The sequence below is a fragment of the Pseudorasbora parva genome, chromosome 6, assembly GCF_024679245.1.
Source record: "Pseudorasbora parva isolate DD20220531a chromosome 6, ASM2467924v1, whole genome shotgun sequence".
Taxonomy (NCBI): domain Eukaryota; kingdom Metazoa; phylum Chordata; class Actinopteri; order Cypriniformes; family Gobionidae; genus Pseudorasbora; species Pseudorasbora parva.
Window position 1 is genome coordinate 9,736,925 of NC_090177.1, and position 144,179 is coordinate 9,881,103.

General features: G+C 40.5%; 4 protein-coding genes across 6 annotated transcripts in view; 1 reads left to right on the forward strand and 3 right to left on the reverse strand.

The window, feature by feature from the left end:
• Positions 1-50,800: 50,800 nt before the first annotated feature.
• si:ch73-217n20.1 (complement receptor type 2) lies at positions 50,801-69,824 on the reverse strand. Of its 2 annotated transcripts, XM_067445548.1 has the most exons (14): positions 69,754-69,824; positions 68,378-68,469; positions 66,626-66,826; positions 66,439-66,535; positions 66,045-66,118; positions 65,366-65,554; positions 64,954-65,142; positions 64,542-64,730; positions 63,811-64,005; positions 62,377-62,562; positions 57,214-57,310; positions 55,904-55,977; positions 53,006-53,185; positions 50,801-51,313 (listed from the first exon to the last, which is right to left on the reverse strand). In XM_067445548.1, the coding sequence occupies exons 1-14, from the start codon at positions 69,777-69,779 to the stop codon at positions 51,123-51,125; spliced, it is 1,980 nt and encodes a 659-aa protein (XP_067301649.1). In that variant the 5' UTR covers positions 69,780-69,824; the 3' UTR covers positions 50,801-51,122. The 2 variants fall into 2 exon arrangements, with proteins under 2 accessions (XP_067301649.1, XP_067301650.1); XM_067445549.1 differs by lacking the exon at positions 65,366-65,554 and having other exon boundaries at positions 50,802-51,313; positions 69,754-69,819.
• An 8,559-nt stretch (positions 69,825-78,383) lies between these two features.
• Positions 78,384-111,857, reverse strand: pfkfb2a (6-phosphofructo-2-kinase/fructose-2,6-biphosphatase 2a). Its single transcript, XM_067445550.1, has 16 exons — positions 111,676-111,857; positions 111,437-111,566; positions 107,252-107,377; positions 105,329-105,425; positions 103,011-103,077; positions 101,898-101,972; positions 101,383-101,439; positions 99,352-99,476; positions 95,107-95,314; positions 85,087-85,233; positions 83,739-83,843; positions 83,269-83,398; positions 82,953-83,015; positions 81,854-81,918; positions 80,287-80,478; positions 78,384-79,783 (listed from the first exon to the last, which is right to left on the reverse strand). The coding sequence occupies exons 2-16, from the start codon at positions 111,492-111,494 to the stop codon at positions 79,739-79,741; spliced, it is 1,560 nt and encodes a 519-aa protein (XP_067301651.1). The 5' UTR covers positions 111,495-111,566; positions 111,676-111,857; the 3' UTR covers positions 78,384-79,738.
• Positions 111,858-114,526: 2,669 nt separating this feature from the next.
• On the forward strand, positions 114,527-123,125 carry myl9a (myosin, light chain 9a, regulatory). Its single transcript, XM_067445551.1, has 5 exons — positions 114,527-114,701; positions 115,289-115,495; positions 118,357-118,518; positions 119,931-120,102; positions 123,002-123,125. The coding sequence occupies exons 1-5, from the start codon at positions 114,542-114,544 to the stop codon at positions 123,003-123,005; spliced, it is 705 nt and encodes a 234-aa protein (XP_067301652.1). The 5' UTR covers positions 114,527-114,541; the 3' UTR covers positions 123,006-123,125.
• Positions 123,126-130,942: 7,817 nt separating this feature from the next.
• dlgap4a (discs, large (Drosophila) homolog-associated protein 4a) overlaps positions 130,943-144,179 on the reverse strand; it is a 250,759-nt gene continuing 237,522 nt past the window's right edge. For both annotated transcript variants that reach the window (XM_067445553.1, XM_067445554.1), the window contains 3 exons: positions 136,708-136,799; positions 133,706-133,858; positions 130,943-132,177 (listed from right to left, as the gene is read on the reverse strand). In XM_067445553.1, the coding sequence (XP_067301654.1) occupies positions 131,953-132,177; positions 133,706-133,858; positions 136,708-136,799 (470 nt within the window). In that variant the 3' untranslated portion in view covers positions 130,943-131,952. The remainder of the gene's footprint in view (positions 132,178-133,705; positions 133,859-136,707; positions 136,800-144,179) is intronic.

Consider the following 144,179-nt stretch of genomic DNA (forward strand, 5'->3'; position numbering starts at 1 on the left):
TAAACGCGCTAAATAAATAAAGTTTACTTGACATGACTGGGTGTGGCTCTGGCCTCTCAGAGTGGCAGTGATTTTCAGAAGTCAATATGGGCAGAGGATCACCAATTCCCCCAATGCTGCGGCGAAAAATAGTGGAGCAATATCAGAAAGAAGTTTCTCAGAGAAAAATTGCTAAGAGTTTGAAGTTATCTTCGTGCATAAAATCATCCAAAGATTTAGAGAATCTGGAACAATCTCTGTGTGTAAGGGTCAAGGCCGGAAAACCATACTGGATGCCCGTGATCTTCGGGCCCTTAGACGGCACTGAAGCACATACAGGAATGATACTGTAATGGAAATCACAAAATGGGCTCAGGAATAGTTCCAGAAAACATTGTCGGTGAACACAATCCACCGTGCCATTCGTCGTTGCCGGCTAAAGCTCTATAGGTCAAAAAAGAAGCCATATCTAAACATGATCCAGAAGCGCAGCCGTTTTCTCCGGGCCAAGGCTCATTTAGAATGGGCTGTGGCGAAGTGGAAAACTGCTCTGTGGTCAGACTAATCAAAATTTGAAGTTCTTTTGGAAAACTGGGATGCCATCTAATCCGGGGACTAAAGGGGACAAGGACAACCCAAGTTGTTATCAACGCTCCATTCAGAAGCCTGCATCTCTAATGGGGTTGCATGAGTGTGTGTGGCATCTGCAGCTTACACATCTGGAAAGGCACCTTTAATGCTGAAAGGTATATCCAAGTTCTAGAACAACATATGTTCTATATCCAATATGTTCTGTTTTTATTCACAATTTGTACAGTGTCCCAACATTTTTGTAATTGGGTTTGTATATTTATACATAGGAGATTTGTACAAAAAATATAGAAGTGTATTATATACCCCCACATTCATCTATACAGTTAAAGAGATTAATTCGGCATTATTTCTTCAAACATTAACTTTTTATATCATAATTCCCTGTGTGAAAGGACTAACCATTGAATAACAGGACTGATGTTATGGATTTTGTTCATGCAGAAAAAGCTATGTTTTGTGTTCTTTATTTAAGTTTTGAAAAGCATTCCTATATTAAATGATTATATTTTATATGTTAATATAATATATAAGATTTATATTTTAATGTTTATGCAACATTAGACATGATAAAGTTCAGCCAAGGACCGATAAGAAGGACCTAATTCATTAGAACATGAATTTAATAAACTCATTTAATTTTATTTCAATATAGGAACTTTTAATTTAACAATTGATTTAACAAATGTATTACATACAGTGGAGATCAAAATTAGAGAACAATTTAGACCGATTTTTTTTTCAGATATATTGTTGATATTCATTGCTTGAAGTCTGAAGGAAGATCAGCTGTGGGTATACCATTGTTCTGCTAACATGTTTTACAAAATACCAAGGTACTTCAACAAAACCCTATATGTTGTCAAAAACACTGTGATCAAAATTAGAGAACAATAACCAATGCAGCACAAAAAAAACAAAAAAACATTACAACTAAAATGTGATGCTTACAACAGTCAAAAATTAATAGGAAGTATAGAGACACTTGCTTTGAATGAGCTCAGCACATCTGTGGCCACAGGACATGACTAGATACTCACACTGCTCTGGTGGGATCGGTCCACTCTTCTTCCAGTCTCTTCAACAGTTCGGTAACTGTAGTGGGTTTCTTAGCCATAACTTTGTCGCCGATGATTTTACATAGATTTTCAACAGGGTTTAGATCAGACTCAGGGCTGGCCATTTCATTATTTCAATCTTCTCACTTTCAAGGAACTGCTTTACCCATTTTGCAGTGTGATAGGGCATTGTTTTGCATAAAAATTGCGGGCTGATTGGGAGATGCTCGCAGTGAAGGAACCACATTCTGCCGAAGGAAGTTCTGATAAACAGGTTCTGAGGTTCTGTCATGTAGCTGTATAATAGGCCCAACTCCTGCTGCAGAAACATCCCCAAAACCATGCCACTTCCTCCTTCATCTTTCACTGACTTCTTTGGGCACTTTGGGTTCAATCTTTCCGCAGTTTGATGCCGAACATAATGTTTTCAATCAGACACAAATAAATTAAACTTGCATTCGTCTCTTAAATGAACTTTGGACCAGTTCTCCTCTGTTCATACAACATGCTTCTCAGCAAAAGCTAATTTAGCCTTTTGATTATTTCTGCTGATGAGAGGCTTGGTCTTTGCAGAGTGAGCTTTCACTCTGAATTCTCTTAAATGACAAGACATAAATAGCGTTAATAGCGTTTGCCAGATTATTACGGAAATTAGCACCAAGTGCCAGATTAACACCCATTAACAAGTGCTGTTGTTCAGAAAAGTAACCATATTCGTTTTAGCCAATTGTAATGTATTTAGTTCATTAAAACACGTGTACTGTAAGCGGTGATGGTGTTACGTCGGACGTACCGACAAATTGGGATCACTTCTATGAGCCCTATCAGCTTCGAGATATAGAAAACGGGCCAATGAACATTGGCGTGCGTGCTTTGCGGCGCAGATATAAAGCAGAAGCGATCACCACGCACTAGAGGGCTGCATTGGGATTGAGTCCCGGTGGGTCCCAACCATAGACCGTAAAAAAATATGGACGACTCGACATCTTCCGTTTCCGCTTGCCATATTTGAAGCTTTCAGGCGGGGGTGCACGGCGCTGACATCTTGGGACCGAGTCTGCGCAGTAGCGATTTCGAGACCGGAGTTGCGCAGTAGAGCGCAGGAAGTACAGCTGCGATATCAAAATCCCACCCACACTCTCCCAGATGCAGAACAATTAATTATGTTGGTGTGAAATAAACAGTTATGGAAATGTAGAAATTAAACCTAAAGCACCAATCTGCTCCCAAAAATTCAGAAAAAAGTCCGTTAGTGCCTCAGTGACAACTTCACTCAGAGAAGACGTCAGTCTCAGCTGTCAATCATGACGTCACACCCCCTGTTTTTAAAGCGTCAGATAACTAACTTAAACTAAACTTATTTTAAAAACGAACACTTGAAATGAAATCATCGTGATGATAACTGCCTTCAATGACAAAAACTAACTTTGGTGAAAAAATATTTGAAGTGTAATTTTATTGTTTAGTTTGTCTCGCGTCCATTAGAAAACACAGAGGGGCGGCTATACTGGGACCGGTCACCGGGGGGCGATCGAGGCGCGAAAGCTTCAGTAAATGAGAGGGAGACTGCAGGCTTGGTTCCAACGGGTCCCAACAAAAATTTTGCGGGAGCGGGCGGTTTGAATTTTGCTGCGGGCGGGAATGGGCGGCTAAAAAAAAAACACAGCGGGATAGGGAGGTTGCCTAGCGCCATGATGGAGAAGATGTCAATAGATGATGTAGAAAAGAACCTCAAACGAGGTATTTACAGCACAAAAGCTAAGCAAGGAATGTCTGACATTTGGAGAAGTTTCTCAATTGTTTGTGCTAAAGATGGAAAGGAGCTGGACTTTGTTCATTGTGACAAATGTGCAAAAATACTCATCTACAATGGGCACTGTGGCAGGGGGGGCATGGTTTTGCGGGATCTCTGGAAGGAGAGAGAGGGCGGAGTCGAGCGGGGCATAAGTGGGTCGTGTGCAAATTAATAACACCTGTGTCTGATTACAGTAATTGGCATGGAAAGATTGCATAAGCCCACGGACGGCAGAGAGAGGGAAGAGAGAGTTGGACTGGGATCTCGTAGCCATTACCAGAACGAAAGAGACTGAGTGAGAACCTGAGAGGAGCAACAGAGAACTGGAGCGATCTATATCGAGTGTTTTGAGAACGCGCCCACATGCACCTGTTTTGTTACTAAGTGAAACAAATAAAAAAAGGTTACGAGACCCAGTCAAGCCGACCCCGCCTTCTTCCTTCCCCACACACACACTCTGTCGAACCAAACTACACTTGTGCCGAAACCCGGGAAGGAATAAGTGTTCACGCCGCCATGGAGACTCTGTCACGCACTCCACTTGCGGACATTGTACAATTGCTCACGGGCCTCCACTAGGAAACACACCAAGATCTGTGGGCCATCAGGGAGGAGCAGCAAAAGAGATTTGAGGCGCTCCTCCAGGCCCAGCATGAGGACCGCGAGGGAGTCATCGATCGTGTGGTGCTGGAACATTTCGTTGCGTGGCTTCCGAGGAAGACCACGCAGTGGGTCCAGTGCCACCGCCCGACGTCGCTGGACCAGGCCATCCAGTTTGCGGAGGACCAGATGGTGGCGTGTCACAGGGTCGGCTAGCCCCTGCCAGCGGCTTCTCTCTCTCTCTCTCTTTCCTCCTTCCCCTGCCCCTGTTCTCTCTAAGCCTATTCCCCCTCCCAGGTTCCGAGCCGGGGTGCCGCCCCAACCAGCGCTCAGGTGGAGAACGGGGGGCTCAACCGAGGCACCCTGCGCCCAGGGGAGGGGGAGGAGGAAAGAGAGAGAGAGAGAGAAGCCGCTGGCAGGGGCTAGCCGACCCTGTGACACGCCACCATCTGGTCCTCCGCAAACTGGATGGCCTGGTCCAGCGACGTCTCTCTCTCTCCACGCCAATTACAGGACCCACTTCCAGCCACTAGGGCGGCGGGGAGGCCTGGGCCGACTTGTTGGCGCTGTGGGGACCCGGGACACTTCATTGATCGGTGTCCTATGATGGACGTGGGGACGCTGGTCCAGGTCCCCGACGCGCCACAAACAGATCGAGCTGGCCTGTACCAGATACCTGTGAGTATCAAGGGGGGTACATATCAGGCTTTGGTGGATTCGGGGTGTAACCAAACCTCCATCCATCAAAGTCTGATTCCGCCATTGGGTAACAGCTGCATGGTTAAGGTGAAGTGTGTGCACGGGGAAGTGGTGAACTATCCGCTGGTGCCTGTGGATATTCAATTTAGGGGACAAACGCATAGTGGTGAGGTTGCAGTTAACCCGCGCCTCCGGCATCCAATAATTCTGGGGACAAATTGGCCAGCGTTTAACAAATTATTAGGGCACTTATGTGTGGATGCCTCTTGGGGGAAGAAAGGAAATAGGAGGGTAGCAGTCGCTCAGGCGGGCGAGGTGGATTCGGGACCGAGATCAAAAGTTCGTTCACAAAGACGCCAAGAATCGGGATAGATGGCTTGAACCTCTGTTGTTCGCTGTTCGCGAGGTCCCCGAAGCCTCCACGGGGTTTTCCCCTTCGAGCTGCTCTATGGGCGCCAGCCGAGGGGGGTGCTGGATGTCCTTAGGGAAGCTTAAGAGGATGGACCTTCAGCGAGTAAGAACGAAATTCAGTATGTCATGGACCTGAGAGCAAAACTCCACACTTTGGGGTGGCTATCAATGGAGAATTTGCTCCAGGCCCAAGACAGACAAAAACAGCTTTACAACAGAGGTGCAAAGCTGCGACAATTTGCACGGGGAGAGAAAGTGCTTGTATTGCTCCCCACGTCCAGCTCGAAATTACTCGCAAGTCGGAGAGCTCAACTATGAGGTGATTCGTTCAGATAGGGACGGAGCACGTCAAATATACCACCTCAACCTCTTAAAAAAATGGTCAGAGGCGGAGTCAGTGATGCTAGCGACGGTAGTGGGCGGGGAGGAGGATCTCGGGCCGGAGGCGGTCCAAAAGCCTCATTTTCTTGCTCTGGCCTCGGTGGGAGATCACCTTTCACCCTCGCAGCTCACTGACGTAAAACATCTACAGGCAAAGTTTGCTGACGTGTTCTCGCCCCTACCGGGTCGGACCGATCTGATCCAACACCATGTTGAGACGGAGCCGGGCGTGGTTGTTCGCGGTCAGCCTTATCGACTACGCGAGCATAAGAAAAAGGTAGTACAGGATGAATTAGAGGCGATGCTGGACATGGGGGTAATAGAAGAGTCAAGCAGTGATTGGGTGAGCCCGATAGTTTTGATGGCCAAAACGGACGGCTCAGTTCGATTCTGTGTGGACTATCGAAAAGTCAACGTCGTGTCAAAATTCGATGCGTATCCAATGCCAAGGGTAGACGAGTTGCTTGATCGGCTAGAGAACGCTCGTTTTTATTTGACACTGGACTTAATGAAGGGATATTGGCAGATCCCTTTGTCTCCAATGTCCAAAGAAAAAAACGCTTTAGCCACGCCGTTCGGATTGCACCAATTTGTCACGCTTCCGTTCGGGTTGTTCGGGGCCCCGGCGACTGATGGACAGGATTCTCCGGCCGCACGCTGCATATATTATCATCTACAGTACAGACTGGCAGCGTCATATGCAGCATCTGTCCTAAGGTCACTGAGGAGGGCGGGGCTGACTGCCAACCCCAAGAAGTGTGTGATTGGGTGGGTAGAAGTAAGGCTTCCACTTGGGTCATGGGCAGGTGTGTCCCCAAATTGATAAGACTGCGGCAGTTGCGACTTCTCCGAGGCCCAAGACCAAAAAGGAGGTTAGACAGTTCCTGGGGCTTGCGGGATATTATAGATGGTTTGTGCCTAATTATTCTGACCTCGCTAGCCCGCTGACTGATTTAACTAAAAAGGAAGTACCAGATACGGTTCAGTGGACGGAGCGGTGCCAGCAGGCTTTTACTCAAATAAAGGCTGCTCTGTATGGTGGTCCGCTCTTACAGGCTCCTAATTTTTCTCTCCCTTTTATTTTACAGACAGACGCATCGGACAGGGGGTTGGGTGCCGTCCTGTCCCAGGAGGTGGAGGGTGAAGAACGGCCGGTGCTGTACATCAGTCGTAAGCTCTCTAAGAGAGAGACTGTGTACAGCACCATAGAAAAAGAATGCTTGGCCATCCTCACCCTTCACTACTACCTCCTGGGGTGGGAGTTCACCCTCTTGGACCATGCCCCTCTGCAATGGCTCCACCGCATGAAAGATGCCAATGCGCGGATCACCCGTTGGTATCTCGCTTTACAACCGTTTAAATTCAAGGTGATCCACAGGCCGGGAGCTCAGATGGCTGTGGCTGACTTTCTGACTTTGTCTGATTGCAGTAATTGGCGTAGAGAGACTGCATTAGCCCACGGACAGCAGAGAGAGGGAAGATCTCGTAGCCATTACCAGAACGAAAGAGAGAGAACCTGAGAGGAGCAACAGAGAGCTGGAGCGATCCATATCGAGTGTTTTGAGTACGCGCCCACGTGCGCCTGTTTTGTTACTGAGTAAAATAAATAAAGAACACACACTTCCCCACACACACTCTGTCAAACCGAACTACAGGCACAAATCCGGCACGTCTGGGTTGAGGCGACACACCTGCTCTGTTCTAGGGTTGGGCATCAAGAACCGGTTCCAACTTGGAACCGTTTAAAAAATAACGATTCCATTGGAAAATTTGTTTCCAAAAATTTTGTTTTCGGTTCCGATCATCGGTTCCAAATGCGCAAGTTTTGGTTTCCATGGCCACCTGATTTCCGGTGCTTGCGCGCCCGCTTGTTCTTTTAGCCATGGAAGCCCGTTATACGGCGCTCTGAAGTATGGATTTATTTCACTTTTAAAAAGCCTGGGTCAGCACAGTGCAACTAGTGTTGTCAAAAATGTCGATACTGAAATATCTGAAAAGATACGATAGCCTGCTCAGTTTCTACAGTATCGATGCCAGCCCCGCTCTCCTCTCCTCTCCTCTCCTCTCCTCTCCTCTCCTCTCCTCTCCTCTCCTCTCCTCTCTGACCGACAGCGAGTTGACGTGCAGCGCATATTCTCATTCAGCCCGGTTAACCCTCTGAACACGACGGACGCTCGTTCTACTGGACTTTTCCTTACGACAGCGTGTTAGTGTTAGTGTGTGTGATCGGTCTGAATTTCGCGCAGGATTGCACATAATTCTACGAATCCCTGCAGATTTCAAGCTCACATCTGAAGCACACACACACATACCGTAATAAAGCCCCCTCTGAAATACAAGTGCAAATATTTGCTTCTTTTTCCAGCTTATTATTGGTCAAATACACTCAACCAAATTCTCAGTGCACATTTTAAAGAGTATTAATGTAAACACAGTCGTAAACAATTCAGGAAAGAAATGAATAATGAGTAACAGGAAAAGTGTTCAGGATCCATGAGTGCGGCAGTTCTTAAAGGGACAGCAGTCATTTGTTATTCAAAGTCAAACTACAAAAAGACTAATGATCACACTGCTCTTGATGGATCAACTTGTCTAACTTTAATGGTTTTATATGAAACTATTTAATTTTTTGCAAAAAACATTATCCAATGTTATTTTAAATTTAATTAGCCACTTTGCATTTTTTAATTCAGTTTCTTACCTGAATGTTAGACCTACCTGAAAAAATAAAGCAGTCTATTTCATTTATATATTTTATTCTATTTTATTTATTTCTGCTATTTTTTGTAATGTTTATTTGTTCTTATTTTATTACTGTTTAGTCATCTTTTTAAATTCAATTTACCATTTGAAATCAAGCTTACTTGTGCTGTGTGTAAGCTATTGCAACACAATTACCCCGTTGTAAAAAATACATTGAGTTACCAAATATTTGTGAGATAATTTTAATAGCAATTGATCAATGTTTATATAGGAGAAAAAGCTTAAAAACTTTATCATATAAAGTGATCTTTTCAGAAGAAATTTTTGATTGCCTAGACTTTCAAAAGACAGACAAAAAATAACTATATAAAAAATATCTAATTGTCAGTATAGGCAGCCCCTCTCTTTAATAATATCAATACAAATAGGCCTACGTGTTTTTTTTCCCCCTGCAGGACGGGAGAAGACACAAAATCAATGCATCTCTATTATTGTGCAGGAATAAATTCTCACAGTTTTGCGGGTGTGGGCGGGAGTGGACATACATATTGCGGGAGCGGCCGGGAGTGTAACACATACGTTGCGGGAGCGGGCGGTAATGGTCAGATATTCGGCGGGTGCGGGCAGGAGTGGGATGAAGAAAACAGTCCCGCGCAGGGCTCTACCACGCACTATTGTTTTTCACTGAGGAGCCGTACTAGTGACTCGGCATGCAGTGATAGTACAGCAACTGTGGTAACGGGATGTACATCTCCGTTCTCTCCTTCAGGGAACAAGGGTTACCATACGTAATACGTTCCCTTTCAGTCAATCACGTTTGCTGCGGAAGCCTCATCATGCCCATGGGGAGTTACCATGTGGAGAATAAACGTATGGACTGGCCGAGGGCATTACAACATACGGAATCCCCAGGGGTGGCCCCAGCCCTTCTAGGTGGGGGAGCAACACCGGACTGAGATTGAGAGGGAAAGACAGCACGCCGTAGGGAGCATTACCTTGGAGAATACACATATGGGACCGCTGTGGGGTTCACAACTTGTGAACCCTAACACAAGTTCCACCAATGTATACGAGTGTTAGACCTGGCGTTGGAGGCTCTGCCACGTCCGACTGCCGTGGGTTGCGGAGGACTCGACAGGGTTCGCCATTCTGGGGAACTCGACTGGAGCATATAAGCGCACGTATCCATTCCATGGGGAAGGGAATGGCGCAGCAAGCAGACACTAGAGTCTTAGAACGGTCACTAAGTCTTAGAACGGGCACTTCAGCATTACTGACTATGGGAAGTGAGTAAGCAGGTAGATGCTACATGCAGGCTATAAAATCTAGCGAACCTGTGGGGTATCGCCCAGCCCGGAGCTCTACAAATATCCGTCAGCGCGGTGCCACAAGCCAGCACCCAGGAAGAGGCCACACCCCTGGTGGAGTGGGCTCTAACCCCGAGCTGGCAGGGCACGTCTTCGGATTCATATGCCAAGACGATGGCATCCACTATCCAGTGGGCCATCCTCTGCTTGGAGACAGCCTTTACCTTCTGCTGGCCTCCATAACAGACGAAGAGCTGCTCTGAGGTCCTAAAGCTTTGCGTATGGTCCATGTAAGTCCGTAGGGCACGGACGGGACAGAGAAAAGCCAGGGCTGGGTCTGCTTCCTCCGAAGGCAGCGCTTGCTGGCTCACCACCTGGTCCTGGAAGGGAGTGGTGGGAACCTTGGGCACATATCCAGGCTGGGGTCTCAGGATCATGTGAGAGTTGTCCGGCCCGAATTCCAGGCTCGATTCGTTGACCAAAAATGCCTAAAGGTCCCCTACCCTCTTGATAGAGGCCAATGCAGTCAGGAGTAATGTCTTTAGAGACATAACTTTTAACTCTTATGACTGCAAAGGTTAAAAGGGAGGTCCCTGCAGTGCAGTCAGCACCAGAGACAGGTCCCAAGAGGGTATAGAGGGAGGGTGAGGCGAATTTAGTCTCCTTGCGCCCCTCAGGAACCTGACAACAAGGTTGTGCTTCCCCCTAAGGACTTTCCACCAACCAACTCATGATTCACAGCGATAGCAGCAACATAAACTTTGAGGGTGGAGGGTGACAGCCTTCTCTCCAACCCGTCTTGTAGGAAGGAAAGCACGACCCCCAACATCTTCTGGGGTCTTCTTGGTGAGAAGAGCACCAGTCGACGAACAGGTTCCACTTCAACTCCTAGAGGTGCCTCGTAGAGGGTGCTCTAGCGGAAGTGATGGTGTCTACCACCGCCTGTGGTAGGTCACCTAGAACCTCCACGTCCCATCCAGGGACCAAACATGGAATTTCCAAAGGGTCCGGACATGGGTGCCAGAGGGTGCCCCGTCTCAGTCAGGAGGTCCTTCCTCAGAGCAATGGGCCAAGGGGGTGCTGTTGCAAGGATCACTAGATCCAGCAACCAAGTCCTGTTGGGCCAATACGGAGCTACCAACAGAAACTAATCTTTGTGAACTTGAACTTCTGTGAACTTGCACAGTGTCTGTGTGAGAAAGCTCACTGGGGGAAAAGCATACTTGCTGTACTTAGGCCCCGGGGCCAGCTGTGTGCCAGGGAATCTGTGCCAAGGGTCCCCTCGGTCAGGGAATAAAACAACTGGCAACGGGCCGTGTCCGGGGCAGCAAACAGGTCTACCTGTGCGGCCCCGAAGCAGATGCAAATCAGCTGGACTACCTGGGGATGGAGTCTTCACTCTACCGGGAGCACTGGCTGTCCAAGATTTTTGTTGCCCTGAGGGCGAAGTCCGCCATCGTTCGGAGCTCCCGGAGGAGCTCTGGGACAGGACTACCCTCGTGCATGTCCATGAGTGCCTGGGCCTGGTGCACCTGAAGCAATGCCACGGCATGCAGGGCGGACGCAGCCAGGCCACAAGACCTGTAGGCCTTCACAGTCAGACTGGAAGAGAACCTACAGGCCTTGGATGGGAGCCGGGGGTCCCCGTGCCAGTTGGAAGTGGTTGCCGGACACAGTTGCATTGCAACAGCCCGCTCCACTGGTGGGAGGCCCTGGTACCCCCTGGCTTGTCCCCGGTTAAGGGTAGTGAGGAGGGAGGAGCCACCAGGTCTGCCTCGAGTGCTAAACGGTGCCTTCCACGACCTAGTGAGCTTCTCATGCACCTCCGGGAAGAAAGGCACCGGGGCAGGACACTGAGAACCAGCATGGCCCACCCCGAGAAACCAATCGTCCAACCTAGAAGGTTCGGGATGTGGTGGAAGATTCCACTAAAGCTGGACCTTTTCAGTTGCCTGGGAAAGCATAGTCGTCAACTAGGGGTCCGACTCGACCATTGTCAGTCTCCCAGAGAGGAGGCAGTACAGCCGAATCATCGTCCTCCGAGGACTGGAAATCCCCCTCCGATGCAGCGATCGACATCTGTTCATCTGCGGGTGCCCCGAAGGTCACCGTCAGACACCCATGGGAGGGGGCCGATGGATTCCTCCAGAAGCACCACCGTCTACGGCGCTTGTGCGGGATTAGGGGCCCGCAGAGGTACGCTTGGCGGGTTTCTCTAAACGTGATACTCAGGTCACCCCGGCCATCCGTCGAATTTGGTCTATTCTGCTGGCCAGGAATAGCACTAAATCGAGCTATGGTTAAGGGGACTCTGCCTTCCCAAAGGTAGGAGAGTCTCGACCTAAGCGCCGAGATAGTCATGTTCCCGCAGTGGGAACATGAACTATCCACAAACGCTGCCTCAGCGTGCTCTAAGCCCAGACACGTGATGCAGTAATTGTGACCTACAGCGGGCGACAGGGAATGACTGCATCCAGAAGCGCACGGTTGGAATGTCATCTTGAAAAAGACACAGCGTCACCCGTGTTGCTCTATTTGTGTGGAAAACTGCTCTATTAGTGCTGAAGCACCCAGGGATCGACCGCGGCAGGATACAGGAGTCTAGTGCAGCCTGTATCTGCTCTCACCAGGGGAAACGCCCACCGAACCAACTGTGTGTGTGTGTGTGTGTGTGTGTGTGTGTGTGTGTGTGTGTGTGTGTGTGTGTGTGTGTGTGTGTGTGAGTGAGTAATGCTCAGTTTCTGTAAGAACAGCAGTCTTTTTTTTCTCTGCAGCAGTGAGTTCATGGTCGCGCTGTTTTCGTGCCGTCTGGCCAGCACAACAGCACAAAGAACACACGCCAATGTTCATTGGCCCATTTCCTATATCTCGAAGCTAATAGTGCTCATAGAAGTGATCTCAATTTGTCGGTACCAACTGAAAAGGAACTGCTCCTGATGAACAGATCACACCTGCATGCCTTGCCAGCTAACACACATCAAACCAGTTACGGGATTTATTGGTACTTCACTTTTATTTCATTACTTACAAATAGACATCATAACTTTGCATGTTCCTTATTTATCCTGCTCTTTATATATGGTATGACCGTATATGGCATGCACGTGTAACTAAAGAGTATGCGTTACGAGAACAGTATAAGAGCTGACAGGACAGGAAAGTGATTTTCTGAGGTGGGAAAGTTTTTCCATTTTGTAACAAGCTTTAAAAATGACTACGGTATGTTGCTTAGACTCCAAGGTAGCATTTTGCCTACCTGCCTAAATGGGAAAAACTGGCTCTCTTTGTCCTTCCACCATGCACTTGAGCAATGAAGTCACGTGATATACACTTGGATGACAAAACTTATCAAATAATATTATAATAATGTGATAATGTTCGTGGTTGGGAAGGAAGAGGACAAGGGGTCGGCTTGACTGCTGACGCTTTTATTCAACAAAAACTCAAATATCACAGCACACTCACAGCGAGTGTATATCTTTCTCAGTCACTTCCGGGTTCCGGTTTATTCGTCCGCCTCCGGGTCAAACGTACTCAGGGTCAGGGTGGAGCGTCAGCAGTCCCTCTCTCTCTTCCATGCTTCCAACTCCACAGGCGTTTTATCCTCTCCCCACGCCCATTACTGGAACAAGATATACAGGTGTTATCAATCTGCGTCCAACCCACTCACTTACCGCTCGTCCCGCGGCTCTCTCTCCCGCTGCTCCAGATACCTTACTTCCACCCGCCCAATTGCACACTTCTTCGGATTGGCCGTGAGCCCCGCTCCCCTCAGCGACCTCAGGACCACCCTGACATGCCGCATGTGCCGCTGCCAATCGTGACTGTAAATCACGATATCATCCAGGTAGGCAGCAGCATATGTGGCATGTGGACGCAAAATCCTGTCCATGAGACGCTGAAAGGTAGCGGGAGCCCCGAACAAACCGAATGGAAGCGTGACAAATTGGTGCAATCCAAACGGCGTGGTGAAAGCTGTCTTTTCTTTGGACAATGGAGACAAGGGGATCTGCGAATAGCCCTTTGTTAAGTCCAATGTCGAATAAAATCGAGCCGTGCACAGCCGATCAAGCAACTCGTCAACCCGCGGCATTGGATAGGCGTCGCATTTTGACACAGCATTCACCTTGCGATAGTCCACGCAGAACCGGACCGAGCCGTCGGTTTTAGGAACCAAAACTATCGGGCTCGCCCAGTCACTGTGTGACTCCTCTATTACTCCCATGTCCAGCACCGCACCTAATTCTTCCTGAACCACCTTTTTCTTGTGTTCAGGTAATCGATACGGCCGGCTGCGAACTACCACGCCTGGCTCGATCTCAATATGGTGCTGAATCAAGTCGTTACGTCCCGGTAGGGGTGAGAACACGTCGGCAAACTCAGCCTGTAACTTAGATAAATCAGTGAGTTGGGATGGTGAGAGATGATCTCCACCAGGGGCCAGCATGAATGATTGTGCCTTGATGCTCGCCTCTGGCCCTAGATTATCCTCCCCCCGATCACCGTTGCCAACAACACTGATTCGACCTCATTCCATTTTTTTAGGAGATTGAGGTGATAAATTTGATGAGCCCCGTTCCTATCGGACCGTATCACTTCATAATCGAGATCCCCGACTTGTCGTGCGACCTCAAACGGCCCCTGCCACTTTGACATTAATTTTGAGCTCGACGTGGGGAGTAATACGAGCACTTTCTCTCCCGGTGTGAATTTGCGTAGTTTAGTTCCCATGTTATACGACCGGCTCTGGCGGTCCTGGGCTTGCAACAAATTCTCCCTGGATAACCGCCCAAGTGTGTGGAGTTTTGTTCGCAAGTCCAGCATATATTGAATTTCGTTTTTCGCCAAAGAAGGTCCCTCCTCCCAAGTTTCTCGCAGGACATCCAGCACCCCCCGAGGCTGGCTTCCGTAGAGAAGCTCAAAGGGGGAAAACCCCGTGGAGGCTTGCGGGACCTCCTGCACGGCGAATAAGAGGGGTTCTAACCACTTGTCCCAAATTTTGGCGTCTTCCTGTACGAACTTACGGATCTTGGTTTTAAGCATGCGATTAAACCTTTCGACCAAGCCATCCATTTGTGGGTGATAGACGCTTGTTCGAATGGATTTAATGCCCAGTAATCCGTACAGTTCGCGTAATGTACGTGAGATAAACGCCGTGCCTTGGTCAGTGAGGATTTCTTTCGGAACCCCCACCCGGGAGATGAGTCGAAACAGTGCCTCCGCAGCACTCTTCGCAGAAATGTTGCGGAGAGCCACTGCTTCTGGATATCGTGTTGCGTAGTCCGCGATAACTAACGCAAAACGATGTCCGCGTGCGGATCGCTCTAATGGCCCGATGAGGTCCATCCCAATTCTTTCGAAGGGGACCTGCATTAATGGGAGGGGGCGCAATGGCGCTTTTGGAGCGGCCAGTGGGTTTACCAACTGACATTCCGGACAAGATGCGCACCACCTGCACACGTTGTCATGAATGCCTGGCCAAAAAAATCAGGTCATGAGGCAATTCAGTGTGGCCACCTGTCCCAAGTGGCCCACCATCGGATTGGAGTGAGCCGCCCGGAAAAGCATTTCCCGGCGGCTCTTAGGAACTAATAATTGGGTTGTATCTACCTTTGTCTGAGTGTCTTGGGTCACTCAATACAACCGGTCTTTTAGTATGGCGAAATAGGGATAGGTGACGGGCAAGGCGGGTTGGAGAGACTGGCCGTCGATAGAGGGGACCTGTTGGAAGGTGTTTTTGAGGGTCTCATCCTGTGACTGCTCCAGAGGGAAGTCATCGCGGTCCGAGAGAATCAGTCTCTGGATCCCGCTCTGTTCCTCTGGAGCCGTCTCCAGGGGTCCCGTCTCAGTCTCTCCAAGCTGCACTCGCGCTGTCCCTCTCCTAGCCTTTTTCCCCCAAGCAGCATCCGCACATAACAACCCCAATAAAACCGCAAATGCGGGCCTATTAGTCCCTAGAATTAGCGGATGCCGGAGGTGAGGACTAACCGCCACCTCTACACTATGTTTTTCTCCCCTGAACTGAATCGTGATTGGGACAACCGGGTACTCCACCACATCCCCGTGCACACACCGCACCTTAACCACGCGGCTTGTATCCAATGCCCCCGGCTGCATCAGGCTTTGATGGATTGAGGTTTGGTTACATCCTGAATCCACCAAGGCCTTATATGTACCCCCCTTGATACTCACAGGAATTTGGTACTCTCCTGCTTGATCGGGGGTGGCCTGCGGGACGTCCGGAACCCGGATCATTGTTCCGATATCCATCATTTTGGAGAATGGACGTGGAGAGGGAGTAGAACTGGAAGCATTATCCCCTCCCACCCCCATCAGCCCTGCCCCCCTGGGCGGAGCCCTCGAACTCCCGAACTGCCCAGGGCCCATTCCGCCCCGGCCTCTGGGGGGAATGCGAGGAGGGCCCGGTGGGCGGGACCTAGGGAGAGGGACAGGGCGAGAGAGAGAGACAGAGGGGGGAGAGAGAGAGGAAGAGGTTAGTAGGGGGTCGCCGACCCCAGGGCACGCCACCATGTGGTCCTCCGCCAGGTTGATGGTCGTCTCCAGCGACGTGGGCCGGTGGCACTGGACCCACTCGGCTGTTTTCTTGGGAAGCCAAGCGATGAATTGCTCCAGCACCACCAGATCGACAATATGGTCCACGTCGCTTCCGCCGGCCAATAGCCATTTGCGACAGGAGTCCCGGAGCTGCTGGGCCATCGCGAAGGGTCGGCCGGACTCGCTCCAGTCCAGGGAGCGGAAGCGCTGGCGATGTTGTTTCGGTGATCGGCCGACCCGCTGGATGATGGCCCTCTTTAGGTCGTCATACTCCAGGAGGTTTGCCACCGGCAGTTGTTGGGCAGCCGCCTGAGCTTCTCCCGATAGCAGTGGTATTAGGCGCACCGGCCACTGTGCCCGGGGCCACCCACAGGCCTCCGCTGACTTCTGGAACAGTTCTATGAAGGCCTCGGGATCATCCTGTGGCCCCACCTTGTGCATGGGCACGTGGACCAGTGCGCCGGTCTGCCCGCCGGCCTCGGCGCGAGCCTCCCGGTCGAGCTAGCTCCGGAACCTCTCGCGGTCCTCCTGCTGGCCTTGGACGATCACCGCGACCCGGCGTTCTTGATCCGTCCGAAGGTCCAGCAGAGCTTGATGTTGTTCGCGGTGAAGGACCGCGAGGGATGTAATGATGTCCTCAAATGGCGTGGCGGATGACGTCTGCATGGCGGCGGCGCTGTCCTGCTTCCTCCCGGGTTTCAGCACCAGTGTGATAATGTTCGTGGTTGGGAAGGAAGAGGACAAGGGGTCGGCTTGACTGCTGACGCTTTTATTCAACAAAAACTCAAATATCACAGCACACTCTCAGCGAGTGTATATCTTTCTCAGTCACTTCCGGGTTCCGGTTTATTCGTCCGCTTCCAGGTCAAACGTACTCAGGGTCAGGGTGGAGCGTCAGCAGTCCCTCTCTCTCTTCCATGCTTCCGATTCCACAGGCGTTTTATCCTCTCCCCACGCCCATTACTGGAACAAGATATACAGGTGTTATTAATCTGCGTCCAACCCACTCACTTACCGCTTGTCCCGCGGCTCTCTCTCCCGCTGCAGACCTCGCTGAACCACGCCCCCCTTGCCACAAATAACATTTCATACAAATACATCTCTTATTAGCTGTTACATATCTCATGGATGCACTGGGACACATCCTCATTGATGTATCCTGCGATCATTGGGTGTTTCGGGTTTCGCAATGTCATACACCCTCACCCAGGCGACCCAACCAGGGTTGATCAAGCCCAGACTTGCAACCCAGTAGCAGTCCATGGATCAGCCCTCTTAATCCAAAGCCACCTTGTTGGCCAACTCTGATGAAGGGGACTGCTTTCTTTGGAGCATGATGGTGTTTATCGGTGTTAATGGCTAAGGCTAAGCTCTCAGCATGGCATATCCATGCCATCAATGATAGTGACCATCAGCCAGAGCCCTTGGGTAGCTGCTGAAGAGATGTTCTAAAGAGCCTCTTTCAGAGCAAAGATGGCAGGAAGGTGTCTCGCTCTTCCCCCAGACATGGAGGTTTGGTGGGCTTGGCAGGGCATTGTAGAATGTTTGTACCAGAAAACAGACCCTATGGAAGTCTGCCTGTAAGGTGTTCACCCAGGTAATCCTGCACTGCAGGTGCGTACCACCATGTATTTTTCAGTGAGACCACTGAAGGACAACTGCAAGATGTTACTCGTCCCATACAGTGCAGCTGATTTTCCTTTCTAGAGACACAAATGTTGTCATTGGGACTGCATGGACCAGCAGTGGCCACAGGATTCGAGCAGGATGGAATGCTGGTAGATCCAAGCTTTAAATCTACCAGACAGACCAGACTTATCAACCTTGGTGAGCCAAGCTCCAAGGTTCTTCATTGGACTACTGGATGGCGGCAGAGTCTTTCAGGCTGGAATCAAAGAGCTTCCCAAGCTCTTGACAGGTTGCGCCGTGATGGTTCGGATAACAATTCCTGAGATGGAAAAACTGAACTTGTGAACCACTTTCTCTTCAGCACCATGGACCTTGACTTGGAAGGCTTAAACCTCATCCTGATCTACCATGTGTCTCAGCACATTATTGACTAGTGCTTGGAAGACGGCAGGGGAGTTAGACAGCCCGAAAGGCATGACCAAGTGTTTAAAATGGCCCCTGGGGGTATTAAATGGAGTCTTCATTTCATCCATTCATTCAATTCTTAAATATGAATTGAATTTGAATTTGTCAAAAACAGGATCTAGAATTACAATTCAAATTTGAAATAAAAGGTGTCATGAACTGTTTTTTCCCCTTTTTTTAAACTCTTGTCTGAGGTCAACTAATGACGTTTGTGTGGTTTTTACATTCATACATTCAAAAACAACATAAGTAATATGTAATAAGCTATGTAATACAATTGTATTACATGGACCACACCCGCACGATTGGTCGATATAAGCCTCTTCTCTACTGCCAGGCTTGATCTTTTATTTGGCAGAGATTGAGGAAATGCCCCACCGTGCCGCAGTAAAGACAAAGACCTCCAGCTCTTCGACGCTCTCTCTCCTCCCAGGAAAGCCGAGCTCTACCCACCTGCATGGGCTCGGGATCGCTAGGTGGGCTGACCGTGTCTCCCGTGAAGAACTCAAGTGGCTCGGGTTGCCAGGGCTTGTGTTGGCTGGTAGCATTGATAGGGTTGAGGGGGACTGTCGATCTCAGCTGTTAGATCTGGGTAGCGAGCTTGGACACCTACGTCACCAACGTCTGAACAGCCTGAGCAGTGGCGGAAGCTTGTTCCTCTTGATGATTCATCCACTGATTACTAACAGTAAGATAGTCCAGAAGCTCTGCCATTCTTGTTGGATCCATGATGGTCAGACACAAAGAGCAAGGGAGACAGTGCATTCATACACCGTGACATTACTTAGCTAAGTGCTTTCATATATAAATAACATCCAGAAGCATTAAGTATATGAAACAACATTAATAAGGATCAATAAATATATACTGAAACAAAACAAGAAATTACATTAATTGATTATGACTGATTTTATTTTAAATCATGGCATGCAAGACATGGGGCGATGTGACAGATGAATGCAGCGGCACAATAAAAATGTTCTCTGTGTATGCCATAGTAAAGAGATGTGTATTTAGTCTAGATTTAAATTGACAGAGTATGTTTGCTTGCCGAACAATGCTAGGAAGTCTGTTCCAGAGTTTAGGTGCTAAATAGAAAAAGGATCGACCACATGCAGTTGATTTTGATATTCTAGGTATTATCAAATGACCAGAATTTTGAGACCGCAACAGATGTGATGGAGTATAATGTGTTAAGAGCTTGCTTAAGTACTGGGGAGCTAAACCATTTAGTGCTTTAAGTAATAAGTAAGATTTTAAAATGTATGTGAGGTTTAATAGGGAACCAGTGGAGTGTTGACCGAACTTTGCTAATATGATCATAATTGTTGATTCTAGTAAGAACTCGAGCTGCTGCGTTTTGGACCAGCTGGAGTTTGTTTATTAATTTAGCAGGGCAACCACCCAGTAGAGCATTGCAATAATCTAGCCTTGAGCTCATGAACGCATGTACTTACTGTTCAGCATTTTGCATTGAAAGCATGTGCCGTAATTTAGATATACTGTATTTTTAAGATGGTAGAATGCAGTTTTACAGATGCTAGAAATGTGGCTTTTTTAAATGAGAGATTGGTATCAAAGTGCACACCCAGGTTCCTCACTGACGACGAGGGCTTGACAGAGCACTCATTAAGTGTTAGAGAGTTTTCTAGGTAGAGTGCGGATCAGGCCGCATTTCTCGGTCCGAGCCCAGTCCACGTCTGACAGAGCAGTAATCGAACCTGACCCAAGCCCGACAGACATTAAGGTATTTATGTCCGAGCCCGACAGTTAAAAATGTTTTCCCTCATATACAAATGACACACTTACATTTGTTTGTTCCACTCATTCAACACATGAATACTTTCCCTGCTTTCATTTTTCTGTCTCCATCTCTCCCTTTCTTTCTGAAGACGTTTCTCCTTTCTCTCAGGGTCTGAATTTAGTCATGCCCGACATTTGTCATGTCATGTCTTTGTTTCTCAGCTGCACTAACTGGAGCCATCTAACTGCAATCTGTATGAATTGGAATAATTTGTCATCATTACGCTATGATAATATAAATGACAATTATATTACAATGCGCCTGAACACACCTGGATTTTAGACCAGCAAACTCATTGGCAAAAAAATGAGCATGAGTGCATTTTCTATTTAAACAACAGAGGAAGGTCTGTCAAACTTCAGAGCGAGGGAAAGATTTCAAAGCATTGGGGATATGGATTGTGCAAATCTGTTACCCGGTACCCTAAAAGTTTGAACAGGGGGTGGCATGTTTTTAATTCCCCAAAACTAAAACCAAAGAGAACAAATGCCGGGCATGGATCAAGCAGTGTGGGAGGCGTAGATTCACGGGTGTCGGAACCATTGTGGGTGGGACAATGATATTAGACCCACTCACTTTTATTGTCTCTAATTCAGCATGTCTGCTTACCTACCTAACCGATAAACACTTACTATTTAACACCTTAGATGCTTTATTTAGACTTCACAAATGTTTTTTTTAAAGTTTTTTTTATGCCTTTCCGATCTGATATGTGAAAAAAAGAGTAGACCAAAAGACGGATTCGAACCTCTGGTCAAGTTGCATCCAAACTTTCAAACTTTTCCAAACTTGTCTTATGTCTTACCCCTACACTTTTACATTTTTGTAATTTTGTCTGGCCCAACCAAACATTTAGTAAACAAGGCAATATATTTTTACTTAATGTAAATGAGTCTACTCTACTCCAGTAATTTTTTTCTGAGAGAACTCACCCACATTTTTTTGCTTCCGACACCCATGCATTTATTAGACCCACGATGTGTGAGAAGTAACCTGGCGTGCTAAAAATATAAATGGGATAATGTTATAATTGCAAAGTGGTCAGGCTAATGTCTTGTGTTTATTGCACAAGATTTATGGATAAGCTGTTTGATTTATAATTATTAGATTATTTTCTAATTTTACTTACCCGGCTGTGCATGAACATTGCTGTTTCACAGTTTGTGTAATTCCCATTTGAATGGTCAGCATATGAGGCGGTTGCTGCTTGCAACAGGACCTATAGGCTTTAGCTTCAATTTTCATTAAATTGTTCTCTTACCAGTTACATATGTTGTGTATATATCCCTCAAATGCATACTGCAGTCCTTTATGTCTTGCTCTCGCTTGTCAAAAAATCCTGAAGGATTCCAATAAGAAACCTGTACATGATTCCATTTAGAATTTATCATATTTTGGAACTGTTATTATAAGATTCCATTAGAAATATAGGATAAATCTAGGATATTTATGTTTTGTGACTTGAATAGGAATTATGATTCCTATTGGATTCTGTAGGAATTGTCATATAGGAAAATACATAAATACTGTAGGATAATTCTACAGGATTATAGGCCTAGTCCACACTTACACAGGTATTTTATCTATCTTTTTATCTATTTTTAATCTCTAATCTCTCTCCACATGAAAACCCAAAAACACGCTATGATTGATTGCCTGATTTCCACATGGGTCCCATCCATGGCACCGATGCACTGAGGGATGCCATGGGCTTGATGAAACCCTTCTAGAAGTCTACAAGTTTCTGTACTTTGGACCAAGTGGACTGTAATAGCTTCACACATTTAATATTATTGCATTCTGGCGCCTCTGTTCTGCAATACAATGAGATAACTGTGCATGTATCTGTATACATGCGATAAGTGCTGTTAGCAGGGTTATTAAAAGCTACGTCTGCCATTGCATAGACTCGACTCATGAAAACAAAAGAGATAACGGCACACAATCTAACGTCAAACAAAGGAGACTGGCGCACACTTCGACATCACAAGCCGAAATCTCGGGCTTCATCATCTACACGACAACGCTACAACCGGAGTTTTTCTAAAAATCTTCAGCCTGGCCAGAGTTTTCAAAAAAGTCTCAAACCACATAGAAAGAGCTGCAGTTTTTTGAAAATACCCATGTTCGTGTGGACAGGGCCTATAAGGATCCAATTGGGTCTCTCTCTCTCAGCTCTGAAAAAATTAAGAGACCACTTAACCCAAGAAATCAATATTAAGTGGTCTCTTTTTTTCAGAATTATTGCGTTACTATTCTATTGTGCTCCTTCTGTTTGGCGCTCATTTACAGAAGCCTGCGTTTTAGCAGAGATTCACTTACAGAAGGCTTGTCCTCTCCTCACATCAAAATGGACATATTTGCATGACTTTCTAACATTTACAGATGGAGAATTTAAATTATTCAATAAAAAAAATTACAGATAGAATACCTGTGAAATGTAAGTTAGTCTATATGCACTGAGGAAAGCACCATATTTCAAATGTATTAAACAGTGCAAGTTTTATCTGTCAGTCAGCACAAGCAGCCTACCTCAGAGCATCTAACAGGGCAAGCTGCTTTAAACTATACTTGTTAACACTATCTAGTCATTTTGAAGCCCTTGATATAAAGCGTGTGTCATGTTTAGGACAAATCGTATCATATTTCACTTTTTTTCAGATTCCTTCACATCAATACAATAGGCTATATCAATAAATGATATTGCCTCATTCCATATCGTTTCTAAAAAGTATATTGATTAAACTCGATTTACTGCCAAGCCCTATAACACACACACACACACACACACACACACACACACACACACACACACGTTGTGTTTTTGTGAATTGTGGGGACCTTCCATAGGCGTAATGGATTTTATACTATACAAACTGTACATTCTATCCCCATACACTACCCCTAAACCTACCCATCACAGGAAACATTCTGCATTCAGGAAACATTCAAAAAAACATCATTTAGTATGTTTATTAATCCATTTACATTGTGGGGGCCACTGGCTGGTCCTCGCAATGCAGGTGATCTCAAGTTTATATTACATTTGGTCCCTACAATGTTATACAAGTACACACTCTCTCTCACGCTCTCACTCACACACACACACACACACACACACACACACACACACACACACACACCAATACCAATGCTGTTCCAATGCTCTATGTCCTTCTATCATTTTTGAAATTTTGAAAAACGTCATACATGCCAACCCTCTGGATTTTTCCGGGAGAATCCCGAATTTCAAGGCCCCTCCCGAAAATCTCCCGAGCCGACCTTTCTCCCGAATTTCTCCCGATTTCCACCCGGACAACAATATTGCTACACCATCCGTCACTGGGCACCGTTTCAGACCGGACAATAATAAAGGTTACACCTCGAAGTCAAGCGCGGCAAATTCAGAACGGAAAAAGAAGCAGAAGAAGAAGGGGAAAGGGAAAGGGAAGAAAGAAGAGACATAGCGCATAAAAAGAGAAAATATGCCTGCAAATTTCCTAAATGAATGGGACTAAAATTAAAACCAACTAAAAATTCCTAACTGAATGGAAAAAAGAATTCACGTTCATCCAGGACAGCTCAAAGGGGAAGGGATATGCTGCCTGCAAATTTTGTAGATCAGACTTCTCCATTAAACACGGTGGCCGAACGGATTTAATTACAAACATGGGGTCAGATTTAGTATTTTTTCTTAAGACGAAAGTTGCGTTTGTTTTTATTTGTTCTGATTTTTCAAAATGGTGTGTGCTTATCCTGGGTGCCATGACAACAGTGCAAGTTATAGTAATATGCTGGCACGCACCATACACACTCACAAGAAAGAGCACAGCGTAGCGGCTAAGCTCGGTATTTTGACTGAATAATATGGTTTCTTTCTCAGGAAACCTTATGCTGTGTTAAAGTCTGGAGCGAGTGATTTCCCTCTTGAACACTTTCCATATATGGCTTGAGTTTTTCTATATCTTTGCATGATAATTTTGTATTGTTTTTCTAAGGATTTAGCCTGAATTTCACTGCCATGGAGAAGCGTGTGCAGGAATTGTTTTTATTTTATTTTATTTTATATCATTTCTGCTTATGCTGTCCGAAAAAGATAGAAGGACATATGGCGAACAGCAGGGTGACTTTATTTTCATTCCAGGGTGACTCTGAAAAGTAATTAATTAATTAGTAATTTAAGTAATATTAAAACTATCACAAGACAAAGATAAATTCCATTAAATAAAAACACAATGTCCAATAAGTTTCTAAGAATCCAATAAGATCCTACTACAGGACAAGGTGAAATTTCATTCAAATGAATCAGAATGTCCAATAGGATTCTAAGAATTCAATAAGATCCAACAGGATAAACAGAAATTCCGATAGAATTTTTTGACAATGTGATTGCTGGACAGAAACATTGAAACAAAGCCCCTTTTGGAGATGACAACATTGTATATATTTCAGTGGTTCATCTGACATTTATATAGTGGAGATCAAAATTAGAGAACAATTTAGAAACATTATATTTTTTTCAGAAATATTGTTGATATTCATTGCTTGGAGTCTGAAGGACAATTAGCTGTGGGTATACCATTGTTCTGCTAACATGTTTTACAAAATACCAAGGTACTTCAACAAAAACCTTTATTTTGTCAAAAACATTGTGATCAAAATTAGAGCACAATAACCAATGCAGCACAAAAAAAAACATTACAACTCAAATGTGATGCTTACAGCAGTAAAAAAATTTGTAGAGGCCCTTGCTTTGAATGAGCTCAGCACATCTGTGGCCACAGGACATCACTAGATACTCACACTGCTCTGGTGTGATCGGTCCACTCTTCTTCCAGTTTCTTCAACAGTTCGGTAACTGTAGTGGGTTTCTTAGCCATAACTTTGTCGCCAATGATTTTACATAGATTTTCAACAGGGTTTAGATCAGACTCTGGGCTGGCCATTTCATTATTTCAATCTTCTCACTTTCAAGGAACTGCTTTACACGTTTTGCAGTGTGATAGGGGGCATTGTCTTGCATAAAAATTGCGGGCTGATTGGGAGATGCTGCCGCATGCTGCCGAAAGAGGTTCTGATAAACAGGTTCTGAGGTCCTGCCATGTAGCTGTATAATAGGCCCAACTCCTGCTGCAGAAACATCCCCAAAACCATGCAACTTCCTCCTCCATCTTTCACTGACATCTTTGGGCACTTTGGGTTCAATCTTTCCCCAGTTTGATGCCGAACATAATGTTTCCCATCAGTCGCAAATAAATTAAACTTGCAATCATCACTAAAATTAACTTTGGACCAGTTCCCCTCTGTTCACACAACAAGCTCCTCAGCAAAGGTTAGTCTAGTCTTTTGATTATTTCTGCTGATGAGAGTCTTGGACACTGCAGAGTGAGCTTACAGTCTGAATTCTCTTAAATGACAAGACACTGTATGGCAAAACAGACCCTTACTGTGTTCAGCTCTGAACTGGCAAGTGTCTTTGTAAAGCTTCAATATTCCAGAAATTACAGATTTGGAATGACCAACTTCTTTTGCAATAGTTGAAAGGGTCATCTCTTTGGCCTTCATCTGGACACCTGGTGTCGTAGGGTTTCAGTAACCTTAGAGTGGTTTGCCATCTTGCAAAGTCAGTGAAAATTGGAAAGTTTGCTTCAAGTTAAATAGGGTTTGCCAGATTATTACGGAAATTAGCACCAATTGCCAGATTAACACGAAAAGCTTGAAGGTATCTTGAAAGTGTTCTCTTATTTTGACCAGCGTTATTTTTCAAATTGTCTTATTTAGGTTGTATATACTGTACATCAGAATATATTTAACTTGTGAAATATGCTTAAACTGCCCTTCTGCTCCTGTTAGGATAATTTCGAAAAGGACTATGCAGTGACCTTGAAATTTAGGCAATTGTATGTTGTTCTCTAATTTCGATCTCTACTGTATATATGTCAGATGAACCACTGAAAATATATATTTCACCTGTTCACCAAAAATTACTAATTATATCATTTGGAATATCTGACAATGTCTGTAATAAACATACATAATGGCGGACGGGATGGTCCGAAAATAGGACTAATGAGTGTTTTTCTGTGGGGCTGGATTATACAAAATTTGATGATTGCTAAGCAAACTGAGAGGAGAATTAACGTGAATACGCTCGCCAGCTGTATTCCCAAAATCCCATAGTATTCAGGTGTAAGACATAAGATATGAATGAATGAATGAATGAATGAATGAATGAATGAATGAATGAATGAATGAATGAATGAATGAATGAGGCATTTATATAGCGCTTTCATATGTACTACTGTACACCCAAAGCGTTTCACACTCATGTCAGGGATCTCTCCTCAACCACCACATGAGACGTTAGACATCATGGTCACATGTTAATAAGCCTTTAAAGATGTTGTAGGCTATTCTAAGTCTTTCTGAGTGATGAACTGAAAAAGCTACCACCTGTATTTAGAATATATGTATCTGTATTTCATGACAGATGGAGCTAATGTTTTAAACTTTCACCAGACTTACACATTTTAACTGTACATACATAGAGTAGTAGACAGTAAAGTAGGTAATGAATGTATTTGTATTTTTTGTAGGCTATATTTTTTATGTGATCTTTTTTATTGTATTTGTCAAACAGATTCATTTTATATTGTCTGTTATTGTTTTACAATTACGAGTTAAATTTAGAAGATAGAGTTTTAATTTCTAAGTCTAAAATGTCATGTTGTCATTAATTGTCCATTGACCTTTATGGTAGTTACACATTGAGTAAGATTACAATGTTTGTTTGTTTTGTTTATGGTTTATTTTTTCCATGATTTCGTCTCCTTCCTTCTGATATTCCCTCTACTGTCTCTTGGGCTGAGGACAGTGAGTTAACATAAGCTGTTGATAATTTTAGATATCAGAATGAACTCTGATCTGAATAACTTCTGCAGAGAGAGAGGTCATGTCAACTCAACACTGGATCTAACATGCATTTTCACTGTCTCTCATCTCATAATCATTATCATTGAATATTATGCTAGAAGGGCATAAAGTGGTTTGCATCATATGTTTAGAATGCCTTATACTCATCTCAAATGACTTTATCCTAGTCTGTAGGATTGTATATTTTAATATTAGAAACAGTGCTAATAATAGTATAGGATAGATGCCAGATATATTATAAATTATTTTAAACACCAACACCAAACAAACTTTCAGACACCAGACTTAACTATTTTAAATCTACAGTAGTAGACTAGTTAACTTTCAAGTTAAGTCAAGTAAACTTAAATTACGGTATACAGCACTTTTCAATGCTGATTGGTTCAAAGCAGCTTTACAGTGTAACAGTAAAAATAATGCAATGGAATTTGATTCGGCCGCTCTGAAGAAAACAGTGATGTCTTCTAGATCATTTCAAATGATCATATAGCGATAATGTGGGCAGATCAGTAATTTAGTTGATATAGTTAATTTAGTTTAGTAATTACATTTATTTGCATATTTAGTTGAAATGTTAGTGTCCCCAACTGAGCAAGCCAAGCCAAAGGTGACAGTGGCAAGGAACCAAAACTCCATCAGGTGGCATGATGGAGAAAAATAAACCTTGGGAGTCGGGGAACCTAAGCTCAGTCGGGGTGTCAGTTCTCCTCTGGCCAATTAACAAACAGTGTATGATTATTATTCTGGCAACCTTTCAGGTCAGAAGTCACATTAGATCTGAATATTTGAAAGATCAGAGGCATTCCGCCAGAGACATGTTTATTGAGGATTTATTTTAATAATATGAATTGATAATGTTTTAATGAGTAATAACAAGATTTAATCTAGATTCAAGATTTTTGCTTTCTGCTTTCCGAACAATGCTAGGAAGACTGTTCCAGAGTTTAGGTGCTAAATAGGAAAAGGATCGACAGCCTGCAGTTGATTTTGATATTCTAAGAAAGGCTCTGAAAGACCTGACCGAGGAGGCAGAGCAGGGAAGCTTTTGGCTTTGGTTAAGAAGGAAGGACCAGGCGTGGGGAAAGCAAGGTTCCTAGGGTTAGCTGCAGGGGGCGGCAGGGAGACGTCCCTATCGTTGCTCTACCACCGTGAGATTTTCCGGGATTAATGGAGCGAAACATCAATGAAGGGTGGCTCCTGGCTGATGACCCTGCAGCTACCCGCAATGGCACCGTCGGAGGTGCAATAAGCAGAAATGCTTAGCAGGCAGTTACTTGCCTGTGCTACTATCGATATTCTAGGTATTATCAACTGGCCAGAAATTTTGAAACCGCAATAGACATGATGCAGTATAATGTTAAGAGCTCGTTCAAGTTCTGGGTAGCTAAACCTTTTAGTGTAAGTAATTAGCAAGATTTTAAAATGTATTCAATGTTTTAATATGAGATAATGCAGTGTTGACAGAACCGGGCTAATATGGTCATACTTCCTCAACTCAAGCTACTGCTTTTTGGACCAGCTGCATTTTATTTATTAAGCAAGCAGGGCAACCACCCAGTAGAGCATCACAATAACCTAGCGTTGAGCCCATGAACGCATGATCAAAAGGTTCAACATTAGTCATTGAAAGCATGTGTCGTAATTTAGATATATTTTTAAGATTGTAGAATGCAGTTTTACAGTTGCTAGAAACGTGGCTTTTAAATGAATGATCGTTATCAAAGAGCACACTCAGGTTCCTAACTGATGATGAGGGCTTGACAGAGCAAATACTGAGTGTTAGACAGTATTGCAGCTTACTATTTGTGCAGTTTATTTGTCCAATAATTTTTTTTTATTATTATTAATTTGGAGAAAATTACTAGTCATACAATTTTTTTTCTTTTTTTTTTCTCCTAACAACATACTTTTTAAGAGTATATTGTATCAAATGATTGTGCTTCCCCACCTCATATCCCCCTAAGACAAGAGATTTATGCATTTTATATAACTCATCTTCCCAGTGCTGAAGTACAGTGTGAAAAGCAACGGTCCAAGCACTGAGCCATACATAACTTGTGATAGGTGTGACATCTCTTTGTTTACTGCTACAAACTGATAATGGTCAGATAATTATGATTTAAACCATGACAATGAAATTCCACTAATGTCAACATAATTATCGAGTCTATTCAAAACAATGTTGTGGTCGATAGTATCGAATGCAGTGCTAAGATCAAGTAACACTAATAGAGAGATACAGCCATGATCAGATGAAAGAGTAAATCATTTGTAACTCTGAACACCTCACAGACCATGGAACTGTGCCATAGACCTCAATACCGGGTGAGCCAGCACCCCGTGGCAATATATAGCCTCTCTCCATCCCTAAACAATAGGCCATGGAGGAATATATTTAGGAGGCACTTCAACAGGGTTACATCCATCCTTCCACCTCCCTTGCTGCTTCAAGTTTCTTCTTTGTGGCCAAGAAGGATGGAGGCTCGAGGCCCTGTATTGACTACCAGGCACATAACCAGATAACTGTGAAGTTCCGGTATCCACTTCCCCTTGTCCCAGCAGCCCTGGAACATCTACGAGAAACAAGCTAGACCGCTGAAGTACTTACAACCTTATCCGAATACGTGAGGGGAATGAATGAAAGACCGCCTTTGTGACCCCTTCAGGCCACTATGAATATTGTGTCATGCCGTACGGCCTAGTCAGTGCCCCCTCTATATTCCAGGATTTCATGCACGATGTGCTCCGGAAGTTTCTCCACCGTTCTGCTCTGGTATATATCGATTACATCCTAATTTACTCACAGAACTTGGCCGAACATCGCCAGCACGTTTTGGAGGTCCTCCAATGCCTAAAGGAATTCAGTCTGTTTCTCAAGGCAGAGAAGTGTCTGTCACACCAGAGATTAGTACATTTCCTCAGTTATCACATCAGCAAGAAGATGTCACCTATGAACTTAAGTTACCTTTACAATACAAGATTTACCCCACATTTCATGTGTCACTATTGAAACCACATTACTCACCTTTATCCTTCTTCCTCAGAACCCGCTGTGGTGGAGAACCTCCCCTTCCAATGATCATCGAGGAAGGCCCAATATACTGGACTCCCGAAGTTGTGCCGGTTGATTGGAGTAACCTGGTGGATTGGGAAAACTATGGGCCAGAGGAACGGTACTGAGTACTCACAAAGGACATTTTAGATCCCACTCTACTAACCGCTTTCCATGCATCACATCCAGATCGTCTAGCTCCCAGTGGAAGAGGCCAGCCACCGCATCGTTGGGGTCCTAGGTCCTAAGGAGTGGTCTGTGTGTGTGTGTGTGTGGGGGGGGGGGGGGGTCCACCATCACTTCCTCACAATGATCACTGTCACCCGAATACTAATCGCATGCACTAATAACAGCACCTGTTCAGCCAAGGACTACTTAAGCACACACCTCAGTCACACTCATTGTCTGTTCTCCCAAGTGAATACATGACTGTCTCTCACTATGTAATTTACCTGTTACTCGCATTCCTACGAAGATTCCTACTTCTCCTACTTCTCCAGCGATCTCGGTTGACCTCTGCTCATCTGCAACTGAGTCCACATATTCTTACACCTGGTAGCCTGCATACAGTAGCCAACACAAATGTCTAATGGGATTAATCAATTACACTACATGACATTACACAAAGCACTAGAACTTCAAAGGAATTATATTTGAAACTAGACTTCTGAGTAATAAAGATATTATTACAAATTACAGCAACACTTCCCCCCTTACCTTTTAGACACGGCTTGTGTTTAAAACAATCTTGTGGGGGGATCAGGTTTTAGCCAGGTTTCTGTCCATCACAGCACATCTAGATTATTATCAGTAATCATATCATTAACGATAAGCATTTGGGGGATTTAATATTCAGCAGCCCCGAGCTTTATCATTTGTTCATCTGTATTATATCTATTGTTTATTTGTTCGACATCAATTAAATTTTTACAGTTGAATTTTTATTTTGTATTTATTCGTTTGTTGAATATGACACAGTATCTATGCGATTTACAAGTAAGTTATATTTACTTGTAAATATTTACAAGTAAAAATAAAAAGTTAGAAGATAAAGAGCTTTATTTTCTTCATGTTGTCATTAATTGTCTATTGACTTTTTATGGTGGTTACAGATTGAGTAAGATTAAGATTATTCAATAAACACATTGTTTATTTTTACCATGATTCTGTCTCCTTCCTTATGATATTAAATCTGCTGGCTCTTGGACTGAGGACAGCGAGTTAACTTAAGATGTTGATAATTTTAGATATCAAAATGAACTCTGATTTGAGTATCTTCTGCAGAGAGAGAGGTCATGTCAACTCAACACTGGATATAACATACATTTTCACTGTCTCTCATCTTGTAAACACTATCATTGAATACTGTGCTAGAGGGGCATAAAGTGGTTTGCATCATGTGGTTAGATTGCATTATAATTGTCCCAAATCCTTGTTAATGTACATAAAGACTTCATCCTAGTCTGTAAGATTGAACATTGTAATATTAGAAACAGTGCTAATAATATTATAAGCTAGATGCCAGATATATTATAAACAATTTTAAACACCGACACCAAACAAACTTTCAGACACCAAACTCACCTTTAAATCTACAGTAGTAGTCGACTTTCAAGTCAAGTAAACTTTATTTATATAGCGCTTTTTACAATGCTGATTGGTTCAAAGCAGCTTTACAATGCTAGCAGAAAAATAATGCAACAGAATTTGATTCGGCTGCTCTATAGAAAACAGTGATGTCATCTAGCTCATTTCAAATGATCATATAGCGACAATCTGGGTAATCAGTAATTTGGTTGATATAATTAATTTAGTTTAGTAATTACATTTATTTGGATATTTATTAGAAATTTTAGTGTCCCCAACTGAGCAAGCCAAGCCAAAGGTGACAGTGGCAAGGAACCAAAACTCCATCAGGTGGCATGATGGAGAAAAATAAACCTTGGGAGTCGGGGAACCTAGGCTCAGTTGGGGTGTCAGTTCTCCTCTGGCCAATTAACAAACAGTGTATGATTATTATTCTGGCAACCTTACAGGTCAGAAGTCATATTAGATCTGAATATTCAAAAGATCGGAGACAGGTTGTTTTGGATGACATGTCGATTTAACAATTATTAAATAGGAATATTCAAAGGATCGGAGTCATCACTCCGGAGATTGGTTTATTGAGGATGCAGTGTCGATTAAACAATTTCAGAGGGGAGACTTATTGACACGGTCTCTGCAGACACTTCAGGGATACATTGGTCACATCCAGGCACAGGTCCACTATCTGATCTGGATACTGCCCTGATCCGGCTGACTGCAGTAAACCTCGGGTTAAACAGAGAGACTAACATTAATGTAGATCCCACTCTTTTTGATGAGGTAACGAGTACATCAGGTGTTATGGGAAGTGTTTCTGGTTCCGGCTGACCTAGTTAATGCAGCCTAACAATCAATTAATTGCATTGAATAATATACATTTATAATGTTTTATGAGTAATAAAGAGATGTGTTTTTAGTCTAGATTTAAACTGACAGAGTGTGTTTTCTTCCCAAACAAAGCTAGGATCAACCGCCTGCAGTTGATTTTGATATCCTAGGTATTATCAACTATTTTAAGCAGGTTTGCCCACCCCTCTTTGAACGGTCACCTTATCGTGGTGGAGGGGTTTGAGTACCTGAATGATCTAAGGAGCTATGTTGTCCGGGGCTTTATGCCCCTGGTAGGGCCTCCCAAGGCAAACAGGTACTTGGTGACGGGTCAGACTAAGAGCAGTTCACAAGCCCATTATGATGATGTTAAAAACAAGGACAGAGACGTCGCCCGGCATGGCGCAGCCGGGGCACCACCCTGCAGCCAGGCCCGAGGTTGGGGCTCGTATGCGAGCGCCTGGTGGCCGGGCCTTCCCCCATGGGGCCCGGCCGGGCTCAGCCTGAAAGAGTGACGTGGGGCCGCCCTCCTGTGGGTTCACCACCTGCAGGAGGGATCATAAGGAGCCGGTGCATAGTGGATCGGGCAACAGTCGAAGGCGAGGCCCCCGACGACCCGATCTCTGGACGCGGAAACTGGCTCTAGGGACGTGGAATGTCACCTCGTTGGCAGGGAAGGAGCCTGAGCTTGTGCGGGAGGTAGAGAGATACCGACTAGAAATAGTCGGGCTCACCTCCGCGCACAGCTTGGGCTCTGGAACCACACAGGCTGGACTCTCTACCACTCTGGAGTTGCCCATGGTGAGAGGCGGCGGGCTGGAGTGGGTTTGCTTATAGCCCCCCAGCTCAGTTGCCATGTTTTGGAGTTCACCCCGGTGAGCGAGAGGGTCGCTTCCCTGCGCCTTCGAGTCGGGGATAGGTCTTTCACTGTCATTTGTGCCTACGGGCCGAATGGCAGTGCATAGTACCCGGCCCTCTTGGGGTCTCTGGTAGGGGTGCTAGAAAGTGCTCAGTCCCCCTGATCTGAACCCGAGCGGTGTTCTGTTATTGGACTTCTGTACTAACCACGGCTTGTCCATAACTAACACCATGTTCAAGCATAAGGGTGTCCATCAGTGCACATGGCACCAGGACACCCTAGGCTGAAGGTCGATGATCGACTTTGTGGTCGTCTCATCTGACCTCCGGCCGTATGTCTTGGACACTCGGGTGAAGAGAGGAGCGGAGCTGTCAACTGATCACTACCTGGTGGTGAGTTGGATCCGATGGTGGGGGAGGAAGCTGGACAGACCCGGCAGACCCAAACGTACTGTGAGGGTCTGTTGGGAACGTTTGGCTGAACCCCCGTCAGAGAGATGTTCTCCCTGAACCCCCGTCAGAGAGATGAACTCCCACCTCCGGCAGAGCTGCGACCAGATCCCAAGGGAGTCTGGAGATATTGAGTCCGAATGGACCATGTTCTCCACCTCCATTGTTGACGTGGCCGCTCGGAGCTGTGGCCGTAAGGTCTCCAGTGCCTGTCGAGGCGGTAATCCCGAACCCGGTGGTGGACACCGGAAGTAAGGAATGCCGTCAAGCTGAAGAAGGAGTCCTATCAGGCCTGGCTGGCTTGTGGGGCTCCTGAGGCAGCGGACAGGTACCGGCAGGCCAAGCGGACAGCAGCCCGGGTAATTGTGGAGGCAAAAACTCGGGCCTGGGAGGAGTTCGGTGAGGCCATGGAGCAAGACTATTGGTTGGCCTCGATGAGATTCTGGCAAACCGTTCGACGCCTCAGGAGGGCGAAGCAGTGCCCTACCAACACTGTCTACAGTGGAGATGGGCAGCTGCTGACCTCAACTGGGGATATTGTTGGACGGTGGAAGGAATACTTCGAGGATCTCCTCAATCCCACCGACACATCTTCCTTTGAGGAAGCAGAGGCTGAGGGCTCGGAGGGGGACTCGTCGATCACCCGGGCTGAAGTCATCGAGGTAGTTAATAAGCTCCTCAGTGGCAAGGCGCCGGGGGTGGATGAGATTCGCCCTGAGTACCTTAAGTCTCTGGATGTTGTGGGGCTGTCTTGGCTGACGCGCCTCTGCAGCATCGCGTGGCGGTTGGGGACAGTGCCTATGGACTGGCAGACCGGGGTGGTGGTCCCTCTTTTCAAGAAGGGGGACCGGAGAGTGTGTTCCAACTACAGGGGGATCACACTTCTCAGCCTCCCTGGGAAAGTCTATGCCAGGGTACTGGAGAGGAGAATTCGGCCGATAGTGGAACCTCGGATTCAGGAGGAGCAGTGTGGTTTTCGTCCCGGTCGTGGAACGCAGGACCAGCTCTATATCCTTTACAGGGTGCTGGAGGGTTCATGGGAGTTTGCCCAACCAATCCACATGTGCTTTGTGGATTTAGAGAAGACTGTGTTCCTCGTGGCACCCTGTGGGGGGTGCTCTGGGAGTATGGGGTCCGGGGCCCCTTGCTTAGGGCTGTACGATCCCTTTACGACCAGAGCAGGAGCTTGGTTCGCATTGCCGGCAGTAGGTCAAATTTGCTCCCAGTGCATGTTGGTCTCCGGCAGGGTTGCCCTTTGTCACCGGTTCTGTTCATAATTTTTATGGACAGAATTTCTAGACACAGCCAAGGGCCGGAGAGTGTCCGGTTTGGGGACCACGCGATTTCATCACTGCTCTTTGCAGATGATGTTGTCGTGTTGGCAACCTCAGACCGGGACCTACAACATGCACTGGGACGGTTTGCAGCCGAGTGTGAAGCGGCTGGGATGAGAATCAGTACCTCCAAGTCCGAGGCCATGGTTCTCAGTCGGAAAAGGGTAGCTATCTCACTTCAGATTGGTGGAGAGTTCTTGCCTCAAGTGGAGGAGTTTAAGTATCTTGGGGTCTTGTTCAAGAGTGAGGGAAGGATGGAACGGGAGATTGACAGACGGATCGGTGCAGCATCTGCAGTAATGCGGGAGATGTACCGGTCAGTCGTGGTGAAGAAGGAGCTGAGCCGTAAGGCGAAGCTCTCGATTTACCGGTCAATCTACGTTCCTACTCTCACCTATGGTTATGAGCTGTGGGTCATGACCGAAAGGACAAGATTCTGGTTACAGGTGGCTGAAATGAGCTTTCTCCGCAGGGTGGCAGGGCGCTCCCTTAGAGATAGGGTGAGAAGCTCGGTCACTTGGGAGGAGCTCAGAGTAGAGCCGTTGCTCCTTCACATCGAGAGGAGCCAGCTGAGGTGGCTCAGGCATCTATTTCGGATGCCTCCTGGAAGCCTTCCCGGGGAGGTGTTCCGGGCACGTCCCACCGGGAGGAGGCCCCAGGGAGGACCCAGGACACGCTGGAGGGATTATGTCTCCAGACTGGCCTGGGAACGCCTCGGGGTACCCCCGGAGGAGCTGGAGGAAGTGGCCAGAGAGAAGGAAGTCTGGGCGTCTCTGCTTAGACTGTTGCCCCCGCGACCAGGCCCCGGATAAGCGGAAGTTGATGGATGGATGGATGGAGGTATTATCAACTAGTCAGAATGTTGAGACCGCAATAGACGTGGTGGAGTATAATGTGTTAAGAGCTCACTCAAGTACTGGGGAGCTAATTAGCAAGATTTTAAATGTATGCAATTTTTAATAGGAGCCAGTACAGTGTTGACAGAACTGGACTAATATGGTCATACTTCTTGGTTCTAGTAAGAACCCGAGCTGCTGCACTTTGGACCAACTGCAGTTTATTTATTAAGCGAACATGGCAACCACCCAGTAGAACATTACAATAATCTATCATTGAGGTCATGAACAAATTAACTAACTATTCAGCATGTCATTGGAAGCATGTGCCGTAGTTTAGATATATTTTTAAGATGGTAGAATGCAGTTTTACAGGTGCTAGAAAAGTGGTTTTCAAATGAAAGATCGGTATCAAAGAGCACACCCAGGTTTCTAACTGATGACATGGGCTTAACAGAGCAGCCATCGAGTGTGAGGCAGTATTGTAGGTTACTATTTGTGTAGTTTTTTTTTTTTTTTGTCCAGTAAAAAAACAAAACAAAAAACAAAATCTGAATTACGTTTCTGTAAATTACTAGTCATCATTTTTTTAGATCAGCTATGCATTCCCGTAATCTTGTGATTTGGTAAGTTTCATCAGGGCATGAAGAAATATAGAGCTGCACCTCATTAGCATAACAATGAAAACTAATGCCATGCTTAATAATGATATCTCCCAGTGGTAGCATGTACAGGGTGAAAAGCAACAGTCCTAGCACTAAGCCTTGCGGTACTCTACTCTGAACTTGTGATTGGTGTGACATCTCTTTGTTTATTGTAAAAAGTAAAATAATAAACCATGCCAATGCAATTATACTAATGCCAACATAACTTTCAAGTCTGTTTAAATGAATGTTGTGGCTGATAGCATTAAATGCAACGCTAAGATCAAGTGGCACTAATAGAGATACAGCCACGATCAGATGATGTGTAAATCATTTGTAATTTAGCGTTCACACCAGCCGCAAATAACTCAAATAATTTGCGCTAATCTTGCAAAGTTGGCCTCTTAAATATTTTGAATCCATTTGCTTCACTCGAGTCTGACATTCACTACAAAAGAGATTCGAATTTGCGTCATGGGAGGGCCTTCTGTCAGGCAGCGGCAGTCGTCAGAAGGACTAGCCGAGTTAAGGCTGCTCATGCCACGGTTAATGAACACTAAGTGCCACTGATCGCCTGGATCTCAGAACTCCAAAAATGCCAGATCAAATGTTCAAATAGGCGCTCTTTTAAAAAATAAACCACAGATTTAAGCATTAAACAACTACATTCTCACATGAAAAACTCTTAAAACTACATTTTGTGACACAATAACAGTAGTATTTTTAAATTACTCTGGGTTTCCCATCTGTCACTTCCCCACATGACATCAGTAAACAGGCTCCTGATTGGTTAACATTGCGCGAATATCCACGAAAGTTCAGATTTTTCAACTTGGGCGATTTGAGCAAATCACACGTCCAAACCGTGTCATTTGTTACGTCTCATTCGCGTGATTTGCTGGTGAGTGCTGGAAAAGAGAGAGTCAATAGTTTCTGATGCAACCAAGTTCCTCTAGGTTATCTGGGATGCTGAGGCGATGGAACTCATGAGGAAGATTATGTCCTGCGGTGATTGTCCTGCCATATTTGAAGCGAGGGGATGGCTTTGCAGCCTTAGCTAAATTAAATATACATGATACTAGGTAATGATCTGAGATGTCATCGCTCTGCTGCAGAATTGCACATGTATCAACATTTATTCCATGTGACAGTATTAGGTCTAGAGATGTGTTGCCTTACTCCAATAGAGTTTATGATGTCTCTAAATGAAAATACCATTAACACAGCACATCAAGATTATTATCAGTAATCGTATCATAAAACGATAAGAATTTTTGGGGAAGGGATTAAATATTCAGCAGCCCGAGCGTTATCATTTGTTCATCTGTATTATTTCTGTTGTTTATTTGTTGAATATTAATTACATTTTTACAGTTGAATGATTTTGATGATTTTTTTTTTTGTATTTACTAATTTGTGGAACATGACAGTCTCTATGTGATAATATCTAGGTGAAAGAGTTTCAATGTGTTGGGATTTATCTGACTTATGTGACTACTGTTAGCCTGGTTTAAACCATACCATTCTCAGTAGTAACTGAGTTATGGTCTGGCAAAGCTTCATAGACAAATAATTTCCAAAGGGGCATCACCAACGGACGATGACGTATGCAGAGCAACCTATGAGAGCAAGAAATTCTGTTTGTGATTTCGAGGAAGATGCTGCAATGGCTTCTGATGACTTTTGCCATTGTTGTAAAATAAATATGATAATAGCTGGTGTCCACTGCAACTCTGTCAACATTTTTGCAAAATTTGGAACACCTAATAACATTTCAGACCGACTGAAACATCCCAGATTGATGGTCGAAAAGAAAACATCAAGCTCTGATTGCATTTGCCCCGATGTAAGGCATTTGATTGCGATAAGAACGCAATTTGCAATATTTTGAAAATAAAATAATATTGAGGAGTTTTTGGACTCAATCTATTCAAATTCAGTCATTTCAGATGTGTTAGAACATGTTTAGACTTGAGCATAGTTACGCTAGTTATTTATTTACAATTTTTACATGACTACCAGATCTAATGTGAGGAAATAAGCACAGAAAGCCCAGATCCAGAGCTGCTGTGTGCTGTTAGCACATGATCACACACCCCATCCTCATCATCAATGTAGCCGGTGTAATCCACATCTGGTAGCGGAGTGTTGTTCTTTGCTCTGGTTTAAAAAAAAAAAAAAAGTTTAAATCCCCTTTTTTTAAAACGTACAAGATAGCTTCCAATGAGTGAAGGCCCATCCTGCTTCACCCTTCACCGTCGCTGTGCTGTCGTCATCGTGTAAAGCCCGCCCCAACGTTGCTAATTGGTGCCGCGATTTCGACATATTAGAAATGGGTTTGAATGGGCTCTATACCAGACTACTTGCAGAACCAATCAAAATTTACCGGAAGTTGTCTGGGTTTACCCAGGCTAGACTACTGTTATTTTTAATGCATTTCTTTGTATTTTTCTATTATTTTATTTATTTGTAGGCTTTATCATTTTTTATTTTTGTTACCATGTTGTCTGTTATTGTTTTACAAGTAAGAATTAATAGGTTAGAAGATAAAGAGTTTTAGTTTCTAAATCTTTAATGTCATGTCATTAATTGTTTATTAGTTATTTGGTAAGATTAAGATTATTCAGTAAACACATTGTTTATTTTATTTTTTTTACCATGATTTCGTCTCCTTCCTTCTGATATTCCCTCTGCTGGCTCTAGGGCTAAGGACAGTGAGTTACCTTAAGCTGTTGATAATTTTAGATAACAGAATAAACTCTGATATGATTAACTTCTACAGAGAGAGAGGTCATGTCATCTCAACACTGGATCTAACATGCATTTTCACCGTCTCTCATCTTGTAATCACTATTACTGAATAATATGCTAGAGGGGCATAAAGTGGTTTGTATTATAAGTTTAGAATATGATTATAATTGATTATATGTATGATTATATGATTATAAGAATATGATTATAATCGTCCCAAATCCTTTTTAATGTACATAAAGGCTTCAACATAGTCTGTCCTGTCTTGGGCCACAGGGGAAGTCCTGAAGCGGGGTGAGAAATGCTTCCCTTCATGTTTTTCTAACCTGCCTTTCTCTGCATACCAGTCGGTCCAACACTTACCTGTCCTGACCACTTCAATCGAGAGTCCCCTAGAGTAGCAATCGGTGGAGATTCCTGTGGACTATGCCCCCTTTAGTGACGTATTTTGCCTAAGACGTGCTGCCCAACTACCACCTCACAGACCATGGGACTGTGCTATAGACTTCAATACCGGGTGAGCCAGCACCCTGTGTCAAGATATAGTCTCTCTCCATCCCTAAACAATAGGCCATGGAGGAATATATTTAGGAGGCACTTCAACAGGGTTACATCCATCCTTCCACCTCCCTTGCTGCTTCAAGTTTCTTCTTTGTGGCCAAGAAGGATGGAGGCTTGAGGCCCTGTACTGACTACCAGGCACATAACTAGATAACTGTGAAGTTCTGGTATCCACTTCCTCTTATCCCAGCAGCCCTGGAACATCTGCAAGGACCAAGCTGGACCGCTAAAGTGCTTACAACCTCATCCGAATATGTGAGGGGAATGAATGAAAGACCGCCTTTGTGACCCCTTCAGGCCACTATGAATATTGCATCATGCCATATGGCCTAGTCAATGCCCCCTCTGTATTCCAGGATTTCATGCATGATGTGCTCCGGAAGTTTCTCCACCGCTCTGTCCTGGTATATCGATTATATCCTAATTTACTCACAGAGCTTGGCCGAACATCGGCAGCACGTTTCGGAGGTCCTCTAATGCCGAAAGGAATTCAGTCTTTTTCTCAAGGCAGAGAAGTGTCTGTCACACCAGAGTTCAATACAATTCCTCAGTTATGACATCAGCAAGGAGATGATTCTGATGGACGAGGGGAAAGTCTCCGCAATCCAAAACTGGCCTACACCTAAGACAGTGAAGGAGTTACAACGTTTCCTTTTTTACTGCTGCTTCATTTATAACTTCAGTTCCATTACCAACCCACTCACCAATCTCCTAGAAGGTAAATGGTAAATGGACTACATTTATATTGCGCTTTCAACAGACCCTATGGCAATCCAAAGCACTTTAAATTTTGCCTCACGTTCACCCATTCATACACAGACAGCGATGTCATGTAAGGCACCATCCAGCTTGTTGGGAGCAGCTTGGGTTAGGTGTCATGCTCATGGACACCTCGACACTTGATCAGGTGGAATTGGGTATTGAACCACCAACCTTCCGGTTTGTAGACAACCTACATGAACGCCCCAATAAAAGGCAGGCACAAGTCTCTGTCTTTGACCCCAGCGGCCACCGACGGCATGCTATCGCTGAAGAAGGCTTTCACCAGCACACTGCTCATCGACCATCTCGACCTAGAGAAGCCATTCATGGTGGAGGTCAACGCATCTACCACAGGAGTAGGAGAGGTGCTTTCTCAGCAGCAGGGATTGCCTGCGAAACTATCCATGTGTCTTGTTCTCCAAAAAACTCACTCCGGCGAAGAGAAACTACGATACTGGCAACCGAGAACTGCTGGTGATCAAGATGTCACTAGAGGCGTCACTGGCAAGAGGGAGCCCGTTACCCTTTCACTGTGTATACCGACCATAAAAATCTGCAATATCTTCGAGAGGCAAAATGTCTGAACCTGTGCCTAGCCTGATCACCACTTTTTTTTTTTTACCAGATTCAGCTTTACCATCTCATACAGACCTGGCTTCAAGGCAGAAGCTTTGTCCCGTCAGTTCACTCCCAACGACTCCAACAAATCACCTGAGCCCATAGTTCCCTTTAGCCTGATCGTCAGCCCTATCCAATTGTGTCGGGATGCTCAGATTATAGAGTCTAATGTCAATCCTCCACCAGGGTGTCCCCCAAACTGCACCTACATTCCCAAAAATCACCATACTCCATTGATCCTTTCAATTCACTCCTCCATGGGTACTGGCCACCCAGGGACTTGATCGCTTCTGGTGGCCAGGAATGGCAGGTGATGTTAGGAAGTTCCATCAAGTCTCCAAGTCAACACACCCTCTGCCAGCAGGTAAACTCCTCCCACTGCCCGTACCAAGGCGCTCATGGTCACACCTAGGAGTGGATTTCATAGCAGATCGACCTCCCTCTGACGAAAACACCTGTATCATATTCATTGTTGATCGTTTCTCTAAGGGATGCCAGTTAATACCAATAAAGAAACTTCCTACGGACATGGAAACTGCTGAACGGCAGAGTACACTCAGAATTCCCTAATACAACCAGTCACTGGCTTTACACCTTTTCGATGCATACTTGGTTTCCAGCCCTGCTTTTCCTGCGGTCCGGGGAACCCTTGGTTGTACCTGCAGTCGATTACTGGTTCCGGGAGAGGGAGATAGTCTGGGACTCAGCTCATCATCACTTCCGACGGGCAGTTTGACGCCAGAAGAGCCATGCGGATGCCCGATGGACTGAAGCTCCTGCTTACCAGCTCTGGCAGAAGTTATGGCTTTCCACTAGAGACATCAGGATACGACTGCCAAGTAGGAAGTGGAGTCCCAGATAAATCTGCTCCTTCACCATTGTCCATGAGGTCAATTCGGTCACCTATGAACTTAAGTTACCTTTACAATACAAGATTCACCCCACATTTCATGTGTCACTATTGAAACCACATTACTCACTTGTATCTCCTTCTTCCACAGAACCCACTCTGGTGGAGAACCCCCGCTTCCAATGATCATCGAGGAAGGCCCAATATACTGGACTCCCGAGGTTGTGGCAGTTGATTGGAGTACGTCATAGATTGGGAAAACTATGGGCCAGAGGAACGGTCCTGAGTACTCACAGAGGACATTTTAGATCCCACTCTACTAACCACCTTCCATTCATCACATCCAGATCTTCTAGCTCCCAGTGGAAGAGGCCAGCCGCCGCATCGTTGGGGTCCTTGGCCCTAAGGAGAGGGGTGTAATGTCACAGACACGCCAGGTTCCACCATCACTTCCTCACAATGATCACTGTTATTTACCTGTTACTCGCATTCCTACAAAGATTCCTGCTACTTCTCCAGCAATCTCCAGTCTGCCACTTCTCCCTTGCCTCACTCCATCTCTGTCCTCCTCCGTCATCGTGGTTCTCCTCTGCTCATCAGCAACTGAGTCCAAATATTGTTACACCTGGTAGCCTGTATACAGTAGCCAACAAAAAATGTCTAATGGGATTTATCAATTACACTACATAACATTACACAAAGCAATACAACTTCAAAAAGGAATTATATTTGAAACTAGACTTCTGAGTAATACTTAAGATATTATTATAAATTACAGCCACACCTCCCCCCTTACCTTTCACAACAATCTTAGGGGATTGACTCGTATAAAGTAAGGTAGTCGTCAGGTTTTAGCCAGGTTTCTGTCCATCACAGCACATCTAGATTATTATCAGTAATCATATCATTAACGATAAGCATTTTTTTTTGGAAAAAGGGATTTAATATTCAGCAGCCTAAGCTTTATCATTTGTTCATTTGTATTATATCAATTGTTTATTTGTTTGACATAAATTACATTTTTACAGTTAAATGATTTAGATTTTTTTGTGTATTTATTCATTTGTGGAATATGACAGTCTCTATGCGATAATATCTAGGTGAAAAATCTCTGTGTTGGGTTTTATCTGACTTCTGTGACTACTGTTACTGTTAATGAATGTCTTTGTATTTTTCCATATTTTATTTATTTGTAGGCTATATAATTTTTATATTATTTGCTAGTTTTTTATTTTATTTTTTATTTGTCAAACAGATTAATTTTATATTGTCTTTTATTATTTATAAATAAGAGTTAATAGATATAGACCTTTTATTTCTCAGTCTTTAATGTTATGGGACAATTGTTGTCATTAATTGTCCATTGACTTTTTATGGTAGTTACACATTGAGTAAGATTAAGATTATTCAATAAACACATTGTTTATTTTTACCATGATTCTGTCTCCTTCCTTATGATATTAAATCTGCTGGCTCTTGGACTGAGGACAGCGAGTTAACTTAAGCTGTTGATAATTTTAGATATCAAAATGAACTCTGATTTGAGTATCTTCTGCAGAGAGAGAGGTCATGTCAACTCAACACTGGATATAACATACATTTTCACTGTCTCTCATATTGTAATCACTATCAATGAATACTGTGCTAGAGGGGCATAAAGTGGTTTGCATCATGTGGTTAGATTGCATTATAATCGTCCCAAATCCTTGTTAATTTATTAATTAATTTACATAAAGACTTCATCCTAGTCTGTAAGATTGAACATTGTAATATAGAAACAGTTCTAATAATAATATAGGCTAGATGCAAGATATATTATTCATTATTTTTAACACTGAAGACAAAAACTTTCAAACACCAAACTCACCTTTAAATCTACAGTAGTAGTCAACTTTCAAGTAAACGTTATTTATATAGCGCTTTTTACAATGCTGATTGGTTCAAAGCAGCTTTACAGAATTTGATTCGGCCGCTATGAAGAAAACAGTGATGTCATCTAGCTCATTTCAAATTATCATATAGCGACAATCTGGGCAGATCAGTAATTTGGTTGATAAAGTTAATTTAGTTTAGTAATTACATTTATTTTAATATTTATTTGAAATTGTAGTATCCCCAACTGAGCAAGCCAAGGCAAAGGTGACAGTGGCAAGGAACCAAAACTCCATCAGGTGGCATGATGGAGAAAAATAAACCTTGGGAGAAACCGGGCTCAGTCAGGGTGTCAGTTCTCCTCTGGACAATTAAAGGGTTAGTTCACTCAAAAATGAAAATGATTTCATTGATTACTCACCCTCATGTCACTGAATGAAGATATTTTTGTTGAAAGCTGATGGCTGAGAAAGCCTTCAGAAAGGCCTCCATTGGCATTCAGTAAATTTCCACTGACCCACTCACAAGACCCATAAAAGGCACTAAAGACTTCGTTACAAAGTCCATCTCACTACAGTGGCTGTACAATAATTTTACAAAATGACGAGGATAGTTTTTGTGCGCCAAAAAAATCTAAATAATGCTATCCGCTAACGAAAGTGTTACAGGTGTCCAACGACATGAGGGTGAGTAATTAATGAAATAATATTCATTTTTGGGTGAACTAACCCTTTAACAAACAGTGTATGATTATTATTCTGGCAACCTTACAGGTGAGAAGTCATATTAGATCTGAATATTCGAAAGATCGGAGGCATCATGGCAGAGACAAGTTTATTGAGGATGACATGTCGAATAAACAATTATTAAATAGGAATATTCAAAGGATCGGAGTCATCACTCCGGAGATGGGTTTATTGAGGATGCAGTGTCGATATGATTATAACTGATTATATGCATGATTATATGATTATAAGAATATGATTATAATCATCCCAAATCCTTATTAATGTACATAAAGACTTCAACATAGTCTGAATTGTAGATTTTAATATAAGTGCTAATAATATTATAGGCTAGATGCCAGATATATTATAAATTCTTTTAAGATAAATTGTTTTACTTTCTGTATAGTATGGATTTTTTCATGGTTTTTTCATTGTCATATTTGTACCAGACCTCAAAATTACACCATATGTAAACCAGCCCCAGCTTAAGGTGGAGAAATTGGTCTTGCAATATTCCTATTTCGTGTGCATGTCTTTTACCTATAATATAGCCTATTAAATAAATTTACAAGTTAGGAATATTGCAAGACCAGTTTATTCACCTTAAAAAGAAGCTCGAGCTGGTTTACTTATGGGTTAATTTTGAGGTTTGGTACAAATAGGACAATATACAAAAATATGTTTTTTAAGGCTTGTTTGAACAAGATTCATTTTGATTGTTGATTTGATTCATTAAAGAAGGCTATTTCTGTTTTGCAAACATCAAACAATAACAAAATAATTGGAATGAAAGTTTAAAAAAATAAACACTAATGTTACAGCAGCCATGATCAAAATGAGTAAATGACCTTTGAAAGTGATGATGTGCTTTAAATAAAGATTCTATTACAATGTTATTCCACAAGGTGTCAACCAGTGACTGATAAAACGTATTTTGATGCATCATTATATCATGCAGTCAAGAGATCCGTTCAACTTAGGGTTTAAATAATATATAAATCATTCATTTAAATGAATACATATTATAATAGACACATTTATAGTGGATCCTCAAGTATAGTAGGCCTATGTGTTATTTTGTTTAGTTGTCTAATGTTTTGTTTTTAGAATCATGGGAGAACCGTGAAAAAAAAAAATCCATTTTATCCAGAAACAACTTTTTTTAAATAAATAACGCTGGTCAAAATTAGAGAACACTTTCAGATACCTTCAAGCTTTGGGTGTTAATCTGGCACTTGGTGCTAATTTCCGTAATAATCTGGCAAACCCTATTTAACTTGAAGCAAACTTTCCCATTTTCACTGATTTTGCAAGATGGCAAACCACTCTAAGGTTACTGAAACCCTATGAGTATATACTTGATTTATATATATATATATATATATATATATATATATATATATATATATATATATATATATATATATATATATATATGGACTGCAAATGGACTGCATTTATATACACAAATCCGCCGCGAACTTTATGGGCGCCGCCATCTTGCCTGCCGCCATTACTGCGTGCCTGCGAAGTGCGTGACGGTGTGACACTTGCCGGTGTCCTCTAATGACATTTCAATGAAAGCGGATCCTGCACATTAAATAAAATGTCTGGTGAAAGGGAACATTGGGTAGATGATGTCAGGCATTGGCCAAAACTTACAGAAAGGTAATTTATTGACAACAGGATGTATTAATGTATAAATGCGTCTGCCAAATGTAATGTATAAGACAGCAATAAAACTGAACAATGTCATTGTGAGCTGTGTTGCTAATATTAGGGCCCTGCTTTCCGTGATCATGGAATTGTTTTACACAAACACGTTTTGAGAACATGAAATAACGAACAGTTATGAGGACTTATGCTGCACTTAGAGCAGCGCGCGGCAGTAATGCACGACGCGCTGTAAATGATAACAGAAAATAAATACATAGCCTACGTGCCTGTTACAAAGGGACTTTAAGTCACAATTACACAAATGTAACTTCGTAGTTTTCTCTATTGTTACTGACATATTATGGTACGAGTCCACTGCCTGAAAACCTCACGACACTGTGATTCATACGCAGCGGCTGATCTGTGATGTAGGATGCAGTATTTGGCCAATCCATCCCGAACTCATGCCCTGTAGTTTAGGTTCTGACGCTCATCGCATGCCAGATGATTAATAAAATAATCTTATACCTGTAGGAAGATGTATTCTATTGCTACAACTGGTCGTGGCTATTTATTGCAGCTTGTGAACATATGCATGAGCACATCGGTAGGTCACGCAAGTTTACGTGCTGATTTAATAAGGCCATATTTTTTGTAACTGATCATTTCATATATGTCTAACGTTAATTGTGACTAGGTCCGTTTGTAATGGACACGTATGCTTTAATTATTCTCTGTCTTTAAGTGGTTTTCTTTACGTTCATCACAGCGCGCCGTGCATAACGTTACTGCCGCGCGCTGCTATTTATTTATATATTAATCAATTAATTGTATTATTATTGAAAGTATCAAGATTTACAAACAAATATCGCTGCATAAAATCAACTTCTTCGAATTCGAAATAGGATACAGAAAAGATATAGCCTGAGGGAGCAGCTCTTAATATCCTGAATACAAACAGGGGGGGAAATAATAATAGTATGCATTCGTAACAAAAATAAAAATAATTTATAAGGGCAAAAAAGGTAGGCTATTATAACATGACATGAGGGGAGAATCAGTCATTGTTAAGCTATTAACCTCATTTGAGAAGTGTTTTCGTGTACGCACTGCTCTAAGTCCTTAGCAGCGAGGCACGCAGTAATGGCGGCGATGCTTTACTTCCGTGTTTCGCCGGATTTGTGTATAGCGCTTTTATCCAAAGCGCTGTACATTTTTGCCTCACATTCACCCATTCATACACCGACGGCGGTGTCTGCCATGTAAGGCGCCATCCAGCTCATCGGGAGCAGCTGGGGTTAGGTGTCTTGCTCATGGACACTTCGACACTTGGTCAGGTGGAACCAGGGATCGAACCACCAACCTTCTGGTTTGTAGACAACCTACATGAACCACTGAGCCACTGCCGCCATTCTAATTAATAATTCTAAGAAATAATTCTATTACATAATTATATAGCCTAAATATAAACAAAATAATATGGAAAAATTCAGAGACATTCATTAACAATAACAGTAGGCTACTACTGTATATATGTACAATTAAAATTAAAACATTAGCTCGATCTGTCATGAAATACAGAGAAAGTCATGATATACAGGAGGTAGCTTTTTCAATTCATCACTCAGAAAGACTTAGAATAGCCTATGACATCTTTAAAGATGTTTACTCTGGGAATTAAAGTATTTTATTCAGGGAAGTACAGTAGGATGCAGGAAATGGTATAGGTATATCTCTGTATTTAGTGCCTGCAATGTCAATTAAGAATCTTTGCGCATCAGCTTGGATACTTACATAGTAAAAAAAAAAAAAAAAAACTATTTTAAGACGCTGATGTCACGCCAGGTCGGAGGGGTTACCCGCTCAGTAAGATGTTAAAGTACAAGACGTTCGGATAGACGGTTGATTGGACAGTCGTTTGGATGCTTAATTCTAGCAAGCAGCATGCGCCATATGGGATGCTTTATTTTAGCACGGAACGCGTGCCATACCATAAAAGTCTTAAAAATGTCACTATCCACTCATTATACACTGCTACATGAGAACGACGCTTAACGTCTGAAGCCCAATTTATACTTCTGCGTCGAGTGTACGCCGTAGGTTGTGTATTGCACGTCTACGTATAGTATTTTTATTATTATTATTAATTAATATGTTCATTGAGATGAGTGCACGTAGAAAAGTCATGTTTTTGAACCATTTGGAATGCCATACTCACTCTCCTCAGACGGCGACTCACTCTCATAGAACCATTACTTTCCCATTTATCACAGTAAAGCCGCTTTGAAACGATCTGTATTGTATAAATAAAGATGGCTTCACTGGACAAACCATGTAAACTAAATACTGCATGTATGATTACTGCAATATTGCTCATTTTGAGCAAACATGTTTTTTAAAAAGTTCACCAAAAATGATATAACGCGAATTGTGTTAAATAGCTAAAACATGTATGATTACTGCAGTATTGCATTTTGATTGCTAGTGTAGGCCTATTTAAAGGACAAAAAAAAATACTTTTCATAGGTTTATTCAATCACAACAGTTTTATCAACAGATTAGCATGACATGACAGTTGTAATGCTAACACCATGATGATGTCACAAGAAAACAAAAGTTATTTTATATTACATTATTAAAATAAAGGACTCCGCTGTGAGGTTAATGCATCTTTTTGGGTCTAAGAATCAGCAGATCTGTTGTGTGTTTAGACTTTGATTGTTAACACGGCTGTGAAGCAAAGGCACTTGCAAATCTCTGATAATATCCAATCATGAATAATGAAGAAGCTGCAAGAAGCATGGTGGATAGGAGCATGATCTTAACAGGACATCATAATATCCAACACGCACTAACTGACGCAAAATACATTGATCAGCTTCATCAGCTTACATCAGGTCATCTGTAATGTATCCTCTTGTTTTACACTCTTTGACCACCAGGTGGTAGCCTACTGTAAGCAAATGAAGCCTTGAGAAATTTACACTTTCGTAAATCGTTTGGCTGAAAAGCTACATGAGACTTCATCTCGCCACCACTAATTACTCATGTAAACGTAAAAAAATAAATAATAATAATTAAAAAAAAAACTCAAATCTGTTCTCCATCTGTTCCCGCTTCTTTCAAAGCAAGAAACTAAATTGCGCACGCGCGTCATTTTTTGTGTAACTGAGTAGCGTGCCTAAACAATGCTAACTTTCTATTTCTGTATACATTCCTTACAGCATTTAATTAATAATAATTTGTTACATTTATATAGCGCTTTTCTAGGCACTCAAAGCACTTTACATAGAAGGGGGGACTCTCCTCAACCACCACCAATGTGCAGCACCCACCTGGATGATGACGGCAGCCATATTGCGCCAGAACGCTCACCACACACCGGCTTATGGTGGAGAGGAGACCGAGTGATGAAGCCAATCACAGGATAGGGGGAAGATTAGGAGGCCATGATGGACAGGGGACCAATGGGCAAATTTGGCCAGGAATTGGCCATTTATTCATCGTTAGTTAATAAAAGTACATGCATGTATTTTAGCTCAGGTCCATTAAATAATGTTAGATAGTAGTAAATGTTGAATTATAACCACCTAAGATTAATACATGCTTTCGAAATACTTTTAATTATGATTTGTTTATCTTAACTAATATAACAAGTGGAACCTTGTTGTAGTGTTGTTGCTTTACGCTCTGAAAGGGCGATTCTGAATATACCTGTATAGCCTAATTTAATTCATAATCAAAACCTTAATCAATATTTATCTTCCTATATTATTATATTGATTCTTTCCAGTTATGATTTTGCTTTATGTTTCTTGTTTTCTAAAGTGTCTTTCATTTAATTTATTATATTTTATTCCTTTTATATTTCCTTTTCCTGAAACACTAAAGAGTTGGAGATGAATATTGCCTGTACTATTGTCTGTACCTCTCACTGAGAGAAAGCACATGTTATCAGTATGTTTTGGGTTAGAACTTGGAGAGACTGTGTATCTGTGTATGTGCGCAATATTCTATGTTACAGATCAGCGTTGAGAATGGTGTACAATGGATACCCTCGGAAATTGGTGGACTTGTTCTGGCCAAGCTGGCGCCTGCTCCAGATCTGGAAGGTCACTACGGGCCTAATTCCAGGGTAAACGCGCCAACATGTGACACGTCTATGGAGACGAGCATCAGATTAAACGACGTGTGGAAATTTACCATGACTGTGCATTGTCTCTGAGCCAGTCAGAACCATCCACATTGCAGTAATGACGTGGATAGAAAACAGAACATACAAATTGTATGTACGATAGGGCGAGGCAACGAGACGGTGAGAGAGGGAGCGCGGCCTACGAACTCCTTATGGGACTTGAAGCTGGCTTCTGCTTTTGAAACTGCAAACTATTCTTAAGTAAATTTTATATTAATTAATTACACTCCTGACTCTTCGTCTTCATTTCTTCACGACTGGACCTGGGTCATAAGCTGTTAACAGCTCATTTTGTGCTGATTAAATAACCAAGCGTTTCTTTTTTTAAGAAATTAAGTGCTCTCTAAATTTTATTTATACTGAATAAAAAAACAACAGAAGATGAAAGCAATATATAAACAGTTTCCACAATGCTAGATTAACAAAATACATAAATAAAATTAATGAATTGCAACAAAAATTAAAATAATAATTCACAGTGCTTCATCTTCACTTGAGAATTATTATTTTATGAGAATAAATAGTCTTGAGTAAATACTAAATAGTGTTTTGCTCATTTTAATATAATGTAGTGATGAGAAAAGAGCTTCATTATGACTTTGAGACAGCGTGCTCTATGTTACGCGTCTTTCAGTATCTTTGCACACATTCTGGAAGTTTCGGTTCCCATTTCCCATCTGGTCCACAGGTGACGAAACTCTCTCCAATAAGTCTTAAACCAGGTCGGCAGGTGATCGTCACTGTGTTTCTGAATTTATAGACAGCCCTAAATCCCCTCATGCCTGATCCACCTGACACATGTGGGTGAGGACAGGTAATGTCTGAAAGACACAGGAAATAGTCTGTTAATGCAGGTATTTAAATTAACATTGTGTGGTGTCAAAGTACCAAAACAATGAAGAAACAAAGGAGGCATAGAATTATTATTAGTATTATTTTGTGTTATTGTCTAAATTTAGATATGGTCATGTAGGTTTAGTTTCTGGCCAATCACAACAGACTGGGCCATCTGACCAATCAGATCCCGAGTCAGACGTAACAACCCAGTGTTTGTGTAGTTGTTGCGTAACCCAGATCCTGGGTCAAAAATAACAGCCCAAGGGTTGAGTTATTTATTGGAGGCTTTTTGTGACCTCTTCAGGAGAGAGCAGTGCAGCTCCATCAGATTGATGCATGTCTTTGGTAAAATACATAAAATATTTTTTTTATAAATTAATTATTTTGCTGTAAATTGTTTAATTTTATATAAAGCAACATACAGGGGCACGGTGTCTTTTCCCAAGTGTTGCGCATGTCTTTTCATGTGATGGAAACGCCTGATACCTTGCATGCATTTTATGATTTAAATCAAAAAGATACAATAGGATGTTAAAATATGTTCTCAGAGCTGTACACTGATGGACAGGTTATGGAGTCAGTCACTGCATATTTCGGCTACGAGTAAGACACAAGGTGGCGGTCTGAAGTTAAAAGTTCCTCCGCTGAACATGACACGAGCTCCGGCACAAGTTCCAGTGCGTTGCGGTAACGGGACAACAGAGGCCGGTCGATTACACATCAATTACTTCCAAATGTTTCATTTTTACTTCTAATAGTTGTTAAACGAGTTTAATCGTTGGTAGTATGTATGAAAAACTAAATAAAATATGCTATACTGTAAAATATTATCAAAAATTAAGGAATTATCATGCAAGCCAGTGTTCGTTTAGAGCATTTAAGTTAGTCATCAAACACTGATTCAAGTAAAAAAAGAAGCTAGTGTTATAGTAAAAATTAATCAACCCATTATGCTGTGTTAAAAATTTCACAGCCAGTGGAAAATAGGACTCGGGGCAGAAATCATGTTCATAAATGTGATTATTAACGTTACTGTAGTGTGAAGTAGAGTGTTGTGGAGCTGAGCAAGGCCGCTGGAGCACAAACACACCTCGCGAGCAGCGGGACTTTTATTATGATGGGACAGTCGCCGGCGCCATTTCCACTTTTCCGGTCATGAGTATGAGGTAACGCAGCTCTGCTTATCATATTAGATACATTTAAGTGTGTTTAGAATGATGTTATGATGTTACTCATGAGTACGAGCTAAGTTAACAGCTCTTTTTATCATATTAGATACATTTAAGTGTGTTTAAAATGATGTTATGACGTTACTCTGTGTGTTCGCTCAGCGGCTGCTTTGACATTTGTTCACACTGCTCAGAGTAAAGCGCTTCTGCAGAATAAAACCGCAAACCGAGGGTAACGCAGATATGACGCCATTGACAGGCGACTCCCTCAGACGTCCCGGCTCCTTAGTTAAAATAGCAATTTTCTCACAATTTATAAATAGTTGAAAACATTTGGGATATTGTAAGAACTCAACTGAACAAAATATATAACACTGGCCTAGTGGTTTTTGGACATTTTACAGCAAAAATACTAGATAGTGCACCTTTAATCAACATGGGTAAAATGCAATTGAAGATTTTCTCAAATTGAATCAAGGAATCTTGACAGCCTTAGTTTATATGTACCTTTACACTCGGGAGGCGGGGCGCTCCAGGTGCCCTTCTTTGTGCAGTATATGTCTCTCGAACCAATCAGAGCGCCAGTATGGCAATGATAGGACACCGCACGACCGTAGGGAACAAAGTCATATGTGGGTTCAGACATCTCAGCACCCTTGACCTCTGGGGGTGGAGGACAGTGCACAGCTGCAAAACACACAAACACACACTGCCATCCATGATGGGGGTCGACTCCAAAAGAATCGAATCCTAAACTATAGCCCTTGATTCTGGGTCGACTCTAGTGTTGTTGATTGTATCTGAAATCGCTCAAAACATCAGCAAGAAGTGTACGAAATGAAGCGAGGAAGCCACTGCTGTATTACGCTCTGCATCCGAGAGCTGGAGCTTTCACAACAAATGTGTTACATACATACTTAAGTAGCTTAATTTAAAAAAACAGTCATACCTTCATATTGTAATTATACATTCCTCAGTGCCAGCATTGTAATTTCAGTGACGTTTTATTAATGCAACATTAATTTGGTCTTCCATGGTCAGGGCCGGCGTTTGCTATAGGCGAGCTAGGCGGTTGCCTAGGGCGACATTTGTGTTAGGGGCGCGAGCGCGCTCTAGTGCCGCCCATTACTTCCCATTAAGAATCGGAACAAGCGAAATACAACATAATGTTCATTAAACATGATCATCACGGGGCGCCCCCTCAGCCACACCTTTAATTACTTATCAACCTGATTATTAGATTGAATTGATGGTGATTATTGATTATTAGGTCAGGCAAGTGCTCATCTTGCGCGTTCATCAAAAATGAGGCGTCTAAACCCGCGGGTGCACAGGGACGGAAAAAGAGAAAAAAAAGAAAGGAAGAAAATCGAAAGAAAGCCCAATATAGAGGTTAGTCTTCTTATCTCAGCCAATAAGTTGTCAAACAAAATAAAATTACTTAGTATCAATCTTATCAACTAATATTTATTTTGTTTATTAATATTTATTAGATATTTATTAAAATAAATATTTATTAATATTTATTTTATCTGGCAGGTCACAACCAGACTAAGAGAGCTTGGTTTGGCGGTGCATGTTGTGGTGCCCCAGCATACTTGGTGGAGGAAAACACAGCAATATATGAGAGGGTTAACTGCTGGGTTTGGGAGTCACTGACGAGGAGGAAAGGGGCTGGGGGATGAGGAATGGAGAGAAGGGACCATGTCTATCTTAGGGATGTCTGTTGGTTGTGCTCACTGGCAATTGTGGAGTCGTTCCCAGATCTATAAAATTAAATTAAATAGTGTAAAAAAAATAAAAAAAATAAAAAAAAACTAATATTTATTTTATAAATATTATTAATATTGTCACTAAGCTATTGTCACTTGCTAGTTTTCTTCATAATTACTATACGTATTGCAAACATAACTTCACTGACAATAATCTACAATAACCTACATGGATGTCATTTAAATATCAAAAGTCCAGTTCGTTATAAATATGGATAACGTATGCATGTTATTTATGAAAAGTACAAACGCTCTCTACGTGGGCGTCAGAAGGAAATAAATACGGCCTCGTTTTTTTTTTTTTTTTTTTTTACTGGAGCAGCCTAACGAAAGATGCCATATTATCTACATCAAACACAAATATGCTGTGTTCACCAAATTCTTCACAGTGGCAGTAGTGTAGTGGTAAGACGCATGGCATCAAGATTAGATGCAGATCGATCAGAGGTTCGATCCTATCTTTTGCCACACTCGCTATATTCCCTTTTCCCATCACATATCAGATCGGAAAGGCATTTATTTTCAATAAAAAGTGAGAAAATGTTTGAAAAGTGGAAATAAAGCGTCGAACATGTTTAATAATAAGTGCTTCTCGGTTAGGGGTAGACCTAGGAAAACAGACATGTGCTGAATTAGAGACGATAAAAGTGAGTGGGGTGGGGGGTGGGGGGGGGGGCGCAAAACTCCATCTCGCCTAGGGCAACCAAAGAGCTAGAGCCGGCCCTGTCCATGGTTACCCTAATACGAGTTCATCATTTAAAAAAGCTCACATCAACAATAAACACATCAATAAATATGTGCTGCTTTCATTGGCAACAACTAGGTAACAGCATTGATAGGCTACTCATTTCAAGATAATGTCATCTGTGAATTGGACTATTTTGGACAAAAGTGTGTTTTTTCTTCAATACAGGGAATTTTATAGCCTAGAAATCTAGACGCACCCTAGCGGCAGCAAATCTAATCTGTCTGCGAGTGTCGTCTAGCACCTCTCAATACTCTTCTGAGCTGTATTCGCCTAACTCTTGCCGGGCCAATCACATCGTGTATAGAGTCGGTGGGCGGGGCCATAATGACGACGGCAGAGTTGCGTTTGTGTGCTTCTAGAAAACACAAAAACTGGCGAAAGGCGGTCTTTCGAATCAACTTTGACCGCGACTCTGGAAGACTTGGAGTTAAGCTTTTCTCTGAGAAAAGAACAAAGAGCGGCACTGAAGTCATTCTTAAAAAGGGAAGATGTGTTCGGAGTTTAGCCGACCGGATACGGCGAATGTTTAATCTATTAACAAGCTCCGCTTCACCTTCGTTGCTCTGGTTGGTTGTAGCGCTATCCAATCGCGTGCAGAGGAGGTTTGAAAGACAACCGTTTATCCGCCCCTCAGATTGAGCCCTGTCTATGGTGAGTTTCCAGACCAAACATCTTAATGTGGGTCTGGCTTATCAGGCTAGGGAATTTAAGCTTTGTATCAGATAAAGGGAATACATTTATTGTGTAATAACGACTGTAATATTGTGCTCTATTCCAGACCGTGTTTTGAAGTAAATTGAACAGAGTCATTTGGTTTGCAATTTTGTTATTTAAAGCACTGAGATTCAGATATTTAAAAAATAAAGGTATACAAAAACATCATACGTTCACACACAGGGATCCTTCCGTCCCAGCCTCCATCGCGGCAGAACAGCATTTGTTTGCCAATCAGTTCATACCTGATGAAAGCAATCAGAAGAAAAGGAAGAAAAAGAAAAAAAAGCAGTGAAAGATAACTTAACGCTGTGAACGTGCTGACTGACACATAGCTAGAGCACAGCTTTAAGCATGTGAACGCCAATTCAGTTCTCTTTTACGTCTTATTGCAATTGAATGGTGGAATACACACGCAATTTATATTAGAATGCCGTGTGGAGCATTTACATAAACAGCCAGTGAAACTAAACAATTGGGTGTAAACCGGATGTGAATCAGTATAATGGATCCGTGCATTTGGTCTTAAAGTGACAGTAATTCTCACTACATGTTAAATAAAACTGTTGTACCTCATTTGTTTAATTCATATCTTTGTTATATTGTATTTGTTCTGTTGTTTGTAATATGCTTCTTTTTTCTTATTATTGACAACAGAAATGAGACAAAATAACACAAAACAACTATATCCCGATATGTATTGTTATCGCGAAATAAAATTGATCATATCATGAAATAACAATTTGGTCATATCGCCCACCCCTATAGATATTCGACTCAATTGTTTTTAAGAGGACGTTCACATGTGTGGAAAACGCCGGATGTCGGACTTTCCAAAGCGCTTGGGAAGTTTCAACAAAGGTTAAAAGGATTTCCAGGACCAAAAATCACTTGCAGTAGCTCTGCTACTAAATTTATTCAAGTAGACGAGACGAAAAAACAAAACAATTCTTACGGAAAGGATGAAGCTTTTGGTTCCTGTCACATCATGGCATTCTGAAAAGTTGTATGTGATCTAGTGTATGTGCCTGAAAAAACTATTGTAAGCGTGCTTGTCATGCATCTACCTTTAAAATAATGAAGTTGGGCATGCAAAAGACGTGACATGAACCGCCCCTAATTGAGTTCATTTTTAGCGATGCTTACAATAATGTATATAGATTTTTTACTTTTTGGTATTAAATAAATTGTAAATATAAATCAACAATTATTCTGTGTTGCTCTACAAGTTTACAACTCTACAAGTCATTGCCATGCATAGGATTGTCTTCTCCACAACACATACATGCAATGCTTTCTTAAAATGTGTCCTAAAAACAACATCGTAGACACCTACCTCTTTACATACCTTAAGATGTTGCCATTTTTGGCTTTTCTCTACATTTTGGAGCAGAGCCCTTGTTTTAGGTCAGGCATTGTGTCTTATTTTAATTTCACCAAACACAAAGAGAAGCATTATAATATCTACTGCTGTATCTCACCCCTCTTGACAGATGGCTTTAGCTGAATGTCCGAATAACACGCCCGTATACTCGAAGCGGCCATATGAAATCTCTCCAGCAGATCCGCATCTCTTCCCTTTTGATACAAACATATTGTTAGATATGATAACACATCAGGAAAGTCAAGAATGTGCATCATGTGTGGTATCCAAAACTTTCATCAACTGCCTTTGGATATGAAGGCAGAAAGCAGATAAAGCGATGCACTGCAAAAATTGTCTTGTTTTCCGGAACTAATATCTCAAAATTCTTAAATCAAAATACATTTACTTAAGAGGCAGAATTAATTAATAGTCTTGTTTTCAGAAAAATATATCAAAATTAAGTGAATCTACGCAAAACAAGTGGCAAAACAACACTTTGCTGAAAGCCCTTATATATTATGCATTATAAGGTATTCATATACATACATGATAATATTTGCAGATTCTGAAATAAGTTGCTTGTCATGTGTTTTGATACATACATTATAGTATACATTTAGGAAGTATACATTATACTTCCTAAAGGTGTGTTCAATTAATAAATATGGATTATAAAGTATTATATTATGTATTATATGTGGTTACAATTATTCATGACACCATACAATGCATTATAATGTGCATTACAAGACATAATTAAAGTGTCCCTGTTACGCACTGACTGGTCAGATGGGCCATTCTGTTGTGATTGGTCTAGCACATACAGCGCATATTTCATAAAAAACAGCCATTACCATAACTGAACTCAGAGCTCAGCGATTTTACACACTCTAAAAACACTAACGATGACGTCGATTTCACACCAATACCAGCGTGAGTCCAAATCTATGATGAAACATTACAGATTGATCTTCTGAAAAATATTGTGTGATATTATATTTATACAATGTGTTGTTGTTTTTCTATTCCAATTCCAATGTTTCTTTCATTTGAACCTATGCTAATTGTCTAATTAACATATTATAGGCCTACCTTGCTAACATTACAAAACCTGTTTTTGATATCTGGAATGCAAAGCAAAACTCAACCAATAGATAAAACACCAATAATAAACAAGTCTCTACTTTAACTATCACCTAAACATCATCTTGCTGTAAACAGGACAAAGCAAAGAAAAAAGGAAGAACGAATTGAGTTAGTGACTTTACTTTCCATCTTCAAGGTAAAATAATAACAGTACTTTCTGGTAGGCGACTGTTGCTTCTTTGTTTTCTTTTTTTGGCAATCACTCAAATAAAAGATGAATGCCATGGTCAAAAATAATGTGTAATAATAATTTAAATATTTTTGCAAATGCAAACATACCTAGGGGGATAAGTATGCCTACATCTCACACAGGCATGTCCCTATAAATAAATTAATTAATTAAAGGAACTGTATTTAAGAAATGTATTTCAATGAATCATAAACTGGCCCTTATATGTCACTAGACATTAAGAAATCATGTTAATTTCAAATACTTCCATCACTGACAACAGTAGTCCGGCCAGGATATTGTCATCTAAAAGCTGTTGTTGCAGCCCTCAACTGATGTTGATGTTGTCATGTTGTGTTTTGGCCTGAAGCTCCACCCTCCACCTATCGACCAATCACAAAGTCATTAGTGTTTCGTCATCCGGGTTGCCAGATCTGCTCTAGTTACCACAGCTGCAGATCTACAAACGTTCCTGCTGACCCTGCAGCTTATCTGGCAACCTCGAGTCAGGGGGGAGGGGGAGAGGGGATAGTGATTGCAGTACCAGTTTTGGCCACAATTTTACATACACTTCCTTTAACAAAATATTGCATATATGACAATGGGCCCTATTTTAACGATCTGAAACGCGTCAAAGCGGAAAGCGCAAGTAACTTTGTGGGCGGGTCTCGGCGCTGTTGCTATTTTCCCGGCGGGATAAATGGCTCTTGCGCCCGGCGCAAATCTAAAATGGGTTGGTCTGAAGTAGCTTCATTATTCATAGGTGTGGTTTGGGTGTAACGTGAATAAACCAATCAGAGAGGCATCCAACATTCCCTTTAAAAGCAGGTGCGCAAGTTCCATTATGGATTGCTATTAATATGGCGTATTTACCAGGCGCACGTTCTTGTAAGCGCAGCCCTTACGAAACAAAAATATATTGCAGTATATTGGAAAATTTCATGCAATACATTACGCAATATATTCACATATATGGGAATTAATATTTATATCTTTCAATATATTGCATTATATTGAAAGCGGCAATCATTTGTAAAGTTTGCAATATATTACATGAATATATATAGCCTAATATATTTTATAATACCATCCATATATTATTCCATATATTTGCAATATAAATATATGCAATATATGCAATTAAAATATATTTCAAGTAATATATTGGTAAATATATTTTCCTTTCGTAAGGGAGTGAAAGACAGAGAAGTTGTGTTGTAGCCTATGGGGATGGGAGAAACCCACCCAAAATAGCGTCGGTTAAACAGTTTTTTAGTTTTTCAGTCGATTTTTTTTCCTGGTTCTTGACGGACAAACCAATTTGTCAGATGTCCTTATATACATATATGTCTTGCCACTATTGGGCAAACAGGTCTGATCCTTAATTACTACAATTAGCCTGAATAATTTGTAAGCTAGATTTATGCCTATTTTTTTCACATCTTCGTGGCACACCACAATGTGTTAATATTTTTTTAGTGTAACAATTTATGATTTGCAAAAATAACTGTTGCATCTGTGTAGATTACATGAGCAAAGTGTCTGCGCGTTGTACACGCTATACATTATGGTCAAGCATGAGCCCTTAAAATAGCATAATGAACAACACGCAACGCACCACTGACTTTAGACCAGGTTTTTTCTGGTCAGTGGCGCAATTGTTTAATGGAACAGGAAAATAGCACCAGGGATTGTTTGCGCCGGAACACGCCTCCTTTTTTGCGCTGAACCGCCCAGGGAGCACAAGTTCATTCACTAGTTTAGCGACGTGCTTCTGTGGAGGGAAAAGCGCGCTTTGCGCGGGTGCAAAATAGGAATGACACATGCGTCGGTGTACAAAGTCAATTGCACTGGGTGCAAGATAGGGCCCAATAACAGAAACAATCCAATGTTTGGGCCTACCTCAGGAAAAAAGAAAACTACTAATGAACTCCACTTCATCTGTGAAGTTCAGTTGAGTTTTTGACTTATCCAGCAGAGCTTTGAGGTATTCAAAAAGAATGGCTTATTATTTATAGTACAGTTATTATTTTACCTTATGCAATTGAAGATGAAAAGTAAGTTAGCCGGTTAGCCAGATACTTACACAATAAGCATATATTGTAGAGCACAGCATCTTCTCGGCGTGATGCTATCCAGTACCCGCTGCAATGTTTGAAGGGGTTCAAGTTTTTTACCTGGTGTCTGTGTGAGCAATAAGTGGAGGGCCAAAATGCTAATGTTTCGTCATGAAGTCATAATGAAACAGCTTACGACTTGTTTGAAAAACGATTTGTTTAATTGACTCAGAGACGACTCTTACATTTGAGACAATAACTATATACTGTGCACTTTCAGATTTTAAACTTTGCAGGATGGTCTCATTCAGTTTTTTCATTCATTACACACTACATGAAATGTTATTCTCAAAAATCCATAATCGGATCACTTTAAAGCTACACTGTGTAACTTTTTTAGTTTATTCTTAGCTAAAATCACTTAGTTCTTTCAAAAATATATGTGCTCATAAATGTATATTTACTTCTTTCAAGTAATAATGCATTCTCGTAATTACCATTGAAAATACATAAGTGTTGAGGGTTCGGATGGCGGTCGCCATGTTGCTCCTCCATCTTGAAAGTACATTTGCCAAAGAGGGACATACCCGTAAATTCAAGCTTCGCTTTTCGCGTTTTTACACTCGATGCACCGTGTCGAATGTGAAGAGGGGGATTGCTTGAGGCTGCTATAAGATGATGGAGGATCACTCTTAAGCCCCTTTCACACTGCACGTCGGACCCGCAATATTCCCGGAACATTGCCGGGTCGCCTTCTGTGTGAAAGCAATCAAGTCCCGGAATTGATTACCGAATTCGACCCGGGTCGGGGACCTAGTAACATTGCGGGATATGTATCAGAGTCGCCAAGAAAGCGGAAAAGAGAATTAAGACGGCAACGCAACGGGCAAATCAACAAGACAAAAGGAAATATTGGAGTGGCCTTTCCAAGATGGAAAGAGCTCATGAGGAGCAACGATTTTAAAAAGAACGCCGACGTTGCCTGCTTTCTTCTCGACAGGTAATATTAATTCAGCCTATTTGTGTATATTGGAAGTTTTATTGTTGCTTGGCTAATTGTATCATGGTGTGCTGTGCATAACACTAGAACGACGTCTAGGATAGTTTTCCTCGCGTCAATGATGAAAAAGTATTGTTTACCTTATAACATAAATCCGTGTTCTATAACGGATAACATGAGATTAATATTTTAATTGCATTATAATTTGTTTGCCTTACGCTAGTGATGTCGTACAATATACACAATAACGATAGCACTGATAAAAGAACCTGATAGCTGATGTTAGCAATGGACTGGTTAAAAATAACGAAAACGTAAAACTATTATTCATTTTACATAGATTAATTTGATCATAGATCATTTGGTAAATTAAATAACTGCAAATTATAATAGTTTTCAAAAGTTACCTCATCACATGAAGCAACAGTCACCGAAGAGGTCGAACTGGAAGCCATGACTAAATCGGCCACCGTAGGAGTTGAAACGAAATCGAAATTGAGAGGAACAGAAACTATTATACACTGGATGGTCATATACCTTTACACCACTAGATGGGGGAAAATATCACACAGTGTAGCTTTAAGGCATTACAAGCACTTTTATAATGCATTATACATACAGGCTTTAAGTGAAGTGTTACCTAAACGTGTTGCAGCTTTGAATTGCGATTCATTTTCTGACCACATTGGCAGACTTTTTTTCTTGTTTAAGCACAAAGAATTTTGCGCTTAAACTTAATTTCAAAACATTTTACAGAAAATAAAATGTAGTAATTAAGTAATCTGGCTTCTCAAGTAAATATATTTTGATTTAAGAATGTTTAGATATTTGTACTGGAAAACAAGTCAAACTGACTGAGGAAGAAAATCAGTGTGAGCAAATGCAGATAAAGGTTCTATGACATACGTTCACATTGAAGCAACAGCTTTGTCCACTGGCCACCTTGACAGCGTATACTGTCACTCCCTCTGACCCGGCGGTATCCTACCCCACATTTGTAACGAATGCGAGCACCAGATGGGTACTCTTTCAGCATGGAGGACCAGTCTCTGAGGTCCATGTAGGGGTATGAAGGAGCTGGACCACATTGAGCTGTGGGAAAAACAAAATGACTTAAATGCTGAGTCTTGTCTATATTATTTACTTATATTATTTCCCTCACAATTTTTTAAAAATAAATAATAATCAAATTCAAATATAAGCAAATATATACACAGATTGGGCATAACATTATGACAGGTGATGTCTGTGATTATCTCTTCATCACAGCGCCAGTTAGTTGGTGGGATATATTAGGCAGCAAGTGAACATTTTGTTCTCAAAATTGATGTGTTAGAAGCAGGAAAAATGGGCAAGCGTAAGGATTTGAGCGAGTTTGACAAGGTCCAAATTATGATAACTAGACGACTGGGTCTGATCATCTCCAAAACTGCAGCTCTCGGGGGTGTTCCCGGTCTGCAGTGGTCAGTCTCTATCAAAAGTGCTTCAAGGAAGGAACAGTGGAGAACCGGTGACAGGGTCATGGGCGGACAAGGCTCATTGATGCACGTGGGGAGCGAAGGCTGGCCTGTGTGGTCTGATCAAACAGACGAGCTACTGGAGTTCAAACTGCTCAAGAAGGTAATACTGGTTCTGTTAGAAAGGTGTCAGAATACACAGAGCATCTCAGTTTGTTGTGTATGGGGCTGCATAGCCGCAGACCAGTCAGGCTGCCCATGCTGACCCCTGTCCATCCCTGAAAGCGCCAACAGTTTCACATGAGCATCAGAACTGGACCACAGAGCAATGGAAGAAGGTGGCCTGGTCTGACGAATCATGTTTTTTTTTTACATCACATGGATGGCCGGATGTGTGTGTGTCGCTTACCCGGAACACGTGGTACCATGGCAGAGGCAGTGTGATGCATTGGGGAATGTTCTGCTGGAAAACCTTGGGTCCTGCAATCCATGTGGATGTAACTGACACGTAATTTTCAGCAGCCATTACTCTAGTGTCAGATAGAAAAGTAATGCTGCATAATGATGCTCATCCGCATATCAGAGGCCAGCTCTAAATTATTCCTTAAACGTCTATTTTGTCTGAACTGGTTTCATTCGCCTAGGCTCAATACTGCTATTGCTTTGTGTTCATCGAGCTAATAAAATATTTACATTTAAATCAATATTTTGAGTCTCATTATTAACTTATGTGGCAAGTAGACATGTAATAAGCGGGATAATGTACATCCAACTAAAACAGAGCCCTTTAGTCAGGGTCCTGGTCACCTTGTTAGGGATTTGAGGTCATGTGACTACAATGTTTACTACTGTTTGAAACCTTTCAACACATTAATGCACCTACCAGTAGCTGAAATCCTTTTAGGGCGACACTCAGGCAAGCCCTGCCATTGGCCATCTGGTCCACACGTGACCTGCGGTGGGCCACTCATATCAAAGCCCTCATGGCATTGTACGTCCACCTTGTCTTTGGGTTTGTACTGACGTCTGAATCCATCTATCTCTCCGTTTGCCACAGTAGGTGCTGAACAGTGGATCACTGATAATAAACGAGAGTTAAAAATACTCTCACTGCTTTCATTTGAAGTGAAGAACAATTTGCATTCATATTTATGCATTTAGCAGACATTTTCATCCAAAGCAAGGGTCTTCACACTTCCTGACGTTTAGAGCTAGAAACTGAGCAGTGAGCAGTATGAAATTTAGGAGGAAGCTGAACTTAGTTTCAGATTAAGAATTCAAACCAGGAAAGCATCTGAAATCACAGTCTCTTGAGTACGGTAGGTACTTTTGAATAAGGACGACCATTTAAAAAGTATGTACTATGTAATCCGAACATACTGCATACTAACATATCCGCCAAGTTGACAATCTCCTGACCTACCAGCATCAGTTACATCATTTCACCATCATGGCATCATGGGAGAGTAAAGTGTCCAGTCTCGCAAGTTGTAGGTCTTCAGAGTATTTTTTGCCAACTCTTTTATGAGTACTGTGAATTATTTTGTCATAGACAGTTTTTAGCCTTAGGGAAGTATGCGATTTCAGATGCAGTGTGAAGACAGCCTAAATTACCTTGAGGGCGACACTCAGGCAAGTTCAGCCACTGGCCATCTGCTCCACATGTGACCACTGATGAGCCAATCAGATCAAATCCCTCTTTGCAGATGATGGTTACTGTGTCTTGGGGTTCGTACTGCGTCCTCTCTCCAGGTTTTACCAATCGGTTTGCCACAGCAGGAGCTGAACAGAAGATCTTTTGCTCTAAAAAACACAGTGTCAAAAACTCGATGTGTTTCCCCAAAAGCGTTTAATAATAATAATAATAACAACATCAACAATACAACCCGAGCCGTGTTTTAGGCGCAGCTAATTGACCACACTCAGAAGATCGCAGATTAGGAGCTGTCATGTAAGGAGTTATGAGATCGGCAAGATACTGGGAAGTATGCAATTTCAGATGCAGTGTGAAAACAGCCTAAATTACCTTCAGGACGACACTCGGGCAAGTTCAGCCACTGGCCACCTGATCCACATGTGACCACTGATGAGCCAATCAGATCAAATCCCTTACTGCAGATGATGGTTACTGTGTCTTGGGGTGTGTACTGCGTCCTCTCTCCAGGTTTTACCCATCGGTTTGCCACAGCAGGTGCTGAACAGAAGATCTTTGGCTCTAAAAAACACAGTGTCAAAAACTTGATGCGTTTCCCCAAAAGCGTTTAATAATAATAATAATAACAACATCAACAATACAACCCGAGCCGTGTTTTAGGCGCAGCTAATAGACCACACTCAGAAGATAACAGATTAGGAGCTGTCATGTAAGGAGTCAAGAGATCGGCAAGATACTGGGAAGTATGCAATTTCAGATGCAGTGTGAAAACAGCCTAAACTACCTTCAGGACGACACTCGGGCAAGTTCAGCCACTGGCCATCTGGTCCACATGTGACCACTGATGAGCCAATCAGATCAAATCCCTTACTGCAGATGATGGTTACTGTGTCTTGGGGTGTGTACAGCGTCCTCTCTCCAGGTTTTACCAATCGGTTTGCCACAGCAGGTGCTGAACAGAAGATCTTTGGCTCTAAAAAACACAGTGTCAAAAACTTGATGCGTTTCCCCAAAAGCGTTTAATAATAATAACAACAACAACACAACCCGAGCCGTGTTTTAGGCGCAGCTAATAGACTACACTCAGAAGATCGCAGATTAGGAGCTGTCGTGTAAGGAGTTATGAGATCGGCAAGATACTGGGAAGCTAAATCATGTAAAGCCTTATATGTTTGATGATTAACATTACCAGTATAGACCACTAGAGGGCAATAATGACCTGCAGAGTCAGTTTACCTCCTACAAATCTTGGAAAGCAGACCTCTGGTTTGAGTCAAACTCAATAGATCAAAGGGGATTTACTGCCAAACAATCCTCTTACATCTAATGCACATGTCTGGTTAAACTCCATCATGCTGTTTCATTTAGGGTTTTTAGAATATATAATTGAATTTCAAGAGTGTGGATCTGTAATAGCTAGAAAGGGCTGCGGTGATTTTAAGATGACAAAGGGTTAAACTCACCCTCACAGATGGGGTCTGTGCCGTTCCAACCATTTTCCATACACATACGGACTTTTTCTCCTCTCAAAACATATCTGCATGAGAAAACGATTAATGACATGATAAAAATCATCATAAAGCGAAACATTATTTGCCTGGTTTAATTAACCATTTAGTAAATGGAGAGGAGACCTAGAACAAATTAAAGAAAAGACAGAGCTTTCATGTGAAAATATACATTACAACTCATTTAAACTGTCCTTAAATAAATAAATAAATAAATAAATAAATATGATGCTTAACCCCAACAAGAAAAGCAATTATCTTATTCTACAGTGTCTATTTATTCTCATAACAGTGTCTTCACTGATTTATGGACTTCAGACATAATGAAAATAAGGTTTCAGTAGCCTACCCTTTATTACACACAGCAACGGCTTTGTCACCAAATGATCGTCCTTTTTGATTGTATCGCCCATTCTCTATTTCACCCAGGGCATAGCACTTTTTCCCTGTGAGAACAAATTAGGGAAACCTTGAAAAAGTGAGGAGCAAGAAATGCATAGATATTTTAGAGACATAGATAAACAGATCCATCTTACTTTCGCAGTTCATGTTCAACGTTGTCCACTGTCCTTGCCTACATTGTGATTTCTTAGTTCCTCCTGAATACGAATAACCCGGAGCACATTTATAAGTCACGATTTCCTGTTCATTGAACACTGTTTTGAGAAGATATTTGTCTTGCAGCTGCTTGTGCAGATATTTGGTTGGTTCGCCACATTTATTATGAGTTTGAGACACTGAAACAGAAATTCAAAGCACAAAAGTGATAGTGATGAAAAATGCCATCAGGATAAGCTTCTGGATAAGTTGTGGCTGAGTTCTGGGGTAAAGGTGGTGGCAGTTCGGTTCTTGTCTGCCTGACATTTGGGGATTACGGCGTTGGTATGGGCCAGTTCTGGATAATTTCTGGGTACATTGTAAAACTCTGGGTGAGTCTCGCTTTGCTTCCGGAATTGCTCAGGTTGACTATCGGCAAAAAGCTCTTGGGCCAACCTTGGACCGTAATTCCATGCGGTATGTGGGCCAAAATCTCAGCCGAAATTTAGCCAGATCCGGCCCAAAGCAAATTTGCTATCTGGGATATGATTAGGTAATGCTTTTATTATGCATGTCTGCCGTACTGAAAATAACATGCTATTGAATCACTTAATCATCAATATGATGTAAATACTGTATAAAATTCAATCATTTATTTAAGGTATTTTGATTGTGAATTCTGTAAAGTAGCAATGACCTGCAACTGGAAGATATTATGCAATGCATGACTTGGAAAAACTATTTTAAACGTGTGGTTAAGTGTGGGGGGGGGGGGGGGAAGCTTATGGTATGCACATAAGAAAACACCTCCACCTACTACTAGACATGTGTATGGTAAGGGCTCCAGACTAACGTTTTTCACTAGGAGCAGGGGCACCCAACTCAAAATTTCAGGGCCACAATCAGAAAATTTAGGGGCGCACACCACAAATCAACATTTCCACTGTATTACTAATACAAACTCAAAGAATGACAACATTTCGTATGAGATGTGACAGAGCATGCGATTTGTCGAATTCAGTGAACAAGGCCCTTTACTGAACGAGACACTTTTGAGTCTGAACGAGAGATCTAGTTGTTGAACGGTATACTGATAGAGAACAGGTAGAGCTTGGCTAGTTTGGTATATTTGCAGCAAAGAAAGAAATGTACACTTTACCACTGTAATGAAAAGGTGTAAAACGCAGGCTGATGGTTTAATGATTACTGTACCTTACAGAGTAAGCACTAGTTTTGTCTTCGTATATAGTTTGAAAAGGTTTCGTATTTTGAATAAAATGACTTCATTACATTTGAGTCATTTACTTCTATAAAAACTGTTTAAAAAAAAAGTGACAATTGGTTAATCTCGTGTGTCACTTCAGCAAATGTATTCTAGAGAGCATGGAGTGATATATTGAATAAACACGCCCACACACACACACACACACACACACACACACACACACACACACACATTTTCGTAGCAAACATTTGGTGCAGTCTGGAGCCCTGATGCTTCATGAAACTACAGAACCCTTGCAGGCTACAGTAGCCCTGAATTAATATGGAAGGAAAAAAAAAACGGTTGATATTGGTTAAATTAGCTTTAACTGACAGGTGTCCATCAAACTAGACAATTACGTTTAAATTATATCATACGTCATTGTACTATATGCCACATCGAGAGCTTGCAGTGTCTACAACTTTGTTGATTATAAACCGATCTAGTCTCGTAGACATTTAATGTAACCTTGTATAAAGATACTCACCTACAAAGTGCGCAAACACAAGTATGAGTATATTCCCCCAAACAGTCGCCATATTCACGGATTTCTCCAGACGAAGTGAAGGAATCTGAACTCTGAAGGAGAACAAATAACGCGTTCAAATTACACTTGCAGTGCTTAACACACGCCTGCTGTCGTGACGAAAGCTCAAACCCTGCCCTTTCAGTGTAAAGCCATAATCACTTCTACATTGGTAAGTTTACTGTACAATAGAGTCTGGGATCGTGACGTAAGCAACGCAACGCAACGCATTTGGGGATTTTAGGTCACGGAGGCCGCTGTCAGTACTGTGTTGTAAAGGAAATTGACGCTTTTAGTTCTAAAAGTAGAACTAACGACTGACTCATTCAAAGAATATCAAAATGTTCATTTATACATCTAAACGAACTAGTAACTGTTGCTATGTTACTAGTTTTTTTTCTTTTTTTTAGACAACAATCTAATTGTGGATAGCTTGTTCTGTTTCTCTAGTATCATGCTAATATCACTACTTCATTAGGCCTATTACTAATTAGCCTACATTTTTATTTCTGTCAAGTTGATTATGAAGTGACTAGCAAACGAAAAAGAATTAGTAGGCTAGGAGATGAAAAGGTAGCAGTCTAGCCTACATGTCATTATTCCATATTAATAAAATATTATGTAAATAAGTTAGTAACAGATAAAGAAATAACTTTAAATATGCCTAACAATACAGTTTGAACCACTTTATATTGCATTATAGTACATTCAGGCTATATTGTCTGGTTATTTATCATTGTCTGATTTTTATTTCATTTTAATAAATGCTTTTTTTCTTTGATAGCTGTAGCTGCTGTTCAGAGCTGGTAAAGGTTTTGCAAGATACATCATTAAAACAAGCTCATACATGTTTTAAAGCATTTAATGTCTGTATAATTTTTCTCCTGGGGAATTCCACTCATAAATCATATGTTGGATCTTTAAGATTTGGAGAAAAAAAAGAGCAAATGAACCCATGTTCTCAAATGTAGTTTTAAAATGTTAAAGGGGAGTTTTGCTTTACTTGCAACAGTCTAAACATTCATGGTTATCTTTTGTAGTCCTTGAGATATTTTAGATTAAAAAATATCTCTGCGATGGATTGTTTATGAGCGTCATCCTTGATTGAGCAGTCCTAACAGCCATAAAATATTCCCATTTGACATGTTTGAGTGTTAAACAATCATATGGATGTCATTATTATTCTTAACCTCTGCAATAGTTTAGAGATCCAGTAAAACAATCAGCCGGTTTGAGGCGAGGCTGGTAAAACAGGCAAAACACTGTGCATGAATGCACATTCAAGCAGGTCTTATAAAATCACAGACGCCCTACCTTGAGAAAGACATAATCGTTACCCCATTTGCTGCGGGTGGGGCCCCATTTGAATACATGGTGATGATGTCACAGTTTCTGTTGTCCAACTTCAGGGTTTCAATTCACTGTGGAGACAAAATGTGCATGTGATGTGTTAGCAAAGGCCACTTTGTTTTGTCTAGAATGTGATTGGATCAAAATTCCAGTAAATAACACTAGAATAATTTTCCCAAGAATGGAATCCCCTCTAATCAATGTGCAGAAGAAAAATAAATAAACTAAAATGACAATGTTACCATTTATTACAGGCTTGCTTAATATGTTTAACAATATTAATGACTCACTTGATGTTATTTTAGGACAATCTACAAACGTTCTACAAAAAAAGGATTTTTTTTTATTCCAGAGCTGTGTAAACGTGCTGTAAAAAGTGTTGTGGCTATGCTCAAGGTGATGGCTCAAACAATCCGCCCTTTTCCACATGGTAGACCAGTTTATGGGCACTATGCAGGAAATTAAAACATGAATCATTCCAGAACTATAACCAGCCATTAACCAGAGCCAAAAGATGATTTTATATAATGCATGATGTATGATTACTGCAACATTGCACAATTTGAATGCTATATTTAAATGACAGAAAGAAAAAAAATGCTGATTGGTAAGATGTTTTAAAATCACGTTGCCATTTGTGGAAATTGGCAATGGCATGGTTCAAATCATACTTATCTGAACATTAATTAGTTTGTAGCAGTAAATTAAGAGATTAAGAAATTAAGAGATCATATCAATCACAAGTATGTATGGAGTACCACAAGGCTCAGTGATGTTGATTTTCACCCTGTACATGCTACCACTGGGAGATAACATTAGGAAGCATAGTGGGGGTTTTTTCACTGTTTTGCTGATGATACTCAACTCTATATTTCTTTGCAGCCTGATGAAACCTACAGGGCCCTACTTTAATGATCTGGGCGCATGGTCTGAAGCACAAGGCACAGGTGTATTAGGGCATGTCCAAATCCACTTTTGCTAGTTTAACATTTAAAAAAAGGTTGCCATGCCAGGTGTGTTTTCAGAAGTGTTGTAGCTATTCTCTTAATGAGTCGTGTGTGTGTGTTTTGTGTGAAACATGCAATAAATCAATTAGAGTTTCTTCCCCCCTTTAAATCCCATTGGAATATAGACACCTTCAACCTGACGAGTCAGTTTAAATGCATGTCACGAATAGTTAAATAAGCAGCCAATGTCATTCATCATTACTTCAAACAGGTAATTCAGATTCATGCAATGACTATTATATTGACACGTAGTCATTTTTATCTTTACGAACACAATAATAATAATTTACATTGTAATCCTTGTATTTTAAATTTGAATGAATGAATGAGGCATTTATATAGCGCCTTCATATGTACTACTGTATACCCAAAGCTCTTTACACTCAACAATACTCACAATATTTGGCATGTTTTAGTGCTGCTGCACGTCAATATCCATGTTAACACTGCCTTTAAATAACAAAAAATACTGCATTAGTCAATGGCGCATTTTGAAGCAAATTTTTATCCTAAAAATAACATGTAAAACACAGTGCAGCTGCACAGCTCTCACCAGGTAGCAGCTGCGTGCTGATTGGCTGTGTTGCTGTAACTGCAGGCAACCTATGGCTAGACCACAAGGCGGGGAGGACCAATCAGGTCCCTCTAATAATCCCGCCACAGGAGGCAGCAGAATTTGCATAGCAAGGGGTATAAAACACCGTCTCGCCAGGTTCGTCAGGTTAATTGACTGAAGCGACTCCCTGAGCAAGTGAAGCTCGGCAAGCAAACGCAAAACTCGTTCCCTCTTCTCAGGGAACCGAGGATACGTAAGTAACCCAAGCGTTCCCTTTTGAGAGTACTCTCGTATTGCATTTTGCTAAACGCTAGGGGAACCAATGCAAAACGCCGTGCTCGCTTAACGGCTCTGATAGCCTGGAGACAACATACTCAGGCCGACCTAAGTATATTATATATAATATAGATAGGCCAGATAGGGTCAGGACAAAGAATATTGAACGACCAGATAAGTCAAGTCACGTGAGAAGTGTGTTTATGACTAATTATTTAAGCCAGACCAGATTATCGGGCCATTAGGGGTTAATATGCATTACACGGCATGAAGCCCAGCCTGTAAGGCAGGGACATCTAGATTATAAAACCTGATAAAAGTGGATGGAGAGGCCCAGCCTGCCGCCGCACAGATATTCCAGTGAAATGCCAGTAGACCAAACCCATGACGAGGCCATTCCTCTAGTAGAATGGGCTTTGATGCCTATAGGGCAGCTGAGATTTCTAGACTCGTAAGCCAGCGAAATAGCATCCACCATCCATCGTGACACGGTCTGCTTTGTAACCATGCACCCACGGGTGCGGCCGCCAAAGCACACAAAGAGCTGTTCAGTTTGCCTGAAAGCAGAGGAACGCTCTATGTAAATTCTCAGCCCTCTGACAGGACAGAGCAAATTAGCATCTTCCTCATCTAACGATGATGAGAGTGCTAAAAGTGAAATGACCCGTGCTCTGAACGGAGTTGAGAGCACCTTAGGTACATATCCATGTCTTGGTTTGAGGACAACTTTAGAGTCATTTGGCCCAAATTGCAGACAAGAGGCGGTCACTGAGAGCGCTTGCAGGTCGCCCACTCGCTTAACTGATGCGATCGCTAGCAGAAAAGCGGTCTTGAGGGATAGGAGCTTTAACCTCACTGAATGCAGAGGCTCGAATGTTGACCCTTCATAGATTCCAGGACCATGGACAGGTCCCATATAGGGACTGAAGGGGGGTGAGGTGGGTGCAGCCTTCTAGCCCCTTTGAGGAAGCGCACGATAAGATCGTTCTTCTCTAGTGACAGTCCATTCACTTGAGTGTGGTGCGCTGCTATAGTGGCCACATAGACTTTGAGCGTGGAGGGGGAACGACCCGCGTCCAGTAGCTCTTGTGAAAAAAATGAGCACTTCTGACACCTCCCAATTATGTGGGTTCAGGCTTCATGCTTTACACCAGTCCGAAAAGACTGACCATTTGCCTGAATAGAACAGTCTTGTCGCGGGAGCTCTAGCTTCAGAAATGTTGTTTAATACACTTTCAGAGAGGTTCTCATGTACCCGTTGATGGGCCAGACATGAAGCAGCCATAGATTGGGACGGGGATGCCAGATCTGCCGTTTCGCCTGCATGAGTAGGTTTCTCCTCAGCGGGTTTGCCCACCGGGCTTTATCTGACTTAGCAGCGAGAACCTTGGTTGATTTCTCCAGAGCGGGGGTATTAAAAGCACAGCACATTTGCTCTCCCTGATCCTCTCTATGACCTGAGGCAACATTGAGATTGGGGGAAAGGGATAAAGGGGAAGATTGGGCCATTTGTGGTTCAACACATCCTTGTGTTTGGAGAAATATAATAGGCATTGAGCATTGTCTTGTGAGGCTAAAAGATAAAATTTTGCCTTTCCAAACATGCCCCAAATTGTCTGAATCTTTGTGGGTGGTCTCTTCACCCATCTGCTGGGGACACTTTGCCCCTGGACAGCATGTCCGGACCCAGATTCAGAATGCCTGGCACATGAGTTGCTCTCAGAAAGCTCAGGTTGTGCTCCGCCCATATCAAGACTTTTTCCGCCATCGTGTGCAGGCTGACGGACCTTAAGCCGCCTTGGCGATTTATATAGGCTACCATTGACCTGCTGTCTGTTCGGATCAGGACATGGTGGTGCTTTATGTATGGAGGAAAGCTCTTAGCGATAGCATGACCGCTTTCATCTCTAGACAGTTTATGTGAAGGCTCTTTTCCGAGTCTGACCAGAGACCGGAGACTGTCTGACCCCAACCTAGGTTGGATGCATCTGTTGAGATAACTTTCCACTTCGTAACAGTGCCCAAACTCTGCCCGTCTGATACCAGGCGGGATTTTTCCAAGGGGCCAGAGTCAAAACACAGCTGTGGTCTACCTCAATTTGTAATCGGCCCGAGAGCCAGGCGAGAGCTGGAACACGGCAATTCAGCCAGCGTTGGAGAGGGCGCATGTGTAACAGACCTAGTCTGAGGACTGGCGCCGCCAAGGCCATGAGTCCCAACCTCCTCTGAAAGTGTTTGAGAGGAGTGTGTACACTGGACCTGAGGGAAACCGCTTGGTTCTGAACAGAGAGCGCGCGCTGTGATGTCAGCCGCACGTCCATCTGTAGAGAGTCTAACACTTTTCCCAGAAACTAAACGTTCTGTGTGGGAGACAATGAGCTCTTTTCCACAATGTTTCTGAGGCCCAAACATTTCAAATGGTTGAGAAGCCAAGATCTGTGGTTCAATAACTATCTCCAACTGAGCTTTTACAAGCCAGTCGTCGAGAGAGTTGAGAATTCTCAATCCCCGAAGCCTCAGCGGGGTTAGCGGTGCTTCCATGCACTTCGTAAACGTGCGGGGAGCCAGAGAAAGACCAAAGGGTAGCACCCTGTATTGGTAAATTCGCCTTGAAGCCGAATCTCAAGAATGGCCTGTGGTGGGGGGCTATTTGTATGTGGAAATAGGCATCCTCTAGATCTACAGTGAAAAACCAATCTCCCGGGCGAATGTGTGCGAGGATTTGTTTCTTTTTTAACATTTTGAAAGGGCGCTTAATAATGGCCTTGTTCAGATGTCTGAGACGCAGAATGGGCCTGAGACCACTGTCTTTTTTCGGTACAAGGAAGTAGCGACTGTAAAAGCCTGACTCGCTTTGTGAGGGGTGAACGGCTTCCACCACCCCTTTCATTAACAGTTTCGATATTTCGGTTTGAAGCATGTGACTTGTGTCACTTCTTACTGTTGTCTCTGTCACGGCACGAAAGCGCGGTGGTCTGCGAGCAAACTGTAGCGAGTAACCTTGTTCTGTTGTGTTCACCCATTTTGAAATGCTGGAAATGGCCTGCCAGGCCTCGGCCTTCAAAGCCAGGGGCTGAATTAATTTGTGGGGCGAGTCGCTGGGTAACAGGGACACGGTGCCCCAACGGTGGTGTTAAAGTGGCGCTTATCAGTTGCCGTGTGAGGCCGGGGAGCTGCCCTGGTGGACTGGCCTGGTCCAGCTTTAGCGTGACGGCTAGCGGAGGAGCTGGAATGCTTAGGCAGGAAAAGTTGCATTGCCTGTGAGGCCTTCTACGCCTCAGTTAAGCGTTCTGTGAACCTTACCACAGAGGTACCGAATAATCCTGAAGGCGACATGGGCGCGTCCTGGAAAGCGGTTTTGTCCGAGTCTTTCATTTAGGTAAGGTTGAGCCACAGATGGCGCTCCAATACCGTCAAGTTGGCCATGCATCTTCCAATCGCCTGAGCATTGGCCTTGGTCGCGCATAGGGCCAGTTCGGAATGGAGTTTGGCCTTGAAGACCTGAAGCACTGCCATAGAGTGTAGTGCTGAGGCAGCCCGGCCGGCGGAGGCGTATGCTTGACCGGCGAGGCTGGAAGTTTTGCGGCATGCCTTAGATGGGTGTAAAGCTTTTGCCTGCCATCCTCTAGTGGAGGGCAGGCAAAGATGTGCAGCGATGGCTTCATCGAGAGGAGGAAGAGCGTGATATCCTTTTTCCGAGCGCCATCGACCACAGAGAGCGCGGGAGAAAAAGAGTATTTGGCACGGGATGAAAATGGTGCATTCCACGACTAGGATAGTTCCTCGAGGACTTCCGAGAAGAAGCGGGTTTTTGAACGGTCGGTTGGCGGCGGTTCTCGAAAAACCACTCGTCCAGCCTGCTTCTCTTCAGCTCCTGGGGTTAAGACCAGTCAATACCGAGGTCGTCCACGGCCTTAGTGAGCAGGTGCATAAGCATCAACTGAGGTTTTGCTGTCAGTCCGTGTCGAAGTAGCGTGCTCCGAGACTTTGTCCGACCACCCGCTTTCAGATGCAGCAAGCGAAAGGCTGTCATCCTCCTCCTCTTCTGGTCTGCCGAAGGAGACAGTAGCAGCCGCCAGGCGATGGGAGCTGTGCTGTTCTTCGGTAAACATGACAGGCGATGATGAATCACGCGTGGAAATGGCCGGCGTGTCCTCGTCAGAGTGCTCCGGAGGCCTCTGGTCACAGCGTTTCTTCTTTTGCGGCTTGAGAGGCTGGGTGCAAGGGACAGGATACAAGTCTAAACTGGCGAGCCGAGCCAGCAGGGTCTGCAGCACCATTTCATCACACTCCAGGCAGCCGCCCAGGGTGAGTGCGGCCTACGCGTGGTCTCATCCAAGACATGAGACCCAGATAATGTGCCGATCCTCGTCCGGGAGAAGACCTCTACACGAGGCGCAGGAAGGAGACATTTGCAACAACGTCTCGGCTCTTTTGTGAGTGTGTAACACACGGATTGGTATAATAGGATATATGCCGGATGGCGCAGCTGGAAGGCAGGCTGAAGGTGAAGAGTCCGGCGTCCTCAAGCTGCGGAGTTCCGCTGGGTGCGTGTCGACGGCAAGCTTCAATCCAGAGCTCAGTGAGGTGAGTTATAAATAACTAGTAATTTCTTACTATGAAATTATGAAAATAGTGGTTCTAGAGGTTTTATATATTGGACCAAAAACCTCCACTCATAGTGGCCTAGAATAATATCTAACTGTAACTGAACCAAAATGAATCAATACTGAAGTGATACAGAGAAGCTAAACAAGGATACTATTATCTTTTAAGAGCTGCATTAAAGCACAATTTAACTTTGTTTGCATCACTGAATCATTACTTTCCAGTTTATCACAGTAAAGATTCAAAAACTATCTGTATTGCATAAATAAAGATGGCTTAAATTGGCAAAGCATGCAAACTAAACATTGCATGTATGATTACTGCAATATTGCACATTTTGATTGCTAATATATTTAAAATGACAGAAAAATTATGATCGGCAACATCAAGAAAAATATGTAATAGAAAATTATGTTGGCATTAGTGGAATTGCATTGCTATGGTTTAAATCATACTTATCTGACCGTTATCAGTTTGTAGCAGTAAACGAAGAGATGTCACACCAATCACAAGTTCAGTAAAGGAGTACCGCAAGGCTCAGTGCTAGGACTGTTGCTTTTCACTAATTAACTTTACACAGTTATTAAGCACTATAGAAATAAAGGTGGCTAAACTTGAAAAAGCATGTAAACTTATAAGAAGAATCTGTTACATTTATATATCTCTAGCCTGACAAGCCAGACCCACATTAAGATGTTTGGTCTGGGAACTCAGCATTGACAGGGCTCAATCTGAGGGGCGGGATAAACGGTTGTCTTTCAAACTCCCTTTGCACGCGATAGGATAGCGCTACAACCAACCAGAGCAACGTGAAGTGGAGCTAGTTGATAGATTAAACATTCGCCGTATCCGGTCGGCAAAACTCTGAACACATCATGCCTTTTTAAGAATGACTTCAGTGCCGCTCTTTGTTCTTTTCTCAAAGAAAAGCTTAATTCCAAGTCTTCAACAAAGAAGCTGGTGGACAGCGGTCTTCCCGAATGGCCACGACGGACAGAGGACAATAGGCAAATTTGGCCATGATGTCGAGGTTACACCCCTACTCAGAGACAGGACCTCAGTTTAACGTCTCATCCGAAGGACGGTGCTTGTTAGATTATAGTGTCCCCATCACTATAGTGGGGTGTTGGGACACACACAGACCACAGGGTGAACAGCCCCTGCTGGCCTCACTAACAGCAGCATCCTAGTTCCCTTTCAGTTGGTCAAGTTTGATGTACATCGGACATCACCAACGAATTCGGACGTACTTCTCTGTTCCCTCTTTCAGGGAATGAGGGTTACCATACGTAACCGAGGCGTTTTCCCAGGAGGTCTCCCATCCAGGTACTGACCAGGCTCAGCCCTGCTTATAATAATAATAATAATTCGTTACATTTATATAGCGCTTTTCTAGGCACTCAAAGCGCTTTTACATGGAAGGGGGGATCTCCTCAGCCACCACCAATGTGCAGCATCCACCTGGATGATGCGACGGCAGCCATATTGCACCAGAACGCCCACCACACACCAGCTTATGGTTGAGAGGAGACCGAGTGATGAAGCCAATCAGGATAAGGGGATTATTAGGAGGCCATGATGGACAGGGGCCAATGGGCAAATTTGGCCAGGATGCCGGGGTTACACCCCTACTCTTTATCGAAGGACATCCTGGGATTTTTAACGACCACAGAGAGTCGGGACCTCAGTTTAACGTCTCATCCGAAAGACGGTGCTCTTTGTCAGTATAGTGTCCCCATCACTACACTGGGGTGTTAGGACCCACACAGACCACAGGGTGAGCGCCCCCTGCTGGCCTCACTAACACCTCTACCAGCAGCAACCTGGTTTTCCCAGTTGGTCTCCCATCCAGGTACTGACCAGGCTCAGCCCTGCTTAGCTTCAGTGGGAAACCAGTCTTGGGCTAAAGGGTGATTTGGCTGCTAGCAACTAAATAAAGCATCTATGATTACTGCAATAGTGGACATTTTGTTTGCAAATACATTTAAATGACAGATATAAACGAAGATTGGCAGCCATTATGCAGAGCAAACTTTTTTTTTTTTTTTTTTATAAATTCACCAAAGATTATGTAATGTAAATGATATAAAATAAATAATACATGTATGATTACTGCAATATTCCATTTTGATTGCTAATGTATTTAAAGGCCAAAAAGATGTACTTGCATCACAGACTGGTTTATTAAATCACAAAAGTTAGCATGACAGTTAGACACCACTGATATTGTAATGCTAACACACTGATGATGTCAATGAAACAAGAACACAAAAGTTATTTTATATTACATTATTAAAATAAAGGACTCGGCTGTGAGGTTAATGCGTCTTTCTGGGTCTAAGAATCAGCAGATCTGTTGTTTTTAGACTTTGAGTGGTTACACTTTGGCTGTGAAGCAAAGGCACTTGCAAATCTGATAATATCCAATCATGAATAATGAAGAAGCTGCAAGAAGCAACTAGTGGAATATAATCTTAACAGGCCATCATAACATTCAACAAGCACTAAGCACTTTAAGAACATTCTTTGTGCATCCTATTATACAAGTAAACTCAAATTATAAAACATAATAATTATCAAATATTTTACACTGCCACTTAAGAACATCCTTCCAAAATATAAGCATGTATAAATATCTTTTCATAACAAATGGCAATCTAAACATTAACAAAAAAACAAAAAAATACATAAAAACTAATACAGTATGACATGCCATATTCTCAGTAGTTTTAAATGTTCTTACAGAATACATTTAAAAAAGTAAAAACGCGAGAAAACTCCATATTTACCGATTCTGTGCGTATGAAAGGACACATTCGTTCAAGACTGAATGAAGTTTTTCATGCATATCGGTTATAGCAACTAAAACAATCAGCTTATCTATTAAAATCAATACTCTGATGTTCCTTTCCAAAATTGTAGAGTCTGATGGGAGAAAAACCAGCGGAACAGATTTCACAAACCCGTCCTCGTTTCACATTCAATATATATTCAATAAAACATTCTGCACAACATCACAGTCTATATGAGAAAACAACGACAGCAAGAATAATTGACAGCTAATATTATGCCAAATATTTACACGATTATCCAGTCAAATGTGGCCAGTCGTTATTTAGGCATTAAGAAGACTACGACAACAAAAAGAGAGTGCTTGAATGTTTCCTTATAGATCCGTTTCAGGAAGTGCTTCTGACCCTCAAGGGCCAATCAGGTTAACTGGCACAAGACACGCCCACACAATCTGTGTTCTAATTGGCTGTCAGTCAGTTCAAAGGTGCGTGAATGTTCCTTACATTAATTGTTGAGTATTTCGATCAATAACTGTTGTTTTACCGTACTTGCAGGCGCTAGTGGGCAAGGTGCAGGTTGAGAAGGATAGACGGATGGAGGTGACGCTTGTTACATAAAGCAGTGTTTATGCAGCTGAATTTGAGTGGGTGTCAGAAACAGTTGAATAATGTCTGGAGAAAACTTTGGAATTGGTTTAATTTGTGACAGTCACACAACTTGTGGTTTGTGTTCTCACTCCTGGATGGAGTCTGCCGGTCTGAAGCAGTTCAGAACATCCTGTAAGACAGAGCACACAGGATTACTTTGTTAGGGCTTGAGAGACTCTCCACTTGAGGAGGTTGATTCTGACATTAGCATGTAGCTCAGCGAACTAACTGATGCTCCAAGTACACAAATACATATTAAACACATAATTCCTACCCATTTGTAATTATGGGAATAAATAAATAAATAAAAACAAACACACACCCACACATATATATGCACAGAGACACAACTCCTATATCTACACCTACCCATCAAACACAAACCTACACACACAACCCCTACCCCATAACCTACCCATCACACACACACACAACCACTAAACCTACCTATCACACACTCACTCACACACACACACAACCACTAAACCTACTCATCAAACAACCAATTAATTAAAAAAGAAACCCAGGCACAGTTTAGTATGTGTTTTAAGCAACTTACTAGTCGGATGTAATTATATTTTACTATGTTCAGGAGGGCCAGAAGTCCTCATTTACACACAGGGACAAACTAACCTGATTCTTGTTTGGTTCCTCTCTCTCCTGCGCCTCATGGAGTCGTTTGATGGATAAGGCAGGAATGCTCGCTATCCGGGGCGGGTTGCCAGCGCTGAAGAGGCGGGGCCGCTTGACTTGATCCTGACTAGACAGGGGCGTAAAGCTGTTTCTCCTCAGGAGAGTGGGCGGCACTTCTTGTCTGCTGCTTCCCTGATAACACAAAGTAGACTGAACACTGTGACAAAGGCTGTAAAGGGCCAAAATGAGTCAAGGCTTCTGTCATACAATATTGACACAGAATTAAAGCGGCTGGTTCTGCTATTGCACCTCTTAGACTTTTTAATGTGTAAATGACATCTGTTGTTATTGGCTAACATCTCTGCATGAGAAATTAAGGCGTTGTATAAATGTGGAAGGTCATATAATAAAACACATGGTTTTGACAATGATCATTTCTGAATAACAAATTTGAGCATCTCACAAAAAAAAAGACATTACACAAAAAAAAAAAAAAAAAATTTGAGGGAAAAAAAGCTTGTTTTCAGTACTATTAAAGATTCAAGTACAGCTATAAGTACAGAATTAAATTTTAAATAAATAAAATAATAATTGAATTAATAAAAATTCATAGCAAATTATCAAAACAAATTTTGCTACATTATTTAATCTTATTTAAAGTGTTTAATATGTTATAAAACATCAGATATAAATATGCCAAAATTTGTATTATTTAAATTCAATTGTATTAATAGCTATTTTAATAATGCAAATAATAAAATAGTAAACAAAATCAAATATACACATTTTTATTTGTCTTTATCTTTTTTATTCTTATTTAATTCATATTTGTATTATTAATAGTTACTTTAACACAGAAAGAAATTCGATAAAATAGTTAAAACATTAAAAAAAATCATATCCAGACAGAATGATGTTCTTGGATGCTCTTCTTGAGGTTCAGCTACAAATCCTCTGGGTGGACTGGAGAACATCACAGTATGTTAACATATTACATCTAACTCTTTTAGTTCCAAAGCGTTTGATGGCATCTGTGCCAGATGCTCCCGCCCATAATTACAGTGAAAGAGATGACATGATCTCATCACAACAAAATATGAACAAAAACAAGCCAGAAGCCAGAAATAGAGAGAACCTCAGTGCTGTATTGACTCTGAGTGCAGACCTGTGGTCTGTGTTTTTCAGACTCACTGTGAGGGTGTCAATCTGCACTACAAAACACACCACAGTTCATGAGTCAACGCTGCAGACTGCACTAACAGTCAGCCTTTAGTTTTCCGTTAGAGGAACAGTTCAAGAGGTTATTCTTGTTTGAGGCTCCTTCAGCTGCTGATTTACTGAAGCAGTGTTTGTGTTGGAAAGACCGCTCGATCATTGGCGGATATGATTCCAAAAATAACAACAAAAACATGTGGAATCATTCAGCACAACAAAAAACTTGTATGAAGTGATGGTAAAACCAAACGATGTTCAAGAAATAAACAAAATTATCTGATTAAAGATGAGAAAGATGATGTTGCTTTAATAAACAGCAACAATCTGATATAAATCGTATATGTTTGCTTACGATTGGTCTGTCCCGGTGTGTGTTTACAGCTTCTACTTTCAGGTCAAACTTGTCAACTTTACAGCCTGTAACAGGAAGAAAACAAAAAACAATATTGAATATTACGTGTGTGTGTGTGTGTGTGTGTGTGTATTATATATATATATATAATAATAATAATAATAATAATAATAATATATTTTATTTGTAAAGCCCTTTTCATAGTTAAAAACAATCCCAAAGTGCTAAATATATATATATATATATATATATATATATATATATATATATATATATATATATATATATATATATATACATATAACATTTTGTATAAAAAACTATTTGAATGTTTCAATTAATATTTAATTTACATTTATTTATTACAGTTATTTTAATAATGTAACAATTTAAATCAAATATTAAAAATGTAACACTTTTTTTACTTCTTTAAATATAAAAAACAATTAATACATATACACACAATCACATATTTTAGAAATGTTTAATTATTATTTCTTATATAATTTATTTAAAATTAACTATTCATTTTATTAATAGCTATCTAATGGTAACAATTTAGAACAAATATTTAAAATGTTAAAAAAAAAAATAAAAAAACTATTAAATAATAATGTAGTGGTTTAAATAAACACACACACATATTCATAATACATGAATACATTTTAAAATGTAAAAAAAAGAAATTAAATTTTAATAACACAATCATACATACTTATTCATATTCACCTAAAATTATGTAAAAAATCTTATTAAATAATACCATATATAAAAGGAAATGTGTGTGCGTGTGTGTGTGTTTTATTATAATTATATATTTATTATTATATTTATTATCGTTTTATTGTATTATTTTATTTTATTATATTCATCCACATTTTAATAATTTGTAACTATTTCTTATTATTCTTATTTAACTTATGTAATGTATGTAATATTAACTATGAATTGGATTAATAGTTATTTAAATATGAAAGCAGTTTAGATCAAATATTTAAAATGTAAAAAACTGTTATTAAAAAAACATATATAGTACATATTCATATTCACCAAAAAATATTAAAAAAAATCCCATTTCTGAATGAAAACGAACACATACCATAAGCCACTGGTGTCAGCTTCATGACCGCATGGAGGGGGCACTTCAGATACGGCAAATCATCTGATACACAATACAAGCACATTTAAACATGAGAAGATCATAGTAATCATATTTATTTGATTATAAACACATAATTGAGTCAGAGGGTCTGTGCACAGAGCTGTTTGCTCAGGAAGAAATCATAAACTTTATCCCAGTTTGTAACAGCATCACTTCTTTGGATGCGTATTACTTGAATCCCAGCAGTCAAAAGCAGCAGCAGTGTGTCTCTCATTATCTGGAAATCACTAGCTTGATTTGATTTGGGACGCACCGGCGCTCTTGTCCAGGAAGTAGGCTAGGAGGCAGCGCATGACGGCCTGGTGGCAGATGACCAGCACGTTGCCTTGTCTCTCCAGCTCCATGATAACCGGCTCCAGCCGCTGCACCAGGTCCTGATAGGACTACAGCAAGAGAAGAGGGACACAAATGGCTTATTTATAGTAGACATAGTAAACGGAGGAAAATCATGTCAGCATCTAAAAATCCGTAGTGACTTCTACAGGTGTGCGATCGAGAGCGTCCTCACCTACAGTGGGTAGTGAAAGCTGCCCAAGCCATCACCTGAGACTAAAACTCAAACTAAAAATGGTGTAGGATTTTCACTCAGAAATTGCTAGTAAATTTCACAAATAATTACAAAGAAACAGCAAGTAACACACTGAATTGAGCGTGACATTTAGGGAGAAAGGCTGGAATAGTATTTTCCTATAAAATCTTCAACATTTTTACAATTGTACATACCTCTCCTCCCGGGTATCTGTAATGGTACTTGTCCTGGTCTCTGAGAGAATATTCATCCGGGTACGTTTCTTTTATCTTTTCATATGTCATTTCCTCACAAATGCCCTGATAAACACACATTAAAAATACCACTTAACAAACAGCACAAACATTTCTCCATCAATTCTTATTTTGTTGCAATAATGTGATTTTGTTAGGGATGTACAATATATCGGTCACCATATTGGCATTGGGCGATAAAAGGTAATTTTATCATTATTGTTTTAAGATGAGAAAATTTGGCTGATATATTAAAGCTTCTTAAATGTTTTTAATATTCAGTTATTATTATTTTCAGGTTATAAGATTTCAGACTGAATTTCGGTTATCTGTATTGAAATATAATGAATTATTGGTTATCGGCTTTTAAACAAAGAATTTTTATTATAAGTTTTCAAAAATATAGGATTTTCTGTTGTCAGTTATCGTTTATCAAATATAAAGATTTTCAGTTATCGGCTTTCAAATATAAAAAAAGTATTTTATCAGTTATCGGTTTCCCCCCAAAAAAACACGAATTTTTGGTTATCGGCTTTCATATATAAATTTTGTTCGGTTATCAGTTATCGGTTTTCAAATATAAAGAATTTTCATTTATCGGTTTTCAAATATAAAGATTTTTCAGTTATCGGCTTTCAAATATAAAGAATTTTTAGTTATAGGCTTTTAAATATAAAGAATTTTCTGTTATCAGTTATCGGGTTTTCAAATATAAAGAATTTTTAGTTATAGGCTTTTAAATATAAAGAATTTTCTGTTATCAGTTATCGGGTTTTCAAATATAAAGAATTTTCAGTTAGCGATTTTCAAATATAAAGAATTTTTCGGTTATCGGCTTTCAAATATAATGAATTTTCAGTTATCAGCTTTCAAACATAAAGAATTTTTAGTGAACAGTTTTCAAATATGAAGAATTTCTGGAATATTGGCTTTTAAACTAAGAATTATTGGTTATCTGCTTTCAAATATAAAGAATGCAAAATGTTCATATCATTGCATCCCTAAATTTAGTTTTCTCTTTTGCAATTAAAAACCTAAGATGTGTACCTTATTTTCCACTTATCTGGAAGCACAGACTTTTATTGCACTCATGACACAGGATTATATACGTGAATTAACTTTGGTGTGGTGAATGAGTAAAATATGATACACCACCATTAAACATCTGACTCAAATTGACTAACTTATTGTTAACAGAAAACACCCGTGTTTTATTACAGTAGACAAAGAAGAACAGCAGCAGCCCAGTGTTAATATGAATTACCATAAAACCCTGCTTCTCTAATAAAACCAGCGGTGCGTAACTCACAGCGTCGATCTCGTTGAGTATTTTCCACTGCTCGTATGGGACGCCCAACTCCTCCGCCGTCTGGATGGTGCGTCTGAGCTGACTGGTCCACACCTTCAGGTCTGGGATCTTCTGGTTTTCCAGGAACCCACGCAGGGCTTTAGAAAACTAACACAGATTGGGAAAGAGGTTAACAAGGCTCCAAATATTTCTCAGTTGTTTGTGGTAAAGGACTGAACCAGAGCATTCTGGGAATGAACACTTACTGGCTATTTTTAAAGGGTCACTCACATGAGATCCACCAATGGTAAACCACATCAAATCAATTCTACACTGACAAAATCAAGCACTGGCTTACATTCAGCATGAAACTGAATTTGCAAGTGTCATTTCTTCTGTATTGTGACCGAGTGAAACTACTTCTCGAACAAAAACAAAATGTAGGACGTGGCTGGATTTTGTCCATAGGGAATTGATTGGATGGTTGAGGTTTGCTATTGGTGGATCTCATGTGAGTGACAGGTCGCCCCGCCCTCATAATCAGAGAAGAGCATGTATGAGGCACATGAATAAAAATAAAAAAAAGATGTGCACAGATAAATAATTTACAATAAATACTGTAATATTCCATAAAAAATAAAAAAATAAAAAGATTAGACAATTTTGATTTCATGGTGACTGTGGCGGCGGGTGCGTGGTTCCGCAAGGTCTGTAGCGGGAGAGAGGGAGCAGGGCCGAGCAGGGAGAAAGTAGGTCAAGTGCAAATGACTAACACCTGTGTCTGATTGCAGTAATTGGCGCGGAGAGATGGCTTTTAAACGGCAGCAGAGACAGAGGAGGGAGAGAGAGACTAGGACTGGGACTGCTGCTGCTAAGCTTGACACGGGACACTGAGCAGTTAAATGAGTTGAAGCTGACGAGCTGAGAAACGCTGCCTACCGAGTTGAGAGAAGCGCCCTTGTACGTTGTTTATGTTAAAGAGTGTGATAAATAAAAGTGTGCAGTCCCAGTCTCGCCGACCCCGTCTTCTTTCATCCAACACATACACGAACCTTGTTACACTGGTGCCGAAACCCAGGAAGGAAGAAGATCGCCGCCATGCAGACCCTGCCGAAGACGCCGCTTGCGGACATTGTTCAATCGCTTGCCAGTCCTCACCAGGAACATCATCAAGATCTGCTGGCCGTGAGGGAGGAGCAACAGAAACTGTTTGAAGCCCTCCTTCTGGCCCAGCATGAAGACCGGGAGCTGTTCCGGAGCGGGATGAACCGGGAGATTCGGGCCGTCCCCCCTTCTACCACCGACTCAGCCGCCGTACTCCACCTCTCGAAGATGGGGCCCGAGGATGATCTGGAGGCATTCATCGACCTCTTCGAGAGGTCCGCTGAGTCCTGGGGATGGCCCCAGACGGACTGGCCGATGCGGCTCCTGCCATTGCTTTCCGGGGGACGCAGGTAGCCGCCCACCAACTGCCAGTCCAGAATCTCCTGATGTACGAAGATCTGAAGCTCGCTATTCTACAACGGGTCGGCCGGAACCCAAAACAACTTCGCAAGCGGTTCAGAACCCTGACCCTCGACGATTACGGCCGGCCCTTCGCATTTGTGCACCAGCTCTGGGACGCCTGCCGCAAGTGGCTGATGGCCGAGGGAAGCGACGTCGAGGAGATCGCTGAACCAGGCCATTCAGTTGGCGGAGGATCAGCTGGTGGCAAACCCCTTCCATCTGCCTCTCTCTCTTCCTCTTCCCCGAACCTTCCTCCCTACAAACCAGTCCCGTTTCCCAGGTTCCGCGGGGGGATGCCGCCCAAACCGGCCCCAAGATGGAGGATGAGCAGCCAGCGAGACCATGGGGTCGACCTGTCCAGCGCAGAGGGAAGGGGCCACCGCGGCAGACCCGTATTCCGCTCCTGCCGCTCCCGCACTCTCTCCGTGCCAATCGGCTGACTTACTTCCAGCCACTAGGGCGGCGGGGAAGCCTGGGACGGCTTGTTGCTGCTGCGGGGATCCACAAGCCGCCCCCGATCAGGCTGGATTTTACCTAATACCCGTGAGTATCAAGGGGGGTACGTATCAGGCTTTGGTGGATTCTGGTTGTAACCAGACCTCTATTCACCAAAGCCTGATTCACTCTAAGGCATTGGGTAACAACCGCACAGTTACGGTGACGTGTGTGCACGGGGAAGTGGTGAACTATCCGTTGGTGCCGGTGGATATTCAATTTTGGGGACAAAAACACAGTTAAACCGCACCTCCGGCATTCGCTGATCTTGGGTATAAATTGGCCAGCGTTTAATCAATTGTTGGGGCACTTGCAGTCTTGTTCAAAATAATAGCAGTACAATGTGACTAACCAGAATAATCAAGGTTTTTAGTATATTTTTTATTGCTATGTGGCAAACAAGTTACCAGTAGGTTCAGTAGATTCTCAGAAAACAAATGAGACCCAGCATTCATGATATGCACGCTCTTAAGGCTGTGCAATTGGGCAATTAGTTGAATTAGTTGAAAGGGGTGTGTTCAAAAAAATAGCAGTGTGGCATTCAATCACTGAGGTCATCAATTTTGTGAAGAAACAGGTGTGAATCAGGTGGCCCCTATTTAAGGATGAAGCCAACACTTGTTGAACATGCATTTGAAAGCTGAGGAAAATGGGTCGTTCAAGACATTGTTCAGAAGAACAGCGTACTTTGATTAAAAAGTTGATTAGAGAGGGGAAAACCTATAAAGAGGTGCAAAAAATGATAGGCTGTTCAGCTAAAATGATCTCCAATGCCTTAAAATGGAGAGCAAAACCAGAGAGACGTGGAAGAAAACGGAAGACAACCATCAAAATGGATAGAAGAATAACCAGAATGGCAAAGGCTCAGCCAATGATCACCTCCAGGATGATCAAAGACAGTCTGGAGTTACCTGTAAGTACTGTGACAGTTAGAAGACGTCTGTGTGAAGCTAATCTATTTTCAAGAATCCCCCGCAAAGTCCCTCTGTTAAAAAAAAAGGCATGTGCAGAAGAGGTTACAATTTGCCAAAGAACACATCAACTGGCCTAAAGAGAAATGGAGGAACATTTTGTGGACTGATGAGAGTAAAATTGTTCTTTTTGGGTCCAAGGGCCACAGGCAGTTTGTGAGACTACCCCCAAACTCTGAATTCAAGCCACAGTACACAGTGAAGACAGTGAAGCATGGAGGTGCAAGCATCATGATATGGGCATGTTTCTCCTACTATGGTGTTGGGCCTATTTATCGCATACCAGGGATCATGGATCAGTTTGCATATGTTAAAATACTTGAAGAGGTCATGTTGCCCTATGCTGAAGAGGACATGCCCTTGAAACGGTTGTTTCAACAAGACAATGACCACACTAGTAAACGGGCAAAGTCTTGGTTCCAAACCAACAAAATTAATGTTATGGAGTGGCCAGCCCAATCTCCAGACAGATTGTGGAATGTTGTTAAAGAATCATGGAGTGGAATAACAGCTGAGAGGTGCCACAAGTTGGTTGACTCCATGCCACACAGATGTCAAGCAGTTTTAAAAAACTGTGGTCATACAACTAAATATTAGTTTAGTGATTCACAGGATTGCTAAATCCCAGAAAAAAAAATGTTTGTACAAAATAGTTTTGAGTTTGTACAGTCAAAGGTAGACACTGCTATTTTTTTGAACACACCCCTTTCAACTAATTGCCCAATTGCACAGCCTTAAGAGCGTGCATATCATGAATGCTGGGTCTTGTTTGTTTTCTGAGAATCTACTAAACCTACTGGTAACTTGTTTGCCACGTAGCAATAAAAAATATACTAAAAACCTTGATTATTCTGGTTAGTCACATTGTACTGCTATTATTTTGAACAAGACTGTATGTGCGGATGCCTCTTGGGGGAAAAGTGTGCAGTGGAAAGAGACTGTTGCTCAGGTGGGAGAGGTGGATTTGGGACCCCGGGAAGCTGTTCCAGCGGAATCGAGCGATCTGGAGATGCCCGTTCTCACAGATCGCGATGATCTTACCCTGGAACAGTCCCAGGATGAGTCTCTGAAAAATGCATTTTCGCAGGTCCGCTCCATCGACGGCCAACTCCTTCACCCTGACCAGCCTCGCTCTTATCCGTATTTTGCAGTGATAAAGGATAGGTTGTATCGGGTGACCCAAGACGCCCAGACAAAAGAAGATACAACCCAGTTATTATTAGTGCTAAAACGGCATTCTCATTCTAATCCTATGGCTGGACATTTAGGACGCCAAGCTACACTTAACCGTCTCATGGCCCAGTTATTCTGGCCGGGCATTCACGAGAATGTGCGCAGGTAGTGTGTGTCTTTTTGTGAATGTCAGTTGGTGAATCCACCGGCCACCCCAAAAGCACCATTGTGCCCATTACCACTGATGCAGGTCCCCTTCGAACGAATTGGTATGGACCTCATCGGGCCATTAGAACGGTCTGCATGCGGGCATCGCTTTGCATTAGTGTTGGTAGACTATGCAACGTGATACCCGGAAGCAGTACTGCTCTGCACTATTTCGGCGAAAAGTGTGGCAAGCACTCTGTTTTTCCTAATCTCCTGGGTGGGAATCCCGAAAGAGATTCTCACCGATCAAGGCACGGCATTCATCTCATGGACAATCCACGAATTATACGAATTGTTGGGCATTAAATCGATTCGCATCAGCGTCTATCACCCACAAACAGACGGGCTGGTGGAACGTTTTAATCGCACGTTGAAAACCATTATTCGTAAGTTTGTTCACGAGGATGCCAAAAATTGGGATAAGTGGCTAGAACCTCTGTTGTTTGCTGTACACGAGGTCCTGCAAGCCTCCATGGGGTTTTCCCCCTTCGAGCTTCTCTATGGCCGCCAGCCTCGGGGGGTGCTGGATGTCCTTAGAGAGACTTGGAAGGACGGACCTTCCGCGGGTAAGAATAACATTCAGAATGTCCTGGACCTGAGAACAAAACTCCACACGTTGGGGCGGCTATCAATGGAGAATTTGTTACAGGCCCAGGACAGACAGAGACAGCTGTACAACAAAGGGGCTAGACTTCGTCAATTTGCAGCGGGAGATAAAGTGCTGGTATTACTCCCCACTTCCAGCTCGAAATTACTCGCAAAGTGGCAAGGGCCTTTTGAGGTCACACACCTCTTAAAAAAATGGTCAGAGGCGGAGTCGGTGATGCTGGCGACGGTGGTGAGTGGAGAGGAGGATCTCGGGCCAGAAGCGGTTCAAAAGCCTCGATCCCTCGCTCTGGCCCCAGGGGGGGATCACCTCTCACCCTCGCAGCTCACCGACATTAGAGTTTTACAAGCAGATTTTGCGGACGTGTTCTCGCCCCTACCGGGTCGTACCGACCTCATTCAGCACCACGTTGAAACCGAGCTGGGCGTGGTTATTCGCAGCCGGCCGTACCGTTTGCCGGAACACAAGAAAAAAGTAGTTTAGGTGGAATTAGAGACAATGATGGATATGGGGGTAATAGAGGAGTCCAACAGCAATTGGGTGAGCCCGATAGTTTTGGTTCCAAAACCTGATGGCTCGGTCCGGTTCTGTGTGGACTATCGAAAGGTGAACGCGGTGTCGAAATTTGATGCGTACCCAATGCCAAGGATGGGCGAGATGCTTGATCGGCTAGGGACCGCTCGCTTTTATTCGACACTGGACTTAAGAAAAGGGATATTGGCAGATCCCCTTGTCTCCAATGTCCAAAGAGAAAACCGCTTTCACCATGCCTTTTGGATTACACCTCCAATTCGTCACGCTTCCTTTCGGCTTGTTCGGGGCTCCCGCAACCTTCCAGCGTCTGATGGACAGAATTCTCCAGCCGCACTCTGTGTATGCCGATGCGTACTTGGATGATATCATCATCTACAGTGCGGATTGGCAACGGCATATGCAGCACTTGCTGGCTGTCCTGAAGTCGCTGAGAAGGGCGGGGCTCACGGCAAACCCAAAGAAGTGTGCAATTGGGCAGGTGGAAGTAAGATATCTTGGCTTCCACTTGGGTCATGGGCAGGTGCGTCCCCAAATTGACAAGACGGCAGCAATTGCGACCTGTCCAAGACTTAAGACCAAAAAGGAGGTTAGACAGTTCCTGGGGCTAGCGGGATATTACAAAAGGTTTGTGCCTAATTATTCGGACCTCGCTAGCCCACTGACTGATTTAACTAAAAAGGAGGCACCAGATACAGTTCAGTGGACGGAGTGGTGTCAGCAGGCTTTAACCCAGATAAAGGCTGCTCTGTGTGGTGGACCGCTCCTAGAGGCTCCTAATTTCTCTCTCCCCTTTTCTCTACAGACTGACGCATCGGACAGCGGGTTGGGCGCCGTCCTGTCCGAGAAGGTGGAGGGTGAGGAACGGCCGGTGCTGTACATCAGTCAGAAGCTCTCTAAGAGAGAAACGATGTACAGCACCATAGAGAAGGAGTGTTTGGCCATCAGGTGGGCCGCCCTCACCCTTTGCTACTACCTCCTGGGGCGGGAGTTCACCCTCTGTTCGGACCACGCCCCCCAGTGGCTCCACCTCATAAAGGATACCAACGCGCGGATCACCCGTTGGTATCTAGCTTTACAGCCTTTTAAATTCAAGTTGATCCACAGGCTGGGTGCTCAGACTTTATTATAATATGATAAAAATATATTATATTATATTTTATAATATGATCATTTCAAAGTTAATCAAATTAATGTAGAAACAACATAAAGACAGTTTATTTTAAATACTTGTTTAAATGGCATCTTTTTATTAATGAAGGCCAGTATTACTGATATTAATACAGCTACTGATTTCTTTTTTTTTTTTACATTTATTATTAGGCTTCAAAAATATAACAGTTTTTAATTAAAGTAAACTTAAAACAAGGCTAACATAAACCCATAAATGTCACGTTTACTCCTGCCCTTCCTGTCTTAACAGTTAGGAAATATACAGAAATGTAATAAAGTTATTAAAGTTATATGCAGTCTGCACTGCATAAACTATAAATTAAATAGTTAATCCTTATTAAAGCTACAAAAGTTAAGTTATTCAGTCAAGAGCAGCGAGTCATTTTCTCTGTTCCCTTTGTTCTTTAACTTTACTGACAGGAAGCTTTATTGGCTGCTGTCCCTTTAAGAGCAGACAGACACGCGGATCTTACTTTTTATATACTGTCTATGGATCGCACCTCATTCTCTCACAACTCTTTTAGTTCATTTTAGACTTTATATAAATCATTTAAGATTGCTCTTATAAGGATAGTCGTTGAAGATATGCCTTGAAGCAAGTCTAAAATAAAACTAAGCCAGCCACTTCTGTTGAGCGCGCAGTAGGGCTGGGCGGTATGGCCAAAATTTCATATCCCGATATAGCTCATTTGATATCCCGAAAACGATATACACAACGATATAGCAATTTTTATGCTAATTCAGTTTATGAATAGTCTATACAAAATTGCAATGTGGAAATGCAGTTTGAAATGATATACAAAACAAATAAAGGTAGTATGGACTACATTTTTATTTTATTTAGAACCTTTTTTTCAAGCAAGACTGTTGGTAAAGTTAACACCTGCCTAGGGATGTTAACCGATGACCGTTTGACCGATGGTTGACCGCATCAACGTTAACCGATCAAAGTTGTCGGTAAAAAAAAAAAAAAGTGATCTCTAAATTAGTCTATTATAGACAGTGGGCTAAACGCTACTACAATTAGCCGTCTCATTCCAAAATCTTTTTGTGTGAAGTGAAGAAATCCCTCACACTCAATTTTTCATAACTCGTCTGTTTGTACTTAATAAACCGATAAAAACATTAGGCGCGAGGTCACAGCGTTTGGGTTTGCGCGCTCACAAGGTTTGCCAAAAGTAAACACTCGAGGTTAGAGCTAGGGCAGACGACAGGATGAAGCGTCATTCCACATAAGATGGGCTTACATTTGGAAATATATTACATCTAGATTTCAGTGGTAACACACAAGGTGTTGATCATCATCTTTCTTTATTATTGTTAGCACTACCTCGAACTAAAGCGGCGTCTCTTTGGAGCTGTCATTTTCTTAAATGAGTCGCGGCAATGTTTCAAATGAGCTTCTCACGCCAGACAAACGCCTTTATTTTCAACGCAATCACCCATTTAGAAACTAAGGAGCCATTGTCCTCATTGTCGTGTTTCGCACTGTGAGGGATTAAAAAAAGTGAGTGGAAGGGAGGCGGCAGCGCTAGGACAGTGCGTGTGTGTGTGTGTGTGTGAGAGAGAGAGAGAGAGAGAGAGAGAGCGGGAGCACGGCTCGCGGCTGTTATTTCAAATAGCGCAGCATATTTTAAACTAATCGGTTAACCGCAGTGTTGCCAAGTCCGCGGTTTTCCCGCGGAATTGGGCTACTTTTAACCACTTGCCGCGGGTTGATTTTTTATTCCGCGGGTTAAAGGTTTAACATATTGCATCAGTTATATTTAGCTGAAATGGTTGTGTTGAAATAAATATTTTACTTTAGCCAATTCATATTCCACCAATGATAACAAGGATTCTAGGATGATGACATAAGCAATATCGTATCAGCATAACTGTGCTGATAAGCGCACACTTTGTGAGGTACCACTGCTGGGCTTGTTCGCTAATGTGTGTGTGTGTGTGTGCTGCGGCGCGCTGCGAGCACCGGCTGTTTTCGTTTCCATGGTAACCGAATGCGTGCTCTCCAGGGTTGTTGCTGGTAAAGAATAATTTAAAAAATAAATGTCATACACAGAAGAATTTTCTGTAAATTAACATTTAATGAGGAATATCTTGCAATGTTTATTTTACATTCATTTTAATTTGATATGAATTTCACAAGTTTGTGGTTCACTTCCACTGGAGTTGTAATTCTGCATTTTCCCGCCCGCATCCATTACGTTTTTAAGCTCATCAGCTCATCATTACGTTCATTAGCTGTCAATCTTAAGGTGAGATGATTTTATTTATGAAAATAGACTGTTTATAATTACTTATACAGTTACTTACTTATACTTATACAATTATCTTTTAGTATAAATGGTGTGTAGTGCATAACACTACCATAAAATGTGTATTGGAGTGTTATATTTAGATTTTTTTGGTATTGGGCTAGTTTTGTGCTAGTTGGATTGGCAATTGGGCTACTTTTGGGCTATTTTTGATTGGCCATTGGGCTGGTTTTGTTGCGAAAACCTGGCAACCCTGGTTAACCGGTTTCAACCGGCTAATGAGGCTCGGTGGTCGGTCAAGAAAATGTTTAGTTTTCGCCATCCCTACACCTGCCATTAAAATATTTCAATATATGGCTATATGGTGTGCCACGCGTAAAAGCCCGTTGCAGCGTCTGTGTCTGAAGTTTGTTTTGAGCACTTATGCCACCACTCTGGCATAATTACTCCGAGAATTACCCTGATCTGAACCGCGTCTCCTCCATGTTTGTTTATGTATTGCAGCGTGCATGGGCATGCCGGGGCGTGACGTGCATCTTGACGTAAAATTCTGCAGTAAACGTCTTATCGTGGCGTAAGCGATAGAGCCTAATATAAAACGATAGACTTTTTCTATTGTCCAGACGATATATTTCGTCATATCGCCCAGCCCTAGCGCGCAGTGTTCTGAGATGATGTCGAACGACCACTGAATATGACGTCAGCATCAAAAATACGTTGAGACGGAGACGAAAGATCTTTGATTATGTGCCCAGATATGCTAAAGCCCATATTTAAACGAACTAACCCGAACGCAGATAGAATTTCAATCAGAATAGGACACCTGATAGTCTGAAAAAATAATACCTAATTTGGAAAAAAATAATACCTCTGAGACCACATTGAACACTTTTAATGGCCCTAAATTTGACAATTTTGATTTATCACTTTTTAAAACCCCGCGGACACCCTGCTTTAAGCAACTGGGGGGAACTTTGGATTATGCAAGTAGTTTCGCCTACAGTAATGAAATGCATGATTACCTAAATGCATACATTGCAAACAACTCTCAGGTTTGATGCATAAAGCAAACAATTTAAAGAAGCTGGATTCAATAAATCCATCCATGAAGTGAAATGAATACCTCTTTTCCGCTGGTGGAGAGCTCAGAGTCGCCGCCGATGCAGCCCTGGACGTTGTGCTGGCTCTCGCCATGGCGGCAGAGGTAGATGGAGTGTTTCTGAACGTGAATATTCATGAGGTAGTAGACGATCTTACTCTGGATGTAATCCTGAACTCGGTTCACCAGGAAACGCTGGCCGACGTTAATCACCTGGATAAAGGACAGGTCCCTGAAACAGCCCGAGAAAGATCTGTGTTAAAAAACCCATGAAAATGTCTTTGCAAACAGCACAAATGATTTAGGAATATACACAGAAAGAGAGTGACTATTGTGTCTTATTATAGTCCGCAGTTTCTGCATTTCATTATTTTCAAAGATGTGCTGAATGAAAAATAAACAATGTTATATAATCTTAAGATCAATGTGCACATAACCTACAACAATCCCTACTCTTGTTTATAAAGGAAAGCAATCTTTACATTAAATTAATAAAAGAGTGGAGGAATCGATATGTGGTTTGGTAAAGGACTTCACAAAGATTACTAAAAATGGGTAGGTTATAGCATTGATTAAAGCTGCACTATGTAATTTTTTCCATCCTCTAGACTAGAGGTCTTCTATAAAAAAAAAAAAAGGCGTAGTTTGATGACGTCAAGTTTGAGCGCAAACTCTTGGGACGTGTGGTTTCCACCTCTATACAGAATATCAACTATAATAATAACAGCAGAGAGAAACAATATTGTTGGAATCTCTTTCAGAACATTGTTTTCTGGCTGATGAACGATACAAACATCGACCAATCAGAATCCATCCTGCTTGAAAGAAAAAAAAATTAAAGCAGCAGACGACAAAACTCAGAATAAACATTATCTTTATTATCATAAAATGTATCGTTATAATTATCAATATCGTTCTTGAGAACAGGCCTTTAAATTAAATTATATGATTACACTGCTATCTGTATATTTTTGTTAAAAATTATATTTTTAGCAAAAACTGGTTTTGTTAAATATAATACAACTCAAAACAAAACAAAACAAAAGGAAATTTAGAAATGTTGCCTTCATTTACTCACCAGATCTCGGCAGCCATTGAACACAATAGTATTTTTCTTCCCACTACAGGGTATATACAGCAATCCTTAAGTTAAATTTACTACTTTTTAATACCTTTTTTACTACCTTCAGAATATTTTTTAAAACCATCACGACACTGAATTGCAAGTTTATTAATCAGCGATCTTTCTATTATTTACACAGATTTTGACATATATAACATACAAAAAAGAATCGATTTAGAATCGACAGCAGGAGGAAATCTGTATTAAGTTATCATCCAGACACAGTAAAATACATCTCAACATTCACAAAGGTTGGTTAAGGAGAAGCATTACTGCATACACATCTGATTTACATTAATAATTGGTAATTCAGCAATTCAATTATTTAGTGTTTTTTTTTTTTCCAACAACAAAACCTCAGCCAAATATTACATTTCTATAACTGTGATAAGTTGTTGAATTTAACAAAATACTAAAAACTAGTGCTGTCAATCGATTAAAAACTTTAACTAGATTAATCACACATTTTGTCTGTGATTAAGAAATGTGTAAAAGAAATGTTTTTGTAAGTTTTTAATATAATAATTTCACAGTTAATCAAATTAATGTAGAAACAACATAAAGACAGTATTTCTTTTTAAATACTTGTTTAAATGGCATCTTTTTATGAATGAAGGCCAGTATTACTGATATTAATACAGACACGCGGATCTCACTGTTTACTGTCTATGGATCGCACCTCATTCTCTCACAACTCTTTTTGTTCATTTTAGACTTTATATAAATCATTTAAGATTGCTCTTATGAGGACAGTCGTTGAAGATATGCCTTGAGGCAAGTCTACAATAAACCGTAAGCCAGCCACTTCTGTTGAGCGCGCAGTGTTCTGAGATGATGCCGAACGACCGCTGAATATGACGTCAGCATTAAACATACGCTGAGACGGAGATGAAAGATCTTTGATTATGTGCCCAGATATGCTAAAGCCCATATTTAAACGAACTAACGCGAACGCAGATAGAACTTCAATCAGAATAGGACACCTGATAGTCTGAAAAAATAATACCTAATTTGGAAAAAAATAATACCTCTGAGACCACATTTAAGACTTTTAATGGCCTTAAATTTGACAATTTGGATTTATCACTTTTTAATACTTTTTACAACCCCGCGGACACCCTGCACTATAATGTCTGCCGAGATCTGCTTGGTTACTAACATTCTTCCAAATATCTTCCTTGGTGTTCAGCAGAACAAAGACATTTATACAGGTTTGGAACAATTGGAGTGTGACTAAATGACGACAATTTTCACCAATTTTTACCCCTTTAACAGAAAAATAATGAGTTGTAACAGAAATAAAATGAGTTGAAGTTAATGTACTATATTGAAAAAAATATAGTACATTAATATATAATATATAATATATAATATAATTATATACTAATTAAAATATAGTACAAAAAAAATTAACCTTGCAATTAAAATCTCAAAGTTGATGTGTTAGAGAAGCAGGAAAAATGGGCAAGTGCAAGGATGTGCGCAAGTCTGACAAGGGCCAAATTGTGATGGCTAGACGACTGGGTCAGATCATCTCCAAAACAGCAGCTCTAGTGGGTTGTTCCCGGTCTGCAGTGGTCAGTATCTATCAAAAGTGGTGGTTTCAAACAGTGGTGAACTGGCATCAGGGTCATGGGCGGCAAAGGCTCATTGATGCATGGGGGGAGCGAACACAGGGCACCAGGATGCACTATGGGAAGAAGGCAAGCCGGCAGAGGCAGTGTGATGCCTTGGGCAATGTTCTGCTGGGAAACCTTGGGTCTTGCCATCCATGTTACTTTGACCACCTACCTAACCATTGATGCAGACCATGTACAGCCTTTCATGGAAACGGTATTCTCTGGTGGCTGTGGCTCTTTCAGCAGGATAATGTGCCTGCCACAAAGCAAAAATGGTCCAGGAATGGTTTGCGGAGCACAACATTGAGTTTGAGGTGTTGACTTGGCCTCCAAATTCCCCAGATCTCAATCCATTCGAGCATCTGTGGGATATGCTGAACAAACAAGTCTGATCCATGGAGGCCGCCCCCTCGCAACTTACACGACTTAAAGCATCTGCTGCTAACTTCTTGATGCCAGATACCACAGCACACATTCAGGGGTCTAGTGGAGTCAATGCTTTGATGGGTCAGGGCTATTTTGGCTACAAAACAGGGACCAACAAAATATTAGGAAGGTGTTTATTAAAACCCAATTGTGTGTGTGTATATATGTATATAGATTATAGATAGGTATATATATATATATATATATATATATATATAGAGAGAGAGAGAGAGAGAGAGAGAGAGAGAGAGAGAGAGAGAGAGAGAGAGAGAGAGAGAGAGAGAGAGAGAGAGAGAGAGAGAGAGAGAGAGAGAGAGAGAGAGAGAGAGAGAGAGAGAGAGAGAGAAATACATAAAAGATAATATCTTGAATATGGGTAACCAAACATTTGAAGGGACCCATTAACTTCCATAGTAGGAAAAAAAAAAATCTGTTTGTTGACTAACTTGGAGCAGTTAGTGAAGTTGAAACAAGTAAATGCTGACAGAATTTTCCTTTTTGTGTGAACTAACCTCTTTAAGCACTTTTACAGCAGAGAATAAGAGATAATCCAACATGTCTGAAGGCAAAGACAGAGTTAATGTCCACAGCTCTGTCTGTAAGCACTACAGTGGGGTTGAAGTTCTCAAGAAAGATTATTTTGCGATTAAGCCAAATGCTACGCCAGAGGAATTACAGAAACGCCTGTGACTGTCCAAACCATTCTTACAGGGTTTTTAGAGATTCTAGGTTGATATATGATTAGCCACATCATTTTAACATAACCTAATTAACTAGAAGGCATATTTATGATGCAGTATTATCATTAAACAAAACTACATCCTTATAAATGAACCAAATAAACTCAGCAAACTGAAACTACACTGCTCTCTGCTGGAGGCTTTCTGACATAACAGAAAAGTTAAAGACTGTCGAAGTCACAGATAAAGTGCTGAAATTCAATATTATCATACAGTTTACCAAATATCTTAAAATACAATGAGAAAAAAAAAATCATTTTAATCAAAAACCAAAAAACAATAAAAGCGTTATCCAAAGGAAAAGGTCAATTTAGCTTCTGGACTTTTGCGAGACACTTTGGAATTGAAAATGTAATCTTACTTGTCATGTTCATCAGGATCTAACGGCTTATATGTGACTTTGTAGCACTCGATTCTCTTCAGGAAATCCTCCATCACGCTCTCTCTGTGTCTCTCAGGATAATCCGGACTGGAAACCTTCACATCCTGATCCCAAATGAATCATATGTTATGACTCCAACGGCACAGTTTATAACAAAAGCACAAAGTCCTCGCTGAACACTGATATTAACTAATCAAGAGTGGAGCTTATGTAGAAATTACATCAATACACAGGGGAATGTGTGTATATTTAGGTGTTCCTTTTAATTTAATTTAATTTAACTTTGAAATAGTCTTGCTATGTGATTATTTTTATTTTAGTCTCAATTGATACGAGTGCATAAAAGCTGCATAATTATAATTAGTGCTGTCAATCGCTTAAGAAAATTTACTAGATTATTATTATTTGTTTTAATTGTGATTAATTGCAATTAAAAACACGTTTTAAATATATTTTATAATATAATAATAATTTCACAGTTACTCTCCAAATGAATGTTAAAACAATATAAAAACAGTGTACTTTAAATATTTGTTGTAATGGCATATTTTTATGATTAAAGGTCAGTATCAATACTGCTACTGATGTCTCTATGAAATTGATTGTATACATTCATTATAATTGTATTCATTGTATACATTCATTATAGCCATTCAACATTACAGTGTAATTGAAAGCTGTCCATTTTAAAATGTATTTGGCATAAAAAAACAAATAAAATAACTTTAAATGTAAGTAAACTTAACCCCTTAAATGTCACCCCCTTTTAAGAATAGACATGTTAATGCACTATCCAAACTTAAATGGCTGTAGGAAGGCTTTGGAATTTATACCTAAATTTGGTCTTGTTTTAAAGAAGACACTTTTATGCAGACACTTTTAGGCAAAAAGAAGGCAGATTATTGCTGAAGTGAAAGCAATTTTAAAAAAATAATAAAGAATTAAATTTATTGAAGTTTAAATTTCCATTAAATTAAAAATACTGTACGAAATATTTTTATTTTAAATAAAATATATATTTTACAAAAAAGTACTCTAAAATGACTATAAAATCAAAGCCATATGTCTAACCAAGTTGTGTTCCAAATTTGAAGTTGATATCACAAAAACTGAAGTTCCCATGAGACTTTGTTCAGGCGCTATAACAAAAATCCACATTTCCTGTAACAAATTACAAAATTTCTGTGCAAATATCAATTCCATCACAAAACAGTCACCAAATATGGAACCTTAAGACTTCTACAATATACATTGTCAAGATTAGAAAATATTTTAATTATAAATTGGATAAAATAAATTTAGTTTATCTAGTTTATCCTGCTAGGGAAGGAGCCCTCTACAAGAATTTAGAGTACTGTTTCCATGGTAACAGTGTCCGATTTAAAAACAAAAAACCTTTCACTTAAGACTTTAAACTAATTTTAGATTGATTTTATGAGGACAATCGACAAAACTTTATTATGATTATTTTCGAAAGAACTCGATACTAGCACATGTCTTTCTGTAAGTCGTGTGTGTGTATGTATATGTGTGTGTGTGTGTCAAGACATTTACAGACAGAGTGCTATCTTTTGTCTTGCGCCTTGTGTCTTGAACGGTTCAAAAGCATTTGTATGCATAAGAACATGATCATATAATGTAACCAAGCAATACGGAAGTAACTAAAACTCCAATTCCTCGACTGACCACTAGGGACAGGCTCCAGAAGGGAGCAGAATCTCCTTGAGCCCCATGTTTACAACAGAAAAAAAACGTGATTACAGCCTGGTACAAATTGTTGTTTTGGTCTATACGGCTAATTTTGCCCTTCATGACAACTTTGAGGGGGTGAATTTTTTTATAACTCATTCAGGTGGATTGCCGCTTGTCTGCTGTCTGTTAGTCATCATCGCATCACATAAGCTCAGCCCACACACACATATATGTGTGTGTTTGGGCTGAGATATAACAGCAGTAATAAGCAGATTATTATTATTGTAGAATATGAATAAATTCTGCATTGACACTCACCAGTATGTTGGCAGCAATGACTTCTGGGTCGTCACAAAGTGACTCGACAAAAAACACCTGGAAACAAACACAAGAATAATCACATCAAAGACTGAAGCAAGCCGTTGGAGGTGCTTTATTGATCTCGGCATGATCATCTGTCGCCTTTGGCTTGGCTTGCTCAGTTGGGGACACTAAAATTATGATTAAAGTTATTCAACTAATTATACAAATAAAATTTATGAATTAGGTCTTCTAAATTCTATAAACTATAATACTGATCTGCCAACATTGTCGCTATATGATAAATGAAAATAAGCTGATAACATCACTGTTTTCTCCAGTACGACTGTACAGCCAAATCAGATTTTGTTACAATATTATCCTGTTTGACACTGTGAAGCTGCTTTGACACAATCGTGATTGTAAAAGCGCTATATAAATAAAGTTGATTGATTGATTGATTGATGTTCAGTGCTTCTCCAGGGTAACATTACAACTGCTAATATATCAGAGAGCGCCTGGTATTCACGGACCTTATACGAGTTCTCCTGCGCAAAACTCAGGATGAGGTTCCTTCTCTCTCTGGTTGTGTTTGTGGCATCAAAAACCTGACAGAGAGAAATGATTCATAAGAACAAGCACATCACACAACGGGAAATAAATCATCAGTCAGATTGAAAATATCATAGTCATTTGTGTATGATACAACTGCAATTAGATAATTGATCATTGATTTTATGCTCTTTTTTGACTGGGATAGAATATGGTCCGAAAATGAAAGAAAATATTTCGATTTGAGCATTTCTGATCTCAAATTCATCCAAAATGCATTAATGCTTGACAATTTTATGTCATACATCCATTAAAAATCTGTACAACACCATCTAAATAAAAGAGATGGAGTTAAAATGAAAAAAAAAAAAAAGGTTTAAAAAAAGACGATCTGATGCATGATGGTCTAATGATGTTAAAGAATCACCATCTGGCACAGTGATATTTAATATCATTTATAAACTATTTTAGAATATACCCTGATCAGGCATAACATTATACCTGTTAGTGATTGGGTTTATAGGCAGCAATTAAACATTTTGTTGATGTGTTAGAAGCAGCGTAGAGTGAGTTTGACGAGGGCCAAATTGTGATGGCTAGACGACTGGGTCAGATCATCTCCAAAACTGCAGCTCTTGTGGGGTGTTCCCGGTCTGCAGTGGTCAGCCTCTATCAAAAGTGCTCCAAGGAAGGAACAGTGGAGAACCGGCCACAGGGTCATGGGCGGCCAAGGCTCATTGATACACGTGAGGAGCGAAGGCTGGCCTGTGTGGTCTGATCAAAGCTACTGGAGCTTTAGTTACACTAGTTAATCAGTGTATTTATCATGTAATAACCTTTTCCCATTTAATATTCATATTTTATATTATTTTAGCTTTATTTTAAAAGTTGTTTATAGTTGTAGTTATAGTTAACAATAACATCACTGATCTGATAGCACTATATACAGTGAAAAAACTGTATATTTATGCAACACAAATAACATATGTGTTTATATGTTGTATGTGTATGAATATGTGTGAATGAATAATATATTATCTATTAGATGGAGAAATTCTAGTTTCAGTAAAATGTTTCCAAAGAGCAGAACTTACAGCGATCTGCCCTCCCTCCTCATTCAGGTAAGACTTCACATCCTGTAGAGCGACGATAGCGCAGTGTCTGAGAGAAAAACGCATCGTCATACCAGAACCAGAACCAGAACAACCACATTAAACTCAACAGTACACACTGGTCTGAGGAACAAAGATTTGACAAATCATTTAAAGGGGACCTATTGTGCTTTTTTCAATGTTTCCAAGTCTTTCTTTAGTGTGTAATGTTGCCGTTTCAGCATGAAAACTCCCTCCTGCTCGCGATATTTTCTATATCAGTGTCAGTGTTTCTGAACTCCCTGAAACGCCTCCATTGTAGTCTTGAGTTTACTTCTGGGAACAAACACATCACAATATTCCTCATTTCAATCATTCATATACAGAATAAAGGGACGGACTAAAACACGCTAGCAATGTGCCAAAACATGCTAATTTATGCTAACAACATGTTAATGCAAATGCACCGTTTCTGCTAGGTTTTTGTTTTCCAAAACCTTCAAATATTAAGCTTTGAACTACTTTAAAGGTCCACTGGTGCCTTGAAACACACCGCATTATTCAATGTGTTGACGTGATTTCCCCTGAAACGGCTTCAGCTGTTAGCAGCTCCTCCCCTTTTTTGAAACAGCCAATAGCGTTTCGTTAATTAATATACAGTTTGACTAGAGAGCAAGAGCGGACCTTTCTCTGTTTGGTAAAGCCAGTTTCCTCTAACACTGTTTACCATCATAATCTCCTCCATATCGCTTTGAAATCCAGCATTCTGTGCAGAATTCAAACAGGTCGATATGTTTGTTGTCTGCGCGGACTCGCACATATGATCCGCGCTGCGCTCTCGTGTCTGTAGTCAAAATTTAGACCTGAGCCGTTGTGGTGTGTGTGCTGCTGCGGTGTGTGAAACTAACGTGAAAACAGACTTTATTCGACTCAAATGAAAGCATATTTACACTGAATGGTTTCCTATCACATATATAGTGTGCTGTGTGCCTTTCACGATGTAGAAATGAGTAAATGTGTGTTAACAACTGACTGATTTCAGCCACAGCTTCAGCAGTGTAAGGGGGCGGGCTTTACATTCTAGAGCGCATTCTGATTGGACAGAAGATTTGACGAGAGAGTGAAGTCTGCGATGATGTCACCAAAATCTGAGATTCGTTTTAACGGAAGTGAAAGACTGTAAATTTTGAATGCTTATATCTCCTAAATGCAAATTTTGTCATAGTTTTGGAACATACCAGCTTATTCATAACTTTAAGGCTAATACAGTCATACTAAAAGCTAAAAAACTTAAATTTTGATTTCAGTGGACCTTTAAAGGGGGTGGGGTCTAATGTTATTCCATGCATAATGGCTCATTTACACTGTTAAAGAGTTGGTTCTAATGCTAAACATGGCCAAACATTTCAAAAAACGAGTTGGACATATAACGGCACATTTGTGTGCCAAATTCACTCCTTCAGGATTTATATAAGTTTCAAAAAGTTTTTTTCAAGTACGACATCAGGTAAGAGCGTGCACACACACAGCAACCCACAAACAAGCTTCTCTGGGTCATGGGAGCATGTCATGTATGTTTTGGGCCATGTCATTATGCGTTCAGACCACAAAATCAACAATGTCACTAAAGAAGTGTGTTTCTGGTTTCAAAGAAGTGTGTTACCTTGTTCAGCTTCCCAAATAACCCAGCTTTAAGGAATCAGGTGGATGCAGTTTGTTTTTCAGGAGTTGTGCAAGTGTGTTTGTTTGATCATGAGTCAAAACCGCAGGCGCTGAGTGAAACTACATCAAATGTGTGTGTTTTGTTGGCAGTCGGTGCGGAAGTGCATATGATGTAAACAAAACGAACATATAGTGAATTGAAAGTTATCCAGGGATAATGCCGTGATATATTCTGTATGTGCGTGACACTTTAGCTCCGCCCACTGCGCGCCTGCACAGGCTCGTCTTTTATAAACTAAAGACTCTTCGGAGATGTGAAGGATGCAATACTACTTGATTGGCATGAGATTGGCAAAAACTGTGAGCTTTAACTGTGCGCTGTTTTACCCTTTAAATTTCAAACAATTTAAAACTAAAACCCTTTGAAAAGCAAAGCTTTTAAAACTCCTTCAAGCTTTCTTGTCAGGCTTGTCTTGAAACGGGTTACTTTAATAAGCTGACTTTTGTGAGTAATCAGCCTGTCGATGTGCAAAACATCCTGCCCTGAAGGTTTCCTGACTGAAATGGCTTCAGGCGAGTCATTCTGCTGTAGTAACATCCTCTTGTGTGTGTAATGTTGAGCTGTGTTGAAACCGTACACAGACGCTGTGGATACTCACTTCCTGATTTTCATGGCCTCTTCATTATCATGACGGAAGAAGTCGTAAGACTTGTACGACTGTACGGCCTCGCGTCTGTAAACGCCCAGGTTAAAAACTGACAGAGACACACAACAGTTATGAACACAACAGTCTAACTTCAGAGTAAAGACCCGTTCACTCCAAGAACGAGAACTATTATAACGATATTAGTGTTCAGCCGTATCACTTGCTGCAGTTGTGTCGTGTGTCACTTTAAATGCTCATGAATGTTAGAGCAGGATGGATTCTGATTGGTTGTTTTTATCGTTCATCAGCTGTGAAAGGGATTCCTGTGATATTGTTTCTTTGTGACATCATTATAGTTAAGTGAATTATTTTACATATAGAATTAAAAATATATATTAATCATTATAGTGAGCATCCTTGGTGTGAACGGGTCAAAAGCTAGTATAAAATTAAATAGATGCAGTACGAATGTTACAAATGTTAAACTAGGATTTCTTTTAAACAACAATTTCCCATGATTTTACTGTATATCATTATTTCTGGATAGAGTCATTCCAAGATGATTGAATATTTTAGAGCTGGAAAACAATATATATTTTAAAATTCCCCGAGACTTTTCCCATTAGTTTTGCATGACAGTTGGAATCCTGTAATAACTATAATTAATTCAAAATAATTGTGCTAGATACCAAAAGGTTACATTTGAATACGGACAAAGATCAGTATGTAAAATCATGTTAGCAACGCATTTAATCGTGTTAGGAAACGTGCTAAAACATACTAGCAACATGTTATATCATGTTAACAATCTTGTTGTTAATGTGCTAAATCATGTTAGCAAGATGTTAAATCATGGTGACAACATGCTAACCATGCTAGCAACATGTTAAATCATGGTGACAACATGCTAACCATGCTAGCAACATGTTAAATCATGGTGACAACATGCTAACCATGCTAGCAACATGTTAAATCATGGTGACAACATGCTAACCATGCTAGCAACATGTTAAATCATCGTGACAACATGCTAATCATGCTAACAACATGTTAAATCATGGTGAGAAAATGCTAACCATGATAGCAACATGTTAAATCATGGTGAGAAAATGCTAACCATGATAGCAACATGTTAAATCATGGTGAGAACATGCTAAAACATATTAAATCATGGTGACAACATGCTAACCATGATAGCAACATGTTAAATCATGGTGACAACATGCTAACCATGCTAGCAACATGTTAAATCATGGTGACAACATGCTAACCATGCTAGCAACATGTTAAATCATGGTGACAACATGCTAACCATGATAGCAACATGTTAAATCATGGTGACAACATGCTAACCATGCTAGCAACATGTTAAATCATGGTGACAACATGCTAACCATGCTAGCAACATGTTAAATCATGGTGACAAAATGCTAATCATGCTAACAACATGATAATAATGCTAACAAAATGCTAAATCATGCTAGAAACATGTTAGCAAAATGAAAAACCTTGTAAGCTCTCTCTCTCTCTTTGTCTATCTGTCTATCTATCTATTGGTCTGTCTATCTGTCTATCTATCTATTGGTCTGTCTGTCTGTCTGACAGTATTGCCTTCAAAATATTCAAACATTAGAAACTACTTTAAACGTCCATACTACTTTCAGTTGGAAGTAGTATGAAAGTTTAAAGTATTTACAAATGTTTGAATATTTTGAAGGCAATATTCCCTAATATTCCCTGCTATTTTTCCCCCCATGACAATTGGAAACCTGTTAAAACTGTAAAAAAAAATGTTTTGTGTATTTGAATTAATTATATTTAGGAAATCATTTTAGTGCATCAACCTCAGGAATATTAATATATTTGGCTGGCAGAATCAGTACTGTTCTTGAATAAGCAGCAGCACAGAGACCGGTCTCGTCTGTGAACTCTCACCTTTAGTGGGAACCCCGATCCAGTTGAGGTAGCGTGTCAGCTTCTTAGATATGTATGTCTTTCCTCTGGCGGGAAGGCCGATCAACACGATCACAGTGGGCGAGTTGGTCATGTACGACGCCCATGCTATGAAACAAAACGCACACACACACACACACACACACACACACACACACAGTTTTCTTCTCAGTGCAGCACAAACCAGTACAATGACATCAGATGAACGTCCATGTTTACACTCATTACAGTCCTCCATCTGTGCAAATAAGTGACGTTCATGAGCACCAGTGAAGACACCACTGAAGTTACTGACATTATTGCCTAACCTTATCAATTATGCATTAGAGTAGCTTGAGGCTTCTTGTATTTAATGAGCACCACATGTTTTTTCGAGAATTAAATTTCCAACTTAGTCTTGTTTTTAGCATGTTAAATCATCATTTTAAACACATTAATATTGTAGAATTAGGAAAACTACTATTTATGGCTTTTATTAATAAAATAAATGAAATATTACCAAAAGAAAAGTCAAATAAAATATTGATTACACAATGAAAAATAATACACTAATTCTGACAACAAGAAATCATGATTTTCAGCTATATAAGTCACCTTTTACAGAAAATATTATATTGCTATGGTCTGTAACAATGTATGAGTAACAAATGATAAAACTTAAAAAAATACCGTTTGAAAAAGCAGAAAAAATAATGACATTGGACACCAAATGTACCTGCAATTATAAAATCATCCGTGTAGTTAATTAATGTTACTCAGTACTGTTAAAGTGCAATGTAACTACGTCACCTAAAAATTAAAGTGTAACTTTTTTTTATATTTCAATATAGCTTTAATTCATATTTTATTTCAGTATTAGTCATTTTAGTGTTTCAATTTAAACTTATTTATTTCTAAGTTAACTTAAGTTTTAGTTTTTCCATCTAATATTTATATTTTAGCTCAGCTTTTAATAACTTTAGTTAACAATAATCAATTATATACTTATATTTTGTGAAGAAAATGTGAGCGGAGCTTTTGCTATAGCCTTCTGAGAACCGTATCTGTCTATTTCTTTAGGTTATTACATTGTTTAGAGCACAAGAAACAAATTGATTAAAGAATTTTTGGAAGGGAAAAAAATGTATTCCTGTTATGCTATGTAGCCTGTACACCTGGACTCGTGGAATGACATGCATAGGCAAAAACAATAGGATTTTTTCATCTACCAATCGATTTCAAGCTTTTTTTATTCAAACTTTATATAAAGATGATTCTCAACCATGGTATAAAAGATATTACTGATTTGATGAATGAATGAATGAGGCATTTATATAGCGCTTTCAAATGTACTACTGTACACCCAAAGCTCTTCACTCTCATGTCGGGGGTCTCTCCTCAACCACCACCAGTGTGCAGCATCCACTTGGAAGATGCGACGGCAGCCACAGTACAACGGCGCCAGTGCGCTCGCCACACACCAGCGATAGGTGGAGAGGAGAGAGGGTGATAGAGCCAATACAGTGGATGGGGATTATTAGGAGGCCATGATTGGTAAGGGCCAATCAAGGGAATTTGGCCAGGACACCGGGGTTACACCCCTACTCTTTAAGAGAAGTGCCATGGGATTTTTAATGACCACAGAGAGTCAGGACCTCGGTTTAACGTCTTATCCGAAGGACGGTGCTCTTTGACAGTATAGTGTCCCCATCACTATACTGGGGTGTTAGGACCCACACAGACCACAGGGTGAGCACCCCCTGCTGGCCTCACTAACACCTCTACCAGCAGACACCTGGTTTTTCCAGTTGGTCTCCCATCCAGGTACTGACCAGGCTCAGCCCTGCTTAGCTTCAGTGGGAAACCAGTCTTGGGCTACAGGGTGATATGGCAGCTGGTAATAAATCATTATACTAAGCTATGTGTGTAAACATGGCCATGAATTCCATTCCCATTCTTTATTTATTTAATAATAATAAAAAAATAATACATTTATTTCCCTATTCACTTGTGTCACCCAAAATGCCTGATATTATGCCATGATGTAAGTCCAGGTGTCTTCTACAAGTATGAAATCAGTGCACTGTTTTTCTGATTTCTAACAAAATTAGTCAGATTTAAATGATCATTACAAAACATTGTTTTCATTAGTGCGCTACATTTGATCATTCAGTCCTTTTTAAAGAGCAATGAGAGGTTTTCCAGGTGAAACCTCCAAATATTTGGTATCTCTGCAAAGTCCTGAATTTGCTCTTTACAGGACTTAAAACTGTGACGTAAAAAATTGTTTGCCCACTTACAAAGAAATGAAGGGTCAATAATTGCTATGGTAGGTTTATTTTAACGGATAGAGATCAAATATCAACCAGAAAAAAACACATTATATAAAGGTTAAACTGATTTGCAATTCCAGTGAAATGAGTATATGACCGTCAAGCAAAACACGACTTAGTACTTGGTGGAGAAACCCCTGTTGGCAAGCACAGAGGTAAGACGTTTCATGTAGTTGATCACAAGGTTTGCACACATCTCAGGAGGGATTTTGGTCCATTCCTCTTTAAAGATCCTCTTTAAATCATTAGATTTCTTGGCTGTCACTTGGTGACTCAAAGTTTCAGCTCCCTCCACAGACTTTCTATAGGATTAAGGTCTGGAGAACGACTAGGCCACTCCATGAGCTTAATGTGCTTCTTCGTGAGCCACTCTTTGTTGTCTTGGCGGTATGTTTTGTGTCATTATCATGTCATGCTGGAAGACCCATCCATGAATCATCTTTAGTGTTCTGAGATTTTACAGTACATGGCCCAGTCCGTTAGAGCTTAGATTGTGCCCTACCCGAGCACATCAACTGTAATTAGAGCCAGAGCCCGATAACATGTACTGTAGTCTATTACACTTGTTATAGCCATTAAAAAAATATTTTGTTTCATATTTATGTTTAAATATTATACTGTTATGTTTAAATTTCACCTAGGGCCCGGCCCATTAGACTGCGGGTTGGCTCAAGTTCGGGCTCAGGCAGAAAACCGAAACTCTCAAGCTCCTCCCGTGTAGTTCTGGGCTGATCCCTCACCTTTCTCATGATCATCCTTACTCCATGAGGCGAGCTCTTGCAGGAAGCTCCAGAAATAGGGCGATTTCTTTCATATCCGAATGATCGCACCAACAGTTGTCTCCTCATCACCAAGCTTCTTGTTGATGGTCTTGCCCATTTCCAGCCTTGTGAAGGTCTACAATCTTGTCATGACATGTTTTTCCAGCTCTTTGGTCTTGCCCATGGTGATGGAAAGAGGTTGCAATGGAAGATTATGTGGACGGGTATCTTTTATACACACGATGAGCTGATATTAGGAGTACTTTCTTAAAGTGACAGGACTAATCTGGGTACCACATGGGCACATAACCAATCTGTAGGAGACAGAATTTCACTTGATCAAATGCTAACCAATTTATAACCTTTGTATTATGTGTGTGTGTGTGTGTTTATTTTTTTCTGGTTGATATTCAATTAAATCTCTATCTGTTAAAATAAACCTACCATAAAAATGACATAATAATTGTGATGATTGGGGCAAACTTACACAATTTTAATACATATTTCCCCTACTGTATGTTGTTAGAGAAATTTGCACTAATTTATTGTCCTCTAGTACAGAGGACAAAACTCCATTGGTGGGTCTAGGTGTTTGGGACGATCACACGGGTGTTTCTATGATGTTCTGGGATGTTGTTAGGTGGTTTCTCTCTTTGATATTCTTGACTATTCATCAATATTATTACACTACAGAAACAGGACCCGACACGCCTTCTAGCTGGGCTTTACATTCCATAAAAACACCTTCTGTACATAAAGCCTCAAATTCCAATGCGAGTTTGTTTCTCTTTTAGCCTGAACGAACAAGTTAAAGCTCAGCTCTGCTCTGGGTTGGTTCATTTTGTTAGTCTTGAAGTGCAATGGTCCCACTGTCAACTAAAACAAGAGGCCTTTATGTGCTACACAAGGATTTAAAATGTGTTTTTACAGAAATATAACATTTATAACCACATGAATCAACAGTAACTTGATACACAACAGTTTGCAAACCAAAAAGGCTACCAGTTTTGAATCCCCACAGAGGTTGACCAACCACTGAGCATTTGACAAGACACAAGATACTAAAATTAGCACTAATAATAATAATAACTCACAGCATTTCTTCTCGTTGACTCTGGGCTCCGCCTTCTTGCTGTCATTTGAACTGTCCATGACTTTCACTCGCAGCTTGACGGACAGGTGTGAGGTCAGCAGGTGATCAGAGGTCACTGGAGGTCAGTCCACCTGCGCAGGTATCACGTGAGTCGACATTAGCTCATTAACCTGGCATCATTTCATCTGCTGCTTTATTAAGTCTCCGAGAGATAGTAAAAACAAAGCTGCATTTACTCACCATGCATCGGAGAGAACTCAAACGCACGGCACATTTTCCATTCAAACTCAGTTAAAAATGTTTTTTTTTTTTTTCTTTGAGAGCTCTGGACAGAGAAGATCTGATATGACCGCTGCGATTCAGGAAGTGTTCGTGTCTGCTGGAACTGCCCACAGCATAATCCCCAACCCATAGAAAAATAATAAAAGCTAGAACTGCGATTAGTATATAAACGAAGTGTAAGAAAGGGCGGGGTTAGCACCACGGATCTGGTCAGTGATTGGCCAGGGACGATGGATGTAAATAATTATTATTTTATCTTTACTTGTGATTGTTTTGAGTGGTTTTTTTTTCAATATTCAATGACATTAACGTTTCTCAGTATCATTTTTCAGGTACAGAACACGTCTGGGGGAAAGCGTTGTCTCGTGATTTATATTACTTTTCACAGTGCAGATCATTTTGTTGTTGACAACGGTGCCCATTTGTATTTATGCTAGGTATAAATGAATTAAATTAATGTATTGTTTTCCTTTCCTTTTTAAAGACTTGGTTTACAATTCATGTCTCCAGCAAGGAGAATTCAATGACTAAAGAGCCGTAAAGCGCCCCCTGCAGGAAGAACTTTAGAACTTTAAAGCTAGTATGTTTTGCCGCTGAACGGTCTGAACCAATCACTGTGATGAAGATGCTGGAGGCGGGGTTTAGTGCGCTAATCTGATTGGATACACTTAACGTCAATCAGAAAGTGTGAGGCACCAGTGAAGTAGTCTGATAAGTTTTAGATATTTTAATAATTCCATAAAACAAGTCATTTTATGCAATTAAAACATCTTAAACTTTATTTAAAGGCTTTATGCATAATAGTTGTTGTATGTTGAGTATGTCATGTTTAGTCTATGATAAATTGTCAAGTCACCTCTATTTCTACAGAGCTTTATAGGCTACAAGATTGTTTTAAAGCAGCTTTACAGTAAATAAACAGGAAAATGATTCAGTGATGCAAACAGAGTTCAGTTCTGCCCTAAACAGCTCCAAAAAGACAATAGTGTCACTGTTCAGCTGAACATTGGTGTATACTTACACTAATGTTGGCTTTTTTTTTTTTTTTTTTACCACAAATTATGCTTATGCTCAAACTTGGAAAATACTGTCAATCAATATATTTATTTATAAAGCACTTTAAAAGCTATAAAAGCATACCAAAATGCTTTACAAGAAAATAAACATTTCATACACAAACAATGAATACTAATATTAAAAATGGATTAACATGAGAACATAAATAAAATAAAAATACATATGTATCATAGGCCTGTAAGTACAAATAGGTCTTAAAACGCAATTTGAACATCTGTTTAAAAAAAAAAAAAAAAAAAAAAAAAAAAAAAAAAAGTAGCAAAATGTTCAAATAAAGGAAGACCATGGATGGCTTTAAAAAATAAATAACAGAATTTTGAACTGAAGCCATTGTTTTATTGGTACCCAGTGAAGAATGGCCAAAACTGGAGTTATACAGTCTCTCTTCTTAGTATTTGTCATAAGCGTGGCCGCAGCGCTTTCAACGACATCCTCGATTACCCTCGATTACCCTCGGTTTTATTTTGTAGAAACCATGGAAACACCAAAGAAGCTTTAATATATTGTGTTTAATTAAACAGGTTTGAGCAACCGTCTAGATCATTCATCCACAGAATACTAATTATTGTTATACAGCTCAACACAGTTAGTCTTATTGTTTAAATCTTTTTTCTTGATTTACTGTGAGTACCAGGTTTTACCATGCCTAATATCGATCCAGCTCACTGCAGTGTGAACAAGTGTCTTATAGTAGCCAACGTGTGAACGCACAGAGTAGCATTATAACAACTTTTAACACACTCAAATGTGTCGAATATGATAAAACCTAAAATACACGAGCGGATAAGCAGTGACTGTGGCCGAATAAAAGCTGTGCCAAATCAAGGCATCATCAAACTACACCTTTGTTTTGAAAAAGCGACCCCCCATAGAAAAAAAATACATATTGTGGCTTAATGGCCATATTTATTAAAATCCAGTGGAATCAAATAAATAAATAAAAATAATTAACAGCCCTAAAATAGAGCCCTGAGGTACCCCATAAGTTACAGGAGCAGCAGAAGAATTATGACTCCCAATCTTTACTACAAATGTCCTGCGTATGCCGAAACGCCAGTCTCTCGCGTACGCGGAAGTTAGATATTTTTCTCACACAAACGCATGGCTTAACCCCCCGAGCCGCGTGGAGCAGTTATATGATGTATAGATGCACTTTTATGGACTCCATTCAAACCCATTATAATGCTTGGAAGAGCCAGGAGATATTTTTATATATAATTCTGATCTTGAGGATGACTTAAGGATGTGTAAAACATGGACTAATTTTAATTTTATGGGTGAACTGTCCCTTTAAGACTAATGCCGTGTGACCTTTTGTAACTACCAGTCATTTTATTAATGCAAAAAATGCACTAGCTTTGTGTGTTTAAAAAAAAAACAATAAACACTGCTTGCTAAAATAGGGGAACCGGGGAATATTTTTATAGCTCTGAATTTCCTAAGAATGATAAAATCCATCCATTTGTTTATATAAATATCGCTGTCACAAAGCCAGGAGCTCATAAATTTGCATCTTTTTCCCTCAAATGTAAATCCCTCAGCAGGGCCTGAAATGACTTTAGAAAGCCGCCCTGCGCCGGTCTTCATCCCCGCTGACTGCCAAAGGAAATGTTTCTTTTGTGCTGCACACTTAGTCATTTATTTGCTAAATAAGGCCTCCTTCTGGCCAGAGCCGGGCCATTGTGAAAACGCTCTGCTGTTTCTCAGGATATGCGAAGTCTGCGGCTCTCAGATTCCTTGGCCTTGTATGGCTAAAGGCTCCAGACGGGAGGCTGACCTTATTGGCCGCTCAGGAACAGGGAGGTGTGGAGAAAAGCCTGAAAAACCAAACAAACTTCCCTACCGCCCAAAGAGGAACAGACCCAACGCACACAGCGCTTCTCCACCTTTCTCAACAGGAAAACAAGGTACACTTACTCCAAGAACTTTTAATCGTTGCAGGTTTCTTTAATGGTTAAAAGATATAATACAGTTTCAGTCCGAACCTCTGACAAGTACTAACAGAGAACATGTATTACAGTTTCAAAGCAGAGATTTGATATGATATTTTACATTAGAAATATGGTCTGAAATGGGTTTCTTCTCTGTTGTTTACACAACAATAAACATTCTATAATTCAACATCAAGATTTTGGGTTTAAATGTAGCCTACATGTAAGTGAACGTGTATATCTCAGGTTTTGTAAAAGTGTGTCACTGGCTTGATTTAATTGGCCTTGCGGTGTGATGAATTGTTTTCACGCAGTACAAAAAAAATGAAGTTTTTTATGAATTATAGCATGATTCTGAAACGGCTTGGAAACTTAAATGTCCCTCTAACTCTTATGAGATTAAACTGGATGCATGTTTTTTTGTACACTCTGAAAGAGACTATAAACACCTCATCCATCATAGGAATGAGTCGATTGGGTCGCTCTACTGCAGTGTGAATTTTCCTCCAGACTGCGATAAGTCGACTCTAATGAATTTAACCTCTTATCTCTTCCCTCTGCAGAACCAAACCCTGCGGTCAAAATGTCTGCAGCCAAGCGCGCCAAAGGAAAGACCACAAAGAAGCGCCCGCAGAGGGCCACTTCCAACGTCTTCGCCATGTTCGACCAATCCCAGATCCAGGAGTTCAAGGAGGCCTTCAATATGATCGACCAGAACAGAGACGGCTTCATCGATAAGGAGGATCTACACGACATGTTGGCCTCTCTCGGTAATATTAATATGGCTTTATTTAACATGACATAACTTCAGTGTATTTTGAAGTACATCTTTTTACTCTTTTTATAAGGATCAATGATATTATATATCTATATATAAATAAAAATATAATGCACACCCTCTGAAATCCACCTGCATTTGGCATGTATTAATGTCAATTCAAATTGATCGTGATTTTAATGTTAAAGACTGTAAAAATGCTACGTTTAAAAATGGTTAACAAAAAGTTTCCATACGGTTTATAGCCATAACAGATCTAACATTAATGTAATTTTACAGTAAAATACAGTTACATTTACAGTTTTGGAAGTCCTTGTCTAATTTACAGTGAAAAAACGTACATTGTCATTCCCAGAATTCCTTGCGTGACACTTGACATTTTATATATTTTCATTAAAATATTTGTTCTAATCAGATTATATGTATGTTATGTTAGGTTTTCGTGTTACATCTGATGTTGTTAAATTAATGTTTATTACATTCTTAAAATTTCATGTGTTACCATGATTGTGTTTAGTGCTTGGGTGATATATATATATATATATATATATATATATATATATATATATATATATATATATATATATATATATATATATATATATATATATATATATATATATATATATATATATATATATATATACAGTCTTGTTCAAAATAATAGCAGTACAATGTGACTAACCAGAATAATCAAGGTTTTTCGTATATTTTTTTTATTGCTACGTGGCAAACAAGTTACCAGTAGGTTCAGTAGATTGTCAGAAAACAAATGAGACCCAGCATTCATGATATGCACGCTCTTAAGGCTGTGCAATTGGGCAATTAGTTGAATTAGTTGAAAGGGGTGTGTTCAAAAAAATAGCAGTGTGGCATTCAATCACTGAGGTCATCAATTTTGTGAAGAAACAGGTGTGAATCAGGTGGCCCCTATTTAAGGATGAAGCCAACACTTGTTGAATATGCATTTGAAAGCTGAGGAAAATTTTGAACAAGACTGTATATATATATATATATATATATATATATATATATATATATATATATATATATATATATATATATATACACACACACACACACACACAGATAGATAGACAGACACACTCACCTAAAGGATTATTAGGAACACCCGTTTAATTTCTCATTAAAGCAATAATCAACCAATCACATTGCAGTTGCTTCAATGCATTTAGGGGTGTGGTCCTGGTCAAGACAATCTCCTGAACTCCAAACTGTTAACAAAGCTCTTTTCAATACACAAACATGTTGACTGAACCGTTATTGATGCCAGTGCATGGTTGATGGTGCCAGACAAGCCGGTCCGAGTATTTCCCAATCTGCTCAGTTACTGGGATTTTCACACACAACCATTTCTAGGGTTTACAAAGAATGGTGTGAAAAGGAAAAAACATCCAGTATGCGGCAGTCCTGTGGGCGAAAATGCCTTGTTGATGCTCGAGGTCAGAGGAGAATGGGCCGACTGATTCAAGCTGATAGAAGAGCAACTTTGACTGAAATAACCACTCTGAGGTATACAGCAAAGCATTTGTGAAGCCACAACACGCACAACCTTGAGGCGGATGGGCTACAACAGCAGAAGACCCCACCAGGTACCACTCATCTCCACTACAAATAGGAAAAAGAGGCTACAACAGCAGAGCTCACCAAAATTAGACAGTTTGAAGACTGGAAAAATGTTTCCTGGTCTGATTAGTCTTAATTTCTGTTGAGACATTCAGATGGTAGAGTCAGAATTTGGCGTAAACAGAATGAGAACATGGATCCATCATGCCTTTTTAACACTTTGCAGGCTGGTGGTGGTGGTGTAATGGTGTGGGAGATGTTTTCTTGACACACTTTAGGCCCCTTAGTGCCAATTGGGCATCGTTTAATGCCACGGCCTACCTGAGCTTTGTTTCTGACCATGTCCATTCCTTTATGACCACTGGTCCCATCCTCTGATGGCTACTTCCAGCAGGATAATGCACCATGTCACAAAGCTCAAATCATTTCAAATTGGTTTCTTGAACATGACAATGAGTTGACTGTACTAAAATGGCCCCACAGTCACCAGATCTCAACCCAATAGAGCATCTTTGGGATGTGGTGGAACGGGAGCTTCGTGCCCTGGGTGTGCATCCCACAAATCTCCATCAACTGCAAGATGCTATCCTATTAATATGGGCCAACATTTCTAAAGAATGGTTTCAGCACCGTGTTGAATCAATGCCACGTGGAATTAAAGCAGTTCTGAAGGCGAAAGGGGGTCAAACACAGTATTAGTATGGTGTTCCTAATAATCCTTTAGAATCTTCATATAAATATTATATATATATATATAAAATTCATTTTTTCTTTTGATTTTAGGCTGAAATATGACCTCAGTAGATACAAACAGGGTTTGTAAGATTAATTCAATATGTTTGTCCACTTGTGTGTATTTGTGCTGTACTCTCAGAAGTTAATGATATTATTATGTCAGAATTGTGTATTTTTGCTCATTTTGAACTAGGTATACAATGGTTGTTTCTGAGTTTATGTTATGTTTGACACATTTCAGGGGTTTGTGCTGCAATATCCTGCCTGGTCAAACCTTAAATAACCCTAAACCTTAAATAATTTGTTTGTTTGTTTTTTTAAAAAGGCTTTGTTTTTCTCTGATTTTAGGCTTAAATATGACCTTATGTAAAGATTTTGTAAGATTCATCCATTATCATCTTTTGGCAGTATATTTTGCAGGCCAAATAAGATGGACCATTTGACACCAACCGCAGATGAAGTGTGTGTGTGTGTGTGTGTGTGTGTGTGTGTGTGTGTCGGAGGGTTTACCAATGTCATCATTTGATCCAGGGAAGAACCCATCTGACGAGTACCTGGAGGGAATGATGAGTGAAGCTCCGGGCCCCATTAACTTCACAATGTTCCTCACCATGTTTGGAGAGCGGCTGAACGGGACCGACCCTGAAGACGTCATACGAAATGCCTTCACATGCTTCGATGAAGATGCTTCTGGTACAGCAAGGACTTAATCTAGCAGACAAATCTAGCAGAAAAGTGTTAATTAACTGCATCTTGAGCTAAATTAATACATTTTAATTTATGTAGGGGTTAATTATTCCCACTTAAAGTTCACAGAATTGACAGTTTAACAGTTTAAAATGTCATTACAATCTTCTTAAAAAAGAAAATTATGGAATAGTTAATCATATTAAAATGTATAGCATAGGTTAAAGGTATAAGGTATATGTAATGTTATATTATATCAAGTTTATATATATATATATATATATATATATATATATATATATATATATATATATATATATATATATATATATATATATATATATATATATATATATATTCCTAACTTTAAACATGTTTATTATAGTTAATTAAAATTAAAACCATTTAAAAAAATTGTTACATGAGGTTACAATGCAACACATTTTGCAATTTCTTAGAAAAAAAAATGCTTTATATATATATATATATATATATATATATATATATATATAGAGAGAGAGAGAGAGAGAGAGAGAGAGAGAGAGAGAGAGAGATCGAGAGAGAGAGAGAGATCGAGAGAGAGAGAGAGATCGAGAGAGATCGAGAGATCGAGAGAGATCGAGAGAGAGAGAGAGAGAGAGAGAGAGAGAGAGAGAGATTCACTAACCTTAAGTTTAACTAACTACACCCTTAAAAAGGCATTACTTCACTGTAAAAAAAAAAAATGTTGGTTGTTGTTGGTTTAACAGTAAGTAACCTGGTTGCCTTAAAATTGAGTTAATTGAAATAAAAAAAATTGAGTTGATACAATAAAGGAAATTTGTTTAATAAATAGAAACTCAAAATATTATTGTATCGGAACCAAATCATTTGGCATGTTTCACTGCGTCATCAGAAATAAAACACACAAATGCCCAATATGCTTACAAAATCTTTTAATATTTTAATAAAGGTTGTCGAATCTCAAAAAATTTTCATTGTATTAACTCAAAATTAAATTTTCAATGAACTTAAAATTAAGGCAACCAGGTATTATTTTTTTTCTAAATATTTTTTTACAGTGTTGACATAAAATGAATAATAAATGTTAATTTAAATAAAATATATGAACTTGATGTAGCCTACTAAAATAACTAAATATGAAAACTTTAATAAATATAATGTTTTTTTTTGTTTTGTTTTTGCATTTTCATTTTTCATAAAATTAAATAATGAATAAAAACTATATAGACATTAAACTTCAACTGAAATGGAAAAAAAGTACTAATTCAAAATATTAATAGTATCTAAAAAAAAATATATATATAATAAATAAAATAAAAACCTGTGCATTTTATTTAAAAAAAATTGAGCTCTTAAATGGTTGCGATCATGACATTAAAGTAGCCAGAAAGCCTATAATCTGCTGTCTCTAACAGGTTTCATACACGAGGATCATCTCCGAGATCTGCTGACCACCATGGGTGACCGTTTCACAGATGAAGAAGTGGACGAGCTCTTCCGCGAGGCGCCGATCGACAAGAAAGGAAACTTCAACTACGTAGAGTTCACTCGCATCCTCAAACACGGCGCCAAAGACAAGGACGACATGTAAAAACCAGCAGCAGAGTCATTCATCTTATCATGCATGTGCAGATCCTTTATAGTCTAATGATATCGAGGATCCATTATTTGAGACAACGTCAGAATCTGGAAGAAAAGTTCAGTAGGGCCCGTTTTATTTTCCCAAATCTTGTAATTCAATTTTTTTTATTGTAATTTTTTTTTTAATTCCACAATTCCGTCCGTGTTTTCCCACGTCGTGGAAATCATAGGGCCCAAGAACAGTTTAAACTTACCATGGGCCATCATCAGGTCGACACCAGGCTTCCCAGTCTACGACAGTCTAACCCCAGTCTGTGCAACCCCTACATCAAATACCACATTTTGGATGTAAATGCGACTCATCTATAGTGTAATTCTGTCTAACCCTTTTGGCTTGCCATATCATTGAAGGATCAGTTCACTAAAAAAAAAAAAAAAGACAACTTCCTGATATTTACTCACCCTCATCCCATCCAAGATGTTCATAGCCCATAGGAATATCAATGCAATACATCAAAATAAAGAGCTGACCCTCTTATTTAATTTTTTTTTTTTAAAGCACAATTAAAAAAAATATATATATATTCTAGCTTCATGTATTCCTTTTTTAAAGGGATGCTTCACCACTTTTTCATATTTAACTGTTATTCCCTTAACTAAGACGAGTTGATACATACCTCTCTCGTCTCAGTGTGTGCACTTAATCTCTCTGACGTGCGGTGACGATCTGATAGCATTTAGCTTAGCCCAGTTCATTCACTATGGTACCAAACAGAGATCAAGTTAGAAGTACCAAACACCTCCACGGTTCCCCTATTTAAATACAGTTACACGAATAGCTGAACAATCAAGAATGATGACATAAAATAAAACGTGACGCTTTTCTAAGCGGATTAAAAAGGAGAACTATAATGTATGGCGGAATAGCACTTCGACTCGGCGCAGTAAAATGTCCCAGCTGAAAAATCCTCCCTCACATCTCCCCCTCCCCCGTATTGACAGAAATGAGAGTGAGGGGGAGATGTGAAGGAGGATGTTTCAGCCGGGACTTTTTACTGCTTGGTTTACGTCTTACTCGCATGTGTGTTGATCAGGAGATTCAGTACTCATGCAGAAGATGTGTAATACTGCGGTGGCAGGGCCTCGTCTGTGGAACACCATGCCTCTAGAGATCAGAACTGCTCCAAACCTCTCTGTTTTTAAGTCTCTGGTCAAAACTTATCTATTCTCGTTAGCATATTGATTAATTATCTTAGACTGTTCTTATTATGTTACATTTGCTTCTTGATTCCATACTTAATCTTAGCTTAGTTGTTCTCTATGTGCTTATGTATGTTTTGCTGCTTTTATTTTTATATGCTTGCTCTGTAAAGCACTTTGGTCTGTCTAGCGGCTGTTTAAAGGTGCACTATGGAACTTTCCGTCCACTGGAGGGCGCCTATTCAAAACAAATCGTAGTTTGATGACGCAAAGTGTGAGCGCAGCATCTTGGGAGATGTGGTCTTCTCATCACAGCCGGTGGAAAATAGGACTCGGGCAGAAATCACGTTCATGCATGCGGTTATTAACGTTACTGTAGTCTAAAGCAGAGCAGGACCGAGTGTTATGGACCTGATCACAGCTGCTGGAGCGATTGTTAAACAAATACCCGCCTCGCGAATACCGGGACTTTTATTATGACGGGACGGGACACATTCGCCGGGCGCCTGCACAGATCCGCTCTTCCGGTTATGATTTTGAGGTAATGCTGCTCTGTTTATCATATTAGATACATTTAAGTGTGTTCAAAACGATGTTATGACGTTACTCTGTGCGTTCACTTGTTCACACTGCTAAGAGTAAAGCGCTCCTGCCAAATAAAAGCCGAAACCGAGGGTAGTGCAGATATGACGCAATTGACAGGCGACTGCCTCAAATGCAATGCTGAAACGTCCCGGTCCTTAGTTGAAATAGCAATTTTTTTCACAATTTACAAATAGTTGGAAACTTCTGGGATATTGTAGGTACTCAACTGAACAAAATATATAACACCGGCCTAGTGGTTTTTGGATATTTTACTGCAAAAATACTACATAGTTCACCTTTAAATGTGCTATATAAATAAATGAACTTGAACTTAATAGCGCCCCCTAGCATCTAACAGTGAAAACAAGGAAACTCGGAAAATTCTGTTTTTGGCTGGGAAGCATTTTCTCACAAATAATGGAAAATTCCTTGTTTGGCGGCAAAAGAGTTAACCTCAAATGTGCAAATTTGTTTTTTCTGCTTTTGCATGATGGTCATGACATCCGTGTAAATACCGACCCAGTGTCAAAACGAACGTTTAAAGATTAAATCAACCAGCCTTTACAAAAATAAAGTTAAAACAACAATGTCAGACTATTTTAAAGTTTGAGGAGAACATGAGATTTTTGGCACTGGAGTCGGTACTTCCACCGACATCACGCGTGACCTTTGAAACTGCATTGATTCGGACCTTCAACTGTTGGTTGCCATTATGTGGAGAAAAATCCTGAAACGTTTTCCTAAAAAAATTTATTTTTGACTAAAGAAAGACAGACATAAATTATCAGGAATTTTTTTTTATTTTGAAGTGAACTTATCTTTTAAGCATTGTTCTCTGATCTTTTGTAAAGTCTAACACACATGAAGCACCATTTTAAAAACACACCGATAAACGTAAAAAAGAAAAAGTGTCTTAAGACTATCTTTCGCTCTACTGACCTGAGTCCAGCGTTCTGTGTGAACCGGGCCTAGTCTTCCAGGTTTTGAGGTCATCCCTGCAGGAAGCACTGTATAAGAAAACACATTGCAATGCACTAGAGCCACTATCATATATTTTCACATTGTGGCGGCAAGTTTTGCACATACTTCACAACAAAAACATTTCTCTCCATCTCTCCAGATAAAATCACCTGTGTACGTAAAAAAACTGATTCTACAGAAGACAAAAATGAAGTTATCAAGAAGATATTCTCCATCGTTTTGCTGAATTTATCTGTTGAGAATAAAGTTTGTACATTTCAGAATATGCTCTGTAAGAATCTGAATGAATCGTTATTTTTCTGCAAACACATCCTCACATACACAAGCATCATTTTAAATAGAAATACAAAGATTTGTTTCTCACCGTTTAGAAGCTCTGCAACATCACAAAGAAAGAACACAAGATGAACAGGTTCTCCAGCTTTTAAAACAATTCAGATTACGTTTTACAACAAAACCGGTGGAACAAGCCAAGATTTAATGCAATGAATAAAACATCCCCCGGTTTAACTTAAAAACTTAAGTTGACTTAACTAAAATAGTTCAGTTACTGCCTTACATTTTTATATAAATCAAATTGAATGTGTCATTTCAACTCATTTTTTATAATCTTGCCTAGTTTAATCTAGTAAACTTTAAAAAACGAAAATGCAATTTGTTAAATTATGTTGATGAGTTAAAGTAATGGAAAAACATATGTTGGCATAACATTCATCATATCATTTTTCAAGACCACAAACAAATACTCCATCCGCTCTTCTGCTGCTCTCGTTAAATAAAAACTTTATTTTGATTGTAAAAGAAATATGCCCACAGCAATCCTACAATCTACAGAGTGTAACATTGTATATATCTATATTACTTTAAAACATGTCAGTTCTGAAACATAACCATCAATGATAGATATCTATAGGAAATCTCTCTTTCTCTGGACTCTGGAGATGTAAGGATGAGATTTGGGTCTGTATGCATATTGAATTTACTGATCCAAGATCAGATTTCACGTGTTCATTATATACAGATTCATTTAAAGTCCATTAGTGTGTTCAGTCCAGTTTAGCCCTATTAAGATCCGATGGGTTTGAGTTCATTGATATTCAATCGAAAGCAAATAATCAGTCCTTCCACAGGAACACAAAGGTTTGAGGACTCTGATATTGCTGACATGCAGAGTTCAGAAATTTGTGCTGAATATCAGTATCTGTTGGAAAAGCAGGTCAGGATATTTGAGAACGCAAAAACAGACATCAACGTCAAACATAATGAACAAGAACAAACAGGCTGAAAATGTAAAGTCAGCGCTCACACGACTTTATGACAAACAGTGACATGAGATAATAACAGTAACAAAGCTACTTTATTGCTCGAGTCAATTGTGTAAAGCGGTTGATGAATCCGAGCATTCTGAGACGTGATTGGTCCTGAAGTTTATTGAGCCAATCATGTGGTCAGATAATCTAAACGTGAATGGTTCAACTCCGCTTAACAAATAGTCAGGTTTAAATCTGTTGAACAAAGACTAAAAGCTAACAGTTTTCCAGTCAAACTGACTAATCAATTGAATCAGTAATTAGTTTGTGGGTTGGATTTGCATCGACTAGTTTGTGTGCTTGGTAAAGAGTTGGAGGTTAAAGGTAAGAAATACGTTTAAAAGATTAGTTCAACAAAAATATAAAATAATCTGTCATTAAATCCTCACCCTCATGTCGTTCCAAACCACCATTCATCTTCGGAACATAAGAAGATATTTTTGAACAAACTCGGAGCAATTTCTATCCCTCCATTGACAGCTACACAACTTTGGCACTTCACAAAGTTCATAGAGATCGTAAAACTAATAAATATAAATTGTTTGTTATAAAAAGCGATCGAGTCTCTTCAGAAAATATGGACTAAACCGCTCGATTCCTATTAATCAGTTTTTTGATCTCGCAACTTTTTGAGTGTCAAATCTCAGATTTCATTCAAAAGATCTTTATTTGCATTTCGAAGACGAATGTAAGGATTGACATGAGGTTGAGTAAATGACAGAATTTGAATTTTTGGGTGAACTGTCTCTTTAAATATCTGCTCTGCCGATTATTCGAGTCTATCTTTTTTTCCTCAAATGTATTCCGTGCCTGCAGTTAGACTGGGACATTTATTTTGGTGTTTTTTACCACCCCAATTTTTTTTTTTACAATCATTCAGCTTTATGCTAATTATGATATCCCATAAAAGCTACACATTCCTTTGTTATCTGTTAGTAATCGGATTTTAAACTCTTCATGTAAACGCCTCGATCTTGAATGGATCTTATTCAATCTGTCAAATCCTTATACACCAAAATACTCAGTTGGATTCAAAAATATTCGCGAGCATGTGTAAGCGGTGGTTCGTATTTGTCTTTCTTAAAATAAAATAACCTCTTTAGAGACATTTTCATATAGGCTACACCAATCAGGCATAACATTATTACCTAATATTGTGTTGGTCCCCCTTTTGCTGCCAAAACAGCCCTGACCAGTTAAAGCATGGACTCCACTAGACCACTGAAGGTGTGCTGTGGTATCTGGCACCAAGATGTAAGCAGCAAATCCTTTAAGTCCTGTAAGTTGCGTGGTGAGGCCTCCATGGATCAGACTTGTTTGTTCAGCACATCCCACAGCTGCTCGATTGGATTGAGATCTGGGGAATTCAGAGGCCAAGTCAACACTCAAACCCTTCCTGAAGCATTTTTGCTTTTTGGCTGGGCACATTATCCTGCTGAAAGAGCCACAGCCACCAGGGAATACCGTTTCCATGAAAGGCTGAACATGGTCTGCAACAATGCTTAGGTAGGTGGTACGTGTCAAAGTAACATCCACATGTATGGCAGGACCCAAGGTTTCCCAGCAGAACATTGCCCAAAGCATCACACTGACTACGCCAGCTCGCCTTCTTCCCATAGTGCATCCTGGTGCCATGTGTTCCTCAGGTAAGCGATGCACACACCCGGCCATCCACGTGATGTAAAAGAAAATGTAATTCATCAGACCAGACCACCTTCTTCCATTGCTCTGTGGTCCAGTTCTGATGCTCACTGTTGGTGCTTTCAGCGGTGGATAGGGATCAGCATGGGCACCCTGACTGGTCTGCAATGCACTGTGTATTCTGACACCTTTCTATCAGAACCAGCATTAACTTCTTGAGCAACAGTAGCTCGTCTGTTTGATCAGGCCACACAGGCCAGCCTTCGCTCCCCACCTGCATCAATGTCTCTGTGGCCGGTTCTCCACTGTTCCTTCCTTGGAGCACTTTTGATAGAGACTGACCACTGCAGACCGGGAACACCCTACAAGAGCTGCAGTTTTGGAGATGATCTCACCCAGTCGTCTAGCCATCACAATTTGGCCTTTGTCAAACTCGCTCAAATCCTTACGCGTGCTCATTTTTCCTTATAACACATCAACGTTAAAATGTCCACTTGCTGCCATATATATCCCACCCACTAACAAGTGCCGTGATGAAGAGATGACCAGGGCTATTCACTTCACCTGTCATAATGTTATGCCTGATGGGTGTATGTTTGCCATTAATGCGCACGGTTATTTTATTTGCGCGTCTGCAGAAATAATTAGTTCGGAACAGATGCAAAGTATGCTTGAAACAGACTGCAAAGTTTATGTAAACAGTACTTTCAGAATCTAAAATTGCATTTTAGAGGAATATCAGTGCATGTAAACATTCCCATAAAACTCTGTTTTCACCCTCATGCCATATCTTTTGCTCACCAAGGCTTGCATTTATTTTATCAAATACAGGAAAAACGGTATGATTGAATTGTTATTATTAAAAATATCTAATTTCTATGTGAATATATGTTAAAATGTAATTTAATACCACGATCAAAGCTGAATTTCAGCAGCATTACTCCAGTCTTCAGTGTCACATGACTTCAGAAACATTAGTACACTTTTTTTTGCTAACTAAAACGAATATACATTTCACAAAATTACTTTTTAAGGGTTTTTTGATGAATAGAAACGGCATTTATTTGAAATAAAAAAATTTTTACTATAATTTTTGCTCAATTCATTTGCCTGTTTCGAGAGGATGGGAAAGGCTGCTAAAATCCAGATATAAAGAAAACTGAATCATTGTGTTCATGCCTGTCATCATCATTATGTGAACAAATGGAAGAGTTCATGATCATGACTCACATTCATCTACACGTTAAGATCAAACTAAAGCAAGTTTGAACTTCGCACACCACACAAACCATGAGAATCAAGCTTCTGAAAACACATGGATCTTCTGGGCCAGAACTTTAGAACAACCCTTCAGATCTGAGGCACTTCGTTCACCCAAAAAATGAAACCTGTCACCATTTAGTTACCCTCAAGCCCCAAAGCTGAGTTTCCTTCTTCTTCTGAACACAAAATATATTTTGAAGAATGTGGCCAATCAAACAGCCATTGACTTCCATAGCAGGAAGAAGGGAGAGGAAAAAAAAAACACTTACTGAGTTTCAAAATATCTAACAGAAGAAGAAAACTCATACAGGTTTGGAACAACATGAGGGTGAGTAAATGATGACAATTTTTATTTTTGGGTGAACTAGTGAACTATACATTTAATACTTTAATGGAATAAAAAAAAAAAAGACTTTAATAAAAGTGCCCGCAAATATTGAGCATAAACACTCACCATTTAAACAGTTTTCCTCCAGCTTCAAAAAACTGTTTCCTGTGAACTAATAGCCTCATACACTGACAAAAAAATAAATAAATAAATAAATAAAAGATTAAACAGATTTGGCTGTTTGGATTTAAATAGGCAAATGCTTGAGTCTACAATTGGATCATAATAGCAGTGATTATTATTATTATTACGTTGGGCAACAATTCTTCCAAGCCTAATTATGGAAGCCTTTAAGAGGCCATGGGTTATAATTTAACACGTTACAATAAGGTTCATAAGTTAACATGAACTGCACTTATAAAGCATTTATTTATTTTTGTTAATGTTTATTTCAGCATTTACTAATACTTTATTAAAATAAACATTAGTTAATGTACTGTGAATTAATATGAACAAATATAGTAACAAATGTACTGCTCATGGTTAGTTCATACATTAAATAATGTTAACAAATGAGACCTTAAATGTAATGTTACCGGTTATTATCGTTTCTTGTTTTCTCGTGAAATTTTCTTGTGATCGACTTAAAGCTCCCGTTCTTCGTGATTCCATTTTTCAAACTTTAGTTAGTGTGTAATGTTGCTGTTAGAGCATAAATAATACCTGTAAAATTATAAAGCTCAAAGTTCAATGCCAAGCGAGATATTTTATTTAACAGAAGTTCCCTTTCAAAGCCTACAGCGAACGGCCGGTTTGGACTACACCCCTGCACTTCCTTCAGGAATGACGTCACTAGAACCGTTTGTTGACTAACCCTCCGCCCACAAGAACACGCAAAATAGGGGGCGTGGTCTCGTTGCTCTCGCCCGTGGAGAAGAGCGCATTCAGCGCTTACCATCTTATGGTATGAGGCGGGACCTTTCCGGGCAAATGCGCTAAGCTGCTGTCCAATCACAACACGGGAAGCGCTGGCCCAATCAGAACTCGTTACGTGTTTCTGAAGGAGGGACTTCATAGAACAAGGAAATCATCAGGCCGTTTTTAGGACAGAGGAAACAGCGCTGTACAGATAAGTCAATTGTGTGAAAAATAGTGTGTTTTTTTACAAGCGAAACATGAACTCATGTTATATTGCACACTGTAAACATAATCAAAGCTTCGAAAACACGCGAAGAACGGGAACTTTAATAAATGTAGTTCTCATTATCACAAATTAACAAAAGTTGTTTTCTCATTATAACAAATACATTTTCTCCTGATCTTGACATAGCAAAAGTTGTTCTCCTGGGCTCCGTTTACACTGCATGGTTCAAGTGACCCCATTTTTTTCCCTCTTATGTGGCACAGATCGGATGTGACGTGAACGTGTAAGCAGGATTCAGGCCTCACTCATATGTGGTAATAATAAATCTGATCCGGACACGTGCATTTGCATCTGCCGTGTAAGTGGTCAAATCGGATATGCCCCAGTAAATGCGAGTCGTACGTCATTGAAACGGGGACTGACGAATTACGCAAACTCAGGTGGGACGCGAATCGCGATCAAGGGCTCTCTTCTTTTTTTCTTCACCTTTCGAGAGAAATGTTTTGCTGACCTTTAAAGATACTGCGGAAAGTAAAGCATTGAATAACCATTTAGCCTGCATCAGCCCCGTTTCCACCAAAATTACCCGGAACAATTTGTACCAGGAACTTTTTTACAGGAACTTTTCTCCCCCCCAGACCTGCAGCTGTCTGCGTTTCCACCGCTAAATAAAGTTCAGAGAAGATTAGGCAAATTAGTCCGGTGATGTAGGACTACGCGTGAATGGTCCTCCAAGTCAGTGACGGACAGTAATCATTTTTGCGTGTACCGATTGAAAGATTTAGTGGACTGTTTACATGAGACATTATCTAAACCGATCTGGTGTTTACATGTGATGACTTTCAATCTCAATTTTGTCACATGAAGTTTGTCTGCCGCATCAAAAATGTCAACGCTGTTTTCTCCAGCAGCTTGAATGTGTTGACGGTAGCCATAGCAACTCTTAACGGCCACCAGGACTAATACAGTATTATATAATAAGCTATTTATCTGTTGTAAAGTGTAATAATCATCTCAGAAAGAAAAAAATTCTTCTGTCAGGCGCAGTTAAAGTAAAAACTGCCTGGGGCAATATACGCTGTGTCATTATTCCAACATTATCTTCATAACTTACGAAATAAAATGTTTACCCCTCAGAAAAAATGAACTTTCTTCTCTTGTGAACATGAGCGCGGCACGCGCTGTCACGTCATGTAAGGACGCACACTTAAAAGTAATCGGTCAGGTCGTTTACATGGTGAAAAATAGACTGTAAAAAAATTAATAATGAGTATGGAAGAGATTCAAGCTGTGCTGCTTTTGCTGGTTATGTATAGGTTTACTAAAGAGGTAATTAACAAAGACTCAAGAGCACTAATATGCAGATTCAGCAGCATGCAGCATATTCAGAAAGCTTGTAAAGCTTTAAAATGACAATGTATATTATTATCAGCTATTACGGACATTGCACGTGAGATGGCTGAGACGAACGCGGCGCACGCCATCAGACAGAGAGAAAGACTGATATTTACTGAACACAGAACGAATCTTACAAAAGACTTTTAAAAATGCCGGTTGAAATAAAATGCTAAACTAATCAGCATGTTCAGCGCCCAAGTACCGCCCTCGAAAATTCATGAACTTTGAAAAAGTACTACCTCGCGAGGAGGGCCGTTTGGAGGGGGAAATATTTACTTCATTTAGACCCTGGTTCCTGCGGTCTAAACACACCGAGTACCACCCAAATTTCCTCGTTCCTGGGTAAAGTTCCTGTGGTCGAAAGGCGGGTATCCATTGCATATCGCACCGTTTTACTTGATTTATTTAGTTTGTTGATGTCTTGGGCTGTTTCGCTAGAGTAAATGGAAATACCGGATAAGGGAACAGAATTGTGCGTCAAGACCTGCAGCGCAAATGCGGCCTAGGTTACCCAACAGGTGGCAGCACTGAATAAAACCGATGGGGTGTGTTTATCCATCTTACTGTGTTTGGGTTTGGGACAGAGAGAGTGAAGACCTTCCTTCACGCTCCCTCCCAAACATTCTTCCACAGTTTGAGCTGATGAACCTTGACATTGTCATCCTGGAATATGGCCACGATGTGTCTTTCTACATGGCTGTTTAGGAAATGAGAAGCTACACACTCCATCAATTAGTGTTAGAAGAACTGTTGCCAAACACATCCAATCATCAACTCTTAAGGATTTGCCTATTTAAATCCAAACAGACACTTTTTTTGGCCGGCCAGTGAATATTAGGATATGGAATTGGCACATGAACGAACAGGAAGTGATTCTCCAAGATCTGAAAGGTGAAGTGCATTGAAAACAAACGGTTAACATAATGAAAAAGAGTAAATACTGAGACTTTTGTGTGGAAATCTGACACTGAAACAACTTCTCCAAACTAAATCAGCTGAGTTTTGGGTAACGGAAGTTTTTAATATCTGTCAAAGAAAATAATAATAATAGTTAAAAAAACAAAAAAAAACATCTTTGATCACAAATGACGGGCTCTAATTGGTCACACACAGACACGGTTGTACGGCCATCGCATGAACCGCAGCATCATGAAACCGAGCTGAAGAACACATGGAATGAATGGACAACAGAAAACACAAAATTAGAATAACATTAATAATAATAATAAAATAAGATTAAAAAACAAGCTGTTGGTCCAAGTCAAAATCTGGACATTGTCACTGTTGAAGATTTAAAACATTCATCATAAAAACGAAGTCGAGTGGTCATATTTCAACCCTATTAATTCATGGATAGTTTGACGTGGAAAATAAATCAATATTTTACTGGAGTGAAAAGTGACAAAAATGCTAAAAATCTGCTTCCTGTGCTATTCTACGACTTCCTACGGTGATCCGTCGTACCATCAAAACATCTAATCGCAGAAATCATGGAACATTCACATACGCGCCGCCATTCAAACGCTTCGAGTGATAAAGTCACGCGTCCGTGCCCCCGACAGCCGGAAAAGGAAAAAGAAAGGTGTTTGTGAGAACAGGAAGACCGCGCTGATGAAAGACAAGTGCACACGTGCAGGATCCTGAGTGCATGCTGTCCGTGGGTCATGTGACGAGTGAAGTGGGTCATGTGACGGGTGTAAAGGGTCTTTTCATCAGAGATATTAGCACAATTTACAGACAAAGTCTTGATATATTCCATGAGATCGTTAACTTTTATAACATTTATAATTATAACAAGGGGAAACCATAGAAACAAACGTCAACGGGAGGTTCTTCTGTGGCAGCGTTCAAACTCAATTTGTCGCTCTTTTTATTGTATTTTTTGCTCGTTGTTTTCGGCCATTCACCTTCAGATCCGACCGCGGTGCGCTCCGTACGAGTGAGCGGGTCCGTGGGCGCAGGAAAGCGTCTCTTGGATGGGGAGGAGTGTATCGTTTGGTGGTTTATTAGAGTCGTGTCTGAGCCTCGGGAACGTAGATCTCGATGCTTTCGGCGCTCTCGGTGGCGGAGTTCTGCCGCTCGGACACGGCTCGCTTGGCCGCCATCAGACGCTTTCTGGCCTCCTGACGCTGCTTGTCGGCCACAGAGTCGCCGCTCTTTTCCTTCCCGCCACTGGATTTTACCTTTACAGTCTTCTTTGGTGTGTGGGCTGGAGCGGTCTTCTTCTCCTCCTAAGGACGATCGTTTAACCATTAAAATATGTTTATAATGATAAATATTAACATACTAAACATTTATTTATAGTTGTTTATTTATAAAATAAATACATTATTTACATCTTTTACAATTAAAATATGCATTACATATTAACATATTTAACATTTAGTTGTAGTTGTATATTTAAAAAAAAAAAAAATCATATTTAAGGATTCATATTTTTTACAATTAAAATATTTATTACATATTAACATTTATATTTATAGTTGTACATTTGTCAAATAAATTACTTATTAAATGTATTACATATTTAACATTTATTTACAGTGGTATATTTATAAAATAAATTACTTCAATATTATATGATAAATATTTAGTAAAAAAATCATATTAATTACATATTAACATGTATTTATAGTTGTAATAAATATATTAACATTCACTTTTACAATTAAAATATGTATTACATATTAACATTTATATGTATAGTTCTACATGTCAAATAAATTACTTATTAAATATTTTATTGCATATTTAACATTTATATAGTTGTATATTTATAAAATAATTTAAATTAATTTTCAGTGATTATTAATGTATTACATATTAACATATTCAACATTTATTTGTAGTTGTATATTAAAAAATACTTATAAACTAAAATATATTCATATTCAAGGATTAATATTTTTTACAATTAAAATATGTATTCCATAATAACATTTAACATATTTATATTTAGTTGTACATTTGTCAAACAAATTACTTATTAAATATATTTATTACATATTTAACATTTATATATAGTTGTATATTTATAAAATAATTTAAATACATTTTCAGTGATTTAATTATATTCCTTTTTCTTAAATGTTGTATTAAATAATAAACATAATAAACTCACTAGTCATTAATATTAAATATCCAGCAGCCTCAGTTATAAAATTAAAAAATAAATAAAAATATATTATGTGCATACATATAGTATGTGGGTATCAGTTTTGCAATAATTCATATGTAATCATTTATTTACTTACTAAACTAATTCAATTAGTATAGGTAATAAAATCAATATTAATTTAAATTATTTATACATTAAATATTAATGTTAAGTATAAATATTAATATATATATATATATATATATATATATATATATATATATATATATATATATATATATATATATATATGCTTAAACTAATTAAACAAAATATACTTATAAAATAAACATAATATTTAAAATAATTTATCAAATAAAAATACAGAAAAAAAACTATGGATAAAATGAATGTGTATTATATTAATTATAGTATGTATAAAATATTAATAAAACTAATTACACTACTATTATTACTATTTATTCTTACTAATTTTTACATTTTCATCACGACCGTATTATTACTCCACTAAGGGAACGGTTCTAGCTGTTCGAGATCTAAACACTGAAGTATATCCAGAAACCAGAACTTCATTCTACCTTCACACTGGTTACACAAGCAAAAGGAAGCATTAGGATGTTGGAAAGGTACGTGAGTTGGACCTTTTTGTCCTGGGTCTCGGACATCTTCCAGTCGTTGGACCTGAGGAGGTGGAGCTCGTCGAACTTCATGCTGATGTCCTCGATGGACAGCTGGAGTAGATCCCAGAATCCGGCCAGATCCTGCGCGGTGGGCCGCGGCTGAGCGTCTGCATCCTGACCCAAACAGACACATATTGCATAGCTTGAGTTCACTTTTAAATAATTACAAACAAGAGAAAAATAATAATAATAATAGAAAAAATTATTCACTTCAGGTCCATCTAATATAATTTGGCCCATCAAAATGACCAATGCATATTTGTAACAATGTTCCTGTTTGCCACAACAATACAAGAGAAAACGACAGAGAAATCAGCACAATGGTGATTTAGAGGACTATTGTGTAACTGTACATACACTACAGCACCGGTATGACCTTAGGAAATCTTCGACCTGTGAGTGCCAGGTGATGGCGCTTGAGGGTGATGAGTGCCATCAGAGGGCGCTTCTCCAGCCTGATCACCTCATATCAGAGTCACATGAGAAGCTCTGTTTTGATGATCAGGGGCCCGTTCTTCATACCTCGCTTAATACATCCGAGGCGATTTGACAGATCCCAGATCTTCTAATCCTGATAACTGATATCTGGCTAATTTGGTTCTTCAAACGAATTTGCGAATTGGATCAAAATATCTGGATTAATTAATCTGAGATCACTGCTCGTGCCTGTGTTCCCTGAAGAGGGCAGATGCATCGATACTCGAAACCACGATCAGCAATGCAGCGATTGGCTGGCGCAAAGACACCATAATGACATCATATAATTCAAAAAAGCCACCTGGCAAAAAAAAAACTTGACAAGAAAAGAAAACACAAAAACAAACACTAATTTCTAGACCTATAAGGAAACGACAAACCAACATAAAAGTTCTGTTAAATTTAATCTGCAGTGTTTTGATAAAAATGATTTCCAATTATTTATGGAATTTGTACACCCTTTACATTTTTATTTCAACGTTGTATTTTCATTTTTAATTCAATTTGAAGCAGATTTGTTATGTGACAAAATTAATGAAAGTTTCTTAATGGTCAAGATCAAATGATCTGCACCTCTTGAGCTGCATCAAGCCATCCCATATTATCCGTCATCACTCACATTAATACACGACAAAGATTAACTGCACAATGTGTGTAAACCTCCAATACATCTATAAAGTAATCATTCCATCACAATTCACAAATCAATCTCTCAATCAAGTGACTGTGTCTATAGTATTATACGCAAATTATGCATATAATACTATAGATACAGCATTAAAATATTTTATATTTATTATTATTTTAAATGATTATTGCCCCTTGTTCAGTAATGAACTCTTGTAATAAAGTAGCAGTGGCTGGGACAGATTTTAAGTATCACCTCAAGATGCAATCTAATCCTGTTCACATGAAATAAGCTCTCGAGCAGGTTTAAACTAATGGACCTGTTGCTATGACAGCAAGTCCAGGATGAGCTTCGAAGAACCAAACAATCTGAGATCAAGCCAAATCGTCAACAATCAAATACAGCTAACTGAGTTAGCAACGTATGAAGAACAGGCCCCTTCCAAGTGAAGGAAAATATTAAGCAGGAAATAAGAACAGCTTTTAACAGATTGGAAGTAATAAAATCATGCAAGATATTATATTGGATGGTATGTCTCCTCATCCTGCGGCCTCAGTTACGTCAGCAGAAAAAGCCACAATATAATATTATTGGGGTTTTTAACATTTTATGACATGCTAAGTATTGCAGTCACATAAACTGTGATATATTGCGAGCTATTATATCTTATTTCACTGCAAAAGAAAAGTACACACATATACACACATACATGTTTATATGTATGTATGTATAATAAGATGATTTCATATCCATCTCCTTCATACCTTCAATCCTACTTCAATATTTTCCTTACTCTTTTTAAATAGAAATTACAGTGTCCAAATAATACATTTTGCACACCAAATTCAATGTATTTGTTTTTACAATACATCATTTTGCAAAGAACAACATTACTAACACCCTAATAAATATTAATATTATACACAATTTTCAAAGTTTCTTAATTTAATTATATATTACAATACGTTTATAAATATTTAATATACTGTATTAATAATATAAATGTAGTTATATAATTAATAACGTAAATTAAATACATTTATAAATGTATAATTAAATAAAATAAAAAAACTAGGAGGTGAAATAATGATGTGTTTTTTTTTTTACATAACAACAATTATGATGATGATGATGATAATAATAAATACACACACTTTCCATTTCTATATTACACACACACACACACACACACACAAACACACACACACACACACACACACACACTATAGTGTATGTTACTTTTATTATTTTATATTTTGCAGAACCATTAAGATGGTGGAATGGTCACAATAGTTATGTATACTGTCACTAAATGTATATTTTTTATAATTTAAGCTTACTTAAATAAAATAATTGTATTACAATTATTTTTAATTCTTTCCTTTTAGTAAAATATATACACACTACATTACAATAATCAGAATCACTGTAAATAATTAATTAATTTAGAGAAAAAAAATACTGGGAATTACAGTAAATTGTGATATAAAATTTGTATAATATATTTTTTTCCTCATTGATTTTAGGATGAAATTTGACCTGGACATAAACTCATGATTGACCCTATAAAGCCCCTTTCACACTGAGATTCCAGAAAAAACACTGATAATGCATCCTGGGATCGTTTGATTTTGGTTCATTGACATTGACATTGATTTCCTGGAATCTGTGCATGCGTTCACACACATCCCATAAAGAGCCTGTCAGGATGTGACGTGTAATGTCTCCACAGCGTCTTAAGTTTGGGATCGTTCCCGGGACCGCGTTTTTGCTCACACAGAAGGCACTCTAGCAATTTTCTGGGATCACGCTCTGTGTGAAGGGGCTAAAGTGAACTGGCCTCCATCAGGATACTCACCAGGTTCTGCTCACAAAGGCCCCGGAACTGCTGGAACTTCTGAGACATTAAGAGCTGAGCGCTGCCGACGGCACTGCGGACCTTTCCCAACACTACAGGAACACACACACACACACACATTAGAAGCCTGCTATCTATCAGAGCTGGATATTCAAGGTATTCAAAATATCAAGAATATCATAAGAATCATTTTCTCCATTATAATTTATTCCCATATTTATGTATATTAATACGGATATTCATTAAAATCCCAAGAATTGATCTTGTTGTTAGTTAATGAAGGAACAGAACATTGTATCGCGCCTCCAGTACATTTTTTTCCCCCTTTGACATGAAAAAGTCTCAGATTTCAAATTCTGTCCAATTTATTATGAAATGTAAACAATAAATACAGTTGTGTTGCTCTGTAATGCGGCTTGACAGATCTCGGTTTAAGAGGCACGTGAACTGATCATCTCTTCCGCTTTACGACTAGTTATAGCGTGAAATAAAAATAAACACACATCAGAAAGTACGTTGAAAGATACAGTGCAACTTGCCGATAAAAGCATAATGTCATGTAATCTCTCAGTGTTTCAAATGCAGAAAGACGTCAATAAAACAGCTAGACAACGATGTCACATTTACCTCAGAAAAAGTGCATCTATCAATCATATAACTGCTCCACACTGCTCCAGGGGTTAATAAAGGCCTTCTGAAGCGAAGTGGTGCTGCGTTTGTGTAAGAAAAACATACATCTTTAAAACTCTACAGACTAAAATAACTAGTGTCCGGCCTCAGCGGTATGCAAATCGTGCAAGTCGTGCTGTAAGTCGGCTCCAAGGGGCCCCTTGTCGCCGTGTGGATAGATGCACTTATGCACTTCATATACGAGGCAACCATTCACTGCCGTTAAAATGCTTTGATTAGTCAGGACTTTAATATAAATTATACACCTAGGATGACTTGAGGGTAAATCACAGCCTATGTTTTCTTTTTGGGTGAACTATCCCTTTAATATTGCTGGTTATTTTCATATTTAGTAATCTTCTTCAAAATTAGATACTAGTAACACATTACTACCATGGCTATGGGTATTCTGTTTCATAGCAACCAAAGTATCTCAGCAAAGTGCTTGCAAATCACTTTCAAGTGCCACCAGCTAGCCGTTTTCAGAAGAGCACCAGGTGTTTTTTTAGCTGGTTTAAAATGCTTTGGTGGACACAAGAAAACTGATGATTGCTAGGCATATGGGCAATTGGTCTCTTTAGCATTTATGCAAAACACTGGAGCCAAACCTGAGAAAGAAGTCCAGAAGATTCCACGGCGTTCCTGGACACGTTTTGCTTATTGGTAACTCATGGACAGGGATTATGCTCATTACGCATGAGCTTGCATGTACGCCCTATTTATGAATGTTTGGAATTAATTAATATACAAAGGTTTAACTATCGAACCCATGGTATACGAAGCTTTTGTCAATTTTACACACCAATCACTCAGAATTTGCTCTTATATTTACGAAAGATTCATGAATGAGACCCAATGACCATAAACTTGTTATTCAGGTAAAAAATGAACTCTAAAAAGGAGCATATTACATATTGAATTTTACTTAATACATGTTTGAATAAGCCCAAGTTGAATTGTATATGAAAGCCTCCATAAATGTTTATATTTCAAAAAATGGAGCAGAAATATAATTACGTAATTATAACTATTACTGTAAGCAAATCAGTTTATTTTAACCTTCAATATTACAGTGATGTACTGTCTCCCTGTGTAGTAAACAACATTAGATTTTGTTCCTTGTGATATGTATGTATTGTACATGACATGCATCCAAAAATAATCTATACCGAATCTAACTGAATCTTATTGCAAACAGGGCTGAACGATTAATTATTCTGATAGGATAACCATTTTTTATTTGCAAATGCTGTGATTACTGTCTGGTCACGTGACACGCAAGAGTAAAGCAGTCAACTCTCAGGAAGGATCAACTTGGCACGTTAAGCCTACAGGGCTGGCCTTAAAGGGTGAGTTCACCCAAAAATGAAATTTATGCCATTAATGACTCCATTAAGATCGCTGTTCATCTTCAGACACAGTTTAAGATATTTTATATTTAGTAGGACAGCGTGTATGCACACTATACTGTCCATGTTCAGAAAGGGAATAAAAACATCATCATCTGTCCCTAACCCTAGCCTTAAACTGACCCACTCCACCACACCTGTCCCTAACTCTACCCTTAAACTGACCCATATCACCACACCTGTCCCTAACCCTACCCTTAAACTGACCCATATCACCACACCTGTCCCTAACTCTACCCTTAAACTGACCCATATCACCACACCTGTCCCTAACTCTACCCTTAAACTGACCCATATCACCACACCTGTCCCTAACCCTACCCTTAAACTGACCCATATCACCACACCTGTCCCTAACCCTACCCTTAAACTGACCCATATCACCACACCTGACCCTAACCCTACCCTTAAACTGACCCATATCACCACACCTGTCCCTAACTCTACCCTTAAACTGACCCACACCACCACACCTGTCCCTAACCCTACCCTTAAACTGACCCACACCACCACACCTGTCCCTAACTCTACCCTTAAACTGACCCACACCACCACACCTGTCCCTAACTCTACCCTTAAACTGACCCACACCACCACACCTGTCCCTAACTCTACCCTTAAACTGACCCACACCACCACACCTGTCCCTAACTCTACCCTTAAACTGACCCACACCACCACACCTGTCCCTAACTCTACCCTTAAACTGACCCACACCACCACACCTGACCCTAACTCTACCCTTAAACTGACCCACACCACCACACCTGTCCCTAACTCTACCCTTAAACTGACCCACTCCACCACACCTGACCCAAACTCTACCCTTAAACTGACCCACAGCACCACACCTGTCCCTAACGCTACCCTTAAATTGACCCATACCACTACACCTGTCCCTAACTCTATCCTTAAAATGACCCACACCACCTCACCTGACCCTAACTCTACCCTTAAACTGACCCATATCACCACACCTGACCCTAACTCTACCCTAAACTGACCCACAGCACCACACCTGACCCTAACCCTACCCTTTAACTGACCCACTCCACCACACCTGTCCCTAACTCTACCCTTAAACTGACCCACTCCAACACACCTGACCCTAACTCTACCCTTAAACTGACCCACACCACCACACCTGACCCTAACTCTACCCTTAAACTGACCCATATCACCACACCTGTCCCTAACTCTACCCTAAACTGACCCACAGCACCACACCTGTCCCTAACTCTACCCTTAAATTGACCCATATCACCACACCTGACCCTAACTCTACCCTTAAACTGACCCACACCACCACACCTGACCCTAACTCTACCCTTAAACTGACCCATATCACCACACCTGTCCCTAACTCTACCCTAAACTGACCCACAGCACCACACCTGTCCCTAACTCTACCCTTAAATTGACCCATATCACCACACCTGACCCTAACTCTACCCTTAAACTGACCCACACCTGTCCCTAACTCTACCCTTAAATTGACCCATATCACCACACCTGACCCTAACTCTACCCTAAACTGACCCACAGCACCACACCTGTCCCTAACTCTACCCTTAAATTGACCCATATCACCACACCTGTCCCTAACTCTACCCTTAAATTGACCCATATCACCACACCTGTCCCTAACCCTACCCTTAAACTGACCCATATCACCACACCTGTCCCTAACTCTACCCTTAAACTGACCCACACCACCACACCTGTCCCTAACTCTATCCTTAAACTGACCCACACCACCACACCTGTCCCTAACTCTACCCTTAAACTGACCCACACCACCACACCTGTCTATAACTCTACCCTAAACTGACCCACACCACCACACCTGACCCTAACTCTACCCTTAAACTGACCCACTCCACCACACCTGACCCTAACTCTACCCTTAAACTGACCCATATCACCACACCTGTCCCTAACTCTACCCTTAAACTGACCCATATCACCACACCTGTCCCTAACCCTACCCTTAAACTGACCCACACCACCACACCTGTCCCTAACTTTACCCTTAAACTGACCCACACCACCACACCTGTCCCTAACTTTACCCTTAAACTGACCCACACCACCACACCTGTCCCTAACTCTACCCTTTAGCTGACCCACACCACCACACCTGTCCCTAACTCTACCCTTTAACTGACCCACACCACCACACCTGTCCCTAACTTTACCCTTAAACTGACCCACACCACCACACCTGTCCCTAACTCTACCCTTTAGCTGACCCACACCACCACACCTGTCCCTAACTTTACCCTTAAACTGACCCACACCACCACACCTGTCCCTAACTCTACCCTTTAGCTGACCCACACCACCACACCTGTCTATAACTCTACCCTTAAACTGACCCACACCACCACACCTGTCCCTAACTTTACCCTTAAACTGTCCCACACCACCACACCTGTCCCTAACTCTACCCTTTAACTGACCCACACCACCACACCTGTCCCTAACTCTACCCTTTAACTGACCCACACCACCACACCTGTCCCTAACTCTACCCTTTAACTGACCCACACCACCACACCTGTCCCTAACTCTACCCTTAAACTGACCCATATCACCACACCTGTCCCTAACCCTACCCTTAAACTGACCCATATCACCACACCTGTCCCTAACTCTACCCTTAAACTGACCCACACCACCACACCTGTCCCTAACCCTACCCTTAAACTGACCCATATCACCACATCTGTCCCTAACCCTACCCTTAAACTGACCCATATCACCACATCTGTCCCTAACTCTACCCTTAAATTGACCCATACCACTACACCTGTCCCTAACTCTATCCTTAAACTGACCCACACCACCTCACCTGACCCTAACTCTACCCTTAAACTGACCCATATCACCACACCTGACCCTAACTCTACCCTAAACTGACCCACAGCACCACACCTGACCCTAACCCTACCCTTTAACTGACCCACTCCACCACACCTGTCCCTAACTCTACCCTTAAACTGACCCACTCCAACACACCTGACCCTAACTCTACCCTTAAACTGACCCACACCACCACACCTGACCCTAACTCTACCCTTAAACTGACCCATATCACCACACCTGTCCCTAACTCTACCCTAAACTGACCCACAGCACCACACCTGTCCCTAACTCTACCCTTAAATTGACCCATATCACCACACCTGACCCTAACCCTACCCTTTAACTGACCCATATCACCACACCTGTCCCTAAATCTACCCTAAACTGACCCACTCCACCACACCTGACCCTAACTCTACCCTTAAACTGACCCATATCACCACACCTGACCCTAACTCTACCCTTAAACTGACCCATATCACCACACCTGTCCCTAACTCTACCCTTAAATTGACCCATATCCCCACACCTGTCCCTAACCCTACCCTTAAACTGACCCACACCACCACACCTGTCTATAACTCTACCCTAAACTGACCCACACCACCACACCTGACCCTAACTCTACCCTTAAACTGACCCACTCCACCACACCTGACCCTAACTCTACCCTTAAACTGACCCATATCACCACACCTGTCCCTAACTCTACCCTTAAACTGACCCATATCACCACACCTGTCCCTAACCCTACCCTTAAACTGACCCACACCACCACACCTGACCCTAACCCTACCCTTAAACTGACCCATATCACCACACCTGTCCCTAACTCTACCCTTAAACTGACCCATATCACCACACCTGACCCTAACTCTACCCTTAAACTGACCCATATCACCACACCTGTCCCTAACTCTACCCTTAAACTGACCCACACCACCACACCTGTCCCTAACTTTACCCTTAAACTGACCCACACCACCACACCTGTCCCTAACTTTACCCTTAAACTGACCCACACCACCACACCTGTCCCTAACTCTACCCTTTAACTGACCCACACCACCACACCTGTCCCTAACTCTACCCTTTAACTGACCCACACCACCACACCTGTCTATAACTCTACCCTTAAACTGACCCACACCACCACACCTGTCCCTAACTTTACCCTTAAACTGTCCCACACCACCACACCTGTCCCTAACTCTACCCTTTAACTGACCCACACCACCACACCTGTCCCTAACTCTACCCTTTAACTGACCCACACCACCACACCTGTCCCTAACTCTACCCTTTAACTGACCCACACCACCACACCTGTCCCTAACTCTACCCTTAAACTGACCCACACCACCACACCTGTCCCTAACTCTACCCTTTAACTGACCCACACCACCACACCTGTCCCTAACTCTACCCTTTAACTGACCCACACCACCACACCTGTCCCTAACTCTACCCTTAAACTGACCCACACCACCACACCTGTCCCTAACTCTACCCTTAAACTGACCCACACAACCACACCTGTCCCTAACTCTACCCTTTAACTGACCCACACCACCACACCTGTCTATAACTCTACCCTTAAACTGACCCACACCACCACACCTGACCACCACACCATTCACAGGCTTCATTGTACAGGATCTGCTCTGTGAGAAACGTGTGGTTTGCTTGAGGTTACGTTAGTGTGTTCTCTGTATTTTCCTTACAAATGTTCTACGAAGGCTTTATTTGTGTCGTTTGTAATGCAGTGTGCTTGAATATTAAAAATAGGAAACCTGACAGAAGTCTTTCTGTTTCAAATGCTCACGCCACGCTTTGTGAAGTGCGCTCACACATGAATGCACGTCTCAAAAAGATTTTATGATGCAATATTAATGTAAACACAGTCAGTAATAGTGTTGTCAAAAATATCGATATTTCGATATGTATCGATACTGGAATATCTGAAACGATACGATTCTCAGTTTTTACAGTATCGATACCAGCTGAGAGCTCTCCTCTCCGACCGAAAGCGAGTTGACACACACCGGCATATTCTCACTCCCGGTTAAATATCTTAAAGGATTAAATAGACAGGACATACCACATCTTATATTTTAAAAGAGATCTATGCATTAGTGTGAATGCAAATCTCCCGCTGTCTATGATGTCATTAAAATAATCAAACAACAGTAAAGATGAGAAAATCACTCACAGCTTTTGAATAGAAAAACATTCAGATACTCTTAAATACTGAAAGCACTCTTTATTCATTGCTTGTAATATGCTTTTTGTTCTTCTTCAGTATTTACTAGCTTTCATGTTTTGCAGATATATTAGTTTATATAGGCTTACAAATACTCAAGTTTAAGAATTGTTTTGGAATCGGATCGTGAGGTGCCTAAAGATTCTCCTCATTACTATACAATGCTTAAGATAAAGAGAGATAGAGCTTAAAACTGTAATTGCATATTAAATCCCAAATTGCAATGTTCGTAAAAAATTAATAAAAATAAATCGCAATTAGAT

What these genes read in the sequence shown, in the direction of transcription:
- si:ch73-217n20.1 (XM_067445548.1), bottom strand. Translation starts at nt 69,779, where the DNA reads ATGGGGCCCCACCCGCAGCAAATGGG. An exon ending in TGTGTTTGCGCACTTTGTAG is followed by an intron (nt 66,827 to 68,377) that starts GTGAGTATCTTT and finishes TTTCTGTTTCAG; the next exon opens with TGTCTCAAACTCATAATAAA. An exon ending in GCTGTTGCTTCAATGTGAAC is followed by an intron (nt 57,311 to 62,376) that starts GTATGTCATAGA and finishes TTGTATCAAAAG; the next exon opens with GGAAGAGATGCGGATCTGCT.
- pfkfb2a (XM_067445550.1), bottom strand. Translation starts at nt 111,494, where the DNA reads ATGGACAGTTCAAATGACAGCAAGAAGGCGGAGCCCAGAGTCAACGAG. An exon ending in CGCAGGAGAACTCGTATAAG is followed by an intron (nt 101,440 to 101,897) that starts GTCCGTGAATAC and finishes GTTTGTTTCCAG; the next exon opens with GTGTTTTTTGTCGAGTCACT. An exon ending in GCTGACACCAGTGGCTTATG is followed by an intron (nt 81,919 to 82,952) that starts GTATGTGTTCGT and finishes TTCCTGTTACAG; the next exon opens with GCTGTAAAGTTGACAAGTTT.
- myl9a (XM_067445551.1), top strand. Translation starts at nt 114,542, where the DNA reads ATGGCTAAAGGCTCCAGACGGGAGGCTGACCTTATTGGCCGCTCAGGA. An exon ending in CGACATGTTGGCCTCTCTCG is followed by an intron (nt 115,496 to 118,356) that starts GTAATATTAATA and finishes CATTTGATCCAG; the next exon opens with GGAAGAACCCATCTGACGAG. An exon ending in CTTCGATGAAGATGCTTCTG is followed by an intron (nt 118,519 to 119,930) that starts GTACAGCAAGGA and finishes TGTCTCTAACAG; the next exon opens with GTTTCATACACGAGGATCAT.